This window comes from Pipistrellus hanaki (genome assembly GCF_964339955.1).
Source record: "Pipistrellus hanaki genome assembly, chromosome: 7".
In the NCBI taxonomy this organism is placed as follows: domain Eukaryota; kingdom Metazoa; phylum Chordata; class Mammalia; order Chiroptera; family Vespertilionidae; genus Pipistrellus; species Pipistrellus hanaki.
In genome coordinates this window covers 38,637,139-38,781,317 of record NC_140509.1, presented here as the reverse complement: position 1 = coordinate 38,781,317, position 144,179 = coordinate 38,637,139, and the positions used below count along the sequence as shown (strand labels likewise).

The 144,179-nt window shown below is 39.4% G+C and overlaps 2 protein-coding genes and 1 pseudogene across 7 annotated transcripts; 1 reads left to right on the top strand and 2 right to left on the bottom strand.

Annotated features, from left to right (window-relative positions):
- Positions 1 to 31,720: 31,720 nt before the first annotated feature.
- On the top strand, positions 31,721 to 95,358 carry CEP162 (centrosomal protein 162). Of its 3 annotated transcripts, none has more exons than XM_084889777.1 (27): positions 31,721 to 31,964; positions 33,013 to 33,127; positions 38,407 to 38,521; positions 41,199 to 41,345; positions 41,659 to 41,842; positions 43,780 to 43,847; positions 46,282 to 46,397; positions 50,612 to 50,642; positions 52,286 to 52,402; positions 54,988 to 55,179; positions 55,766 to 55,847; positions 57,987 to 58,266; positions 59,148 to 59,403; positions 66,522 to 66,652; positions 66,897 to 67,124; positions 67,664 to 67,804; positions 69,284 to 69,396; positions 71,462 to 71,567; positions 76,667 to 76,793; positions 77,938 to 78,101; positions 78,807 to 78,911; positions 81,852 to 82,064; positions 83,064 to 83,713; positions 86,386 to 86,527; positions 87,448 to 87,546; positions 89,264 to 89,398; positions 95,005 to 95,358. In XM_084889777.1, exons 2-27 carry the CDS (start codon positions 33,071 to 33,073, stop codon positions 95,209 to 95,211), a joined length of 4,206 nt encoding a protein of 1,401 aa, XP_084745903.1. In that variant the 5' UTR covers positions 31,721 to 31,964; positions 33,013 to 33,070; the 3' UTR covers positions 95,212 to 95,358. The 3 variants fall into 3 exon arrangements, with proteins under 3 accessions (XP_084745903.1, XP_084745905.1, XP_084745904.1); XM_084889778.1 differs by having other exon boundaries at positions 31,921 to 32,483; XM_084889779.1 differs by lacking the exon at positions 89,264 to 89,398.
- Positions 47,901 to 49,008, bottom strand: LOC311625705 (transcription factor BTF3 homolog 4-like; annotated as a pseudogene). Its single transcript has 2 exons — positions 49,004 to 49,008; positions 47,901 to 48,660 (listed from the first exon to the last, which is right to left on the bottom strand). The product of its transcript is annotated as a transcription factor BTF3 homolog 4-like (transcript).
- Positions 95,359 to 109,613: 14,255 nt separating the features above from the next.
- MRAP2 (melanocortin 2 receptor accessory protein 2) lies at positions 109,614 to 143,281 on the bottom strand. Of its 3 annotated transcripts, XM_084889775.1 has the most exons (5): positions 143,063 to 143,281; positions 136,545 to 136,708; positions 125,870 to 126,003; positions 122,143 to 122,242; positions 109,614 to 110,166 (listed from the first exon to the last, which is right to left on the bottom strand). In XM_084889775.1, the coding sequence occupies exons 3-5, from the start codon at positions 126,000 to 126,002 to the stop codon at positions 109,788 to 109,790; spliced, it is 612 nt and encodes a 203-aa protein (XP_084745901.1). In that variant the 5' UTR covers position 126,003; positions 136,545 to 136,708; positions 143,063 to 143,281; the 3' UTR covers positions 109,614 to 109,787. The 3 variants fall into 3 exon arrangements, with proteins under 3 accessions (XP_084745901.1, XP_084745900.1, XP_084745902.1); XM_084889774.1 differs by lacking the exon at positions 136,545 to 136,708 and having other exon boundaries at positions 143,063 to 143,280; XM_084889776.1 differs by lacking the exons at positions 125,870 to 126,003; positions 136,545 to 136,708 and having other exon boundaries at positions 143,063 to 143,279.
- Positions 143,282 to 144,179: the final 898 nt, after the last annotated feature.

The following is a 144,179-nucleotide window of genomic DNA, read 5'->3' as shown; positions in this document are numbered from 1 at the left end:
CCCATGAGGTAGGCATCATGATCTCCACTCCACATAAGGAGAGCACACACCAGGTTACCAGCTGATCCAGACAGAATCGAGGTGGGGACTAACTCTTTGAACTCCAAAACCAGGATGGTGCCCCTCACCACGGAACTCTCCTGCACTGACACCCACTTACCCCCCACTTCCCTGTCTTTGGGTCTCCCTCGGAGCCAGTGCCTCTGGGAAGGGTGGTGTGGGAGCCTCTGTGTGGAAGCCAAGTCATTTCGTAGAGGTCAGCATGGGTGGAGGATGTGTTACTGGCCTCCTCGTTTAAAACTTGGAACACATTTTTCCATGGAAAAAATATCATGCAGAGACAGTCCATTTTGTAAATGTATGCAATGCAAAAGCACTTTGCAAACCATCAAGAAGCATATAATATGCCTATAAAGAATTACTGCTCTACAGTACATTAGCACTATAATTCCGACCCTTTGTGGATTAAATAGGCTTTTGTGAAGTAGTTGGAGAATTTAACCTCGACTGTTACACTGTCTCAAAGGAAAAATACATTCCCATAGCCAAACAACTGACTGACAACAGACATTTGGAATCTAACCCATTCACAGACTGAGAGCTGCCTGGATTAACATGAAGAGGACACATCATCACCATCTTCATCAAGTATTATTTATTAAGAACAGTGCATGGGGTTAAGGCTTCAGGGTAAAGGAAAAAAAGAAGGGAAGTGTTAATCTAATTTTTAATGGCTACAGTTTCACATCCCTGGTAGTGAATGAACTCAAGCTGTTCCAAAACAACCTTATCTTTCTCTTGACTTCCTTCCCCTCGTTTTCATACTTATCTTCTACTTGTTTTTTTGTGTTTTTTTTTTTTTCCTCTTGCTATCCCATTTTCTGTCTATCTTCCACATGTAGTCGACGTTTATTCTTGGGCTGAACAAATTCTTTTCAAGGGCTGACTGTCTTCTCCGACTCTGTGATAGAGCCTAGAAATACCAAGATGAGTAATACACAAAATACAGTTCTCAGAAAACTCAGTAGGGGAGGCACGCCTGTAAACAACATTTTGTCCAGGGTGATAAATACAAAGACAATCAGGGGATGAAGAGAGTGTTATGTAGGCAGAAGTTAAAGGAGCCATCCGAGGTCCCTGTTGTTCATCTCACACCTGCATGCCTTTGCCCGGCCACCATCAATGAAACCATCATTCTTTCTCTTCTGAACTACTCTCCAATGGTCCTAACCCATTTCCTGGCCTCTGCCTCTCCCCACTGTAATCCAGTGGACATATGCTGCCAGAGAAATGTTCCTTTGGGACTCCAATTATACAGTGCCCCTTACCCATGTCACTGATACTTTTTGCTCTCAGAATTTTATAATTCCTCATGTTGCATTTGGAGGCCCCTTGTGGTTATATCTGTAGCCCAAATCTACGCAGAGCTCCCTTATTAGTCAAACTGATTGCATGTTATTCTCCAAAAATGTTGCCTTTTTTATGCAAGAATGTTGTCTTTCTGTACAGTGCTCTCTAAATCGCTAGCATGAAATGCTACAAATGCTTCAGTGCTCCGTTCAAAGGTAGAGCGTTTCCTAATCCCCTCAGCTGTGGGTCCTTTGTTGCTGATTTGGAGGAAGGAACCCGGGGTTTGCTGAGTATCTTTTCTATATCAAGCATAGCGCTGGGCAGTTGTCAGGGACTAGCCTATTTAGCATTCACAACATTCCCCTTAAGTAATGTCAGTTTCTCCACTTCTCAGATGAGGAAGCTAAGGTTATGGGAGGTAAAGGATTATGCTCTGGCTAAGGAAGTAGCTGAGCCAAAATGTAAACGTTAAAGCCCATTTTAATAATCATTTCTGATGCTTCAAAGCCCATTTTGTCTCTTTCCATCAAGTCTCATTACCTCCTTCATTATTTGTCTTAGAGCAACAGACTCACAAGATGGTATGTGTACTCATCAATGTCTCTATAGTATTTGGATGCTTTCGGTCAGAAACTTGGTCTTAAACATCTTTGCATAGCAGAGTGCCTCCTTCTGTGCATGGAACAGTAGGAACTTAAATAACGTGACAGTGACATGAAAGTTCCCACTGGCATGACACTGAGAGGGTAAGATCTACAAGTCCCTACCTTGTTTCCATACACAACCTCACTCATCAGTAAACAGCCATGGAATCACCTGACCACAGACACATTAACACAAAGAATCGGATATGGAAATCTCACCAGTGTACTTCCCTAAGAGATTCTGAACAGAACATAAACTAGAGAAACTGGCCCTTGGTGTTTGCATCTGGCAGAGTTTGAGAAGGAAAGGATAATGAGTGTCAGCAAATACTGAAAATGCTTTGTTTATTTGCTTAGATAGTCAGAGTGAGCCATTTGCCAAATTTGCAGTCCCAAGTACAAGACTGGGACACAAACAAGTGTTTCTTCTCAGCCAATAATAGCTTCTAATACCATCTGGAAACCTACACCAGTTAAGGAAAAAAAATAAATATGCCTTTTTATTTTCCTTCTAAGACCTCAAAGCTTATAAATCTGGGATATGTAGGCTAGAAAAGAGAGTTTCAAAAATGGGGCCCTTCATTAAACTCGAGCCCCCTGGCAGCCGAAACTTCAGATCATAGAGGCAGTCAGAGATCATGTTTGTTCTGATCGCAGTGGCTCAGGAACAAAATAGAGGTTCCTCTATCTCGGTTCACACTGAAAGAGCTTCATTGTAGCCCCGCTTAGAGTTCAGGCCAGCCCTGTAAATTACCACGATATTTTTATTGATACCATGAAAATGTACCCTCATTTCTCTATTGTCACAAAAGCATGTTGTTGAAACACTAAAAACATCTTGGCACACTTTGAAAGTGCTTTTTTACAGAAGAGACATGAAATTAATGGTGCATTTCAGTCAACACATCCCTCACAGTGCTTTCTCTCCCCTTCCTCAAAGCCCCAGAGTAAAACAACGTGGGTCCAAACAAGACCTCGGAGCATCTCTCTGAGGGTCGGAACATCTGGGTCGTCAGGAGTGGAAATCAGTGTCACAGTCTCCTCTCAGACCCTAATGTACACAGGAACAGCATTAAGCCAGTGTTATCATCAGATTTCACTTTCCAGTGAAGCTTTAATTACCCACCCTTATCATGTCATTTCTGCGAGGGAGTTCTGTAGTTCACCTCCCGTTTTCTTACTTCCCAGATCTTTCTCTTGGCGGGCTCCAGCCTACTCCTTTTCATGCCCCATTCAGAATGCTTCAGATCCCGTGGGGCTGCTCACCACTCCATCAGCATCTCTCTTTTTTTTTTCTTTTTTGAACCCTATATAATCCTAACCACACAACAGTTTCCAGCCATCAGGCACATAATCTTAGTTGCACATTCGCCTGGAAATGGGCTTCCTACCCACCCCCCTTTGGTTATCTTATCCACAACATGTGCAGCTATTACCTCATTCAGCCTTGTGCTGGTTCCAGAGATTAACCCCAAAACTGTCATGATAGATGTACAATTTAAAAAATAGTCAGTTTCCTCAAATTTTATTTTGTCGGTCTTGTTTTAAATTTCATCCCCTGTTATGACGTGGCTACTAGAACTTGTCATCTTTCATACTGTTTCATTTCCAACTGTTAGAGCCAAATATGATGTCATATGTTCTAGTAACCTAGCACTTATCTACAGGAAAAAGCATACCCAGCACTTTTTTCTATTTTTATTTGTTACAATAACACCCACAGTGCACGTTAGAAAACGTATTTTTAAGGGAAACCTATAAGACAGCTTTAATCACTAACCATGAAAGGAGTCCTTAAAAATTTCAAAGGAAAGGCACATTTTATTCTTTAGATAGATTAGATGTGGGCAGGTAGAGGTTTTATTAATTAACATTTAATACTATTAATAGCAAAATCACTCCATTTATTGGTCAAGCAGCAGTGTTTTCATAAGCACCAGACAGGTGTTATGGAAGATTGTGTTCAATCCCAAAGAAATTTAATATTTTATCTTTTTTTAAAAAGTAAAATAGACAACACTATGGCTCAACCATTTTCTGATTAGCACCAGGGGTATCATACTTAAAGGGCATAAATGGAAGATGGTGCCATGGGAAACAGAAAACCAGAGCATCGACTCAGTGACATGATTCTGACCAAGTCTCGTATTCTTTCTCATTTATTGGAGATGATCTGTTCGATCTCAAAGTGTTTGAGAAAGATCAAATAGTTCATATAACAGTGCTTTGAAACTATAAATACTCTATAAATACAGAGTATCATCTCTGCCCAGTTATATGATGGATATTTTGAGTGTAAATCCATTATATAACTGAATTTATTACAGGGCATGGACTCAGTAACATGATCCTGACCAAGTTTTGTACTTTTTCTCATTTATTGGAGATGATCTGTTCGATCTCAGAGTGTTTGAGGAAGATCAAACAAATAGTTCATACAACAGTGCTTTGAAACTATAAAGTACTCTCTATAAATATATAGTATCATCTCTGCCCATTTTTAGCCCTCCCCCCCCCCTTAATTTACAAAATTATCAGGTTGGCACTCTAAACTCCCCACGTTGTGCCTCCTTCTCTCCTGGCATTGACCATGGGGTAGAGCTGTAATTGTATCTGTGATGGTTCCTCCCACTGGCCTGCAAGCTCCTCCAGTTCACCTTTAGAGCTTCAGTATCTAGGGCAGTCTTGGCCCATGTCTGCTGAATGATTTACTTGCTAAATGAATATTTACATAGTACCTCCCATTTCTCATTAAATCAGTTCTCATTTTTCTTCTTTTGCATTAAAGTCTAAGACTCTTGTCCTTGCCTGATTACTCAGAATAATGTTAATTTTTATTCTACTTCCTAAACCTTTCTTTACTGTTACTTTTCTGTGGAATTTTCTCTTTGGCCAAGAAGAACCAGTACTATAACTGAAGCCACCACAAGCAAGACATTTCTATGAAGTCCTAGGAATTGTTCTTTCAGATTCATGAATGGGAATCCATGACATAACTGAATTTATTTCAGTAAAAATAAATGTTTCTTCTAACTATTTGAGTAAGTTTGATGCTCCCAAACAAAAGGGCCTGTGCATTCGATGACCCAATAGTTCTCATTCTTGACTGTACAAAGGCACAGGAATAATCTATATTAAACATATCAAGGAGAAGGTGTGACCTCACAAGGAAAGTTAATTCTGAGCAAACCATTCCACCAAATTAACTGAAACATCCAGAGAATGTAAGGAAACTGATTTTTTAAAATCACATAGGTAGGTGTTTAATAGAATATATTATATTACTCTTGCATTCTCATTTAATTGGTCATTAAGCCTCACAAAAGGATTTTTTTTTAAAATTTCCATAATGTCTCTACTGGACAGCCAGGCTGAAGAATTTCTGAAATATACTCAGAATCAAGAATCACAAGCAGCAGTCTAGCTTAGGAACCTGAGAATAAGGGACAAACATCTTTTAGGCGTTAAAGTCCAAAATAGGAATCTGAAGTTGAAAAGTGCAGATAAGTCCTCAGGTTTTTCACTAGTAAAATAAGGATAACAAGGAAGGGTTTGTGGTGGATTAAGTAAAGCCATAAATATGAAAATACTTTGTAAACTGCAAAGCAGTGTTAGGTGTTGTTTACTCACTGTATTTAAAATGTTTATTGGGTGTTTTGCATGTCAGGCACTGCTCTAGGCATTGAGCAGTAAATGAAGCAGATCCCTTGCCCTCACTCGGGTGGGAAGAGAAAAACAATAAAGATATAAGTAGCTCATTGCAGTGTAATGATAAAAGTGCTATGAAGAAAAATGAAGCGAGTTAAGGGGGATATAGAGTGATGGGTCCAGAAGGCCCACTCATGAGGTCATGTGATCAGACCTGGAAGGAGTGAGAGAGGAAGCCAAGCAAATAACAGACAGGTAAAGGGGCAAGGGAAAGACAAGTGCAAATGCCCTGGGGCAACAGAGGGGCATGGGGGTGTCAGCATTCTTGTTTACTAAGGATCTTTTTACATTAACACTTAAACAAGCTTCACCCATATTTCCAGAGGGAAAAAAATACCATTTGAGAGCAGGAAAAGGACTGAGATGCTGGTAAGGGGACTCAGGGATTGAGGCTTTCACTGACTACACCACACACTGCTTCTGGGAAGCAACCATAGTTGGGAGAGATATGTATCTGAGGCAAAGGAACAAGGTTTTCCTTTAATGCCTCTTCCCCTTTCTTACATTAGTGCCACCCTGTCTCAGAGACCAGTGGATGCTAGTCCTGAGAGGTAAAACGGAGTGTCAGGAGAGGGTGACAGTGGTCTCAAGCAAAAGAGGGGGCACTAAAGGAAGGAAATGCTAGCTGGCCGTCTCAGAGAAAAAAGGGATTCTTGGCCAATGAGCTGCAGGGTTGCTGCTCCTGAGAGGAGAGGGGAATGTCTACAAATAAATATTTTATTCTGTCCTGGTATGAGTGTGTGTGTGTGTATGTGTGTGTGTGTGTGTGTGTGTGTGTGTGTGTGTGTTTATCTCTGAAGATAACAAACAGCATGTTCTTTTCCAATATGGAAGATCACTCACAAAATTTTATTTCATTTTCTGACCTTCAGTGGCTATTTATGAATAATGTATTGGTCATTCAAAATATTTTTTCTGAAAATGTAATTGCATATGATTCTTTCCAGTTGAGAAATAGCTGAAGCCTTCTACATGTGACATACTAATGTTATGTTTACTCACAGAGTTTTATGTTAACCTTAGGACATCAAAAGGAAGCAAACATCTCCATGTTGATTCATAATACCGCTTTGCATGCAAAAAGAATAACAACATTACCCATGAAGAAATATTGTTTTAAAAAGGAAGTTGCGTATATGTATATTTCTTATTGTTTTCATCATGTTTGATTCTGGCTAAGAGAAGCAATTCCATTACTGCTAATGGAATTCCCATTATCTCTCAGCCTCCCTTTTGTGGGTCATAGGCCCTTTATAGAGTCCCATCAATGCTACAGCCTCTTTGTCCCACAATTAAGAGACACAAAATTCTGCATTCGGTGTCAGGGGGTTAGGGACCCCCTACAGTCTGTCTACAGACCCAAGGGCAATAACTTCTGCTCTAAAAGATTTCTCAATCTGGCCATGGTGGGCTCATGGTCTCTACCATAGAGGAGCCAGATTCGTATGACTTAACTTATTTGCATTTTCTGGATTCAATTTATAAATGAAATTACATTAATCTCTCCCTTTTAGAAGAATTTAGGCACTTAACACATGAGCTGAGAAAGACAGTTGGAAGCACAAACTTTCTGGTGTTCATGAATTTGGAAGCTATTGTAAGTGAGAAGGAACCATATTTGCATTTGTAGTCACAAAACAATATGAAGAGTAGTTCTAATGTGTATTTTATTATTGTAATCCTGAAAATTGATAGGAAGCAGCATAATATAAAAATAGTACAATATACAGGCAGTTGTTGAAGTGTTATTTCTGCTGGACTTGAAATGCAAAGCCTGGAATATACTGCCTTTCCCCTTTAACGCACTGCCATGGGGACCGTGGGATGCTTTCTGCATTGGTCTCTGTTTACAACTTCTTATCTTATAAGTAGCTGGGTATGAACAGATATAGTTAGAAGTAAAGAAAAGAATATTCCTGAGAGTATGGATTTTTACTTCCTGCCATGCATTCTATTCTCATACACCCCAGTGACCCTATGGAAATGGGAACCATGAAAATATTTCCTGGCTTGGAGGTTAATCTGTAGTTCACTTTCTGCAATGTGCTCCACCAAAGACCAGATGGGATACTAAAATGAACTAGGTTCTAACTACAAAGCACCCTTGTAGCCCAAGGCAGGGGAAGGCATTACAAATATGCGGGCTATGTGGCAGTCCCAGCGGGATTTCCTCAAAGAGCCCCTCTGAAGGCGCATGTCCACTCTGGGAAGCAAACCACCCTGAAATTCCCAACTCACTCTGAGCACTGACCCTGCAGCATGGGGAAGGAGGCCAATTGGAACCATGTGTATGGGCGGCGGCTCTGGGCAGACTGCAGTGCCCCTGCCACACTGCCCACTGTCCCAGAGCCCTCCCAGATACAACCCGGTAGGACAAGCTCTCTAAAAACATTGACTTGGTCTTCGTGAAAAAGCATACTTCTTGTGACAGTGAAACACATACTTGGGCCTCACTCAGTCTTGGGTTGAATTCTGTCTCTACTACTTTCTAGCTATATGATTTAGACAAGTGATTTCATCTTTGCACTTCCAGTATATATATATGATAATTATGCTTTTTTTTTTTCCAGGCTATTTCACATACTGGCTAAGAAAATAGAGTAGTATGGAGAAGCAAGCTAGAAAAGTGGCCAAGAGCTCTGTCAGTTTCAGTCTCCTCATCTACAGAGTGCAAATAACAAATATTCAACAGGATTCCTAGTAAGGATTCATGAGTTAATATACTTAGAGGGCTTCAGCTAGAAGAGTTTGACACATATTAAATGTTAAGTAAATGTTCATATCATTGAATAATGCACATAAAATATTTAGCAGGATGCTATGGTAAAGTAGGAGCTCAAAATGGCATAAGCATTATCCTCTTATTTTCTCCCTAAACATAGTCTGAAGGGAAACTGTAATGTGTATTTCTGTTGTCCTACAGACAAATTTAGTATGTTTAGTATCCTCAAAACCAGCTCTTTTAAAGTGCCCTAAAACTCTTTATGCCATATCGAGAATGTCTCTACTGATCTCAGTCTGTGTCAATTTCCAAAATTTTCTGAGAATATAAAGCATAAGCTGAATTAGATAGAGTCGATGAAAAACTAAAGGAAAATGCACAAAGGGGGAAAAACAAAACAAAACAAAACAAACAAAAAAAAACACGTTGGTTTGGGATCAAATATGTGTGACAGAAGAATTTGTTAATCTCTACCAAAAATACTCTGGTACTTTTTGAAAATCTCAACAAGAAAAAAAAAACTTAAAAAAAATATTTTTCTAGTGGCCAAATGAAAGAATTGTATTGCGTTTTACTCAAAACAGCAATTTTCATTCTGCAGCCAGGATACTTTAAAGAGGAGAAAGCCCAATTGTATGTGCACTGCCATGAAAATGATTCCAGGTGCAACGAGCCCCTAAGATTTATACAACTCGGCTCTTAATTTATTTCCTTTAATCCACACGATATTTCCCAGCTTCTCAATTGTCAGCCACATTTTTCTCAATAAAGACCAAGGTGGCACCAGACTTTTAGGTTAGATGCTGTGTGTTTTCCTGAGTGCCCAATATTAAAAGCAGTTAACGGTTTTTTAATAATCATTTCTGATGGCATTTTCAGAGGAAAAAGATTGTATTTAATGCTGAACCTTGGACTTCTGCATAGAATCAGTTCATGTGTGCATAGTTACTAGAAAGATGGATTTTCAAACTCTGATGGTAAGGCCACTCCCTGTGTTTCAGACCCCAGCAAGGAGCAGCACTGAGCTGATAAGCAGCCATTGTCTGGGTGTGATGCAGAGAGCACGGAGAGAAGGTAACTACGTGAAATCAAAATCCATTGCAATCTCAACATAGAAGCATTCTTTAAAAAATTACAGAAGTATTCCCCAATGAGCAATATGTTCTTATTATCTGTGTGACAAGGAAAAACAGAATAAATCTGTATAGATAACCTCAAAGAGGTTATAAAGATATAAAAAAGTTGTAATGAACAAAAGTTCAAACTCAGTTATTAAAAATCCATCTTTTAGCAGATGGAAAGAAACTTTTATCTATCAGAAGGTCTGTTTTTACACCTGCCTCCTTGTACTTCTTTGCATGCAAGAACAATTTCTTTTCTTTTTCTTTTTTTTAAATATATTTTATTGAATTTTTTTACAGAAAGGAAGGGAGAGAGATAGAGAGCTAGAAACGTCAATGAGAGAGAAACACGGACCAGCTGCCTCCTGCACACCCCCCACCGGGGATGTGCCCACAACCAACTTACATGCCCTTGACCGGAATCGAACCCGGGACCTTTCAGTCCGCAGACTGACGCTCTACCACTGAGTCAAACCGGTTTAGGCAAGAACAATTTCTTGCAGCCAATTAAGTAAGATGATTAAGATAATTATGCAAACAAATAAGAAAAAAGATCTATACATTTTTTTTAATTGTATCCATAAAAGCTAAACTATGAAAAATTAAAATTTCAATCAAATTGACACTATGAATGCTTTTCTTTAAGAGGTCTGAGTAAGAATTCTTTAGACTAGAAAGATAATTTGTGATGGTTTTAGATGAAAAATGGCATAAAGTCCTCCCCTTTTAAACTTAAACATTAATTTATAACATCCTCTCTTCAAATAGTGAAATCTGTTCTGCGCCATCAATTACCATTAAAAATTCCAGAGGAGGCCATGTTGTTACCTTTGTGATATTTTCAGTCTTTGGAAATATAAGCCACAATCACTTCTCATTGTGCAACTTATGATGATAATTTATTTTTGAGGATGAAGCATCGATCTGAGCAACTTTTCACACGCTGTGTATGCGGTGTCCATGTCAACATCAAGCAGAACAAACACAGCTTATGAGCAGAGGTTAAGTGATAGATAAATCATTTCATGAGCAGCACACGTAAAACTTTCTACTCTCCATGCATGTTAGTGCCTCCGTGCTGTCTTTATCTTTGCTGCAGCCTGCATTCTTTTCTTTTTTTCTTTTTAATATGATTCCCAGCATTTTGATGTCATATGTTTTGCCTTATTCCAGCATTTGGAGTACAGGTGTGCCACTGTGTTTTTGACGGAGTGTTGCTATTCCAGAAAGCTCCATCCAAAACACAGCCCCACACATGTAACCCAAACCCAAAGATGAGTCAGCCATTGTGCTTTCACTCTGGTGCTTAAGAGGACGCCTCGCACAGCTCAACAGAATACAGAATTAGTAACACACACCAACTGTTGAATGGTCCGATACTTCAAAAGACCTCTATCATCTTCTGTGAGTTTTTAAGGGGGGGAAAAAAATTTTGTTTTTAAATTCTGTGTGCATCCTATCAGAATTACAGTCTGTGTTTTGAGATTGCTAAAGTCTTTCCGTAGTGAATAAGCCCCCTATGCTTGCTTTATACCACCTCAAAAATGGGAGCAGTCCACCACACTGATGCAATCATTTTCCGAATTAGAACAAGAAGCTCGGGAGAATTTCTTGCCATGGCAATATTCCCTAAAGTGCTGGTGAAGGCTCCATTGATCCTGGCAAACATGTAACCAAATTCTTATTTCTTTGAAAATGTTTCACTTTCTTATCACATTAAGGAAATGACCACTTTCGAAAAGCTTGCAGCAACAAAGAGTCTTAATCCGGGTATTATTTTCAAGACACGCTTTGGAGGGAGACAGGGTGCCCTGCTGGAGGCTTGTCTCTGCCAGTGTTTATTTCTCGTTCTGAGACAGTTCGGAGGTGATTGGTGGGGGAAGTGCTGAAACGGGGGACAGGTGTCATTTTTTGTGCCCTCGTTCAGAGCCTGCGCAGCCGATTCCAGGGTGGCAAATTTGGCACTCTGTGGGTGGCTGCCCAACTTCAAATGCTCAGCTGCTGTGGCTCCCAGGGCACTGACAGACCGGCTCCCCCTCTTCAGAACCCCCAGATGATGAGTCTCAGGCCCTTTAAACAAAAAGCCTGAGCACCATATGGTGATGTTTTTAAAGTGCCCTCCAAAGATACTAGAACTTTATGAAGAGCATCCAGAACCCCTCCACTGCATGGGGTCTGTTCATCCTACCATTTTTGTTGTAGAAACCAGGCTGTATCCTTTCACAGACTAATAGAAATTTAGAGCCAGGGGAGACTTAGGCACCATCTAGCCCAGCCCCGTAGGGGTGTCGAACTCAATCAGAGAAGGGGCCAAAATCTAAAATCCAGCCTAAATCGTGGGCCGAATGGTTTACTGAACAGTCATAAACTGACAATGTCATAAACTGACAGCGGAGTGCAGTGATGACAGCGCGGTGCGGGCCACATTGCAAGGCCTGGCGGGCTGGATTTGGCCCGCGGGCCTTGTGTTTGACACATGTGCCTTAGAGGATCAAATAGGTAACATGAGCGAAAACACCTTGTAAACTGAAACATTCTCCCTAAGAGTAAGGTACTTTATTTTGAAGATTGGGAAACCAATGCTAGAAAAGTATGACTTATCGACTACCTATGCCTGAGACTGATCGGTAACTACAGAATCACTTTTAACATTTTCATACAAATTCTTCCTTATGAAGTTTAAGATTAAATCACGAGTCCCATGACTTCTCTGTGGGATGTATATTTTGAATGAAGAATTCGGGGTTTTTTAGTATACATCGTCTATCTGGCAAGCAATACATCAAACATCAAACAAAGAGGTCGCCAACTACAGCCAGGACACTCCCGTAGAGTGAGCTCAGGCTGGCCTACGGCATGTGCAAGTGAGCAGCCGACATTCTCTATTTCAGAGGATAGATCCATACGCTTTGTCGAGGTGTCATCTTTGGATAAAAACGCGAGTCTGATAGAAAATGTTGTGTGATGGCTTATACTCCCATGCTTTCCTCCAGGAGTACATTCAATCCAAAAGGCAGGAAGGTGTAGGCGGCCGCCCAGCGTGGGGCCATCAGATTTCCAAGCCTGGCTCCGAGGAGCCCTGAACGAACAGAGAAGCAAGTGCAACTGAGAAGCACGTTCCAGGCCCCCTTCCCAGTGGCGTTGTACAAGGAGGCACAGGAGAGGGACAGAACCGCCCGATGGGCTCAGCCCAATCAAGCCAGAGACCAAACGGGTGACCTCAGGCCAAGCGCACAGCGCCACAGTGGCAGGGAAGCCAGGAGCTCCGGGAGCCCTGCCCTTCGGGCCTGTCAGTGGTGCTGTCAGGTTCGAAGGGCGGGAGGTGGATAATTGTTCATTTACTTGTAGCACCTACAGCTGTCACAGAGCTGGCGCTGCTCAGGAAAATCGTGTGTGTGCCGGGACGAGCTCAGAGGCTAATCTGGAAATCTTGCTGACCCACCACCCTGTTCGCTCATTCTCCTAAAGGCCTGAATGCCCCCCAGCCTCTGTACAGACAGTGGGATTCCCTGGCCCAAGCATGCTCGGTTCCTCCACTATAACCTCTCCCACCTCTGCCAGGGTGCCTCTCCAGCCGCTCATGTGAGTTAAAGAACCACGGTATTGACACATAAGGACAGAAACTGAGAAACTTGGAGAGAGAAAAAGGGAAGGAAGTGTTGCAGGGTTGACTTTACTCATACCTAAGAAACAAATTAAATGCCTTATTATAATTGGGCTGCTTTTAGCTTCTCCCCTGGCTTTAACCATGGACATCAACAATGTATGAGGAAATAGGTATACATTTGCAGCGACTTTCAGGCTGTGAGTTGACTGTGACATGTAAGGCCGTCAGACCTTCTTAAGCAGTGAGGCTGAAACACGGGGCGCTTCAGGGCCGTCCCGAGCCCAGAACCTGCCAGATGTCCACTAGCTTGTGTCTCAGTACCCGGCCCCCTCGTGTTTGCTTTCTTTTACAGAGTGGGGATGCTGGGGACGGGCACACACAGCGTTGTTTATTCAGTAGGCCTGTCAAAGCTACTGATGACAACTGTCAGCACATCAGCCACCCCCTCCTCCCTGGTTGCACTCTGCCTCCTCCTCGCCAGGCTAAAACCTGGCAAAGCCAGGAACCCTATGTCAGAACAGGGGGGAGGGAGAACCTCCAGCTCCTCTTCTTCCCATGATTCTCTGCCATCTCAATAACGGAGGAAAAGAGCTTCATTACGTTACTTCGATATTATATCGGGGAGTTTAAAACAACGTTCCACTTTTATAGCATCAAGGGTGCCCTGGTGTAGCTCCTAAGCTAATGAGAGGGGTGAAAAAATAGTTCATATCGAGCATACACATTACTGCAGAGCGAACCTCTCTCTCAGTGGGGTGCTTAGGATAAACATACATTCACATACTGTTTATTATACTTCAAAAATAAAAAAAATAAAAAAAAAAAGTTTAGTGTGGGGAAAATTTTTCTAGCTGTATTTAGAGAGTGACCTGAGATGTGGGAAAGTTGTCTGTTGCTTATGTTATTTTTTTCACCCACTTTTGAATTCTTTGAGGCTACATTTCCCCTGAGTTAAGCAGAGATTGCCACCCACCTTGGCTCTTCCTGCCTCTGCCCCGACAGAACCTCTTTGTTGTTTTATCTAATCAGATTCAGAGGCCCTGCTATGGTTGGCTCGCTTGGATGTTTCAAGGAGGTTATATTTCTTATTTCCCAGGCTTCAGAAGAACTAAAAATAACTGGGTGCAAATCTGAAAGGCAAAGCTGCTCTATCTGCCAGCATTTTCTAAGGAGATAGGATCAGGCTTCCCCAAAAGACAGCGTATCTTTGTCCTTCTGTGACGATTAAAGCAAACTTGTATCTGATAGCAGTTCTGTGGCAAGAGCCGCTGGTTTGTTTTATGTCTGAACTTAATAGGCTTGCTTTTCCTTATTTGTCCATTCAAAATATCCATATGAACACCTATGCTTCCAAGATCATCTTAAAAATGAAACTGCCCTTAAGTCATGCGTGGCCTTCCCCTTTGTGCATCTGATATTTAAGACAAAACAAAAACAGGAAAGTAACTTTGAAATGGCACCAATAGAATGTATACTTATGGCCACTTTCTAGATTTTAGTCTCATGCTAATTCTTTTCCCATCCAGAAACCTGAAGAGCGTGTGGCCCTCAGACTCATTCTGAGGGATTTGGTAATCAAGACAAGCATGCTTCATTTCATGAGGCTTTGCAGGCAGAAACAGCCATCTCTGTGTTTTCTGAAGACGGATTATGCCCATGAAACATGGGTGAGGGAACATCTGTCATACATGAAAGATAAAATATATCTGGTCTTGCCTTTTCATGTTTTGTTTTTTAGAGCCATAAAAAATTAAGAGGCCTAAGTCAGGGGAAAAAGTTCAAAAAAAGGAATTTGTGCCATTAACTCTGCTAGGGCGTCAGAGGAGATATAGGATTTCAGTTCTGAACTTACAAATATGTGAAACTAGAGATTATGAAAATAAATATTTAGCCGTATTCCTCGTCTTTTTGTAAAGGTTAATAGTTTCATACTGAATTAAAAGCAAACAAACAGTGGTGAATTAAGAACTTTGTTCAAACTGCTTTCTTTGTTGTGTTCACAGTGATAATCTCTCCTTTCAAAACTAAGCAATAAAGATAAAGACTCTTCAAGATAACACTAAGAAATAGCACTGTTATCAGAAAGCATTTACATGCAACATGGAAATTTTAATAAGCAATTCATCGTAAATGTAACATATGATTGCATATAACAATAATGAATAGCTGAGTTCAATCATCAGGTTTGCAGAAAAATTATTTCACATTATCAGAGCTAAGTCCCAATTGATAAGTCAGAATAATAAAACTGACTTAAGTGGCAGACAAGCGAGTGATGAGTTAGAATGTCAGCTTATGAGAACAGGAAGTATATTGTTCCCACTGTCTTGAGTTTTCCATCCTGGATCACGAAAATGATTAGTAGAGATTCTGGGTTCTCTGTGATTGTTGCCAAAATCTTTCCTAACTGATTATTTTTAAAATATATATATATTATTGGTTTTTTACAGAGGGGAAGGGAGGGGGATAAAGTGTTAGAAATATGGATGAGAGAGAAACATCCATCAGCTGCCTCCTGCACACCCCCTACTGGGGATGTGCCCATAACCAAGGTACATGCCCTTGACCAGAATCAAACCTGGAACCTTTCAGTCAGTAGGCCGTTGCTCTATCCACTGAGCCAAACCAGTTTCGGCCCTAACTGACTATTTTTAAGCCCTGTTCAAAGCAAGGACCATGTCTATCTACAGCCTATCAGTCACTGGTGCTCACAAAATATTTGTTGAATAAATGAATGAAGGAATGAATGTATGAACAGCTTGAATATAAACAGTCTCAATTCCAGTAATAAGATTTTAAATGCAAAATATGAGAAACACATAAAACTTTTTGTTAGCAGAGATGATAATATTTTACTTTTCTTCTCACTCTAACATATTTTTTCAATATAAAACTGCAAACAATGCAATAGAAAATTTAAGCCATTATCTGTAAAACTGAGGCTTCGGTTACTGAATTTTTGTTTAAGAGGGGAAAAAAAGATGACTAGATTAACAAGGAGTAGGAAATCTCTAGAAGGAATATTCTGTGTCACATATAAATGGGGACAAAGGAAGAGTATATGGTACAAAAAAGACCATAAGCAACTGACAAAATACTGTTTTACTAAAATGAAAATGGTCAGCATCTGCTTTATTTTGCCTTGTCCAATATTCCTTGTGTTTATTTTCATTCCAAAAGCTAGTTTTGCTGAAAAATGCTTTTAAAGCATACAAGTTTGTTCCAACCATGCTAGGTGTTTGGAAGCAAAAGGCACAAATGCTTTTGCACAATATTTTCATAGATTACACTTGCTCACAGATTTTTTAGTTAGGAATATCTTTAAAATATTTATACAGTTCAAGTCATTTTGAAATGGGATCTTGCTCACACACAGTTTTTAAAAATACGATTCCATACATATTAAATGATTTCATATATTTAATATCTCTCATCTGTGTATAAATACATATCTCTTCTGTAATACATATGTGCACACATCCAGGAAAAGTCAATTTTGAATGAAAAACACACAAAACAAAGTGGAAGCCCCCTTCAAAGGACATGTGCTAAGAATATCCATTGTAAGTATCTAGGAAAATAGTTTAGACCCATTTTCTTAATTATTTGCCAGTGCCAAGTACATTACCAACACTATCTTGTATCTTAACAATATTGAGAGATAAATATGATTATTCCCATTTTACTTATACAGATATTAATGCCCAAAGAGGTGAAATAACTTAAAACCCAAGCCCCACAGCACTAAATAGCATAAATAAGATTTTGGCCGTGTTCTGGTGAAAAAGTCATTATTCTTTCCAAAACAGTCCAGTGGATTTTAAGCTGTGTTCCATGTGTAGCAGGGCATTTTTGACTGGATGTTGATGGTTTGAACATACCCCACACTCTTTCTGCACACATACACTCACATATGCATATATCCACAAGCACTCCCTTACCAACATTTCTATTTGACTTCATTTATTTGCTCTTGTTTTTTAAATCAAGATGAGGGACAGTAAAATAGATGTGGATGGAAGGAATGGGATGGTATTTGTTCCCATCTGGTCCAGTGGACTGGATTGGCTGGATTTGTTCAAAAGGCAATGGCTAATGGCAGATGAAAATGTTCATATGCGCTTTGGGCTGCCAAGAAAGGTACATTAGAGCATGGGAGAAAAGGCCCTTATCCCCATCTGTGTTGGATACCCAGCACTGTTCTGGCATCTGGTTAGGTAGCTTTGAGAGTAGCCTGAGACAGTACCCTCATGTGGGCACTGGTATTTCCATGGTAGCAGTGGCAGTGAGGAGCCCCGCCTCATGGCACTGCAAACACCTACCAGAGATACAAGGGCAACACAGGTAAGGAATTAAGGGACACTTCAGATGGAGAGGCTGATTGATCTACTGTTAGGGGCCCACACGTGTGTGTATACCAACATACAATATATTACCCCTGGAGCCTCAGGATTCTGAGGAGGTGCCTCAAAGGTCATCTTAGAAATTGAGGAGGAGGCCTAGCAGATGGGACTCCTGGCCTCTGTGCCTGTATCAGCCAGAGCTGCTCTATTTTCACATATCTCATACACTGGGGTTCCATGGCATAAATATATTTTTTTAATTCCACTGCTTTAAAAACAAAGTACAAAACTAAACCATAATACCGTTTTCCAATTAAAATTGAATTTAAATACCCTTTTACAAATTATGCAACACAATAACTGGTAATGGATGAAAGCTCTTTCAGGTAGCATTGAGAGTGATTGCTTTTGATATTCTTGAGGGAGTTTCTTTAGCCAGCTGTCTATAACTCTCAAAGGTGCTTCTGCTTCATGTACTCTGGACCGCCTACAAGGTCATTCATATTTTTCATCCCTCATTTCCTTGCTCAAATTCTGTTCTGCATACGTACCTGCCTACTGGATATTTCCAACTGCACCTTAAATTCAATAATTCAACATATTCAAAACTCCTTTAGCTTACTTAGTCAATGCAATGGCCCCATTACCCATGTTGAATTCAATAATTCAACATATTCAAAACTCTTTTAGCTTACTTAGTCAATGCAATGGCCCCATTACCAATGGCCCCATCATCAGTTAATCTAAGCTAAGAGCCTCAAAACTATCATCAGCACTTCTTGCTCTAATCCCCTCCATAAGTCACTCACACCATTTAGTTTCTGGAAAAAGATTTCAAATCCTCTTTCTCTCTTCTTCCCTGCCCATTTCTGTTAAAGACATCATTGCTCTTGCCTGACCATCACAATAGTCTTCAATCTGGACTCTGTCCTCATTCTCCTCATCAATCTCAAAATAGACTACAAAAAATATCTTTTTATATGAACATATTGTTTTCCTATTTTAAAGACTGCAGTGTGGGAAAAACAAACAAACAAAAAAAAAACTTAGCATGATATAAGAGACCCTTAACACTCCACCCTCGCCTTCCTAACTCAGATGTGAACACTTGTAACCTAAAAGGGTCATTAGTTGCAAGGATTAAGGCTGATAAAACAGGAAAGGAATTTATGCCAGCATATATTGAGTAGCTCACAGTCATCTTAGGAAGGTTAAAGAACCAGATGCAGAAAAGGCAGGAAGAAAGAGAAGCTAAGCAGAAAAACCACAGCCACAAGCAGTTGAGACCACCACTACTGCCACCACAACAATAATCCTGTGCTTTGTACCACCAATGCCACCCTCTCCGGACACTGTTTCTGGATGCCAAGTGTGGCACTGGCCCCTGGAAACTGCAACCCCACTAACGCCATTATGACCAGAAAGCCTCTTCACTCAGCGTGTTTTTCTGCTTCCCTTGCTCCAGCCAACTGGCGGAGCCTGTGAGCATCCATTCCTTGCCAAGAAAGAGGGAGGGGGTATGGGTCACAAAAATAGCAGGCAGACCTTTTAGCTTCATAGGGAGAGTCTGGCCATTAAAAAAAAAATGGAATCAGATGCTGGACAACAAAAAATCAACAGAGGTGGAATCTATGTTTCAGTTCCTCAGGCTACACAATATTCTCCAAAGGAGACCTGCTCCATTTGCCTGTTTAAAAATGCTTTTCTCAAGACTGACTTCTTTCTTTCTTCCTTCCTTCCTTTTTTTCGTTAATCCTTCCCATTGATTTTTAGAGAGAGTGGAAGGGAGGGGTAAAGAGAAAGAGAGAGAAACATTGATGTGAGAGACACACATATATTGGTTGCTTCTCACACGCATCCTGACCAGGGTTGGGAATTGAGCCTGTATCCGAGGTATGTACTCTTGACTGGAATTGAACCTGGGACCCTTCCAGCCCCAGGCCAATGCTCTATCCAATGAGCCAAGAGCAAGACTTCTTATTTTCTAATAAAGGAGCATCTATCTATCCCTGGTCTAAAGTCACCTCCTCTGAGAAGCATTGGCTGGTGCTTCTTTTGTTTGTAGTCACCACACTTGATTGTAGCACTTCTCATAGGGTGTTGTAATTATGATGTCATTTCACAGTTCATTTTCCATTTCAAGGTCTTTTATCTCTGTGCCATGAGAGCCAGGCATTGTGCCTGGGACAAAATATGTCCTCAGTAAGTTTTTTGAATAAATCTGTGGTTCCCCTAGGGCTGTGGTTGGCAAACTGTGGCTCAAGAGCCACATGCAGCTCTTTGGCCCCTTGAGTGTGGCTCTTCCACAAAATACCACAGCCTGGGCGAGTCTATTTTGAAGAAGTGCGTTAGAAGAAGTTTAAGTTTAAAAAATTTGGCTCTCAAAAGAAATTTCAATCATTGTACTGTTGATATTTGGCTCTGCTGACTGATGAGTTTGCCAACCACTGCCCTAGGGGGAATGTTTTGGAGTCTATGGGTGACCCCTAGAAGACACTGGCCCCTGCTGTCAACAGTAGAGGCACCATATTCCTCTTGCCCAGTGGCAGGAGCTGACTGTTCCCAGAACTAAACAAGACAATTGGAAGCTGCAAGGCACTTCTGGTCTGAACATAACCATCAGCCTCATAGTTGGCACCACTCAATGCCATTCTGAGTTTTAACATTTATTATGTTGTGGTCTTTGGCATACTGCTAAAGTGACACCTATAGCAAAGCTTACATGTGGTTGTTTTATTGCCAAAACTAGTGATAAGCTGGGTAGTGTAGCAATCTTTTGGAAAATTTTTCATTATTTTTTAGAAAAAGCTAAAGAAATTTCAAAATTATTCAAATCCTCATGGGTAATACTCATACACACTAAGATTTCTATGGACCTCCCTATGCTAGGAAGACAGTTGAGAGCCTAATTTGATTTTAAATTACAAATGAGATAAAATTCTTGGCACTTTTTAATATTACACAGAATATCGTATAACAATAACAAATTTGATCATTTTTAGCATTTATTATAGTTATTAAATTTATAAAGACAATAAATTCCATGCTAAATATTAAAATTTTGATAACACACTTGAAGATAACATATTCTTTATACTATTAATATTAACTGAAAAGTAACAGAAAGCATTGGTGAATAATGTTTATTAGTTTTAGGGGTGGACTTCTTTTACTTGGTAGTCACTTAAATTCTGGCAAAACACACACACACACACAATATGATTCTCCAACAAGCACCATTGTTAGTAGTTAGCTGGGTGTCTATTGAAGGCACTGAAAACTATCATTCTCCAGGCATTTGAGAGAAAGTGATAAAAAAAAAAAAATGGTAATCAGTCCACCAACATGCACCGGATCAAACTGAAATACCTAACTTTGAAAAGAGAAATGATACAATAGTTGAAATGGAAAATTGTGTGAAGGGAAATATGCGTTAATTCGGAGGGAGTATAATTATTGTTGTAAGAGGCAGTGGTAGGTTATTTTTACATGTATGGAAATTTACAATTTCTTTGCACAAGTTACAGCTTTTATCAGAGCTCCTAGGAGGCTTTGGCTCTCCAGCAGTCCTCAGAAATCTATGTTGATAAAATTTTTATTCTGGGTTTTGGGGAACCTTTCAGTTCCATATAGTCCTGCTTGGGTTTGTCATTACATGTTTGGCCAGTGTAGGTGTGTACTGTATTTTTATGAAACGATTAAAGTGTATTATCTGTTCTTCCCCTACTTCTGTTTCTTAATTGCATTATCATCTTCACCCCGGGCCCCTGCATTTGGTGCAGTATTGCTAAGAAGTAAAATAAGACCAGTTGCCAGCCTTAGGACACCATATTTTGACTCACAATGAGTCCTAGATAAACAAACAACAATGGAAAAAGAGGGTTTTGTTGCAGGGTTCAACTTGCATATCTACTAATCCTATTTTGACTTTTATTTATTTTATTATTAGAGAATTATTACTTTGGACCCCTTCCACAATATAAAACTTTTATTACAAATATATACCCTGTTTCCCCGAAAATAAGACAGTGTCTTATATTAATTTTTGCTCCCAAAGATGTGCTAGGTCTTATTTTCAGGGGATGTCTTATTTTTCCATGAAGACAAATATGGTACACATTTATTGTTAAATGAAAATAAAGGAAATTTATTACCTGTATACGGTACGGTAGTACGGTAGTTGTCAACACAAACCAGACAAACTGTGAATCCTACAGTATCAAGAATTTACTCATTTATTCAATGACAATCATGTCATCATCTTCTGGAACATCATCATAACAATCCAATTCCTGAATTTCCTGGTGAATTTCTTGTGACTCCATTTCTTTCAGAATCAGTGGACCAAATCTCTCATGTTTAGCCTAGGGGGGGCCTTATTTACAGGGGATGCCTTATATTTCACTCAGAAGGAAACCTGTAAGTAGGTCTTATTTTCGGAGGATGTCTTATTTTCAGGGAAACACGGTAGTAATTTCCTTTATTTCCATTTAAGATATAAATATCCTTAAATGTTTTCTGATAGTTCTGTATTCTGTGGATTTCTTTTTATTATTATTATTATTATTATTCATTAAATAGTTTGGGGTGACATTGGTCAGCATGAACACATAGGTTTCAGGTGTGGGTTTCTATGTTATAAGATCTGTATATTGCACCATGTGCCCACCACCCAGAGTCAGAACTTCTCCTGTCACCTCATATTAAGACCCCTTTCTCCTCCCACCCCCTTCCCTCTGTTTGTGTTCATGAGTTTCAGTTTTATCTCCTACATGTGAGTGAAATCATATGGTTCTTAGCTTTTTCTGACGGAGTTATTTCACTTAGCAGGCCATTGGGGCTCCTGGAGGCCTCCTCCGGTGTCTATGGCCATACCACCCCAAGTGAACGCACCCAATCTCCCATGGATTTTTTAAAATCCAAAGCTCTCACATTAGGAACTGCCCATGGAATAGACCTAAACATGGGAAATGCAATCCTTTTAACAGTAACTTCTCAGACAATGAAAAGCTTTATTGCTTTTTTCTGATTATAAATATATTTGTAAATTGAAATGAAACAGAACTTTAATTTTACTCCTAATTTATTTCAGAGTAGATGAACAGCCTAAAAGTATTTCTTGTTATGAGAGGAAGGAAAGGAAACTGCTGAACAAAGTTACTTTAAGTTGCATTAACTTTAGGAGAAAAATGTGGTAAAAATAGCTAGGCTTCTTCATGCTCCGCAAGGACATTAGGACAGATACCTTATACCAACGATCATCAGTAGTGGTCATCCTCATTCTGATTACTCTGAGGAACCCTATTCTGGAACAGTAAGCAATTAGTGAAGATTTTTTATTTGTTGTGAGCCCTTTGAAATGAAAACACTAAGTGAAAGAATTTTCTCAATGATGCAGTATTTATCCAGATTAAAGAAAGCAACTTACTCATCCATTGATGAGGCCCTAGAAGGGTAGAGGGTTGAATCTGAGCAATGGTTGAGCTGATAGAGGAGATTCTACAACTCCCACACCTTTTATTGTACTACCCCTAGTCATTGCTTGTCATTGCTATCATTATTAAGATTAGAGAAATAAATCATGGTTCACAACATTCCTATTGTAATTTTAATTAGCTCTGCCTAGAAATAATGTGCTTATCTGGGCTCAGAACAAAGGGTAATCTGTCAGTGCACAGAGGAGGGCCAGAAGGTTGGGGGGGGGGGGAGGTGTTAATGGGTGGTGACCTTTACTCCCATACATATGATAACCATTTAGGAAGTATTAACACTAAGAAAAGTGTTATAACTTAAACCATTAGATAATAAAATGGGACCAAGGGAAAATGAAGCCCATAATTTCAACCACTACCATATTTTCCGGCGTATAAGACGACTATTGAAACGAAAAAAAGCCTGCTCAGATAGAACTGGTGTTGCCTCGGAAGTGGGGGGTAGTCTTATATAGCGAATATAGGCCTAAACCTATGTTTTAACTGTAAAATTAGGGGGTTGTCTTATACACCAAAAAATATGGTATTTATTGAACACCTACTTTGTGCAAAACATTGATATAATATAAATATTAATAACAACAAATCCTCAAAGAGTTTATGATATGGTAGGAGAAAAGAGAGAAAGAGTAGGCATTCAATCAATTAATATTTTTAAATAAAAATAAGATAACTTTTCTATTAGAGATATAGGCAAAGAGCTGTCTTGTCCAATTGAAGAATTAGGAAGACACTGAAGGCTTGGGTATAAGCATGAAATAAATCTGAATTTGACATGCATTTTTCTCAAAGATAAATGGATTCCATTAATAAGGCAATGGTGCTAGAGAACTAATGCTACTCTCAATATCCTGGATTATTGAATGTGGAATAATGCAGATGGTGGATTACTCAGGATTTTTCTTCCTTTGTCTTTCACCATGAGAACCAGTTCATTGCTCATTAAAACCTCCTGCAGAGGTCAAACAAGTGAGGGGATGGAGATGAAATTCATTTTGGAACTTGTTAGAAGCATTGGTGAAAGGTTTGGTGGAATTGTAGAAAGAGCCTCTTTATATTTTCTTTTTCTTTCAAAGAAAGCTTGTTTTCCATCAATGAGATTTATATGGTGACTAGAAAATGCTTTGACTTTCTAAATAAAATTTAAAAAGCTCTTCAAAGATTGACTTCAAGAAAAATAAAATATTTTCCCATTTCATATCAAATATTAATTTATATTTTTCCTTTTAAAATTGATTATATAACCAAAAACAAACAAAAAATGAGTAAAATATTTAACAAAGAACACATCAGTATTTGCACAGGTCTGTTTTCATGTCTAAATGCCATGTTTTCCCATTAAAATTGATGAATCCTAAATTTACCAATTTACTAAGCAGGTGTGAGCAACTAAAAGTCTAAAATTAATTTCTGGAAAGCCCAAAGAATGACTTTAGAAGAGCTAATGGTAGCAAGAAAGGAGCATGATTACAATAATAAAGCCTGCAATGAAGCTCCAGAATCGGACCCATGCTTATCGGCCCCCTGCCAATACCACATATGGTCATTGCATGTAAAGAGAAAGATTTCAGAGAGGTGCAGGCTGCACACATGACCAGTATGAAGGCTTCCAGAACTTGAGAGTCACTGGAAGATTAGAGAGTAAACCCATTAAGATATAACTGACTCCAAAAAGAGGATAGAAGTGAGGGGCAAAACAATTGTATGGATATTAGTGAAGATTAAAGTTTAGCTGTTCAAATAGCCCACAAGAATGGATACTTCTACTCAGCCACAGGGTGTGCTTTTATTGTTTTTAAAGCTTTTTGGTAGCTGGGGCTCAAAAGAGACAAAAAAAAAATGTCTTTATATACAAGATTGGAAAAATGGAACAAATACTAATAATTGGTATCAAATTGTGTAACCACATACATATATGATGAGCTTCAGAAATAACAACACAATAGTTAACACCTATTGAGCACTATGATGTACAAGTCCCCATTCAAAATTTTACATGTTTTAACTCATTCATTTCTTGGAACACTATGGTGTGGATGCTATTGTTGTACCTACTGAATCAGTGAGGAATTTGGAATGCATGGTGTCACATTCTAATTTAAACTTACTGTGTAAATCAACTATGGTTTCCCTCAGGCAGCCCTCATCCTGCTGGGCTTCCTTTGCCCACTGGTGGCCCCTTGGCTAGCCAGACTCAGAGCTATAGAGAGACCTCACAGGTGACTGGACTCCAGCTTCAGTGGAAAGGATTTTGATTGTTCAACGTCAGCTGTGTACCACAGTATTTTCTAAATCCCCATCGTATTTTTAAACTGTGGTAAAATATATATAACATAAAATGTACTGTCTTAACCATTTAAGTATACAGTAGAATACTGTTAGGTTCATTCACATTGTTGTTCAACCAATCAGCAAACTCTTTTCAAGTCTTGTAACACTGAAACTCTATATCCATTTAGGAACCCACAGATTCACATTTTATTTTCTATCTCTATGAATTTGACTATTCTAGATACCTTATATGTTGGGAATCACATAGTATTTGTCTTTTTGTGACTCACTTATTTCATGTAGTACAGAATTTTTGAAAACATAAAAAACTATGCTAATGCAAAAATATCAACAATCAGTTTTATAAGGAGGTTTTTTATTATGATTACTAAAAAGGGCAATGACAACTAATAACTTGTGTGCTTTAAAACCCAAATGCAAATTATTTTAATTTATTCGTTTTTTGCATTTTTAATAATTTATCTAAAGCAAAAAAGTTTTAAATCAATATATGCTACCTATAACAATCACAATATGTGTCAATAGTAGATATTTCTATTGAAATATATTACCACCATAATGATATTTGACACATTTTTCATTGTCAGTTTTTCAGATGAAAAGTTTATGAGACGCACTTTATTATGCTTTATGAAGTATACACTATGTTCACTAAGAAATGTATTCCTAGACACTTTTAAATTAATTTTGTTTTCTTTATTTTTGCCAATTATAGACCTCACAAACCCAGCAGATAATAAACATTACATATTTCCAAGACAAGTAGTTATTGGTACTTTGCATTTTAAATTTTATTCTTAAACTAAAATTTGAGAGCACCAAAGTCAAATACTAGCCTGATGTTTTTGTAACCCACCAGGTAATTTTATTCTTAAAAATTATTTTTACTTCATTACAAATGACATTAAGTAGACTGATTTTTCTTTTTCAAAACATCTTCTCAGAAAGTGACAGTTCGAATTTCAAACTTCATTTTTTAACAAAGCTCAAATTTTCTGTTCTACATTGTCCTTTCATGACCTCTGATGGTGAAAGTGTAAACTGACATTACAAATACCAATAGAACTAAAGCCTCAAGTTACATTGACCTCTTATTGAAGAACCTTTCCCTTATTTTTATATTTATTTACCATGAGAAAGTAATAGTATCGATTTGTCAACAATATTGAAAAATTGTTGGACAATTTCATTCCACTTTACAGCACAAAAAAAGCCCTTTTATTCACAATCTCCAACTCTTTAAATATGTGTGTGCACTTTATATAGCAAAATGAACATTTTAGTTAGATAGCAACATATTACTGTGATTACTCAAATGTAAATTGAATAAAAATAAAGTTTGACAAAGTTGAAACAATTATTTTAATTTTAAAAATCATCACTCTTCCTAAATCTCTGTACATATGAATAATGGAGCATAATTGTATATTAAGACCTGATTATCCATGTTTATTATTTCAACTGAGCTAATGAGATTCTGTCTCAGCCTGGGTTCCTCCAGAAAAGACTTCCCCACAGGTAATTTATTCATGTTCTCTGGGAATATGACCCCAGAGAACAGGAATAATAAACAGAGGAGTAAAAACAGGGAAGAAAAAAAAAAGCTGAAAATAAGGATGCATTATCAAAATGACCATGGCTATGGCCAACTTATGGCCAACCATAGGTCTTCTGAGAAGCCTTAATGAAATCCGTGAAATAGGAAGAAAAAATTCCGTTGGCCTTCTATCCCCTGTGGTTGAAGGTGGCCCCTTAGACTTTGATTACTGCATAACCACCTGTAGGTTGCACATGTGTGACAATTCAATGGGCAGTTCACATTTCTATGTCAAAAAAGCTGCAGGGAAGGAATCAGGAAGCTCAACACCTTGGCCAGAGGTGAGGCACTCTCCAGCTGCACTTGCAGGAAGCTGGTCAAAGTCTATCAAAACTGGTTGTAGAAACAGTAACTTCAGTAAGATGTGGATGAGCAGATTTAAAGTGATGCACAAGTAGCATCTGATACTGCAGAACCTTTGCACTACTCAGATCCATCCTTTCTCTTCATTAACTCCAGTCTGTCACCAAGCCTCCTTCAAGATGCTAGCCAGCCACAACCTCTGCAGGTGGGTTTATGGAATAGCTGCAGCCTCTGCTCCTGCAGCTGGCCCCAAAGCCTGATAGAGTCACATCTTTCTCCCCCACTGTCCATTCTGGATTTCTCTCAGCCTCTGCCAGCATCTCAGCTGGCCTAAGATTGCTTGCCTAAGAGTTATCCAGACCTTCTTTCCTTGTGTTTCACCATTATCATCTGGCACAAAATACCAGGAGATGCGCCAATCAAGTTCCTGAACATTCTCCCTGCCTCTATTATATAGCAGCTGTCCAGGCCCTTTATGTTAATAAGGGTAGATTAATCTTGCAAATATATTATTCCCCTTTGCTCTATGTCCCAGGAATGAGGAGTCTGAAGTGATCGAGTGACAGTCATGCTCCGTGGAACTCTTTTACTTTATCTTCTGGTGGAGGTATTCTCCTTCCTGGGACCCAGGGCCTTTAACCCATCAGAGCTTAAGGTTTCAGGAACAGGGAGCATAAACTTTGGAAATGGGTTACTAGGAGTAATGGTGAAAGTGACTGGTTGCATTTACATCCCTTGGTTCCTGTAGGGACATAGCACCATATGTCAGCAATTGATACAGTTCATATTTTCTCTAATCCAGAACTTTAGCTGAGCCTTCAACAGGTCATCTGCTTCTGGGTGACCAGACACACTGTAATACCAATGGATCCTCTGGTCCTGCACCCATTCTGACACAACCTTTGTGGTAAATTAATCCCTTGAGCAAAAGCAATGGGGGGGGGGGGTGCCATGCCAATGGGTGGGGCATTCTGTAAGCCCTCAATTAGTGTGCTGGTGGAGACTCTGTTGACAGAGAATGCAAATTCGTTGCCATAGAAAGTTTTAATTTCAGTACGGATGGATTGTTACCATCTTCAGGCTGGAAGGGCCACAGACCCATTGTACCTTCTGTGAAACACTCTAGAGCTAGAACTTTAAATTTTACCTGGCCTCCATTTGTTTCTATTCTAACCGGAAAACCATGATATCATTTCAGGTCCCCTGAATTTCACACCCTTCATACAACAGTGCTTGAAAAGTCTAAGTGTCATTCATCCCAATTTTCACCTGGCCTCCATTTGCCCCCATTGTAACTAGAGGACCATGATGGCTCTTCTGGTCCTCTGGCAGTAAACTCATACCCCTTATCCAAAGTCCCCCAAAATGCTAATTATTTTTTTTAATGTAGTGTTACTCTGGTAAATGGCCATAGGGTCCTTTGTGGAAGGATAGGGAGAATGTTAATAATCATTCTTGTGATAGATAGGGTCTTTCCTCAAGGGTACTCAGCCTCCCTTTTAACCAATGAGATTGGGGTCTGTGAATTTATATAAATCTAAATTGGGTTAAGGACCCGGATTTTCCATTGGGGTAGCTGATGATAGGATTCTGCCCTCCAGTTCTCTTTGTCTGTAACACACACAAACAAGTAATCACCCAGTCAGCTGTTCACTTGTCTCATCTCTAAAAACACTATGATTAGTCCTTGCCACGGATTCCTGCAGATCAAGGCAACCTGATTGCTACTGCAGACTTCTGCCTGTGTCAGTAATTACACCATCTTGCCTCTGATCAAGTATTGTTACATGGGTTCTGCCCATTCAGAAATCCTCTAATCCCACCAATATCAGCGAGACTGGTTCCATAGCAGCATTTCCACTTAACTCTGACCTTTGGAGAACAGGCATCATCAAATTTGTTTTAAAATGTTGATGTCCCTCTCATCAGTGAATTCCTCCTTGCCTTCCTTAAGGGAATGTGCTAGGTTTCAGATATCACATATCAGTTTGACATGAGCCTTTGGACGTCATCCTTTAAGTTAAGCCAAAGCAATTTCAGCATCTCTACCTCACTGTCCTACTGGCCATCATCACATCCAGCCTTCAAGGAAACCTCTCAGCAACATATTAGGCCCAACTCCATGTGTTCTTTTTAATATATTTTATTGATTTTTTTACAGAGAGGGAGAGGCATAGAGAGTTAGAAACACCAATGAGAGAGAATCATCAATCAACTGCCTCTTGCACACCCCCTACTGGGGATGTGCCCGCAACTAAGGTACCTGCCCTTGACTGGAATCGAACCTGGGACCTTTCAGTCCGCAGGCCGATGCTCTATCCACTGAGCCAAACCAGTTTCGGCTCCATGTGTTCTTATTAGGATATTAAGCACCAGGTCATGAGTGAGTATTCCAATACATAAATTCTCTATGCAGCCAGCCTTGTTTTATTCCTCCTACTAGTTCAGCCCCTACGTAATTTTCCCTGTTTCCTTTTAGTATCTAATGTGGGACCTGCAATTACTGTAAATTATTTTCTCCTGAAGTAATGGTGTCAGAGATCTGATCCCAGGTACTGGCATACAGATGATGATTTGTGGCATCTTGTATCATTTTGAGAGTTATATTCTTCATATAGGGCTCCAAATCTTTGCAGACTCTGAAGGCAATAAGAGGGTGCTCTCATTTAGCAAGGAGAATTAGACTGCTTCTACCAAAGTGGGGAGTTCAGGGAAATCTGAGAGTGATTCCCGCTCATCTATCCAAATGCCCGTATTCCAGCATTCAAGATTACATAGTTTTCTACCAGAGCCTGAACTCAGAACACCCAAAGAGGCTGTGCCTGCAGTCTCCTTTGCAGCTATGTAGTTTTGATAATTTGATCCTGGGCCTGATTTTCAACACAGACTTTCCTGCAGGTGCAGGAAATGATGATCTCCTGTAATAGTGAGTGTGAGTCAACCCTTCACCTTCCACCTGCATCTCTGCCCAACCAACCTCATATAAGAATCTGAGTAGCTGCATGTCACTGGCTATCACCACCTCATATCCCATTACCAGTGGGGTCTTCATTGCCATTTGACTGGTGGGTTACTCAGTTCCCAAATCCCATTCTAATTATCTGTTTTTCAGGGCTAATCCAATACTGGCCATCTTTCCCACAGTACCCCTGAAAGCAGAAGGTGAGACACAGAGCTGCATGAGAGTAATTTATTGGAGAATGTGTCACAAGCAGCAGAAGTGATTAACAGGAGAATGGCATTGAGAAGGATGAAAAGGCAATAAAGAATGTACTATCAAACGGGCCATTGCTGTAAACTGTTTCTGATCACATAGGGCATTCTGGGAAATCTTATGAAATGTGTATCAATACTTCCATCATAAGGTTGAAGGGGAGAATCATTCATTCACCAGTTCCTTTGATCAAGGATGGGCCCACAAAGGTTAAGACCCCACACTTCCAAGTTTAAGTGTTGAATGCTGAATGGATTCCCTCAAGGATCAGAGAAGCCTCAGGGATCAGAAAGTAAGAGGTCTCCATTGCAGGTTCAGAGTCAGCCCACAGTTGAGTTACACCTGTGTGAAGCTAGTCGAAGTCTGAGTGCAAAGGGCCCTAAGCAGCTGCGGCTGAAATCAAAGATAAGGCCGAGAAGATCTGCATAATATAAGTCAATGTGAAAGAGGCCTGATTTGCAAGAGGCTTACTAGTAGGGATGGGTGGGAAAGCAACCTGGTGGGCCATAGAATGGGTACCTGTCATCATCTTGTATCTACACTGAACAAAATATAAAGGGAATTGAAAAGATTTGTAGATTGTGAGGATTGAGTGGAATAATACAGGTGAAGCTCCTATCAACTTAAGTGTGCAATAAATAGCAACTTTAAAAAAAATCTGTATTATTCAAATCTTGATAATAGGACACAGCTCTTGGCAGGTATATATTTGTATCACAATAAATACACGATGAATTAAAAATTCAGGCTGAAGATGCTGAGGTCTGTAACCTGTGTCTGCCAGCAGCCACCCTTTGTCGATTTTACTTTCACTACCATAAATGCTGTCCTCTGAAACTCCAAATTGTTGGTTGGGGGGTGGGAGGTGTTATTTTTAGAGAAATAGCACACACACACACACACACACACACACACACAAATCCAAAGACATAATTATAGATGCCGCTATAGAATGGGGAAATGGAGGTGTAGCAGGTTGGTGTGTTAGAGTGTATTTTAAATGTCTTGCCCACTAGATGGTGGAACAGAGTCCCTAACCTGACAACAGAATTCTTTCTCACAGGTTTGAGTCTCTCTTACAACGCCACACAGGACTTTGCACGTAAAACCCAATCAGTTAAATGTTTTCAAAACTTTTGCTTGTTAAGCAGTGAGCTGAAATGACAAAGGTGGGAAAGGTTAGAAAGAGATGAGAAGCAAGGAACTACAAGGACTCGGGGCGCTAAACTACGTTTCCCAGAAGCCCACGCGTTGGACTTACAACACCCATCATGCCCGTGTTCCCGCTCTCCTAACCGGTTGGTGCTTTCACGTTTGCGAGAGCGCGGAGGGAGACACGGGGTCCCTACCATGAGGCAGCGACAGCTTTTCCCGCTTTAATGTCCTAAGCTTAGGCTATTCCCACCCTCACTCTGAGGCAAAAAGACGCCAACGGCCGTCCCGCCGGAGCCACAGGCCACGTGACAAGCCCGGGTCATGTGACTCCGAGCGAGGCGGCTGACGTCCGTTACCGTGACAACTGCCTGGCCCCCAGCGGACTTCCCGGCAAAGCGCGGAATTCGGGGGCACAGGTGGGTGAGGCGCGGGCACTGCATCCCGGGGCCCGACTGTGTGCTCAGAGCTTTCGTTTTGGGTCCCTCCCCACCTCCGCCCGGACTCCATCTGCAGGTGCACCTTTGTCTTCCCGCCGCCCCCGGAGCCCGCGCTTCCTGGAGCCGGGACCCCTGCCGAGTGGGGACCCGGTGGGTGGGATCCGCCTCTGCCTCTGACCGGGAATTGGAGATTCTTGACCGTAACCTCACGCACCTTGAAGGGTTGAGAGACGCAGATGAGGGCGAGGAGGGGCTCTTCTCCCGCTGGCTGGGTGCGGGGTGTGGGGCTCTGCGCGCACCCCCCCTCTCCCCGCCTCTGAGCGGGGAAGCCGCCTAGCGCAGCGCCCCGGAAAGCTGGGTTCCAAAGGGGGTGCTGGGAGAGCTTTACGCTGCACGCCACCTTTGCATCGTTTTTTTTTGTTGTTGTTGGCTTTCCCTCGCGACAAAATCAACAACTTGATTTTGATTGGTGTGTATATTCCATTAATTTTATTTCAGGTAGGTTTTGAGTCTTTAATCAGTTCCATTTGATTCCACTTATTTGTATGTATTTGGAAACATCCCCGTGTCTGGAAAGCGTGTTTTGCAAAGCTGTTAATATGGATTGAGTGATAATTCAGCCCAAATTGCCCTGTGCTTTGCCAAAAAGAAACGTGGTGTGTGTTTGTTTGTTTTTTGCATTTGCTAATTTTTAAAGGATTCCTTGAGAGGACCTGTAAGGGATGTTAAATTTTAACTCACGCGCGCACATACGCACATGCGTAGAGTTATGAAATATGGTGGAGGCCTTGAACCATAGGATGTTAACAATAAAAATGTATTTCTGGACTCTTAAGTAAAACGCAGACTGTGATAGCTGCTTTTCCAAATCAGTTTTATGAATAAATTAGGGATCTCTTCCCCAAGTTTCTGGTCCATAAGTGTGCATATATACTAAAACCATAAAAAATGTCTGAGGTTTAAGTCGTTGTTTTCATGATGTGATATAAATTTCCTCAAAAGATGTTTATTATTTCTTGTTATTTAGTGTTCCAGGGTTGTAAATACTTTGGAATGTTTATGTTGGCAAGTGAAAATTATTGATTATGGCTCACTATTCCAAAGAAGAACTGGATGAAGAGTTTGAACAGTTCATGAAAGAGGTAAGTCTATATTTTTAAAAGGTGTATTGTAAATTTGGTAAAAAAAAAACAAACAACAAAAAAAAAACACTCATCCTTCAGTTTTCTCTTTCACCTCTTAACCTGTTAACCCAGCGGGACCTATAAATACGTCAAACGTAAACAATATTGGGAACGGGTAGGACGTATGAATACGTCCTTGAAATATATGTTGCGCCGCCAGAGGGATGGTATATAATTTTTGTAATCTTTTTTTTTTTTTTTAATATTTTATTGATTTTTTACAGAGAGGAAGGAAAGGGGAGGGATAGAGAGTTAGAAATATCGATGAGATGAGAGAGAAACATCGATCAGCTGCCTCTTGCACACCCCCCACTGGGGATGTGCCAGCAACCAAGGTACATGCCCTTGACCGGAATCGAACCCGGGACCTTTAGGTCCGAAGGCCAACTCTCTATCCACTGAGCCAAATCGGTTTCGGCTATTTTTTGTAATCTTTATCATTGTTTGTAAAATTTATAATTTTTTAATTCGACGTGTCCATTTTTTTTTTGTAGGTATTCTTTTCTATTTTTTTTGTAATTTTGTATTTTCCTTTGTGCTTTATATATATATATATAAATAAACGAAAAAATATATATATTTCATTAAGTATAAATTAAAAAAAATAATATGAAATTACGTCCTCCGGGCGTGAAGTACTGACACGTCCTAGTGAAAGAGTACCCGCCCGTTACAGGTTGTGCCATTAAAAAGGGAACTCCCCGGTTAACAGGTTAAGATCCAGTCCATCATCAAGCTTTCTGGACTCTGTCTCCAGATTATACCTGTCATCCTTCTATTCCCTTCCTTTTCACTGCCACTATCCTCGTTCAGGACACCAACAGCTCAGCTGGGCTGCTACAGCAGTTCCCAAGTGCTGTCCCAGCATTCCTTCACCAGTCTGCAGCCTGCGTGATGTGTTATATAAAGCAGAGTCTGTTGGTCTTCTATCATTTATATAAAAATATATAAACTGCAGGATTGAAGGACCAGTCACTATGACGTGCACTGATTTCCAAGGGGCAGACACTCAATGAAAAAGCTGCATCCCATGGTCACTGTGCTCCCACAGCCAACCTCCCACAGTACCTGCCCCTGGCCAGCAGGCTCCGATCGCCCTGATTGCCGGCCAGGCCAAAGAACCTCACCTGTGCATGAATTCGTGCACCAGGCCTCTAGTCTATTCTAATAAAAGGGTAATATGCTAATTAGACCAGACATCTCCCAGGCGTCCTTCTGGATGTCCTTCCGGACAAAGCCATGGTGGTGGGTGCCGAGGCAGAGGTGGTTAGGAGCCATCAAGCAGGTAGGCAGAGCGGCTAGGGGCGATCAGGCAGGCAGACAGGCAGGTGAGTGGTTAGGAGCCAGCGGTCCCAGATTGTGAGAAGGATGTGTGACTGCCAGACATTCCCCAAGGATTCCCAGATTGGAGAAGGTGCATGAATTTCATGCACTGGGCCTTTAGTAGATAATAAAAGTCCAAACTCATTTCCAGGGCTTACAAAGCCCTGGATGATTTTGCTCATGTCTATCTCACTGACTTTATATCACTTTTATTATCCATTTATGTTACAGTGGCCTTTTCTCCTCTAGACATGTCAAGCTCAATTCATAGTAGGAGTTTTGCACTAGCTGTTCTCTCTGCTAATAATGTTCCCCTGTTCTTCACCGGGCTGGCAAAAATCTCATCTTAAATATCAGGAAAAAAGTGTGGGGTTTTTTTTCAGTAAAAAAGAAACCACCAAGTTACTTAGTATACCATGTATTTATACTATACAAAAGTATAATACTATACAACTATTATTTTACTAGTATAGGTCTATTTTCTGTTTCCCATCATAAGAACGTTTAATCTGACAAGTAGCATATATCAATGTCTCATTCTTCTTTATAGCTTAATAATATTTTACTGTATGGATTTACCACGTGTTTACCCACTTATTAGTTTAAAGACACTTGAGTTCTTTCCACTTTTTGGCAATTATGAATAATTATGGTTTGAACAGTCATGCACATGTTTTTGAGTGGATGTACATTTTCATTTCTCTTGTGTATATACCTAGTAGTAGAAATGCTAGGTCATATGGTAACTCTGTTTAACTTTTGGGGAACTGCCAGGCTGTTTTCTAAAGTGGCTGTGCCATTTTCTATTCCCAGCAGCAGTGTATTAGTGTATTAGGATTCCAATTTCTTCATATCCTTGCAGCACTGTTAATTACTTGGGGACCAGTTTCTTTCTTTCTTTTTTTTGTTTGTTTTGTTGTTGTTATCGTTTTTGTTAGTCCTCACGTGAGAATATTTTTCGCATTGATTTTTGGAGAAAGTGGAAGGGAGGGGGAGAGAAAAAGAGAAACTCATGTGAGAGGGGGACACATCGATTGGTTGCCTTACACACCCCAATGGGGGCTGAGGATCGAGCCTACAACCAGGGTACATGCCCTTGACCAGAATCAAACCTGGGATTCTTCAGTCCATAGGCCGACACTTAACCACCTAGACACTTAATCAACTAGAGCTTTTGTTTTATTTTTGTTTTAAATACGTTTTTATTGATTTGAGACAGAGACACAGAGAGAGAGAGAGATCATTGGGGATCAAGCCTGCAACCCAGGCATGTGCCCTGACTTTTTGGTGCATGGGATAAGACTCCAACCAACTGAGCCATATCAGCCAGGGCTGTTTTGTTTTTAATTATTGTAATCTGGAAAGCAGTGCAATATTGTCAAAAGTGGGAATACCTATTACGTATTAGAATTAGACAATAGGGTGGGAATCCTGCATTTCTATCTTTTTTCTTTCTGATTTTTGCCACAACTATACAAGGTCAGTGCTATTATGGCTATTTTTAACAGGTGAATAAAGTAAAGAGAGATGTAATATTCCCTAAGCCTGTGATTGGCAATCTGCGGCTCGTGAGCCACCTGCAGCTCTTTGGTCCCTTGAGTGTGGCTCTTCCACAAAATACCACGGCCTAGGCAAGTTTATTTTGAAGAAGTGGTGTTAGGAGAAGTTTAAGTTAAAAAAAATTTGGCTCTCGAGAAATTTCAATCGTCGTACTGTTGTTATTTGGCTCTGTTGACTAATGAGTTTGCCGACCACTGCCCTAAACAATAGAGCTAGAATATTTTGAAGTTGAAGTTTCAACTCAGATCTGTCAGGCCCCAAAACCTTCCACACACTATGAGAAGATTAGGAGAAACAGACTGAGTCTGAGACAGATTCAGTCTTCCTACATATTACTGTTTATCAATTGACAATATGTTGATAATCAATTGATAATAGGAAGAAGCGAGAAATGAGATATTTTGAGGTGATAGTGAAGTTTAGAGATTGAGTGGAAGGTGGTGCAACTAAAATTCAGGTGGGATAAATAATATATGTTCTTCCCTCCTCTCTTCTTCCTGCTTGGTTGTCAGGGAAGACAGTTAGTTATTTTTGAGCATTTAAAAATTGACTGTCTTACAAATCATTGAGCTTGGTTGGCATGTGTCTTGGCAGGTGGAAATGTGTCTTGTCATCTTGGAAGTTTAAAAGGTCACTCTGGTAGCAATGTCCTAGTTGGGAGACTAAACAGTGTAGTAGAAAGTGGAACGGCCGAAACCAGTTTGGCTCAGTGGTAGAGCATCGGATGTCTGCGGGCTGAAAGGTCCCAGGTTCGATTCTGGTCAAGGACATGTACCTTGGTTGCTGGCATATCCCCAATAGGGGGTGTGCAAGAGGCAGCTGATCGATGATTCTCTCTCATCGATGTTTCTAACTCTCTATTCCTCTCTCTTCCTCTCTGTAAAAAATCAATAAAATATATTTTAAAAAGAAAGAAAGAAAGTGGAATGGTTTTAGTCACAGAGATCTCAGTTTGAAACCCAGCTCTGTAACACCAGCAGTAGCAGCTTGGGCAAGATGTTTAACCTCTTTAAGCTGTTTCCCTGCCTGTGAATCTCTCCTAGATTACTTCAGGATTGAGATAACTTGGGAATAGATCCTGACATAGAACAGATATAGGATCAATGTTGGTTCTATCCTTGGGAAGAGTGTGTAGAATGAGAATAAAAAAAACCAAGAGCAGAGTCCTGGGGAAGTTTAGAATTAAAGAAACGGACATTGCCAAGAGCTATTAAAATAGGTGGGTGAGGAAGGTTACTGAGCTTTTCCCACTAAACCACCAAGTTTTCCACAGAACTTGGAGGGTGTGAATGCTGTGAAGTTAAAGGTAGAGAGTTTTAAGACGTTTCAGAGTTGGTCACCCATAGACATCAAGTTCCATGTCGTGATCAGGGAAGGTGGCTGACAGTAGTCCTTTATTGGTGATATTTAGAGGTCTTTGGTACCTCGAGGAGAGCTGTTTTGGATGAGAACCAGGTTTAAAGGATTGTTTGGTTTGGTTTAGTTTAGATTTTTTTAAAATAGAGGACACCAGAGTGTTCATTCTTCCAGTCCAGTATTGTACCTGGGGATGTGAAGAGCAGGTTTATAATCTGAAGGTAGGGTGGAGAGGAGGGATTAAGAATCAGATAAAATGAGATAACCAAGGAAGAAAGAACTTGGAGAGGTTGGAAGTGACCCCTCTGCAGGTTCTCCATAAAGTGGAAGAAAGTTTCAGAGAGAAAAGCAATGCTTTAACAGGTGAGCTTAGTGATGGAGTGAGGGGGAAAGGAGGTTTTGATTGAAGGTCTTTTATTTTCTCAGTGAGGAGAGAGGCCAAGTTATTGGCTAAGAGTAAGGGGGCTAGGTTCGGGTTAGAGTAGGGAGTTTAGGATTGTATTATAGTAAAATTTGGATCTGAAGAGTTGAAAAGGACAAATAAATATTTATTAAATCCTATCAATTACTGTGACAAAATGCTAATTTCTCTGGTAAACACCTAAAACTCAGCTCTCCCTGTCTTAGAATTCTGTGTTCTAGGTAATTTTGCTCATTTTGCTCAATCATTATTTATTCTTAGACCCTCAAAAATGTCTAAAAGAGGATTGTATTTTTCTTTTTTTCCTTTCCTGATTTCCTTGATCAAATTTTCTTTATTTCTTGGTTGTTATTGTTCTCCCTAGGTAGTTTACTTGTTTAATTCTGTTTAAAAAATTGGTGTTCAGAGATTTATGCTTGATTTTTGGTCATATATGTTTAGAAATATGAATTCATACATTAATGCTGAGAATATTGCTTATGTATATAATAGTTTAACTATGAGAGAAGGAAGAAACATTTTAGTGATGAATCTGAAATTCTCAAATTTAAAATTTAGTAGCTTATATCTGATTCAGCTTTCAGATGACTCTTTTGAAAATTCAAACAAAACAGCTAGACAACCTAAAAGAGAAGTGAAAAAGAAAGATGCACTGCCATGGTGGATAACAGAAGATGATTTTGAAGATGGTGGTAAATATTACTGATTTTTCATCTCACATTATTTGACCACAAGGGGTCAGTCAAGACTTTTAATTCTAGATTTTGTTACTGTACTATAAATATATAAAGAAAATAATTTGAATTTATTTTCTTCACTTTATTATATACAGTATTAAATAATTGAGAGTCTATGTTTCTACATTATTAGATTATTTTACATTGAGATCATTTATATTTACTCAAATTAAGATGATGAATAATATTAGTATGTTTATATATAATTATATTTATTGGTAAATTGATTTAAGGTGATTTAATAAAATATCCTGACAACATATTAATGTCATTGCAGGGGCAGAATTTAACAAGTTTATAGGTTTTGGTATCACAGTTTCTTATAACAGTAGTAAAATAAATAATTTATCGCAGAACTATTCCTCATTGCATTGTTACAAATAGAAAATTACTCTCTGGAGCAGCAGTTGACAACCTCACCGACCACCAGTGGTCCACAGACAGCCCATGGTGACTCCTGCTCTGGAGTGTTTTCTTAGTGTACTACTATATATGGTGATCGCCGTATCTCTAAGGAACTGAGATGAAATACCCATTTTCACACTGCTGTGGGTCATTACGCACCATTTTATAAACTGATAAGATTTAGTATCTCTTCTCTAGGGGGCAAATTTACCCATGGCTTTTGTTTTCTCCCTCAAATAGCCTGAATGCCCTCATGCCAGTTAAGGCTCTGCGTAATCTGACTGGAACCCTCCTTTCTAGCCTCATGTGCTCCGGCCATACTCGGTTATTCCTTCTCCCCTGGAAGCACCACAGGCTCCATGCCTGTGTGCGTCAGCTCATGCTTTCTTGCTGCTAGAATGCCTTCCCTCTCATCCTTATCCAATAAAGTTAGGTATTACCTCTTTTGCAATCCTTCCCTAACTCTTCTAACTCCCTTATCAACACAATTATTTTCTCCTTTGTTTCAGTGTCAAAACACCGTAATGGCATTTATGCATTATGGTAATACTTGTAACCTACTGCTGAGGTTGGCAGCTTTGTGAGGCAGGAAACACTTCCTTGTATCTCCTGACCCTCAGTAGTAAATAATGACTGAGTTTAACAAATGAATGTAAGAGTGAATTTGGTAGTCATTTGTCTGTTCTTAATAATGTAAATAAGGAATTGATTAATTGAAAAATTCAGTGCATTTTTTTTTATAAGTCCCCAAACTATACAACAGTGTTAGTTTGCATGTGAAGAATTCATTTTTAGAATCTTCCCTCCGTTGTAAAGGATATAATATGATGAAGTGCTATTGGAATTGTTGACAAAGATTTAACAGTTAATTAGCATTAAAGTCTCTTTTCTAGAAAATGATCAGAGATGGAATGATGTGTAAATTCAAAGGGAAAGAATAGGTCCTAGACTAATATTTGTAATCGTAATCATAATGTAAATATCTGTGTTTTCCAATGGTTTTAGGTGACCCACAGGTTGAGAACCCCTGCTGTAGACCATCAGAAAACACAGATATTTACATTACGATTCATAACAGTAGCAAAATTACAGTTATGAAGTAGCAACGAAAAGAATTTTATGGTTGGGAATCACCCCAACATGAGGAACTGTATTAAAGGGTTGCTACATTAGGAAGGTTGAGAACCACCGGCCTGGAGGGTAAAACCATCTAATCCTACTGGGTGTCCTCTTCATTACAAATAAATCAGTTGAACCTTGGTTTTGGTTATAGTAGTCTCTCGTGAGCTCCATTAGCATGGGTCACATCCCTGCATCCAGCATTGGAACCAGGATGAAATCCAGACAGATAGCACCGCAGCACCCCAACCTTCGCATGCACTTTCTCTTTTAACGTGTCTCTTGTCTCTTGATATTCTGCAGCCATGGAAGTTATTTGAGCTATAAAACCATTATGCACACCTAAAGACATAAAATAGATTCTGAACCCTTTTCAAGAGGACACTAATTAGGAAATTACATTCAAAATTTGTGACTTCTTAAGGCTTCCTGCTAAGCAACAGTTATATTTTTCTAATCTTAATAGTATTTCTATCATGTAATGTAATCTTTTACTTTCTCTGTATATCAGTTGTTTACAATAAATGTGTACTATTAGGATAAAGAAAATTTGATATTACATAACTTTATCAGTTTTCTATTGCTTTTGGAATAAAGAGAAAATCTTACCCCCAGCCTGTGAAGATGAGAATGGTCTAGCCCCCAGCTCCTGCTCTGTGCTTATTTCTACCCTGACTTACCCTCTCTCTCTACACCCACCTTCACTGGCTTTTTGCATCCTCCGATATGGCTGTTTCCTCACATTGTTGTCCCTTTGTTCCTCTTCCCTCTGCCTGGAATTGTCTCCCTTTCCCATTTCAGCTGGTTATTTACTACTCTTCCTTCACATAGGGCAGGCACTGTTCTTTAAAATAGCATGGTAAGCTGTATAAAAGTGCTGTGCTCTTTTCGCCCTCATAATGCAAAATTTTAAAATATTCTTAAGACACACTGCAAACAAATATAATTTTTCTTTTGTGAATTTTAGGTTTGATGGATTTTTACTTAATACATCAGATTTATTTTATAGCTACTGTCCACAAAATTAGTGTAATAGTATGGTGTTGGCATAGTTGTCAAAACAATGTCCTGAATATAAATATCCAGTTATATTTATTCCCATCCCTAGGACAGCTGGGAACAAATGTAAGCTATCTGAAAACAAAGACGACTTCTCAGCTTATTATGGAAATAGAAGAGGAGTCTGCTGAGAGGATTCAGTTTCTCAAGAGCAGTGGAACCTCCATCCTAAGCATTGACAGCTTAGAAACAAATGGTAAGAAATGTGAGACATACGAGTTGACAGGTTAGTTACTATGCTTAAAATCAGAATTTTTACAAAAATTACAATCTTGAAGCACTAAGATTTAATATCTTCCTAAAAGGTTTTACAAGTATACTTCTAGAGAAGCCTTATAATCTTGCTTATTGATTATGAATATACATCTACCGTATATTGGGTGAAAGATTAAGTAAAATATGTTTTATATGTTTTAAAATTTTATTATATAATGTCAATAAATGCATCACTAAAGTTAATTTTATCAAAATTTTTTGTGTTAATAAAATGTATTTGTGCCTTCATTTAGAGAGAGTAGTTTCTGAGATCAATCAAAGTGTACTCGGATTGGGATTGGACACATTTGAAGAAAAAGAAGAAAAAGAGCAATTTTTTGCCAGACTTGAGAAAGGGTTAACATCTTCCATTGATTACTCAAGATTAAATAAGGAATTGGATTCTAATGATTCCACACATTTTAAAGCTTTACATAGGTAATGTAAATATATTATAAACTAATCGTTCAATGATTTTTGTGTGTGTTTTTCCTATATTTTTGAAAGACTGATATATACATGGATTAAAATGGGTAAATATTATAACAGGCAAAAGTAGAATCTTATTTTTAACTCTATTTTCTGTTTATTATGTTGGTCAGAGTTTTTCTTTTATGTGAACAGAATACATTGATTTGTATTTGAGAGCCCATTCTGCCTCCAGATATCTGAATGTCATGCCTGAGACACTACTGAGACTAATAGCACATTGCCAGAAAGACCTTACTAGGAAAGTAGTTTGTCAAGTGATTTTCCACAGATAAGGTAAATAACAGTGTAGGAGCTGTTGTATACTCAGAGGGGAAGTCAAAGTCAGATTATAATTCTAAGATTTTGAATAACACCAAACTGTAATTATCTTAAGAGTCAGGAGAATACTAATTTCTGGTTATTAGAGTACCTGCTTTCCTCACGAGGCTTAGGTTCTTACAGATGGTGGACAAAGCAGTGACTACCGTGGGCTGTGTAGGCTCTGAGATTGTTACCCTACTTGGATGTTAACAAGTTAGCCTGCCAGTCATGAATGCTTACAAACACAAGATTCCTGGGTCAGAAGCAAAGGGCTTTATTTCTCACAACAAAAGCAGTTCAGTACCTGAGTGCCAAATTCATTTGCCTCAGTTCCCTATACCCCCCAGGGCCCTCAGGGCAACACTAAGGGTCCGTGATGGCCGTCTGCATATGTGGTGGTTGCTTTATAGGAGAGGACCTGTCACTGAGCATAGAGAATCTACTGCTTGATGATAAAGTGGAAACAAGCCTTCTCTTTGGGCAGAAACATTGCTTCATCTCTCAAGGTTGCTCATGGCAAACATGACCCTGAGAAATGACCTAGGAAGTGGGGGATCCGTGCCTTGCATTCTTGGCATACCCATCAGGAAAATGCAGACCCATGGTGATTACTTTTTGCAAGTGACGACATAGATTAAGCCTGTTCAGGTTTATTAGTCACAAGATTTTTGCCCATTTGCAATATTTAACTTTTTTCTGACTTCCTAACAAAATTTTAAATACTGATATTTTTGCTCTAAAACAGATTAGTCAGGGTGCAGCATAGTATTGAAATGCAAAATTATTTTCTGCTATTACTAACATCTATAATAATAAAAGTGTAATACACTAATTAGACTGGACATCCTTCCTGACAAAGCCACAGCGGGCAGGGGCCACTGCGGCAGAGGCCCTTGCATAATTTTATGCATTGGGCCTCTAGTAGTTTTATAATTTTTTGGACCTTTTAATCTCACTGGAGGCAGGATTGATGGACTGAAAAAGGTGGAACTGATTCCTGGGTTTGAAAGAAAGCATATCTGAACTAATAGATCCAGTGCAATTCAGATTTGCTCCAGCTTCTCTGTTGCCTTGCTGCGTTTTTCTCGCAAGCATGTCAAACTCGCTACCGATGGGTTTTAAATGAGGCATGCAGCCCACTAGCCGTGATCTTTAGGCACGAGTTTGGTAAGATTCCTATTTAGCTCCTAATTCAGGATTAAGTTGCTTGTTAGCATGTAAATGACTATGGTATTTTTTTCCTAGCCTCCTTGTAGACTTCACTGGTTCTCATAACTTGTGGTCAAGTCCTAATCTTTAGTGTAAAAAGGATATCTGGATCCTGAGACATGTAAATGCACAAATTTATGTATAGAGTTAAAAAATACGACATATTTTCCTTTGTATTATTTTGTCAGCTACAATTAAGCTTTAAAGAAATGTTATTTTCAAAATGTTTTGCTTATAGCTCCCACATTTTTTGCATTTCATAGAACATGAGAAGAAATACATAATGTTAGATATTTTAAAAAATATATATGAAGGATTGCATGGCAATGTATTATTAACATGTGATACTAAATTAAATGCATATTTTTTTCTAGTAATCAAGCTAATATAGAATTAATTGAAGATAAACATGAGAATGAATCAAAGCATGAAGAACTGGCAGGTAATTTCATTGGTTTTAAAATTTACAGTATTTGAAAAGATAATATAACTTTTAATAAAGATATTGGTAAGAAAAAATAATTAAAGGGAAATCATATTGTCTTGGAAAGAGCTTTGAACAGGTAGTGCCAATTGCTTGTGTTGTAACCTGAGCCACCGGGAAGTTGTTAACAGTGCACGCTGCCTTACTTGTTGGGAGTGGGCTGTGGGCCAGCTGGGAAGACAGAAAGAAGGAGTTTTGTGCTAGGAGCAGGGAAATCTGTGGAGCCAAGACAAATACCTTTAAAGCTTAATTGTGGCAATACATCTTTTTTCCATCTTTTGACTTTTAATGTATCTGTGTTTTAAAGTGATTTTCTTAAGATGGCATATAGCCAGGTTTTGCTTTTCTATCTAATCTGACAATCTCCGACTTTTAATTCAGGTGTTTTTACACTTTATAAAAATATATTTACTGGATTGATTACTTACTGTATTGCTATTTCTTTTTGTATCTTTCCATCTTTTTGTTTATTTGTTTTATTTGTCTTGCATTTTGTTGAATTGATTATTTATAGTATTCCGTTATTCATTCTTTTGGCTGGTTATACCTTTTTGCTGTATTTTTTCTCTTCATTGTCTGAATATGAATTAGGACACATTGTTCACAATATGCATCTTTATCTTATTGGTGTCTACTTTCAAATAATATTTTACAACTGCTGACAGTTCTATAGCTGAAGGTAGAAGAATTAAGTAGTGATTCCAAGACTTCTGGCTCCTGGTTGCACTGTTAAGTGTTATATTGCTTGCACTGTTTCTTATGCTACCTGTTTGTGGTCCCAGAAACAATACATTCCCTTCCATTGATTGGAAGTAGTTCCCAAATCCCAAGTAGTTGTCTAAGTTCATTGTCATAATTTCCCATGTCTCCCCTTTCCATGTACATCTTTTTTTAAGCAAATTTAATCTTTTAGGTTACCTAAAACTTAGTGCTTCCTGCCTAAAATATTAGAATCTTCATCATTTTTATATTGGTCCTAGAACTTAGAACAATGTCTAATACAAAGTAATTTCTCAATAACTGTTTGTGAATTTAATTGTTTCTACTGATATTTAAAAATCTCAGTGTTCTTTCTCAAATGGAGGAGAAACAAAGGTGAGCTTCTCAACTTCCAAATGCAGATGTTAACCAAGTAACCTAGCTTATCTGCCTAGGTTACAGTACCCATGCTGTTCCAACCTCATCTTCCTTATGAACTAAAGTGGAAATGTTTCTGTAGGCAAGTCTCAATGGAAGCATCTCTGTTTAATTTCCAATCCCTCTCAAGTGTATTTCCACACTTCCATTTATAACTACATTTAAGTTGTCTCCTCCTTTCTAAAAGAAGACTGAAGGACATTCTTTCCAGAAGCAGACTCTAGTACCTCATCAGTCTTTCTCCCACCAGGCCATCCTGTTTCTGAATGTGATCTCTTTTGAACTACAAGTAAGATTGCATTTCCTTCTAGAAGTTGATTCCAACCTGTAAAGGTTATTACACTTTACAGCCAGTAGGTCTGAGCTATAAACAAGTTATAAATTGTTGAGTAAATCCTGGCCAAATTATCCCTGCCCTATCTTCTCAATAAATAGTCTGATGGCATCATGTTAACATGGACACACCCTTTCTATCTGCTGCAAAGTCATTGAGATATAATTTGGGCCGTTAGCTGAGAAGTGCCCAGTCTTGGGAAACAGTGAAGGTCATATAGGCCAATATTTCCTAAGGGAAGTATCAGAGATAGACCTCTCATGAGTAGCATTTAAGGCTTATAGTAGAGATACTTCAGATACCAAAAAAATCAACTTAAAAAATGAGTAGCCCTAGCCTGCGTGGCTCAGTTGATTGTACATAGTCCCATGCACCAAAAGGTCACCAATTCAATTCCTAAGCAGGGCACATGCCTGGGTTGTGGGTTCAATCCCTGGTAGGGGGCACATAGTTGCCAGCCGATTGATGTTTCTCACATCAATGTTTCTTTCTCTGCCTTTCCCTTCTCTCTCTCTAAAATCAATTTAAAAAACTTAAAATACACAAAATCTGTCCTTTTATGAATCAACATTTTACAATAGTGCTGGCTTTTATAAGTAAGCAATTTAAGATTTTTGTCTTTAAAAAACAAATTTTAAAATTTGTTTTAAAGATGTCATAAAATCTTTTGGGTAGCTCTAGACATTTTTAGTTCATTAATACTATAAAAGATTAAAAATAAAATTACTTGAAAGTACAAAAAATGGGATAAATTAAGATAGTCCTATGAATTGAATTATTAAATCTTTGCAAAAAATCTGTTAATTTATGCCAATATTTCAATAAATTACTCTTATGTGGAATTCTTCCTTTTGAAATCAGTCATTTCCTAGAAATTGATTTTTTTATGTGATCCTTATATTTTTAAAAAATTTTCTTCAGAAAATTACAGTGATGATTTTGAAGATGAGGAAATTGATGGGCCTTTGACTACTAAAGATGAAGAGACTAATTCCAGAGAAAATTCCAAATCAGAAAAAATAAATGCACCCGAACAGGTATACATTAATTATGTATTTGATAATTTTGAAACTTTTTTATCTGTTATTCAGGCAATAACTTTAGCTGTTATTATTTGGAGAGTTCGAAATATGGAGTTATTTATAGTCTTTTGTTTGTTGTTTGTTTTTTGTTACATGATTCTACCATTTAAATCCTATCTAATAAAATAGTAATATGTAAATTGATCATACCTCTGCTATACCCATAAGCCACATCCACCAACCAATCAGGAGCGAATATGCAAATTAACCCAACCAAGATGGCTGCAGCCACAGAGAGAGCAGGAGGCTTGGGTTTCCCCCAGCAATGAAGGAAGCCAAGCTTTTCACCTGCCCTGGTGGCCCCAGGCCTCCGCTCACAGCTACAAAGTTTCAATTATAGAAGATAAATAAATCCCAACAACAATGGCGGCAGCCATGGAGCTGGAGAGAGCAGGAGGCTTGAGTTCCCCTGGGCGATGGAGGAAGCCAAGTTTCCACCTGCCTTGGTGGGCCTAGGCCTCCGCTCAAGGCTACAAAGTTTCTATTATAGAAGATAGATAAATCCCAGATACCAGGGCCTCCACTTGGGTCACCAGGGGGCATGGCTGGCCTGCAAACCACCACAGGCCCCTCACCCAGGCTGCCCCATGCCCCAAGGGGACCCCCACCCTGACCTGGGACACCCTTCAGGGCAAACCAGCTGGCCCTCACCTGTGCATCAGGCTTCTATCATATCCTATCTAATAAAAAGATGATATGCAAATTGACCATCACTCCAACACACAAGATGGCTGCCCCCATGTGGTCAAAGATGACTGCCCCCATGTGGATAAAAGATGGCCAGCAGGGGAGGGCTGTTGGGAGGGACCAGGTATGCAAGGGAGGGCAGTTGTGGGTGATCAGGCCAGTAGGGGAGGGCAGTTGGGAGGGACCAGGCGTACAGGGGAGGGCAGTTGGGTGTGACCGGGCCTGCAGGGAAAGGCAGTTAGGGGTGACCAGGCCTGCAGGGGAGGGAAGTTTGGGGCAAACATTCTGGCAGGGGAGTGGTTAGGGGGTGATCAGGCTAGCAGGCAGAAGCAGTAAGGGGCAATCAGAAGGCAGGCAGGCGAGCATTTGGGAGCTAGCAGTCCTGGATTGTGATCCAGCAGTCCAGTAGGATAGGGCCTAAATGGGTAGTTGGACATTTCTCTAGGGGTCCCAGATTGGAGAGGGTGCAGGCTGGGCTGAGAGACATACACCCCTGTGCACGAATTTTGTGCACCTGGCCTCTAGTCTTTAATAAAATTCCATCAAAGATTATGTCATATTATATGCCATGATTAGGTTTCTACAAACAACTTTGCTTTCTGCGTACAAATCAGTGTCAATGAAATAAAAAATACAACTATACTAGGCAGAGAACTTTATTAACCTTTTTCAAACTTTATTCCCAAGCTTTTTCAGCTTAATTAGTTGCAAAGAATGATTTATGTATAAGCAAAAACTGAAAAGAGCTGCTATGTCCAGGGGCCTTGGGCTAAAAAATATTAGAGATCTAGTTTTATCTGATCCATAAACAAATTTGAAAAAGCAGTCATAATATAAAATAGCAGCTCCCAGAAATTTCTTCAAGCTTATCTTCTTCAGAAGTTGACTCAATTCAGTTTGCTTTATTCTTGGAAGCCTCATCAAAATTCTCCACGAGATCTGAAACTTCATCATCATCATCCCCTCCAGTAGTAATGGCGATTTTCCATCCACAGATTATTTGGGCAGAGCTTCAGCCAGTCTCCTTAAACTAGTCGGACTGTCTGCATCAAGCTGGTGTAAGATGCCGGGTAGCGTTTCTGTCAACTGCTCTGTCTTAGCATGGCCTGTAATGGTGAAAGTGTTCACTGCCAGAGATGCCTGAACTTTAGGGTTGTTAAAGTGGATCACTGTTCCTTAGTTTGAAAACGTATTTATCTCTTCAATACCAAAGATATTCTTTACTGCTAACTTCTTTAAGAAGAACTGAAGTTTTTTATCATCTGCTGTAGCTGTTCTGTGAACCACCACCTTCTTTTTACGAGCAGTTCGTTTCTCATCAATGTGCACTTGTGCCTGCAGTTTGGCAAGTTGCTCTTGATTCTTGATAGTTTCTTTTATCTTGTTGGAGAGGAAAGAAACGGGGCTGAGTGGGGGACAAGGGCTGATGCTCAGGGGATCTAGGGCAGACCAGCTGAGGATAAGTGTACACACACGGGGACGCAAGATCAATTCTTTAATGTCTTGCTTATTGTTGTAAAGTTCTACATCTCTTCACATACAGACATTTCTTTAATGCAGGATGTCAGTGTGGTATAAATCTCAATGAAATATCATGGCAGTTGGTGATAGTCTTAAGGATATCTTTTGGCAAGTAATTTCCTTAAGCTTTAGAAGTTGAAAAATTAATTAAAATCTCAAGTCTAATTTTAAGCAGACATAATAAATTATACTTTTCTTTGGTAGGTCTTGTCCTTGTGAATACAATAAATACCCCTTCTTAGTATTTATAGTGACATTAGTGTCTGCGATCATAAATTAAATTACTCTTCACATTCAACATTGCTATACTCTCTCATTTTTCAATTCTTACCAAGACTAGTTAAGGGTATTACAGCATATCGCCTACCTGATATAACTTACCCTTGAACTATCTAATAGTAACTGGTAGGACAATTATTATTATGTTGGTCTTGATCTGGACACAGTCTCTTTTGGGACTACATGTAAGGGCTAGATGTTTTTTACAATAACATGTGTGAAACCATAAACTATCTAAAAAGTAAGGAACCCTTTTGGGTATTTATAAATATTCTTAAGAAAATTATCTTATTCTAACCTAGTAATTTGCCTTTGGGTATCTGTATCATATAGCTTGGGTGGAAAAATCCAGTTGACCTTAGAAATACCCCAGAATTAAAGAGATCTGATGAGTATCCTTAGTTTGATGGGATTTATACTTGGAATATGACAATTATAATATTTTATGAAAAATAAATAGGTCAGTAGAAGGCACAGTGGTGTGCTATATTAAGGAAGGGTAGCCTGCCTTAAAAATGTGTTAACCTAAATGTGGAAACCTAGGAGAGAGTTGTTTGGGTAATGATCAAAATAGGAAGGTAATAAAGCTCTGTTATAACAAGACTAGAGGCCTGGTGCACAAATTTATGCACGAGTGGGGTCTGGCTGACCTGCCCCGATGGGGGGCCAATAGGGCGGGCCAGCTGGAAGAGGAGGGCGTGGGCAGTTAGCTGGCTGGCCCCACCCCCATTGGGGTGGGGGGACTGATCGGGAGCGGGGCCAACGGGGGTAGGGGCTGTGAGAGGTTAGGGGGGGCAGTCAGGGCCCCAGTGATGCTAGTTGGCCACCTCAGTGCCCATCATAGTGACTGGTTGTTCTGGTTGCTTGGCTCTTATCTATAACAATAAAAGTGTAATATTCTATTGTAGTTAGACCAGACATCCTTAGGACAACCTTTCAGATGAAGCAGGGGCTGCAAGGGAAGCCCGGGTCCCAGGTGCCTGCCAGCAGCCAGAGGGAAGACCAGGTCCCGGGTGCCAGCGGGAAGCCAGTGCTGGCAGCCCAGGTGACGGGAGGCCTACTCTTGCACAAATTCCGTGCATTGGGCCTCTAGTATATATAGGTAATCCTACATACTGCCTATCCAAGGGGAGAATATAGGTGACACTAATTAGAAAAGTTATTCTGAATCTAAGGGAATCCATAATGTTGATGAATTGCAATTATGTTATCATTTGGTGGCCTACCTTTTTGAAAACTTTCTCTCAAAATGTAGATGAAACCATGAGTATAAGTTATATTTAATCATTCTTAACAATAAGGGGAAAATGCTGATGTTACAATACTAGAAGGAATCTTATATGAGGTATTCATGTTATTCTGCAGTTAAAAAATTTTTTTTTTCTGAGCAAAGTAGATGAGCAGAGGGCATCTGGATACTTTAAACAAGGCTTTTATAAAGGCCCTAATTAATTACTGGTAATTGCTAAGATTCTGAAGAAACTTCTGTAAGTTTTTTCATAGCTACACTCTCTACTACTGTCGAATTATCATTTGATTGAGGGTGATACATCTAGAAAGAACATTTCCTGATCTTTTCATAATGGAGTAGAGCACTGACTTTCAAATTTTGTTACTATTTTCATTATCATTTACATAACATTGTTATTAAATGATATGATTCTTTTATACCTTTAATTTAGGAAGAAGAGAAAACTGGCATGCTGGCCAATGGTAAATATTGTGTATGCTTATGTTTTAGTTTGCAAAAAAAATTGTTCAGCATTTTATCTAAATCTGAATAAACCACTATTTGTGCTTGTTTTTTAATAACTCTAATGAATCAACATTCACAGATTGTCTCAGTAATATGTCTCTTCTGCCTATCTTGAATCCTTCTGTTATATTTAAGAAAATTTCTTTTTTGAAATCCCAGGACTGAATAGCTTTATTGCTATACTCTACCAAATGTCCAAAGAATCAATACCAATTTTTTAAAAGTCTTACAAAGAACAAGAAGGAATACTTCCAAACTCATTTTATGACACAGATCACCTTGATATCAAAATCAGAGAAACGTTATGAAAAGAAAATATTCCCATTTAAAATAATATTCAAAAGAATAAAAACTTAAGAATAAATTTAACCAAGGAAGTAATATATATGTACACTGAAAACTACAAAATATCAAAGAAATTGAAGCGGACACAGTAAATGGAAATGTCACATGTACATGATTAGAATTAATATTGTTTTAATGTCCGCACTACCCAAAGTGAACTACAGATAGAGTGCAGTCCCTATCAAAATTCCAATGACATTTTTCAAAAACAATCTTAAAATTCATATGGAACCACAAAAGATCCAAATAGCCAATTCAGTCTTGCAAAAAAACAAAAATGGAGGAATCACATGTACTGTTATTTAACATTTCAAACTGTTACAAAGCTGTAGTAATCAACAGTATGCTATTAGTATTAAAAATGAACATAAGTCAATGTAATAGGATAGAATTTCCAGAAATAGACCTACTTATAAATGGTCAATTTTTGACAAAGACTTTAAGAATACACAGGAAAGAATAGTCACTCCAGTAAATGGCATTTGGAAAATAGCCATATACAGAAGATAAAACTGGATCCCTATCTACAACATGTACAAAAATCAATTTGAAATGGATTAAATACTTAAATAATAATATATATTTAGCCTTAAAAAAAAAAAAGGTAAATTCTGCCATTTGAACAACATGGATGAACATGGAGGGCATTTAGTTAAGTGTAGTCACAGAAAGACACAGAAAGACAAATACTATATCTCATATGTGGAATCTAAAAATGACAAAATCATAGCGAGGATAGAATAATGCTTGCCAGGCACAAGATATAGGAAGATGTTGGATAAGGGATGCGAAGTTTTAGTTAATGCAAGATAAAAAAAATTCTGGAGATTAGTGTGCAACTGTAGTTAACAGTAGTGTTGCTAAGAGGGGAGATCTCAAGTGTTCTCACCACATGTAAAAACTAAATAAATTTGCTTCATTGTGATAAATATTTCATAAAGTATAAATATATCACATGTCAAGTGTCGGGTATAGCTTAAGAAAGTTGGTGTATTTTATTTTTCTCAGGCCCTTTACATTCCACATATAAATGTACATTAGGCCTATATGTGAACATAGATATGTATGTTAATGTAAACCTACATTTTGTACATAAGGAGAAAATCATGCTCTCTTATTATAGTACATGATTATATATTCTTTATGTGTAAATATCTTTGTTTTTATATGGATTGCCTATGATTAAAATACTTTCTTAAAGGGACCATACAAATTTCTTTATTTTCCTAATAATTTTTCTTGTATGTTGTTCTAGTGGTGCTACTTGATTCATTAGATTCTGTTGCAGAGGTCAACCTTGATGAACAAGGTAAAGCAACTACTGTGCCAAAGGTTCTGCCCGAAATAACTGACAATGAAATGACAGGAACAGGTAAAAATGTTTGAAAATTCAATATTTTCTAAATGTGTAATATTTTATGACTAATTTACTTCATTTATACATAATACAATAGATAATAACTATCTATATCTATCTATCTATCTATCTATCTATCTATCTATCTATCTATCTATCTCTATCAAGCCTAAGCAACTATTACGACCAGAATGACCAGTTGACCAGTCGCTATGATGCGCACTGACCACCAGGGGGCAGACACTCACTGCAGGACTTGCCCCCTGGTGGTGAATGTGGTCCCATAGCCAATCTTCCAAAGACCCTAACCCCCTGCCCAGCCAATCTCCCACGGCCCCTCCTCACCAGCCAGCCATCCTCCCGTGGTCCCACCCCCTCACCCTAATGGCCCCCCTGACCAGCCCCAATGCGGGGGCTGGCTGACCAACCTTCCATAGCCCCTTCCCCTCTTGGCTGGCCAACCTCCTGGGGTCCCACCCCCCAGCCCAAACTAGAAGTCTACTCAGACCTCTTTTCTAGTCACTGCCATTCTAAGAGTCACCACTATCTTCACTTGTTTCACCCTTTCTGTTTTAAAATATTGGCCGAAACTAAAAATTCTTTTGAGATGATCCAAGCAGTTATATAAAGCTATAGTTTTTTGGTATTATTTCTTAAATGTTCTTGCCTCTGAAATATTTTGATGAGTCACTTTATGGAATATAGTAGAGTATGAACTTATTGTCATGTACACTTCGATTCTTATTCTCATCCTTGCCAATTATCACTTGGTTGACACTGGACAGTTAATGCTTCCAAACCTGTTTTTCTTTAAAATTAGACCTTGTGATGGTCAGCTGTGATAACATATGTTGTGTAGTACATTGTTAAGATTCAACAAAAAATAACTCTGTGGTTGTTAACATTATTATAATTTAATAGTACTAAGTTATAATAAAGAACCTGAAAGTATCTATAATAATAAGAGGGTAATATGCTAATTGGACTGGGCATCCTTCCAGACATCATTCTGGATGTCCTCCTGGACAAAGCAGGGGCTGGAGGGAAGCCCAGCCTTGGGTCTCAGGTGTCTGTCAGAAGACAGAGGAGGGAGCCCAGGTCCCGAGTGCCTGCTGGCGGCTGGGTCCCTGATGCTGGGGCGAAGCCAGTGCCAGCAGCCGGGGGAAGGAAGGCCAAATCTTGCACGAATTTCATACATCAGGCCTCTAGTTATAGTATAAATCTGGTTAGCTGTGGGATATTGAATTTACCTGCTACTTCATAAGTACACTTGAAATTTTCAAATGAGTATCTGAACTTGGGTTAAGAACTGAAAAGATAAGTGAAGTTTCAGTTTTTGTTTGTTTTTACCATGCTTCTAGAATTAAGCAGGCTCATATTAGGTGCGGCATTGTCAAAGATCATCTTTTAAAAATAATATGGATGAAATTCTTGTGTTTTATTGAAAAAAAGGTTAGTATTTATAAAAAAGAGTTTTCCCTAACACCAGTCTTCCATTTGTTTTCATTTGTCCCTCGGGCAGTACCGTATTGTGCTATGGCTGCATGACCGGAGCAGTCACAAGGTGACAGTATTGCTCCACAACCTGATGCATGCCTCTGCAACTCAGCGTTTGACCTGTCTCAACTTTCTTAAGTGGACAAATATAAGCTTTTTATATAAAAATATATAATAATAATAATAATATATGAAATAAGCTACATAGAATACTCTCCTTTTAATGTAAAAGGCAGACTGGTCAGGCCTTTTCTCATAAAGGGCATGAAAAAAATTAACTTGTATGACTCTTGAGATATTTTAATATCACTTTGGTAAATTTAGGAGAAAAGTATCCCTCCCTGCTGTTTCCTGAGCAGCACCTAATACCTCTCTATCCTCTACTTTTAATTTGTAACTTTTAGGTCATTTGTTTTTCTGCACATTTGTTCTCCTGTTTCTTTAAAGCCTTGAACCTCTTCTTTCTGAAACCTCATACCTGATAAATTAGGTATGATCATTCAGTACCGCTGTGCTATTTACCATTGGGATAATTTCTTTTATATACTGGTATATCTGCAGATACTTAAGTATTTAGGGTATTTCTGTAGAGGAGAAAAGAAACACCTGTGCCTTTTTTTCTTTCTTCATAAAGATCAATTCTCTTATTCAGTCATGCTACTCAGTGTGACAGATGGTTAGGGGAAGAGTTAGGCTTACTTAATAGGCAATATCTTTTTCAAGTCCTATTTAAAAATCCCTGCCACTTGTCACTTAACTGTTCACAATTCTGCTCTAAGTATCCCTCCTTTTTGTTTTAATTTTTTTAAATTATATTTTTATTTATTTCAGAGAGGAAGGGTGAGGGAGAAAGAGAAACAGCAATGATGAGAGAGAATCATTGATCTACTGTCTCATGCATGTCTCCTACTGGGGATTAAGCCTGCTGTTATGTATATTGGTAGGCCCGTAACTATACATTACCTAGTTTTGTACTTAATTCTGTAATGTCGTCATTGTCCTATGCCTTGTTCACCATCCTTCTCAGATTAAGAGATGACATTAGTGTTATGTATTTCTCATGTAATTGTGGATTATACTGGAGATTACATTAATTTTAACAGGTGTTTCTTTTGGACAAAGCAATAGTGATATTGAAGCTCTTCATCAGGCTTATTGTCATATAGCCCATTCCTTGGGAGATCCTGATGAACAAAGAATTGAGACTGTTGCCATGGAAAATGTCAAGAGCTCAGAGAAAGATCATCCTCAAGAAAATGAGGAGTCCTCCAAAAACATCTCTACTACGGAATCTGGTAAAAGCTTATTTAAGATCCTCTCTGAACAGTTTCCAATTTAGTGTAATTTGGACACAATTTTCTGTAGTGATTATTTCTCAATCTCTGAGTTTATTTTAAACAGTTTGTTCAAGTGAAATCTGGAAGTCAGTGGTTTAACTATTAAGTTAGAGGTGAACATGGGATAAAATTTCAGTTTCTTTACTAATCTGCTTTGACTAAATTAAGAAATTACTGAATTGTTTTCACATTTTTTAATCTTTTCCATGAACATAGACTAAAGTTATTTTTTAAATAGAGAACAGTATTTGGGAATCAACTAAATACATATTTAGCAAAAAAAAAAAGTGTACGTGGCTCTACCAAGATACATATATTTGAGATTTGTATATCTATGCATTAAATATATAATTACATATATTTCAAATATAACTATCAAAGGAAGTTGTCTTGGTACGGGAAGTTTACAGTGGGTTTCTTGTATGAGTCATTTTGTTAACTAGTATGTCAATCGGAGAAAAAGTAATTTTGTTGTTATGAGACATAAAATTAAGCAAGTGACCTAACATTTATGGTTGCTATTTTAACTTTTTCCCCCTCTTAGATCTGCCCACAGTAGAGGAACTGATGAAAACTATTAGAATAGATTCCTTTGGGATCAGTGGTTTGGAATTACAATCTGTAAGGTATGTGTTTTTATGTTTGTTTGTTTTTGTTTGTTTTTAAATATATTTTATTGATTTTGTACAGAGAGGAAGGGAGAGAGATAGAGAGTTAGAAACATCAATGAGAGAGAGTCATTGATCAGCTGCCTCTTGCACACCCCCTACTGGGGATATGCCCGCAACCAAGGTACTGTACATGCCCTTGACCGGAATTGAACCCGGGACCTTTCAGTCCCCAAGCCGACGCTCTATCCATTGAGCCAAACCGATTTCGGCAGGTATGTGTTTTTTTAATTGGATTGTGCAAGTTATTTGATTGTTCATTGTTTTGTCTGGAAATTTGTAGAATCATTTTTCTACATTATCATTCCTAGTGAATGATTAATGTGTAACTTGTATGTGTCTATGTATGAGCCACTGATCTCTTTTTAAATTACTTTTTACTCAATTAATTCATCAAAATTCTCCTAGTGCTAAAATAAGAAAATAATAGATAAATGCCATTAAGTAGTCTTAAAGCTTTTTATTGAAAAAATATAATTTCTTCAGCTTTAAGTAGCTCAGGGACAGTTGATTTTGAATGAAGGGATGGAAAATGAATTTTATTCTGTATATGAGTCATAGATCTTTTTGTTTATAAGCCAGTTAGTTTTGTAATTAGTTGTAGACTGGCCATCATCTCACAGGATGGGTTTGGACACAGAGAAGTTGACTTGGAGAAAATGCTCCCGCTCTTGTACAGAATAGCACATCACAATAACCTCGTCAAGAAACAACTTTGCATTTGTGTGTCACTTCGATTGTCAGGTCCATTATCTCATGTGCTTTTAGAATAAGTAGGACAGGCATCCTTAGTCCCCATCATTCAAGTGATGAAACTGCAATAAAGTCACTTCAGTCGTGAGCTCTCACAGCAACTGGATGATGATGATAATGATGATGATGATGATGGTGATGACAACCAGCATTTTTATCATGTATTCACTGTGGGCCAAGTGCTATGCAAAGTTCTTTACATACATTATTATATTTAATTTTACAGCAACTCCATGAAGTTTATTCCATTATTATCTTCATTTCATAAGTAAGAACACTAAGCCTTAAAGGATACAAAGGAAGTCCATGTGTTTAACCATTTACATTATCACATCTGTGATGTCCATGAAATATGTCTGTGAAAAGTCTATTCATTTATGTTTTAATAAACACCTTTTGAGCCCCTTGTATTACATCTTCGTCATGGAAATCCACTTGCAGTGATTTCTTGGCCTTGTTTCTACATTTACATTAGTTGAGCAAAAATGATACAGTAAAACTTACACTAAAACCCATCTACTTGCACGCTAAGTCTAGTATTCTTCCACTGATCTTCATAGTGACTGGTTGGTCTGCTGCTCCGTCTATTTGCATATTAGCCTTTTATTATATAGAATTACAGAATTAAATTACCTAATTGACCATGATTAAATAACTTGAAAATAACAATATCCATATTCTTGGAGTCCCCATAATATGCTGATCTTTAACAACAGTTAGAACATTTCAAGGAACATTTTCCATATTTTTTAAATCTAATGGTCTGAAATGTTACATTGCATTTAACTGTTTTAAACCACAGGAATGATTTTATTTCAAAATCCTCATGACTTTTACTTGAAAAATTTTACTTTACTGTGTTGAAATGTATGCCTTTTAACATTTATATTCTGTACCTCATTGGCATATGTAAATTATGATTGCTTCTTTAGTTTCTTCTAGACATGTATAAAATGCTTTTTCTGCTACAAATGCATGTTGACCTTATAAGTATGGTTAAACAATATATTATTAAAAATTCACATAGAAATTTATATTTTATTTTTTTTTATACAAAAGCAATCTTAGTCTTGTTTAGCTTGGCTTTCTTTTGAAGTAGGCCTCAGAATCATACATGTTTTCCCTTATACTGCATTAACATTATTATTTAAAAATCAAAACTATTATACGATACTATGTGAGTATGCTCTATTGACCAGAATTGTAAATAAGGTATCGCATATTAATTACCTAATTTGAATTATATATATTAAATATGTTTGTATATAAATAGTGTGTGTTAATAAAACTGATATTTGAGGAGTCATGGAGTATATATGCTCTGTGTCCTATTTTGTTTTACAGCTACAAAAAACAGGCTGATAGTAAAGAAACTGAAGTCTTAAGCTCCTTACCCCTTAAGATGAAGCCAAATGTGTCTCAAGAGCTACAACATGTGAACCAATCATTTGACAAAAATGAAGAGAATGTGGTTTTACAAAAGACAACAAATGAAAGTATAGAAAATTGCTGCCCCATAGTAAATACTACAGAAGAATGTATAGATAAAATGTACCTTGACATTTTGCGGAAAAAATTATCTGTTGCTCCTTCAGTGTTACCTCAGGAGGACAAAATAAAGAAAGTAAGTGTTTATAATTAAATTAATTTGACATATTGATAAATGAAGTTATATAAAATTATATAAGTGCTCTTGATACATAAGTACTTCTTAAGTTTATGGGATTGATTACTTACCAATCTCCACATAGATCCTGGATATTAGTGAGCAATATTTGTTACAATAGCCTGGAGTCCCCAAATTTAAAGTACCTCTAAGGGCATTAGCTTTCTATTAAAGGCCATCATTTATTTGATTAATTTTTTTAATAAGTATCATCTAGCGTTTGAGTAGCATAATAAAATAAAGTTTATTCATCATTCTAGTGCTTTTCATTTAATCTTTCCAGTAGTCTGTTCTGCAAGAGTAGGTTAAGTTGGCATTTCATATCAATGCTATCAGAAATCTTTGAGAAATTTGTATTTCATTGTTCCTTTTTCCTGTGCCCTTGATCTGTTCTAATTTATAGATTCATGATCCCAATATTTTTACTTTATAATTTGGAATTATGTGTTTATCATAAACTATCTCCCGTTTTTTGTGTGGAATAAGGCAGTGTATTAAATTTTTTTTTTAATCTTGAGAAATCTGGAGGAAAAAGTAAATAAAATTTGTCTTTTCAAAATATGTTCTCATCTCCGTGTTAATTCTCATAATTGCACATACTGCTTTCTGGCAGGCTTATTTTATATTATTTTGCTTTGTTTCACTCCCAACTTTAAAGATGTGCTGCAAAATATGAGAATTCTGATGACTTGGACTTAGGGAATTTTAATGTAGTGGTTTGCCTTTAGCAAACTATGCTATTTAGTAATCACTATGATTTTGCCATCTGTTAATTCTTCACTTTCAACTACAGTTGAAATTTATTGAAGTACTAAAGAGTTTGTACTTGTTATATGCAGACTTTTAGATCTCAACTCAGTTCTGGAGAAGGGGCTGTAATTGATAAAGAGGTACCATACAAGAAAGCCAGAAGTGCACCTCCTTTACTTAAAAGAAAGCCCCAGAGTGGTGTATATGCATCAGTTAGGAGCTCGGGCTATGGAAAACCCAGTTCACCATGTAAGACTTCTACTCTTGAAAAGAAAACTTCAAAGGACATGATGAAAAGCAAAAACTTGAGATCCATTCTCACCTCAAATCAAGGAAGAAAAAAAGGTAATCATTATATACTCTTTTCATAATAGAGTTCTGTTTTTTATACAGTTGACCCTTGACCGTGAGTTTGAACTTCACAGATTCACTTATATGTGAATTTTTTTCACTGTAAATGTACTTTCCTTATGATTTTCTTAATAACATTTTCTTCTCTATAGTTTATTATAAGAATACAATATGTATTATATATAACATACAAATATGTGTTGACTGTTTAAGTTATCAGTAAGGCTTCTAGTCAGTAGTAGTCTACTTGTATGTAAGCTTTTGGGGAGTAAAGTCATGTGAATTTTCGACTGCATAAAAGGTTGGCACCTCTAACCCCTGAATTGTTCAAGGGTCACCGATAGTGTATTATTTAACCTTCCTTGTTCCTTACTTTTCCTGTTTCCTTCTCCCCTTCTATGAACTTTCCTTATTCACAGAAAAGAATTAACTTTAAGTACACATTCCATTTCTGAAAGATTCAATTTAAAGAAGGTTTTTCATCATTACTTCTGGGTTTTCCTGAATGATACCCAGAAAATATGGGATGTGAATATTATAAGATAGGAAAGTCAAACCTCCTGATCTGGTTGGCTCTGAAATAGCCAGTGTTTACTAGAGCTATAAATTCAAAATGCATATGGTTACCTACAAATAAAGGTTTAAACATTGTCACGACATTAGTTCAGAATAGACTTGGAGAGGCAGGCTATTTTATTTATAATATATTGCATATTTTGTACATCACAGTGCTTTTATTTCCTGATGTAGTCATTTATATTGACAGTTGGAAAGGGTAATTTTTAACTTGGAGCCAATGCAACTATTAAAGAGAAATGTTCAGGTCACAGCAATATTTCTGCTGCCTTTAGACTCCAGTGGAAAAGGTAGAGTAATAATAGAGCCAGAAACATTTTGGCACTTCTTTGTTGTTAAATTAAGTAGGTGAGTGATTTCATCATTGCAATATTGTGATTGTTGTCCAAGAACTGACCTCATTGGAAAAATTATTTCTAGCTTAAAGTACCTTCCCCTGCCTTTCCTTACAGCTGTCCATTTCAGGACCACTTTGTGCAGGCATATCTCATTTTATTTTGCTTCGCTTTATTGAGCCTCACAGAAGTTATGTTTTTTACAGGTGGAGGGCAAGACCCTCCACCAACACAAAGATTACAACTCACTTTATTGTAATACTCACTTTATTACACTGGTCTGGAGCCAAACCCACAGTATCTCCAAGGAATGCCCATCCTATATAATAAAAGGCTAATACGCAAATCGACCAAACTATGGAATGATCGGTCGCTATGACATGCACTGACCACCAGAGGGCAGACACTCAATGCAGGAGCTGCCTCCTGGTGGTGGTCAGTGCGCTTCCACAGGAGAGCGCCACTCGGCCAGAAGCCAGGCTCATGGGTGGTGAGCACAGTGGTGGTGGTGGGAGCCTCTCCTGCCGTGGTGACATGTCTGACTGCTAGCTTAGGCCCGTTCCTCAGGGTGAGTGGGCCTAGCCATCAGTCGGACATCCCCCGAGCGCGCCCAGACTGCAAGAGAGGGCAGGCTGGGCTGAGGGGACCTTCTCCCCTCACTCCCCCTCCCCCCCTGCAAATACACGAATTTCATGCACTGGGTCTCTAATATTTAAATGTTTTTATGCATCAAAGACTCTTTTGTCTTCATGGATATGTTTTCACTCTAGTAACCTGTGCATATTAGATGGAAAGGCTAAAGCTGGTCTATGTCAGAATGAAGGAGAATAGCAGTAGAGGTTGATTATTCTTGAGAGAAAGGAATATGATTCTGTTGGACTAACATAAGCACATTCCTGTTCCTAACCTAGGAACCTCTATTCCCTTCACCTCAGAATCTTTCTCTTTCATCTTGCTTTTGTGTAGAACATTTGCTTGTGATGTTATCATCTACTCAGTTATTAATAATTAACCATTCACCGGATCTAGTACTTAATATTAAGAAAAGATTCTTGGGATGTTTATCAAATTTTAGAATCATCAAGAAGAGTATAAAAATTTTCATTGATGTTTCAGTATTCATTTTGTACTTCAGGGAGGAAGAAAGTGAAATTTTGTTTTTAATATTATTATATTTATTTTAGATTAGCCCTAAACATTTTTGAAGTTTACTTTATCCAAATTTATTCATTTAACATATTTTTTCAGCATCTTACCTTGGTCCAGGCACTGATAGATACATCAGTAAACAAAATGGGCAGAAAACCTCCCCTCCTCAATTTTCTGAAACTTCTCATTGGGTGAGGAGAAATAGACATTTAACAATAAGCATAATAATTAGTAAATGATATTATGAGCTAAGGAAAAGAAAAAGTAGAGCAACAGTGTCAGCGGTGGAGTGTGGCGGGTCACAGTTTTAGACAAGCTAGAGTAGGCCTCCTTGAGAAAGAGGTATTTGAATAAGGATTTGTGGGAGGAAAGGGAATTGCCACGTGGATATTTGGGAGTAGCATAATCCAGAAAAGAAACAGCCAGTGAACGGTCTGAAAGTAGGGAGGAATGCCTGGCATGTTCCAGGAACCTCATAGAAGCCTCATATGGCTAAAGCAGAGTGAACAAAGAAGGTGGGTAGTAGGAGATGAGATCAGAGAGGTAGAGGCAGGCATACATAGGTATTCCAAAGGATTTTAAAGACTTCTAATTTTACTGTGAGTGAAAAGGTGAGCCACTAAAAAGTTTTGACCATGGGAGTGACCTATCTGACTTATCCTTTAGAGTCTAAAGTTTAGACAGATTTCTCTGGCTGCTGTGTTACAGACCATATATATACATACACATACTATAGGGGACTGGACGAATGTTGCAGGGATCCAGGACAGAAGTAATGGGGTCTGAACCAGGTGTTGTCAGTGCAGGTAATGAGAAGTGGTTAGATAGGAATACATTTAGAAGACAGAAACAAAAATCTAAAATACTTGTTTGAGGTTTAGAAAGAGGAGTCATGGATGATGCCAATGTTTCTGGCTTAAAAAAAACCATAAGACAAGATACTATATCTAGTTGGGTGAGGAAGGCAAGAGTAGAGGAGATGTTGGAGTGTAGAGAAGATCAGGCATCTAGCTGTTGATTGTTTGGGGATGTCTGTTCTGTATGCAAGTGGAGATGACTAGGAGGCAGTTAGAAAAGTCTGGAGTTCAACAGGGAGGTTTGGACTGAAGATATAATTTGGGAGATGTTAAAAATATTTCTTTAAGCCATGAGACTGATAAAGATTTTCAAGAGAGGGAGCATAGTTAGAGGGAAAAAAGCCAACCAAGGCCTGAACAAACATTAAGATGTTAGGGAGAGGATGAGTAACTACAAAGCAGAGAGTAAGGTTGGAGGAAACCTGAGTATGTGGGATCCAGTGAAGAACATGCATGAAGGAGAACTGACCTGCTCTATCACCCTCTGCTGGGAGAAAAAGATGAGGACTGGCAGCCAGCCCTTGGGATTAGCAAGAAGGAGGCCATCAGTAAGTTCGGCAAGTATTTTCCATGGATATGTGGCTGTAAAAGGCAAATAGGCGTGGAATTGGATATTTCCAGTTATAGACCACCCTGGAGAAAGGATTAACAGGCAGGGGAAATGGTCAGAAGCTGTCATGAAAGTAGAGTCAAGAGAAGCCTTTATTTTTGTTTTGCTTTGTGTGGGGTATTTTTTGTTTTTTCATTTTTTTTTTTTTATTAAGGTATGATATGTATATATATCTTAACCATTGCCCCCCCACCCCACTCCCAAACATGCCCTCACCCCCAAGCATTTTGCATCTATTGGTTGTGCTTGTATGCATACAAGTCCTTCAGTTGATCTCTTATCTCCCCCACCTCTCCCTAACCTTCCTGCTGTAATTTGACCATCTGTTTGATGCTTTACTGTCTCTGTTCCATCTTTTTGTTCAACGGTTTATCATGTTATTATCCATAAATGAGTGAGATCATGTGTTTTTATTTCATTGACTGGCTTATTTCACTTAGAATAATGTTCTCCAATTCCGTCCAGATTGCTGCAAATGGTGAGAATTCCTTCTTTTTTATGGCAGCATAGTATTCCATTGTGTAGTTGTACCATAGTTTTCTGATCCAGTCATCTGCTGATGGGCACCTAGGCTGTTTCCAAATCCTAGCTATTGTAAATTGTGCTGCTATGGACATAGGGGTGCATATATCCTTTCTAATTGGTGTTTCTAGTTTCTTAGGATATATTCCTAGGAGTGGGATTACTGGGTCAAATAGGAATTCCATTTTCAGTTTTTTGAGGAAACTCCATACTGTTCACAGTGGTTGCACCAGTCTGCGTTCCCACCAGCAGTGCACGAGTTTTCCTTTTTCTCCGGATACTCGCCAATACTTGTTTGATTTGTGGATGATAGCCATTCTGACAGGTGTGAGATGGTACCACATTGTCGTTTTGATTTGCATCTCTCGGATAATTAGTGACTTTGAGCATGTTTTCATGTGCCTCTTGGCCTTCCTTCTGTCTTCTTTTGAAAAGATTCTATTTAGGTCCATTGCCCATTTTTTTTATTGGATCATTTATCTTCCTATTATGAAGTTGTATAAGCTGCCTGTAGATGTTTTTAATCAGAGAAATAGTATAAATTGTATGTTTCTGCTTTTTGGAAAGATTCAGTAAATAAGAAAACATTTATGATGGAGAAAGGGAGAGAATTGCCAGAGCAGTGTCCTTGAGCAGAGGAGCAGTAATGGGATCTGGTGAACATTCAGAGGGTTGGCTTTAGATAGGACATGGGCTATTCATCTGTGGAAGCAGACAGGAAGGGGAGGCTGTGGGTACAGATGCTGGTAGGTGGGGAGAAATGGTGAGAGAATGTGGATTATTTCTTCTGATGGCTTTCATTTTCTCTGATAAATAAAATTCAGTGTCATTAGCTGCAGTGAGGATAGGTCAGGGGAATTGGAGGAGAGAGGAGAGATGTGAAAGAGTTAACTTAAATCATTAGACCGCCAGTAGCAGAAAGTGTCTACTTCAAGTACCATGTTTCCCCGAAAATTAGATATCCCCTGAAAATAAGACATAGCGCAACTTTGGGAGAAAAAATTAACCCTTTGCACTCCGCTGTCCCCTCTCAGGGGACATCGGAATTCTAGCATATCACTCGATGTCCCCTCTCAGGGGACATTGCAGTTTATTAGTGATTACGGGGAATTGAGTTAATTCAACGCACGTTTCCGCCGTTAGCGTCGAGTAGCTGGTAGCCAATGTCCAGAATGGTTCGGAGTGCAAAGGGTTAATATAAGACACTGTCTTATTTTCGGGGAAACAGGGTAGGTGATCATGAATTTAAATTGCAACAGGGTAGAGGGTGTGTTTGTGTATTTGTGTGTGCACAGCCCACGTTTTGCTTTATTATGGCAGGTGTAGTTGTATAGCTGAATTTACCAAGAGGAGTGTTTTTTGCCAAATGAACTAAGAGGGCATTAAGAAGGTAATGAAGGGAAAAAGGACATTAAGGGCTGTGAACAGTTTGAAATAGGTAGGCTCAACAAACTGTGAGTCCTAGTGGAATGGAAGATAGCTTCTCCATTTTGGAATTATTTTCATTGGTTTCTTATTTGACTGAATTTTCGTAATTGTTTTTTTCAAGAAGGGCTCATGGGTTCCAAATTCTGTTTTCATGCTTGAATTTTTATCTAGATACATTTCTTTTATGTATAAAAAGAGAAAATACTGTCTGCATATCATTGGAAAATAATTACTTAGCGAAATAAAAATTAAGGACTTAGGGAGAGTTCTGTGTAAAAGCATTGACTGACTACACCTGCCACTCTTGGCTGCCCTGTCCCAGGGAGAATCACCATCCCAGCAAATCACAACCCAGTCACTTGCCACATTCATGGACCTTCAGTGATTTGGAAGGATTAGTGTCTGCTTTTCTAATGACAAACAATTTCTTACAAAGTGCTTTAAGAAATTTCTCCAGAAAAACCTAAATCAAACAGTCCAGTTAAACATGATTACTACTGTAAGGAAAATGTCTAAAAAGATTGCAATCTTTAAGTGAGGTACTATTGGTAAACTGTTTCTTCTTTAGACTTTTCTTTTTCACATCCTTAATAACCATGCATTTCACTTTTAATAGAAAAATTTTAGACTTAAAAATTTAATATCTTGAAGATACATTAAAAATATAAATTTCAAATTCTTCATTCTTAGAGAAGGCAGCAATTTTTAACAATATGCCATAAGGATTTTAAAATTTGTAATACCTGACTATTTATCAGGGGCCACTGACTTCTTTTCCCTTGGATTGTCAAATTTAAAAAATGACAATAGCCAACACAATAACAGCTATCCAGTGTCAGTGAATCAAAATATTTGTGTCAGATAGGCAAAAAATACATTTGTTTGTGTGCACAGAAATTTAGTTTATGTGTGCCATAAGATGATAAAGGCTGAAAATCACTGCTTTGAATATGGACCTCAAGATCTTTTATATATATGTATTTCCCTTAATTTTTTTATTATTAACTGAATTTATTGGCCTTATAATCATTTCTACTGTTTAGGATTTACATGATACCTTAAAAGCTGAAAATTTGACCTGATTATACAGTAATCACTTTTTTTTCTAATTGAATATATGGGTATTAGAGCAGTATTATATCTTTTAAAATCAGTTTTGACTAGCTATTATCAAGTTCTCATGCTATTTTTATTATTTCATTAATACTATGATATCTTGATACACACTACTTATAAAAAGTATATTTTAAAAGTACACTTAATTTCAACCAGTATTTCATAAAGTTATTAGCCGCTCTTTAATTGTTTAGATATTCTTACTTAGTGCTGTGAACTTAAAAAAAAATTTTTTTTAAGGTAGCAAAATCTGACATTATTACATTTATTTAGCTTCATTTGTTATTTGACATGAATCTTAGGTCTATTAACCTTCTGTGTCAAATTGAGTAGAATGTTGATTATGGGCAACAGTTCTGAGTTTAGTGTTTTATACATCAGTCTTTTTAAGATCCTCATTTATCTTATTGTTATGTAATTGCTCAGTTTGACTGAATTTTCATAATCCATTGTTTTTGGATTGCATATTCAACATTGTTTGCATTTGTGGTGTTTTTATCTACTGTCTTCAATATTTAGAAATCTTATCTGAAACAAAACTCAAGCCTGCTGCATTTGGTAAACCAGCTCCCAAAACTTCAAGTTGCCTGGCTACTCCTAAGAAGTCTGAAGATGCTACAGAAATTGGTTCCTGTGTTCATTTTCAAAATGTAGGTATTAAATTTTAAAACAATTCATTATGTTTTTATGTTCTAAAATCATATTAAAACCAAATTATAAGTAATTAAATATATGAAACTTTTTTGCTTCAAGTGTTCACTCTTATTGAACAGGTATTGCTTTTTTTATTAAGTAGAACATTATTAACCTTGTCATTTTATTCTTTGAGGAGTTTTTGTGTGTCTTTGAATCTTATATGTAAAACTATAACAAAATAATGCTTTTATTTAAAAGGATTCTTCAGGATATCGTGATGGGAACATGGGCACAGAATCAATTATGTTTAAAAGAATTCAGGAAGCAGAGGAAAAATGGAGGGGTGCACAAGCCTTAATTGAGCAAATTAAAGTCACATTCTCCGAAAAAGAGAGAGAGTTAGAAAATAAGGTGGAAGAACTAAAAAGACAACAGGAAAAGGAACTCTTCAAATTGAGTCAGGACAATTATATTCTTCAAACCAAGGTACTAGATACATCGTTCTATTCTTTTTTACTGGTTAAAAAAAGAACTTGTACTCTCTGCTAAATACATTGTCACCTTTTTTTCCTTTAGGCTATTTGGCTTGCTGTATAAAACATAAACATAGTTCCTGAGAATGCCGACTTACACAGGAGTCTAATTCCAACTCCATTGAGTGGGGATCAAAATACATATATTAGCTCATTTTGATACTTTTCTTCTTTTAGCAATCCTTTTTAAACTAAACCCCTTAGTTCAGCAGTCACCAACCTTTCAGACCTCAGGGACCACCATTGGCAACCGCCTCCTTAGTTCTCTGTGACTTTCAAAGGTCAATTCAGAAAGAACTGCTATAGAAGGTCAAAATGAAGAGAATGGCACTCTGTAGCATTTGAATTACTTCCATTTCAGAACCATCAGCATAAAACGACACTAATGATTTAAATGTAGTTGGTGTTATGTTAATTCCACCATGGTTATAAAACTGTTATTCTTTCTCACTTCATTTCTTTCCCCAAATAAAACAATTTCATTTTCTCAAGTTAAATAGCTTTGGAGAAACAAACAAAAAACAAAGGTGGTTACATGTTGGAGAAACAACCAATCCTGTCACGGAAGAAAAATTGAAGCAAATTCAAAAAGAAATACAAGAACAAGAGACACTTCTTCAAGGATACCAACAGGTATGGTGGTTCTTCAGCACATACTGAGGTTGTTCTTGTGATCCTCTGATTATAGAAACACAGTATATTAAAATATTTCATTTAACAGGTAATGGGAATTCTGGCAAATACGAGGAAGTGATAATTTGACTAGTCTGCCTGTTTCTCATGGACAGAATTAGAGTGGTTAAGAGCACAGGTTATATATTCAAAGAATCTGGTTTAGACTTAGCTCTACCATCTGCTGTGCAGTCTTGGACAAATGACTTCACTTCTCTAAGCCAATTTTCTCATTCATGAAATGGGGATGATGATAATACCTGTCTTATAAAATTAAAACGGCACAAACTAATCTCTTAGTGCCTGGCACAGACTAACCAATCAATGACTGTTGTGCCTGTCATTTTTAATAGTCAGGTACCTTAAAAACTGCTATTTTCTATAAAGCTTTTCAATAGATAATATTGAATAGTTGTATTCAATTGAAAAATGTGAATCAGTTGAGTGAAAAAATTTTGAATTAAAGGGGAGAAAATTTGTCCTACAGAAGGCAAATATCCATGATATGTGATGGAATCTTGGTGATGTTGACCCGACAGTCAACCAGGATAGGTTCAGTAATCTCCAGCATGAGATTTCATCTTAGTTTCTTCCCTCCTTTTCTCCTTCTATCTTACTACCTTTTCCTCTTCTGACAACCATAGCTTAAACATTGAGCCTACCAATGGCAAGCATTATCATCCAGGGACATCCCAAAAAAAGCATTACCACATCAAAGATTACAATAGTTACTTTAAAAGAAATAGATCTGATTTTTTTATGTGTTTTTGAATATATTTTTATTAATTTGGGAGAGAGGGATAGAAACATCACTGATGAGAGAATCATTGATCTGCTGCCTCCTGCATGCCCCCTACTGGGGATTGAGCCTTCAACCTGAGCATGTGCCCTGACAGGAATCGGACCATAACCTCCTGGTTCATAGGTTAATGTTCAATCACTGAGCCACACCGACTGGGCAAAATAGGACTGATTTTGTAGGACATATTGCCCTTGAATAAGAAGTTTCTGAACCTTGGCCTGCCATTCTGATCTTGCTGTACAGAGCATGGGTTTTTAGGAGGATTTCACAGACCTAAAAGTTTGCCAACCATTCCCTCCCACAATATTAACACACAATTTATGTACCTATATAATATTTATGTACCTTTCCCTGGAGCAGAGAGTTGGAATGTGATTATTCCTACAGTCACTCACCAATTTACTCTTGTGAAATGCAGTATCTCATTCTGACATTAGGCACTTTGGCTTTGGGAATCACTGAACTTTTTTTTTTTTTAATAAGCATTTTGAAAAGAATTGTTTTCAGATAAGTTATCTTCTATGATAATAAAGAATTTTTAAAATATTTTGCTTATTCAAAAACTGAGTTTTTAAAAACCTTAAAAATGTATAAAGTGTATCTCTTATGAGCATATGTAATTTTCTACTTATAAAAAGGAAAACGAAAGACTGTATAATCAAGTGAAAGATCTCCAAGAACAAAACAAGAAAAATGAGGAACGAATGTTCAAGGAAAACCAGAGTTTATTCAATGAGTTAGCAACCTTAAAGTAAGTCCCTTTTAAGTTCTTAAAATAATACTTAGATTATTTCTAAGCACTTTATTGTTATATTAAAAATATATTTAGTTATACTTAGAAAAGAAAAACTTTTATATAACTTTTATATTTTGAAGATTTGATTTTTATTTTGGTATTAGATGAGTAATACATACTATAGTATTTCATCATATTTATATTTGAGTTTGGGATCACCTTCAGAAAACTAAACATATAATATTTTCTTGATCGATCATGAAGCCTGAGATGCTGTAATGATAGTAGTGATAATACCTTTCATAATAATGCAAAATAAAAATCATACAAGTCACTTACCATCCTAGATCAGGTACATACAAGTAGAGTCTCAGATGGAGATCTTGTGGAGGTGATTCCTAGAGGATAACTCAGGAGAAAAGGAGCAAGAGAAGCAAGATGAGAGGTGGGAAGGGGGAGGGAAGGTGAGTAAGTGTGTTCTCAGCTGAGAGAGTCTCCATTCTGCTCTCACCAGGAGGCTTGGGAGAACAGGTTGCACCACATAGTTGGTCCTTATCTGGGGCAAGAGAGGGAAGCCTTTTGTACCCCCAAGCCAGTCTGTCACTGATAAAGAGGTGCCCCAGGAAGTGGTTGAGGTATATCCTCTGGACCAGCAGTCCTCAACCTTTCTAACCTCATGGACCACTGGTTGGTGACCACTGCTCTGGACCAGGGGGAGGAGTTGCTATTTATCTGAGGCATTTCTCCAGAGAAAGAGAACCTTGAGTTAATCATCCAGTACTAACCATGGTGAGCTGATGGAGCACGAGCACCTACTTAGGAATTATATTGCAGGTCTGTGGGATGTTACTGCATCCAGCTTTCACATACTGTCTGCTTTTAGGAAATGACTACCAGTTGTGCATCATTTCACATAAACACCTCTCAGGACTGCTCTAAGAAGCAGCTTTGGCTGTGAATGGTGAATGCGGTATTCGTACTTCCTGCTCTTTTTTGTTGCTGTGAGATAACCTAGGGCAGTGGTCTGCAAACTCATTAGTCAACAGAGCCAAATATCAACAGTACAACAATTGAAGTTTCTTTTGAAAGCCAATTTTTTTAAACTTCTTCTAACACCACTTCTTCAAAATAGACTCACCCAGGCCGTGATATTTTTGGAAGAGCCACACTCAAGGGGCCAAAGAGTTGCTTGTGCCTCACAAGCCACAGTTTGCCGACCATGGACCTAGGGCAAGCATGTCAAACTCAAGGGCTAACATGGGCCTAATGAGGCATGAGGCTCGCAAGGTTGACATGCTTGACCTCGGGTTTAAGAGGCAGGGCTGCTGTTATGTATCGATACCTGTGTGGTATTTATGTACTATCTGATCTTTCATGGGAAATAGAAAAAGTGCACCTTCTAACAGACAGACAAAGCTAGAAGGTATACAGGTTGGCAAGCAAGGTCACTTTTTTGTAAATTAGAAAAACAACTCTCCTTTTCACAGGTAAGTGTGACCCCAGCCCAAAGGCAATAATCTGCCAGTTCTGATACATGAAAGCATTTACATCTGCCTTCTTCACAGATGTTTCAATTAAGTATTTTAAAATATTAGATTATATACTTACCTTTTAAAATATTAGATTATATACTTACCTGGCTATTAAAAAAAAGAGCTACTTCAGGATCCAAATCTGAAACTCTAAATGAATTTTCATAATGAAATCAACAGTTTATTTGGTACATTAGGGTTAGATCATCATATATGGATTCTTAAACTTCTTATATAATGTCTCTGGAAAAAAAAAAATTGAGCCTAAGGTAAAAATAGGCTGTTTGGGTTTGTTAGTTGGCAATTTGTATTTCTCAGAAAGGGGTCTAGAATGATGTGACAGGGAGTACACAGCACCACAGGAAACATGCAGCACATCCTCTGTGACATGGATTTCTTGTCTGGAATTGAGAGGATTTTATAGTTCTCTTCAGTGACTCACTTAGTTTCAGCATTCTTTAGAGTTTTTTAATTTTTAAAAATTGAAAATTTTGCACTGAAAAGAGTACCTTGTATAAAAAAATATTTTTATTTTCAAAATAAATCAGAGAACAGATGCAAAGAAATAGTTTCCTGTCTCAAGTAGTTGAAGATTCAGAGCCCACGAGAAATCAGAATTTTACAGATCTGTTAACAGAACTACGCATGGCACAAGTAAGTGGAATAAGGATTTTAACTGACTATTAACAAAAGTAAAGATTACTATTTTAAAAATTAGCATATGTGTAAAAAGTTTATTTTACCATTTATGAATGAATAAGATCATTTTATAAATTTCATACCACTTAAAAATTTAAAAAACATCAAAGATTAGCATTTAGCACATACATGTAACCTTAATATAGAGGAAATAGTAATTCTGGTTTTATAGATGGCATCCTCTTTAATACATAGCCTCTCTTCAGGCATTTATTATATGGAACCACGTTAGAGGCATAACCTTATTTAGTGCATGCATACATTATTTCAAACAGATTCCTCATGAAAAATGTACAGCTTAAATAGAAAAATAATTTGAAGATGATTGTTTACCTTAAAAAACATAGTTGGCTTTTTACCTGTCTTCCTAAGTGGACTACATGCTTGTAGGGGGCAGAGTTTATATCTATAAAGATTGTATTTGACATACCTACCACAAAGGTAAAATGGAATAATTATTCCCTATTTTTTCTTTATTTTTATTAATTGCATTGTATTGTTATAAAGAATATAGCCTATAATTTTATGGAGCAGTTTTTATCAATGGGAGACATTTGGGGCAGGTTAATTTTATTTTAAGCAGAACCATGTCATGTATTGCATAATTTTTATAAGCTCTGTCTGCAGTGCACCCACCAATCATTTTAACAGTCAAAACCACTGCCACAAAAACCATAGCACTAAACTAAAAAGCCCTTCCACTCTATTTGAAGGATTAAACTAGAAAAATTATAATTACATGTCACTTTTTAATCAAATTTATTATATGAAGGGAGGTTATGGTTACATAGAAATTTAAACATGCCATCTATAATAATAATAGCACCATATGCTAATTAGACCAGACAGACGACCTTCCAGATGAAGCCAGGGCTGTGAAGGAAGCCGGTGCCAGCAGCTGGGGGAAGGAAGGCCTCCTCTTGCATGAATTTCATGCATCGGGCCTTTAGTCTATATAAAAACATACAATGCAAATCTACTGAACAGCTCTGGACGACCTTCTGGTCAAAGCAGGGGCTGCAGCCTCGGGATTGAGGCAGCCACTATGGCTGAAAGGGAGAGATCAAGGCAGCTATCGAGGCTGTGAAGGCCTACTCTTCCACAAATTTCATGCATCGGGCCTCTAGTAGTTTAATAATTGATGTTTCACGGGTTTTTGTATATAAAATGCAACCTCAAATATGAATTCATTAAAGAACTTTCTTCAGATGTGTATATGTACAGAATAACTATTAGAGACGAGATACCAGAACATTAGGTGGCTACATCCTTCAGGAAAATAGTGCACTAGGAGAAAATCTACCCACCTTTGTAAGGGGCTCAGATGTCAAGTAAGCTTTTCTGTCTTCACTTGATCTCTAGATAGAGATGGCAGAAAAGTCTCATCTGCTTGATGACCATGCTTTCCTGGTTCAGTGTAAATATCATTTCTCCTGCCTTCATTTGTGTTTTAGTGTTTGAATTGACCTTACCTTCAGGGGATGGTCATGCTCAAACAGCAGAAAAATAAACTTTGGTCCGGAGTCAGTGACAACCCCTAATGTGTTAGAAGAAACAAACAAAATGACTCTTAGAGGTATACATCCTTACCGAGCTCACACAGTATTCCTACAGACATTGTGCTCACAGTGCAAAATTACAAATCCCAGAGAAGCAATCCACTATGAGCAGGCAAGGGACGATTTAATGAACAGCAGGATTAGCACCCCAATAGGATTACTCAATAGACTATAAAATAAAAAGCCTTAAAATTATTAAATATATTAAATAACGAGTAAAAGAAGGAAACAGACTAGGAAAATTCAGAGTAAAACAACTCTTGAAATAAAACATATTCCTGAAAACTAAAATATAAGAGAAGTTAAATAATTATATACAACTGTGGAAAAAATAGTAAACTAGATGATATAGCTAAAGAACTTAGAGACAGAAAAGTAGAGAAATGGATATATCAGAAATATGAGATGTTAGAGTATTTAAATATTTTTAAAAGGTAATGGCTGAACACTTTTCTAGAAATTATAAAAGAGAGGAATTCTCAAATACGGGAAGCACAGTGAATCCTGCTTAGGATAAATAACTAAAAATCTATATCTAGGCCCATTATGGTGAAACTACCAAAGGCAGAGAAAACCTTAAAAGAAATTTTAAGAGAGGAAAGAAAAAGTGTTAGTTTAAGGTAAAAATTCTTTGGGGATTTATTTGTGCAAATACCAAAAGGTGGGATATAAATTCACCTTTAATTTTATTTCTTTGGTATCTGTGTTTAAATTAATTTTAGAGAAAAATTACTCATATTGGGATAAATCTGTAATATAATGATATATCAAGTATACTTGTGTACAGTCTAATTTGTATTTTAATTGGCTTAATCTTAACATGTGAGTTGGTTCTTTATAAACTACTAGAGGCCCAGTGCATGAAATTCGTACATGGGGGTTCCTCAGCCCAGACTGCACCCTCTCGCAGTCCGGGACCCTTGGCTCCTTACCACCCACCTGCTCGTTGCTCCTTAGCCCTGCTGCGGAGGCGGGAGAAGCTCCTGCCACTGCTGCTGTGCTTGCCAGCCATGAGCCCAGCTTCTGGCTAAGTGGTGCTCTCCCTGTGGGAGTGCACTGACCACCAGGGAGCAGCTCCTGAATTGAATGCCTGCCCCTGGTGGTCAGTGTGCATCATAGCGACCGGTCATTCTGACCATTCCACTGTAATGGTTGCTTAGCCTTTTATTATATAGAGTGGTGGATACATACTAAATACAAAGGTCCTGAACCTTTTCCTTTCAGTATCCAGAGTGAGAAGGAGAATGAGGCTGACCACAGTCATTCATTCGGTCAGTCTTTATCAAGCACCTGCCAGGTGCCAGGCACTCACACTGGCCTTAGAAAAACAGTAGGTAAAACTGGATAGTTATAGACCTTGCTCATTAGAACATACTGTATATTCTAGTGGGAAAGACAGATAGCAAGTAAACCAATGAAATGATTGCAAATAGTGGTCAATTCTTTGAAGAAAGTAAATGTAGAGAATAACGGTGGGTGGGATGGAGAAGGCAGTATTATTCAGTTGTGTGGTTGAGGAGGCACTCTCTGAGAAAGTGATGCCTGAGTTGAGAGCTAAAGAGAAGCAGCAGCTAACTGTAAAAATCAATCCTTCTAGCCAAGGGAAAGCACAAATCCTAAATAAAAAATGGCTGACCTCCCAGAAGCAGAGGCCTCTGAGGCAGAAGTGTGTGAGTCAGGATGAGAGTGGTGGAAGGTAAGGTCAGAGAGGCAGGCAGAGGCCCTAAATCTGGATCTCTCCAGTAACATACAAGGGAGGGGAAGTACTTGCTAGCCAAAGCCCTGCTCTCACAGGATTGACACGGGCATACTGGCCTTCGTACTGGTGGGAAGTCTCAGTGCCTGGACAGATGCAAGCATAAAATGGACTTCCATTCAAGCAGTGATTGCATATTGGAACTCAAGATGTTTAAAGTTTCTTTGAATTCTAAAATTCTATAATGCTGTGAAGTATACACTGTAAGAAAACATTTATAAATTGGTTGAATTAATTAAATAAAACAAAGTGTACTTGGAGAAACTCAGTGCTCTCCTGAAAAGACATCTACAGAGATGAAACAGTGAAATGATGCAGTAAGTCTGTGATGCAGCTAGAAACCAAGATCATATAATACTTTATGAATGGATTGGTTTTTTTAGTAAGACTAGATTTTAAATTATAAGGAAGTATAATTTGTAAGACTTTTTATTTTGAAACTTAACTATACCAAGTGTACTACCATGAGCCCAATTCAGTGTACATTTATTATCTGCCATGTGCTTAGTCCCATAAAGTAAACAGGTAGTAATAAATCAGTCTTGGTCCCCAGAGAGCTTTCAGCCTAATAAAGAGAAAGGGCGTGTACATAAACAGAAAGTAACAAATGCTATACTAGAGGTAGAGTGAAAGTGTGTGGGGGCTCAGAGGAGGGAATAATCAGGAATAGCCCCATCTGAACTAAGCTTTGAAAGATAAGTATGATTTTGTCTTGTCAAGCAGCAGGATGGGGGCCATTGAGAATGTGGAATATAGGGCATATTGAGAATTCATTCAACATTTTTTTGATGTGCCAAGCGTATGTCAGGTGTTGAGTAGTGTTGTGAGAAGAAAATAAAGCATTATACCTGGGGGCCAGGATGGGGGTTGCTATTTTAGAGAGAGTGATCAGGGAAGGATTTCTGGGGCTTCATTTGAACAGAATTTTTGAAAAGTGAAGGAGCAAGCCACCTGCTATCTGGGGGCAAAGGAAATAGTAAGTACAAACACACTGGTGTAGGAGTGTGCTGGGCATGTCCAAAGAACTAGGAGGTCTCTGAAGTAGAGTGGGAGGAGGGAGATTTGTAGTAGCTGCAGTCAGAAATGTGAACAAGGCTGGGGTATGTGACATTGAAGGTCATGGTAAGAACTTTGGGTCCTTAGAGGATGGCAGCCAGAGAGTTTCAAACAAAGGAGTGTTATTAACTGACTCTCTAAAGTAGGGGTGTCGAACTCAATCAGAGAAGGGGCCAAAATCTAAAATCCAGCCTAAATCGCGGGCCGAATGGTTTACTGAACAGTCATAAACTGACAATGTCATAAACTGACAGCGGAGTGCAGTGATGACAGCGTGGTGCGGGCCACATTGCAAGGCCTGGCGGGCTGGATTTGGCCCGCGGGCTTTGTGTTTGACACATGTGCTCTAAAGCAATCCTCTGGCGCTGTAAGGAGAACACAGGAGACTGTGAGTGCTGAGAGTGGAAGAGGCAGGTTATTGCAGTATCCAGAAGTTAGAACAGTAGATTTAGAAGGTCTTTCAGGCTGTACTGAGTTAATTAATTAGAACTGATTTTAGTAGGCTGTGGGGAGCTATTAATAATTTGGGGTGGGGGGGGAGTGTGATAAAAATAAAATCAGAGTTAAAATTTAGGAAAAATAATTATCAGTATTTGTAATAGATTGTGTGAAAACACAGAGACAAGGCTACAATTTATGTTGGTTTAAAAATAATTTGCTTCGGTATTTCTATGAATATCAAGAAAGAAAAAAACAGTTTATTGGAAGACATCAAGAGACTGAAACAAGACAAACAAGCTCTTGAAGTAGACTTGGAAAAAATGAAGAAAGAAAGAGACCACGCCAGAGATCAGGTTGCTTATGTCACAGGTAACACACTGAGTTAAAACAGTTCACCTTTACACTCATAACTGTTGAATCGGGAATTTAAGCAATAGCATTTGGACAGTATAATCAAAATGCTATTCCTTGAAATACATGTAATGTTAGAAACTTTTTAAAATTAGTAATAGGTATGTGTATTTGATTGGTTTTATCAGGGATAATGATAAGATCAAAGAAAATCAAGGTCTTTTTTAAATTTGCGGCATTTTATGTTTAGTTGTTTACCTCCATCATCCCAGCTAGATTGTGACATTTCTGAGGGTCTGGTCTGCCTTTTTATCCCCAGGTCTAAAATGTCGGCTCTCAAGTATTTGCCAAAGAACAAAAAATACTGCACTATGTTTGTAGAAAACACAAGGATAAATATGGCATTCTCTACTAGGGAAAACAAAAGAAAGTAAGAGAAGAATGCACACACAAAAAAAACCACATTAAATATTAAAAAATTTAAATAAGAGTTTCAGGGAGGAGTGCATTTGAGCTGGGTGGGTCCTGGCAGAGGGTAAGATTCAGAAGTGAAGATGGAGGTTGCTGTTCTAGTGTCTCATGAGCATGATACTGAGTGCACCTGTGGACTGGACGGCAGAACATAGGGCCAAAAGGTCGATCAGAAGTTCTTGTTTGCCAAAGTAAAGATATTTCCTCTGCAATATTATCTCAGTATAAGATAAATACAATAAAAGTCACTTACCTGTTTGTAAGGAAATTAATATTATTTTCCTCATCTGTAAGAATAGAATAATAAGAATGAAAGCCATCATGTAAGTTATGTTAAAATCATGTATGGTAAGCACCTACTAATATTTGCTATTGTTCCTTTTATTATATCTTCAATATTTATTTCTCCATGGAAACAAGTTTACTTTTATAATGAAAGTCAGTGGGAAGATAATTAATGTATCAAAAATGTCTACATAGCTAACTTTGCTAAGTTTGAGGATTTAAGATTTAAGAATACAGTTTTCATCTCCCTTTATTAATAAGTTAAACTAGACACTACCTTGCATACATCAGTTGTTTTTGCCTCTTATTTTTTTCATAATGCTTTATTAGGTAGACATTGTTTTTCATTTAAAATCTTTAATTTTTCAAAATTACAATGAAGTTATTGAGTTATTTTATTCTATAGGTGAGAAATTATATGAAATAAAAATTTTAGAAGAAACGCATAAACAAGAAACCAGTCGTTTGCAAAAGAGAATACAGTGGTATGCGGAAAATCAGGAACTTCTGGATAAAGATGCAGTTCGACTTAAAGAAGCAAATGAAGAAATTGAGAGGCTCAAGCTTGAGGTAATAGATCATTTTAGAGTGTATTTCTGTAGGTCCACCCTATTGCATTTAACAGTTTTCCTTAGCCTTATGTCCTAAATACTCTAAATTCTTGAATTAAATAGCTGGTTGGGTTTGCTTTTAGATGTGTAGGCTAGTTTAGATTATTCTGCAAATAAACCAGCTCCTTATCACAATCTGTCAACTTCCCACATGGTCTGAACTCTGCCTGCTCTCCAGCCTTTACCGAACCACACTTCCACAAACCATACCCACACCACAGCACTCACTGATTCTTGAACATGCCAAGCTCACACTACTTGTTGCCTTGACCTAGATTATTCTGTCCTTGGTTTTCCTTAGTGTCTCTCTCCTTGTTCAGGTCACAGCTCAAATTTCTACTCCAAAAAGACCTTTCCTGACCACCTTATCGAATGTAGCTGCCAACCTTGCCCTTTCTGACCCTTTTTTTTTTATTCACAGTAATTAATTAGATGTTTCTGCGGTTTTGTTATTAATTTATTAGCTTATCAGCTCTCTCCTTTCACTAGAGCATAAGCACCAAGAAACTAGGGACCTGGTTTGGCTTGTGCGCCCCCACATCTCCAGCACAGTGCCATGTCTGGGAATTAATAAAGGAATGAATGAACTACCATTGTACTTTCCTCCTCCTGTTTCCCCGTGGGTTTTAAAAATGCTTCTTTACATGTTCTTACTAATTGATAGGCTGAGAAACTGAAAGCTGAATATGGAAATCCATCTCTTCAGAGGAAGACACATTTAAAAGATAAAGCAGCTGATGCCAAAAGAATTCAGGACCTAGAGCGACAAGTATGTGTTCAGGGTAAATTTTCATTAAGGTATATGTAGAGTCTATTGTGTTTTTTCTTGTTTCAGTTTTCATAAGATGTAGTAATATAAAACTGCCCCTACTTGATATAGTATTTAAAATATTACTAATAAAAGTAGTAAACATTTTACATAATCTATAGTTTATGCATAAAAACTTAGACTTATGTGCCTCATTGGATGGTAGACCTATTGATAACAAGTTATTTTACATCAGGAAGAGGAAGCAGAATTTAGAAATGCTGGGTATAGAGTTAGGAACATGTTAGTAATGCTGAGAAGTATTACCAGACACCTTGGAAACAGAACATTCAGCACCCCAGAGGGCTGGCAATAATTTTGAGCTCTTACTTAAAAATACTCATTTTATAGTTAGTGTAACTGGGAGACATTTACAAAAATCATATAGTGACTTTTATTATGATAAAGGTTTTTTTCATTAAAGTAGTAGTTTTGTGGAGTGGAATAGTTATTAGTTAACATTTCCCAAATTTCTATAATATAAATAGTTTTTTCTATTCATAACTAAATATTAAAATAAGGTATTCCAGCCCTGCTGATGGAGAGCATGAGTGTTGCATCAAGTAATGACACTTAAATGTATGCCACTATTCCATCACAAACCCCAAACTGTGAGGTCATCACTAAGCTGAATATTATCTCAGTTTTATGAGAAGAAGGAAAACTAAAAAAAAAGTTACCTTTGTTACTTTTATAGGCCCTGTTCTTATTTTAAAAGGTATGACTTGGCAGTGTGATTCAGTTCCAGGAAAGGAACCACAAAGGTGATCTAAAGAGCTAGAAATATTTTGAAGTAATTGGTTGGCTCTTTTGCAGTGCTTAGATTTAGATTAGCCATCCAGAATTGTGAGAGAAACAAAACTAAAGAAAATACCTAATAGATAAATTTATTTTAAAAGAAATAATATAGAACTGAATGTGTGAGAAAAATATTAAATATGCCTACTAGCAAAATTAAGATGTGAAATGGTGATAATTATTGACCAGAAATAGTTTTATAAGAGTAACCTCTTTTTTTAAAAATCTTTATTGTTGAAAGTATTACGTATGTCCCTTCCCCCCCCCCCCGCCATAACCTCCCTTTTTTTATTAACACTTTCATTAAAAATGTATTGGTATCATCAATTATACCTTTTTAAATTATTATCATTAGTAGTAGTTTGTATAGTTGGCTGCATGTACATTTTAGATTTTATTAATTCTATTCCCATGAACATTTCTGTCCTAATGTTAAACCTTAATACATATTTTATAATCAAGATATATAATATATTCAGGCTCATTTTGGAGCCACATATTCTGAAATAGGTTAATTACAGAATAATATATCTCCTTTTTTAAATAGCACATAGGTAAAAATGGAGCTAATTAAATGCATATTATAGTGAAATCAAATTATATGCATTTGTTTATGCTTTAATAGATATTCCAAAATAAGTGAGAATTTAAAAAAAAATTTTACTTTGTATCAGTAGTATTATGATTAAAGAATAATATTAAAAAGCAAAACTAGAGGAAGTACAAATAAAATCTGACTTCCCCCCAAAAAATATAATATACATTTCAAGACATCAAAATCAGATTGAAAATATTTCTTAAAATTGTAAAGGAATGCATTGTAAATATGTTAGAACAAACGTTAGATCTTTTTAATACATTTGGTGTATGTGTAATATCAAAGAGGAAGGAAAGCTTTGACAATTTTGTAAACAAATAAGTTATCAATATTTGTATCTGGATATAACCCAATTTATGGTACACCTGTGAACATGCAAGCAGTTTTTATGAATGGAAATATCTGCTGTTAACTTTGCAATTATGTGACCTTTCAATATCTAATCTGAAGAATGTTCAATTTATAAACAGGATGTTGAACACCAGCAACCCTCCTTATCTTAAGGGAGGTAGTTTTTGAGACCAGCTCAAAATAAAAGAAAGTAATATCAAGCCCTCCCTAGATGGTGGGCACTCAGCTAAATGACCAAAATAAAGGTCATTTGTTCCTTACTTAATTGTATCAATGACATGAAATTGGTTTTATCATCCCCATTTTGCCAATGAAGCAGAGATTTTGAGGAGTTGACACAGGTCATAAAGCTAGAGGCACAGTCTTAACGGCAAATGTGCTCTAGCTGCACAGACTGCCTCTTACTAGTAGATGCTATTTATTTATTTGATTGCATACTCAGAGACTAGAAACTGTTAAAAGAACTTACTGTTTTAGTATATGTTTTCCAGAGATATCTTAACCATAATATCGTTAACAAAAGAAGGCATACACACATATGAATATATAAAATCAAACTCTAATTTCTGTGGACCTTGGTGTCATTCTCTTCTACAGAAAGACCAAATAATATGTTGTTGTTTTTATAGACCAAATGAACATTCATTTTTGTCATCTAATTCTCCTTCCTAATTAAAGTTATTTTAAAATAGGTTATATTTCCTTTGGAGGAAGTTAGGGTAGGATGGAGATTCTTGCAGGAAATGGTTTGCTTGTTGCAATAAGTTTTCACACTCATGTGCATGTAAGTAATATTTCAGTCAATAGACAGCATAACTATCATTAGAGGAAATCTGTAGAAAAAAAGAGGGAAAAGAGCTTTGTCCTCAAACAGACTGATTATTAGTAGCCCCAAGATCTGTTTCAAATGAATGTAAGAGGATTTTTTTAAATTCATCAGTAATTAATTAGATATTATTCTGTAGGAATTTTTTATAAAACATCTAAGGGTGTAAAATTTGAAATTAATGTATGCTTCTGAGCATTCAGTTCAGTCCTGAGATATGATACAAGTATCTCTTTGAAATCTAGACATAATTGATATAGCATAATCTATATTAAACTGCTTAATTATATATTTGCAAACTTACATATATACAAAAATATTTTACTAGGTTAAGGAAATGGAAGGAATTCTAAAGAGAAGATATCCTAATTCTTTACCTGCTTTAATATTGGCTGCATCAGCAGCTGGTGATACAGTAGATAGAAACACAGTGGAATTTATGGAAAAAAGAATTAAAAAACTAGAAGCTGACCTGGAGGGCAAAGATGAAGAAGCAAAGAGAAGCCTTCGTACCATGGAACAAGAGTTTCAGAAAATGAAGGTAAGTGCCATAAAGATGGGGCTCAGAGATGGACCATGGGCACTTATGTCTCATCTTAACAAATAGATCTAAACATCCTTTCTCATAAAACCTTTACCTTGAGTGTCAGCTGCAAAAGCAACCTAGATTCATCCTATTTTTTTGTCCCCCTTCAGTAACTGACTTCAAATGTGAAATAATCAAGCGCAGAATAATCTTTATATGAGCCCCATTCAATGATATTAGAATTAGTGTAAATTAAGTCATGAAAAGGCAGAATAAAGCATCTCTGATATATATTCAGTATAAAATATTTTAATTGCTATCCTTGAAAATATTTCCACTGAAATTTGCATGTTCAAAGGCCCATTACTATAGGGGTCATAGGGCATCAGAACTGTTGCCATATCAATCTCCTCACCAGACTGTGAATTTTTTGAAGTCATAAACTGAGTTTCTTTATCTCTAGAATCTGGCCCAGTGCCTGGCGAGCAGTCATAGCAAAATAAATATTCATTGAATGAATGAGCAAACACTATCAGTGCCTCTTTCCACAGAGTAATCTATTGAGGTTATTTCATCATTTATAATAAAAATCTCCAGGATACAAATTTTAACTTAACTTACTCCATAGGAGATTTCTAAATTGCTATTAGAAAGCAATTTACCTGTTTATCCTCAAAGAATATATAGTTTGTCAATTTGCATAGAGAAGAGAACACAATAATAGCTTTGATTGTATGGTTTAAAATAAGCATTGGGGATACAAAAGCATATATGTTAATGTTTATGAAGCAACATTAATTGTGAAGTTCTATCACATACATTGAGACCATATAATGTTGTGCCCTTCAAAGATTAGGACTCCGATGCGTTTGACTCAATGAACACAGAATTGGAGGCATCACAGTGTGTAATGAGCGCCTGTATAAAGGAATTGGCAGGTCCTGGAAGGATACAGGGCTTCAGTAACTAATGAAATATTTAGCAGTGGTTTGACATTACGTGGATTCTTTTCAGATTCAGTATGAACAGAGACTAGAGGAGCAGGAGCAGCTACTTGCCCACAAATTGAAGGCAGCATCTCAGAACCAACATGACAACTCTTCCAGGGTTAAAGAACTAGAGAAGGAGCTTGACGACATTAAGGAAGCCCATCAAATCACTATAAAAAACCTTGAAGCTGAAATAGACATGTTTAAACAACAGAATGCTGAATTAGAACTCAAGAAAAATAGAGATGATAAAGATTTCCAGTCCATCGAGTTCCAAGTGGAACAGGCTCATGCTAAAGCTAAACTGGCAAGACTCAACGAGGAGCTGGCAGCAAAGGGGAGAGAAATACAGGACCTTTCGAAAACTGTGGAGAAGCTTCAGAAGGAGAGAAGGATGATGTTATCCAGTCAGAACTCGAAGGGGAGGGAGGAAACGACTGCAAAAAGGGTAAAGAAGGATGTTTCGCACCCAGGTAAAGGAAACGCCAGCTCCTTCCCTGGGACCCTGGATGGCAAGCTTTACCAACCACATACTTTTACCGATTCCCACATTTCCGAGGTTTTACAAGAAAACTGCAGATTGAAAAATGAACTGGAGAAAGTAATTGTGGAGAGGAATGAGTTGAAGATGAAATCTGACATAGCTATGAACCAGTTTGAGAATTCCATGAAAAGGTAAAATGTGCATTTGTTAATATGTGGAGACAAAAAGGTACATTTTCAAATTATGTGTTTCCTCTAGATAATTAGTTATACGCTGAACTGAATTTTAAGAAATTGTATTGCATTGCTAAGCATAGATCTGTTTCATTTTGGAACCAGATTCTGATGAACCTGAATCTGAATCTCTATGTGAACCCACACCATGTCCTGGCTGACCAGTCTTGTCTTCTTTCTGCATGTATTCAAATGGTGTTAGTGGGCCTTCTTGCAAATGAATATCATTATTTGTGATTGCCTTAGGAAGATTACTGTCAAAAACAGCTGTTAGGAAAAAGGGGTGACATTCTAAGAGGTCAGGCTCCTTTTTTCCAAAATAACTCTTCCAAATTAATCTTATGGTCACATCCATTCATCTTTCTTCCTCAGAATTTCCAAGTACTATCTTTCCTCTAAAGTTTCCAACATGCTCAGATTTTTTTGCCTGATCACACCAAGTTCTGGTCCCCTTTCTCTGTCTTTCTGTACCAGTTTTCCGCAAGTCGCCTCTTGTTTTTCCCCTGGGCTCTCAGTAATGACTTTTCCCAGACCAGTGGGTTTTTCCCCATCCTCGTTGACCTTGACATCGTCCACTGTACTACCTTCTTGAGTGGTTCCCTCCCTTAACCTCCATGATTTGACTTTTTTTCTGTTCATTTTAATTGATTCATGACTTCCCTTTAATCTACCTCCTCAAAAATCAGACTTTCTAAGCCTGACTTGCTGAATTTCTTCTCTGCCTTTTGCTTGTTCATGTTTCAAGTCCTACCTCTTCCACAAAATATTTCCTAGAGCTTCCCAGGAAATTGCCTGCCTCTGCCTTTAAGCTCTTATGTAATTTATATACCATGAAAGCACTAATCATAACTCTATCTTGTAGCTCCTTGAGAACTGATATAGGAGTATACTTATTTTACAACCAATAAACACAATAATAGGTTTGAATGTGAGAGTTAAAATAAGTCTTCATGTAATAAAAATGTCATTTAATGTTGATGAAGCAATATATAAATTATATATTGAATATACAATTATGCCCTTCAAAGATTAGGATGTCAATACATTTGACTACTCAAGGAACACAGAGTTGGAGGCATCACAGTGTGTAATGAGTACTTGAATTAAGGAAAAGGTAGGTCCTGGTAGACTATAGGAAGAATGAGCAGAGGAAACAGAATGCGCACAGATAGTACCTAATATGTTGAGGTTTATTGATTGATTGGTAGTGACCTCTCATTGAGTCCTCGTGGTAAGGATATTGCTTCCAAGTTGAAACTTTTTTCCTATAGTTCCGAGTGTGATAGTATCAATGAAGCTATTTGTAAATAATCACATTCTTTCCTAGAAATAATTTAAAATTTAGGGGTTTTTTTCCTATAAATTTTTTATACACATTTATAATTTTTGAATATTGTTCATCTGTTTCTCAGACAGCTCTGGGTCTGAGAAGCAAGAAATATTTTCCCTGGCCCTAGATTCAGTACCAGTTTGTCCCTAGATCATTCTTGTTCATCAAATTATGTTTTTTATTATGAGCACTATAATATATGAGTGCTTCAGATTTTTATCCTTTTCTTAGGACCTAATCACAGTTTCCATTTAAGAGATTTTCATATAATCAAATGAGCAACTGATATATATTTGTTTGTTTTGGAATTATTTAGTAAATCATTGTTGATGCTTAATAACATATCTGCTTTGATTTAAAATCATTTTCAAATATTTCCAATAAGAGAGGAAATACTTAGCTATAAGTAATGTATTAGCTATTTAGTTGTAACTTTACCATTTACTAAACTTCCTCTGAATACATAAATTTTGTCAGAGACAAATGAATAGTCTTTCATACTTAACAATGCAAACTAATTAGGTTCAATTATCCTGTGTCCTGAAAATTACTGTAAAAATAATTTATTCTTACCACATGCAACTAGCCCAAGTCATATGCATGGGCCAGAAACTGGAGAATGTTGCGTAGACAAAGCATTGGAGTTTTTAAAGGAAACAGTTGTGATTATCCAAATAACAATCTGGTCAAGAAATCTTAGTCATTCTTAAAAGACAGATCCTCTGCTTTAAATCCAAACAGAACATTTAGAACCTTCAATTCCCTCAGAAAGTGCAGCCCCATGCTGGGTGTAGAGTGGAAGACCTGCCCTGGATTCTAAGGTTCAATGGCCTGGCTTGAACCACAGGTCTGCAGCTTACTGATCTGAATCCTAGATACCTAGGTACATTCCTCTCTCCTAAACTCAGTAATTGTGAGCTCGTGGAGTGGTTCTAGGCAATAAGTATTGTGAGTTACCTAGCACTCTGGTCGGCAAACTGCGGCTTGCGAACTAATTGCGGCTCTTTGGCCCTTTGAGTGTGGCTCTTCCCCAAAATACCACTGCCTGGGCGAGTCTGTTTTGAAGAAGTGGCGTTAGAAGTGTAAGTTTTAAAAATCTGGCTCTCAAAAGAAATTTCAATCCTTGTAGTGTTGATATTTGGCTCTTGTTGACTAATGAGTTTGCTGACCACTGACCTAGCACAATGCAGTGGATATGGTGCCCTCTCCCCCTTTGCTTCTCACACTGCTGTTGTGCTGGCTCTTAATTAAAGGTTGAAGAGCTGCTTTAACGTGTGGTTTTCTTTCATTTGCTCTAAAGGGTCAAGGAAGACACTGCAGCACACATCACCTCTCTCAAAGCATCTCATCAAAGGGAAATAGAGAAACTCCTTTGCCAAAACGCAGTAGAAAATTCCTCTTCCAAAGTTGCTGAACTAAATCGTAAAATAGCCACTCAAGAGGTAGGTGACTTTAATAAACTTTCTTAGACTTTAATGTGATTTTTTTTCAGTGCTGTTATCAGAATATTAATTTTGAAATATTTTAACTTCACTTTGTTATGTTGATAGAAATGCTATTGTTGGCTTGATTTTGTGTTTATGAGGATGTCATTGCCATATGTTTAACTATTCTAACGTTTTACTACATTTTTTCAGTTTCTTGATGGAAGTATTTGTGTTATTTCCATTTCTTTGTCTAAAAGTATGAGACTAACCTTTATTTCACAGATATTAGGCTTGTGTTATCTTTATTTAGTCAATAGCTCTTTAATAAAAACTATTATTCTACTTAATCACAATGTATCTACTTAATCACAATGTATAGAGAGAATATTGGCCACTTTCTTCAAAATGCCTAGACTTTTTAAAAGTCATTATTGATTTTTCCACTGAGAGGAACACTGATAGGTTGCTTCCCACATGTGCACTTGCCCTGATTAATCAGGGATCTAACCTGCAACCTAGGTATGTGTCCTGACCGGAATCAAACCCAATACTTTGTGGTGTATGGGATGACGCTCCAACAGACTGAGCCACATCGGCCAGAGAAGAATGCTCACACTTTATAGAGGTTTATCTTAAAGGCTTCAGGAGAAAAATACTTGAGATATAAAAGCCATGTAGGTACATAGTCATTAATTTGTAATATGTGATGTTTTATATTAAATGTTGAAAGAAACAAAATGATAAATTTATTCAATGAGTTTAATTCAGTGAATTTAATTCCTATGTCAGCCTATTTCTAGGTTAGAACTTTGTAATTTTAAAATATTAGGTTTTTATTTTTTAGCACAAATGTCGTTAGTTTGTTTTCTTATATTTTTCAAATAACGTTCAAGGAAGAACTTTATTAACTCAGAACTTCTATCATAATTTTCTAGGTACTTATAAAACATTTCCAAAATCAAGTTAATGAGCTGCAAGATAAACAAGAATCTCTTATGGTTTCTCAAGTTCGAGAAGAAATCCTACAGAAAGAGGTAAGAAATCACAAAAATATTGGCCAAATGTAAGTTTATGTTGGCCAAACATAAGTTTATCTTAGCCATTTCAATCATATTCACATTTCTGCATTAATTTTTTAACTTAAATGTACAAATAGACATAACCTAAAAATACCACAGTCAAGATAATATTAATATCTTATTTATGGAAAAATCTGCTTTTCCCAGCTATTGATATTTTTTGGGTAGGTTTTTAGTAAGTAAAATTAGTACTTAATGCAGAAATGGCTTTAACCATCTATGACTAATTTGGTTAGCAAATAGGTAATCATCACAGTGATGCTAGATCACCAATAATATAACTACAGGAAATAGATTTTTTTCAAAAACTCATCATAACAATAAGAGTTATCAATTTTTAAGTATTTACTTTAAGTATATACTAGGCACTGTGCTCTTTGTGAGTCTTCACCATAACCCTAAGCTTAGGTACTGTTATTCCCATTTTATAAATTAAATAACTTCCCCGAGGTAACCAAGCCTGGTCATTGGACATTGAGGTCATTACCAGTTTTTTCTATAGTACTTAACAGGAAGCATTTTTTTTTTTTAATCAATCTTTACTTATGTATCCAGTTACCAACATAGAATAAATTCACCAAAATGCAAGAATAAAAGTATTCAACTTTTATTATACCCCTAAAGGTGCATTTAAGTAGATGCAAAAGAAATTTTCTGTATTTTTTTATTTTGAACTAAATTTCTGCTGATCTTTCTGCAAATCATCAATTAAAGTCTGCATATCTATTTTTGGTGAGGAATGTTTCACATTTAAAAATATTTTGATTCACCTCTGACTCAATTTGCTTGTATTTTCACCTTTTTAAAACTAATTTAGGAAGTGTGTACGTTTAGTATTATCAATGTTATTAGGTAGTGGGTGTTTCCATGTAAACTGACTGAATTTGTTAATTTTATCTATTTTGATATGTTAATTTTTTGTTTTTTTTATATTGGCAAGTTATAATTATGTGATATAAAGAAAATAGAAGTAATTTGTTCCATCAAACCCAATATAAAGATCCTCCATTTAACTCTCAGGTGACAAAATGTTACCGTTTTCTCTGTGTGCTATAATCAGAAAAAAGAGGTACTGCACTAACTGCAATTCCCATGTGTCTTTCATCTTTGCAACCTAAGACAGCAGCAAGCACAGAAAGTTTATTACTTCGTTATCTGTATTTCTTATGCATACATTTATTTGTGGAATGAATTATAAAATTATGAGATCCAGAAGAGAATTACAAATAGGATTACAGGGCGTTGATAAAGAAAGGATCTATATTTACTGAACTTTTTCTGTATTACTTAATCTTAAAGTAATCACTCTATTAAATACTTTATAACAAAGCTATCAATAAATACACCAAAGATAAGCGTCCAGCTTAATTTTGAATGACATAAACCGGCCTGGTATACGTGGGAGGGAAAGCTGGGCCAAGTATCTGAAGCCTTTTGGATTGTGAGGTCAGTTCAGATCTAGGATGACCCTTTCACTTCCTGGATTGGGGAAGGAAAGCTATTAATTATCCTAACAACTTAAAATATCTTTGTTGACAAGAAGCCTCTTATCTAGTGAAATTTTACACACAAAAAAATATGTGGTTAATAGTCTTCCTTCTTAAGACTACCTGTTAAAAATGAATTACTTCCTTATCATACTTTTTCATTTAACTTCATACCTCAATTTTAGATTACAAAACTCTTAGAAGAATTGAGAGAGGCCAAAGAGAACCATACCCCAGAGATGAAACATTTCATGGGCTTAGAAAAGAAAATTAAACAGATGGAAATGAGACATAAACAAAGAGAGCAAGAACTTCAACAGGTAAAGTAGTAAATCACATGTACATATTTGTAGAATTCTTCACTTTGAAGTACCTCCAGTTTGCTATAGTTTGTCATCCCTAGCAAAATTTACTTTGTAGTGTTTCCATTATATATTGATCTTATTAATAATAAATATATAGCTTTTCAGAGAAAAATTACTTTAAATCTCAAATACCTGAAGATTAGTTTACCTTATTTGTGAAGAAAGAGAGACACAACTTGTATCATGTTCTTATATGCCTAGCACTAGTAATATCATTACTGCACTTAATCACAAACAGATGAATTAATGGAAATTTAAAAATGGCCGAAGGACATGATGATGTAGTTTGGGCACTAGCCTGGGTGCAGATATTTAACTTTGCTTGAACAATGTATTATTCGGTTTGGTCTGACAGCAAAATATCAAACTGGGAGGCTTAAAAAAACAACAACTAATTTTCTCATACTTTGGAGGCTAGGATTCCAAGATGGAAGTTACAGCTGATTCATTTTCTAGTGAGGTGAGAGTTCTCATCCTGGCTTGTAGAGGGCCTTTCCTCAGTGTGCGCCCTGCAGGATAGAGAGAAAGCTCTCTGGTGCCTCTTATAAGGACACTAATCCAGTCATAATCTAATTATGTTTGGGGCCTCACCCTTGGGACCTCATGTAGACTTAACTACGGTAGTTCCTTACCCCAAATACAGCCACACTGTGAGTTAGGGCTTCAACATAGGAAGGGATATGAGGGTGGCACATATTCAGTCTAAAATCAGTGTAAGTTAAATACTCTTTGCAAATAAAAATCACCACATCCATGCAAGCTTTATGACTGACCTGAGTTCCACAGAAAAACCGTAAGTCTATTTAATCCTATCAAGATGAATGAAATTTCTCATTCTTACTCTTATTTGTGGATTTCTCTTAAAAACACATTGCATACCGAGAAATGATCATCCACAGTAGAGTTAAGGTATCAGTGTATCACCATTTATCCAGAACCCACCTTTGTGTGTCACTTTTTAATGCCTATTTTAGAAAATGGTTGTATAAGTTGTTGATAAATATGTTAAACATTTGCTTTGTTATAGTTACATACTTTATTATATATAGCCTAAAGTCAATCATTTTATAAATGTGATAATGTTACATATGTATTCATTGAAAAATTAATATATGGTGTCACAAAATTGTATACAGTATGAATAATTATAAAGGTAGTGTTCATTAAAATACATTTCATTTCCAAAATGGAGCTATTAGCTGTTAAGATGAATAGATTTTTTTGGTACAACCTTTATTATTGCAATTCGTTTTCTAATTTTGACTGTTTTGTTTGCTAAAGCAAAAATGCAGTAGGCTTTTAAAAATATCTTTGATTCTTAGAGAAGGTAATAGATTGCAGTTTCATAGTAAAATGCTAAATTAAGATGTTATCTAAGTGGTTGTTCTGACTTGAGTTTCCCTCACAAAAACACCAATTAGCAACCAACAATTCATAAACAAGGCAATTGTGAAAACTCAAAACATAGGTGAGTCCGAAGTACTCTTTTGTCCCACAGAGACCAAGAAGCACTGCCTTAAAAGGGTAAGAGGAGCAGCCACACTCTGACAGGCCAGCATAGCGTTGCACCAGAGGGTACCCTGCGGCCTACATTTCCTCCAGTGGGAAAAAGAGCCCAAGATGAACATCCAACTTGCCCACCACTGTGGGTTGCTTCCCAGGAGGCCCACTTGGTCTCACCTCATAAAGATTTCAGGGCAGAATCTATGGGGCTCAGCCACTGGAGATCAGATTGTGACTGCAAAGTTCACCTCCTGCCATGGACACACTAAATCTTTAGCTACTGTGCAGAACAATTTCCTCAAGGGGAGGGAGGGGGGAAACAAAACAAAAAGCAGCTAGCTGAACAACTCCTACACAAAGTAAGGTAAGGCAAAATCTCACCAAAAGCCTCCACCTCCAGCTAGTGACCACAATCAAAAGGAAGCTCAAACCCGGATCTTTTCCCTGAGGAGTAAAGAGTTTGAAATCTGCATTGGGCACTTTAACTTTTAAGATCTGCACCTGAGAGATGAACCTCCACAACTTAGCTTTGTAAGGCCATGGGGCTTGTGTCCCTGAGACCCAGGAGGCTCTAGCAAACTAGCAGCCCCAAAGGCCAAGTGCATACACCCACTCCAGGGCTCAATGCAGAGGCAGCACCGGGTTCTCTGTGAAAGAGCTCTGCTTATCTAAGCACTGGCCTGGGGGCAGGCATCTAATGCAACACACACCTAGGAGCTACTGAAATACTCTCCAGGGACCAGGGTGGTGAGAGCTATCTTTACACTCTTCCTCTTGCCTTGCTACAACTTGCCAACATCTTCCAGAAAGGAGCTTGCACCCTCATTTGGCACCTCAATTTTTGTGGCTGCCACCCAAATATATATTGCCTTGTTGGTCCCCTGGACAGTATATATTTGCATACTTTAATAGATGCTGCCTGAGGGTCTGGCTTCCAGTCTACCTGAATCTAGGTGCTGAGATCCTCCCCTTTGAGACACTGACATAGGTACTCCTAACTAATGGAAACCACTAAAAATAAAATAGGTTGTTTGGACAATTACAAAAATTTAAGAGAAAACCAAGAACTAGGACAAGGAAGGCAGAGTTGATGGCAGCTTCATCTACATGACACCCTCCTTCTAGACTGTGGCAGGTGGCTCTTTTACCAATGTATAGAAACTAACAAGAGTCAGGAAAACATGAAAAAATAATAGTGAAATATAGTCCAAAAAAAGAGAACAAGACAAAGCCTGTAGAAAAGATCTTCAGGAAACAGAGATAAGTGAGTTATCTGTTCAAGAGTTCAAAATAATAGTCACAAAGAAGCGAATGAACTAAGTGAAATAGAGTACCAAATAAAAGTCACAGAACTGAATACTACAATTACTACACTGAAAAATGCAATCGAGGTGAGACAATGCCCTACCGAACTCATGCACCCACCTGATCATACCTCAGCCTAATAACCGCCTTGTATGACAAGCCCACAGCTAACATTCTCAATGGTGAAAAGCAAAAATATGTTTTTTGAAGATCAGAAGCAAAACAGGGTTGCCCACTTGCACCACTTTTATTCAACACTAGAGGCCCGGTGCACGGGTGGGGTCCCTCAGCTGGCCTGTGATTGGGGGAAGGGGGGAGGGGCCATGGGAGGTTGGCTGGCTGCGGGAGTTTGGCTGTGGGAGCCCACTGACCACCAAGGGGCAGCTCCTGTCATTTGGTCACCTGGTTGTAGTGGTATTGGAAGTCCTAGCCACAGGACTTCTTTTTTTATTATTGATTTTATACAGAGAGGGAGAGGGATAGTTAGAAACATCGATGAGAGAGAGACTTATCTGTCAGCTACCTCCTGCACACCCCCTACTGGGGATGTGTTCGCAACCAAGGTACATGCCCTTAGCTGAATCGAACCTGGGACCCTTCAGTCCATAGGCAGACACTCCATCCACTGACTGAACCTGGTTAGGGCACCACAGGACTTCCTAATTTCTCTTGCTGAAAGTTGTTGGCATCTAAAAATTAACTTCTTTATATTCTGTCCTGCTACTTTAACAAATTCACTTATTAGTCCTAATAGCTTGCTTGTTGGTGAAATCTTTAGAGTTCTATATAGTTTCATGTTATCTGCAAATAATGACATTTTTACTTCCTTCTTTCCAACTCGAATGCTTTTTATTTTTGGTCACCGTGAGTATTTGTGCTGAAGCGACTACACCTCTACCACCTGGCTCACCTGCATCAGCCACAACCCCTGTGTGCTCAGGGAAAATGAATCCTGTTCTCTCACTTGTGCTTGAGGAAATTATGATTAATCCAAGCTCTTGGTTATACCACCTACGTTTGTATAAATGTACTCGGTTATGTGTGCACAATGACAAAATTGCCTCACATCACATTTCCCAGAACGTATCTCCACTCACTAAGTAGCACATGACTATAATTAGAAAAAAAAAGAATTATAAAATTCATATGGAATCACAAAGGACCCCAAATAGCCCAACCAATCCTAACAAAGAACAAAGCTGTAGTGATCACACTTGTTAATTTCAAACTATATTACACAGCTACAGTACTCAAAAAGTATGGTACTTGCATTAAAAGAGGCACATAGACCAGTGGAATAGAATCAGGGGCCCAGAAATAAATCCATGCATGTACAGTTAACATATTTGATAAAGGAGTAAAGAATACTCAATGGAGAAATGATAGTCCCTTTGATAGGTGATTCTAGGTAAATTGAATGTCCACATGCAAAAGAATGATATTAGATCTCTGTCTTACATCACTCATAATGGATTAAAGACTTCAAGTAAGTCTTGAAACTATAAAACTCCTAGAAGAAAACATAGGGAAATAGCTCCTTGACAGTGAGTTTTTGGATATGAGACTTAAGAGTACACTATTGGGACTACACCAAGCTAAAAAGTACACAGCTAAAGAAATAATCAACAAAATGAAAAGGCAACAGAAAAATAAGTTAAAAAAATAAAAGGCAACATGAAGTGGGAGGAAGTATTTGGAAACTACACAAGGAACTCATATAACTCAATACCAAAAGAAATAATAAATATGCTATTAAAAATGGGTAAAGGGTCTGAATAGACATTTTCCAAAAAATATATTTAAATGGTCAACAGGGTACATGAAAAAGTGCTTTGTGTCAGCTTGCAGGTGAAGGTGGTAAGAAGAGGGAAATTTAGTATCTAAGTCTGCTAGGGAGTTTTACAGTATTTTTTTTTTTTTTGAGCTGTGAATAAGTATTCCATTTAAAGCATCAGAAATTATATCCAAAAAGCTGTTCCTCTTCATAACAAGCCTTGAGATGCAATCAAGATAGTTTTCATATACTGTACAACTCATGTCATTGCAATCATTCTAGAACTAGAAATAGTGATAAAAGCATACATGTAGCATTTACCATGTGCCAGGCTTCTTGGTTATAAGCACTTGTTCCATGTTAACTCATTTAATTCTGCCAACACAAACAGGAGGTAGATATTTTATAAACACACACACACACACACACACACACACACACACACACAATATATACACCCCCATTTAATGGATAGGGAAATTAAATACTTCCTCCCACTTCATGTTGCCTTTTCTTTTACAGATAAGTAAAAAAAGAAAACCAATTTGGTCAAGGTTCACACACAGCTTGTGAGAGGCAGCCTGGCCTCAGAGCCCCTGCTACTATCACTAGACTGCCTTGCTTTTGGGGGCCAATGATGAAGTAAGGGTACCCTGTCAAGTACCTTAAGAAAATCATTAGGCACAAGCATTACAAACCATAGAAAGCTAGACATACAAAAACTAGTTAGGGCAACAAAACCAATAATGTTTCTAAACGTTAAACATGCTAAACATCTTCAGTATAATTTTTTATCTATAATCCTGCCTTGCGGACACAGTGAACCCCGATAAGTGGGGCTCCCCACTTTTCCCCCCAGGCCGCAGCTTTACTGTTGTCCGTATTGTCCCACGTCAGCTCTTCGAAATTGTTAAATGCCCCCCCCCCCCCCCACCGTGAACTCCAACACTGATATGGGATTTTTTTTTTAAATTTACAGATAATACAGCAGACACACCAAGTAGTAGAAACTGAGCAAAACAAAGAGATTGAGAAATGGAAAAGACTCGCACAGTTGAAGAATCGTGAGCTGGACAAGTTCCGCACAGAATTGGACTCGATCTTGGATGTCCTGCGAGAGCTGCAGCGGCAGGGGGTGGTGGTGCCGGTCGCCCTAGCGGAGGAAGTGAGCGCACCACAGTATTAACCGGGACTGCAGGCGTCACAGGGCCTCCCGGAGGGCCTGCTGAGTGGTGGCTGGGATCCTGCCTCCTCAGAGAAGGCCGATGAAAACCAGTGTTCCAGAATGTTCCCAGAAAACCGCACAAAAGCAACATTCAAAATAAACTGCTCTTAACCAATAAGAAAAAAGAGAAAAAAGCATTGTAGCATATTTTACTGAAAATCTTTAACCAGTCACGTTTTAAATAATTTACGGACAAATCTCTATGACAAGATTAGAATTAGTGGATTTCATAGTAAAAGTTCTCACTTTTACTAGATGTGAAAAGAAAAGGAAATTGCACCTACTCCGCCGTTGTAAGTGCCAGAAAAGCGGCTCCTCTTCCTCATGGACACGCAGGGAGGTGTGAGCACAGTGGCTGCACAACCACATCCCAGTCACCGAGCAGGAGAGTCTCCACAATGACTTGAACAAGAATTATAATTTCTGTACAGTGGACCATGAACTACCTGTGACACCCAGATTTCCACTCCCACCTCTATGTGCCTCATTTTTTTCACCTTCTATAAGTGCAAAATATACAAGTAATAAGGGGGTTTGGTTTATTGTTTTATGCTACTTGTCTTAAATGCCACTTCATTTTTTGTAACTCCTTTGAGTTATAGACTGAACATAACATTTTTACTTTCTCTATTTAAAAGGTAATATAGGTTTATTAGGAAAAACTAAAAGCATGCACAAAAGCAGCCATATTCTTATTTTACTTTGCAATTCCCATTTCCAAAAGCAGATATTGAGTGTATAAGATTCCAGTCAATTAAAGCCATAGCCACTTTGTTTTAAGATGTTCCAGCCCAGTACTGTCCAACGGAAATAGAATTAATGTGAGCCACATATTTTATTTTATTATATTTTAAATGTAATTAATTTTGGAAATTTATATATTCAAAATGTGAATATAAAAGTTGAGATTTTATGTTATTTTTTCATACTAAGTCTCCAAATTCTGGTATATAAGTTTACATTTAAACTCTCCAAATTCTGGTATAAATGTTTACATTTATAAACACATCTCACCTTGGACTACCCACATTCCAAGTGCTCAACCACAGGCTAATAAATGCAGTTCTAGAATAATAATTACAATAATAATATAACAATGTGAAGCACTGTTATAAAGGACAGGTGAAATAGGTCTTGGTGGAATTATTGATAGCAAATGTGAAATGTGGAAATTAATAATAAGAAATGCAATTAATGTCAATGTTCAGCATTTTTTAATGTCCTTTTCCTAAGAGGGTACAAAAAGCATTATAACTTGTTATTTTTTTATGTGAAAGAATCTTAAGTTATAAACTATTTTGGTTATTATTTGCTCTGTGTGTGTTTTATCTGCAAACTTATTAATTTATTGCTACACCCATTTCTCACTTTGTCTTTTTGACTATTCATGGGATGTTCATTCCAGGCACAAACATGACTGATTCTGAAACACAAGAAGTGCAGCATCGAATAGATTACAGCAAAAGTGCATCCTATTTTGATGAGGATTTTATATTCTGTTTTGGAATAAGCTGTGCACATGTCAGATCTTCAGTTCTATTTACAGATTAAGGATCCATAAATACTTTCAGAACTTTTAGTTACAACTAAAACCAGCAAGAACCATATTCCATTCCTTAGTCAATACACTAATGGTCCAGGATGAGAACATGGAAGATAGACAACTTTAGACACTTTTATGAAGATTTAAGCTCCAGGAAATATCAGTCCTCTCCAACCAGTTCCACCTCCTCACAATGTCAAAAGGCATCCACAGGCCTCCCTTGGGGAACCTCATCAGAACACATGGCTTGCCACTGAACACACTTGTGTAGAGGATTTCTGAGTGAGCCCATAGCATTCTACAACTGCTGGCTACCCTGGGAAATCTGGGCTTTTGTATTAAGGTCTCATTCCATATTTCAAAAATCCTGAATTTATGACAAAATGTCTAGGTGAAAGCAGTCCCTTTCCCACCCATACTTGTGAGTACGCCAGGTAGTCCCAGATCTGCATGCACATGAAATAAGAGGTATTCTCAGAATAAGATTCTTTCCTATTTGTAGTTACGACAGTCTTCCTGTTTCAAAGAGCTCCTTAAAGGTGAAAAGAGTGAAGTTTGAATGTTTTCAATATTTCCAAGTTATGGGTAATCCTATTGTAGTATTTGAACCATTTATGGCCTTTCTTCAGTTTCTATAGGAGTCTAATAAGAAGCACATGTAGAAGATGGTTGTTTTAAAAATCACATGTATTTTTTAAAATATATTTTTATTGATTTCAGAGAAGAGAAGCATCAATGATGAAAGAATCATTGATTAGCTGCCTCCTGCATGCCCCCTACAGGGGATCAAGCCTGCCACAACCTGTGCATGTGCCCTTGACTAGAATGGAACCTGGGACCCTTCAGTAGCAGGCCGACACTCTTATTCACTGAGCCAAACCAGCCAGGGCCACGTGTTTTTTCTCAATCTCTGTCCAGCTTGGTAAGAGTAGACCTAGTGCTAATGAACCATTTCCTCCCTCTAGTTTAAACCATAGATCCATTTTTCTCTCTCCAGGTTCGCTGAAAATTTCAATCACAATCATCTAGAGTACAATCGGGAAGATATTCTTTCCCACCTACTACTTTATAAGACTGTGTAAGTAACAGGGCAGCATCAATAAAGGAAATTTCCAGAGGAGGAAGAGAAACACCAAGTTTCATTAGACTAAAATTAGTTGTTAGTAAATTATAGAACAAGAAATGGACTAGACTTTATGGAGAAGACAAAAACAATAGGACAGTTGTACCAAGAATGCATCATTGGAACACAAAAGTGAAGAGGCCAGAGCCACCGGGAATTTGGCCTGCTCTCCAGGTCGCCTGCCGATGGGTCTTCCTACCTCAGGGTATTTATATCACAGTGAAGAAGTTCTGAATCAGACAACATGGTCTGTGTAACTCAGAGAAAAGTCTGGAAGGGACTTGGGGAAGGATTTGTGAGGAAGGTAAAAGTAAAATGAGGGAAAGAATATTTATAAAAGGGTGAAATTGAACCTGCTCAGTAGAGAAGACAGTGAAATGAAGCAACCTTTATTTTTCCTCCCACCAGCTCCAGGCAGGCAGTGTAAATAACCACACAGGTGCATGCCCTTGTCTTCTTACCGGTTTTGCTCATTATGGCCACAGGCAAGGAGCCTAATGAGAACAGCCAGGTGCTCACTCCTCTGCCCCGGGACCAGAGCCCTCACAGCAGCCCGGTCCCTCACACATAGGAGGGTAGTAAACAAATTGCCATCTTTTGTCCCTTCACCTCCATCTACAGATACCCCAGAGACCATAGCTACTCCCATATTCATGGCACAACTCTGCTTCTGGCAGGACGGCAGGTTAACGTTGGGTCTGCCTCTCGGCCTGTCCTCTCCTCAGGGCCAGCCTCTAGTCCCCATTCCTGCCCGGATCACTCACTGTTCTCATAAAAGTCAGCATGTTTGCCGAAACCGGTTTGGCTCAATGGATAGAGCGTCGGCTTGGAGACTGAAGGGACCCGGGTTCGATTCTGGTCAAGGGCATGTACCTTGGTTGCGGGCACATCCCCAGTAGGGGGTGTGCAAGAGGCAGCTGATCGATGACTCTTTCTCATCGATGTTTCTATCTATCTCTCTTCCTTCCTCTCTCTACAAAATCAATAAATTAAAAAAAAAAAAAGTCAGCATGTTTGAAACCAGCTGATGTATCTCCCTGAAACGAGCTGCCCACTCCCCTGGGTTTCAACACTGTTTAGTCAGTCCCTAACGTTGAGGCGTCCTTGACCTCCTTAGTGAATTCAGTGTGCTCTGACAAATTGCCACAGATGAAAACAGCAAACATTTCGCACGGTTCTGGAGGCTGGGAAGTCCAAGGTGAAGAGTCTGGGTGAGGGTTGGCTTCCTGGTTTGAAGATGGCGCTCTCTCCTGAATCCTCACGTGGAGGAAAACAGCAAGCCCTTCTGAGAATCTCACAAAGGCACTAATCCCATTCGTATGAGCTCCACCCTCCCGACCTCATAATCCTGACCAGTTTCCCAAAACCCCACTCCAAGTACGGGTTTCACTGCGAATTTTGAGGAGGCGCAAACCTTCAGGCCACACATTAGCTAACTCTCCCCAGCATGGAATCATCATCAAACCTGTAGCCAATTCCTTCAAAATAACGCTTGCATCTCTCTGTCCACTGAAACCCAGTCGCCATTTTACTGCTTGCTTTTTTGGTAGAGGTTTACTTGCTTCCTCTACCCAATGCTCTTCTCATTCCAAACAGTCAGCAAAACAGCACTGCCAGGTAGTTCTTCTTAAAACTAAACCACGACCCATTTCACCTGCTGCTTTTCTAGGTGTAAATAACGGAATTTTAACCTTAGCCTTCAAGGTACTTATCCGTCTGATCCCAGCCTTCCTCTCCACACCCCAAGATCTCTCATCTAAACAAACCCTCCGGCAGTTTTCTATTACTGCTATAACAAAGCACCACAAACTTCATAGCTTAACACAGCATGGGTATGTTAACTTACGGTTCTGTAGGTCGGAGATCTGATACAGCTCTCGTTGGGCTGAAATCAGGGAGTCCACAGGGAGGCTCTGGGACAGAATGTTTCCTGTCCTTTTCCAGCTTCCAGAGGGCACCCACATTCCTCGACGGTTCCTCCACCTTCACAGCCAGCACCTTTCACTGCTCTGAGCACTCCCGCAGGCCCCATCTCCCTCTGACTCTCAATTCAGCTGGGAAAGGTTCTCTGCTTTTAAAGACTCACGGGATTAGTTAGATTGGGCCCACCTGGGTAATGCAGGCCTCTTCCCATCTCAGGCGCCTTAACTTAACCACATCGGCAAAGTCCCTTTCGCCATGAACAGTAATATTTTCACAGGTGGCTACCTTGGGTGGGTGGGGGAGGGGGAATTCTGCCTTTCACATTCCCCTCATTCAAACCAAACTACTAATCTCTAACCATGCCATCTATACTGTCACCTCTGCTGTGTCCTCAAGCTCACATTGAACCAAATCACTCCCACCACTTCCTCTGTCCACCACACCAGGTTTTCATGATCATATTCTTCTCTGAATGGAACATATTTTCTGCATCTTATGTCTAATTATTGTTCTTTGTTTACACATGCACACACACACACACACACACATGCGCGCGCGCACACACACACACACACACACACACACACATTCCCTGTCCATCTGTTTTCCTAACGCCTAGAGGCATCCATTCCATAATGACATTGACATTGACAATGATGGCACAGGCCTCTCACACTCTTATAAAGAAGGAATCATTGCTACACGGCCACAGAAATGGGCTTATAATTGCTACAGTGTTTATCTTTTTATTTTATATCGCTGTAATTAAGACTTTTTAGGCTATGGATTTTTTAAATAATGTCTTTAGTTTTTCAATTAGAGTTGACATACAATATTATATTAGTATCAGGTGTGATTAGTATCATAGTGATTGACAAGTACCTAACTTATAAAGTGATCACCTTGATAAGTCTAGTACCTTTCTGACATTATACATAGTTTTTTAAGATTTTAATGTGAATTTTCTTTAACCACTAATGAAGATTCTTGTTTAGGACAAAATCTAAGAAGATTTCTACCTTCTAACCAATTGTCTACTAGCCCTTAAACACAGGATGCTTTAATAAAGATTAGAGCTGTGTTACACAAATACACAGGATCTGTACAATCTTAGATCTGTACGTAATTGCTGAGGAAGAAAAACAAAATCCATTCATAAGTGCCTTAAGCCTCAAACTGCTCACAGGAGAGATCATTACTCACAGTGAGTGCCACACTGACACAGCGCCTGAGTGTGATGAGAAAGCTGATTTTCCTACTCAGAGTTATGCTGCTAATTTGTTGGATGATAAAACAGTTTTCCCATTGTATTTTTTCTTAATGAGTAAACATACTCCTTGCTGCCAGATCAATGGGCTGAATTTCTCCCATAAGAAGGACATGATTAGCCTGGCCCGTGTGGCTCAGTGATTGAGCACCAATCTATGAACCAGAAGGTCATGACTCCATTCCAATCAGAGCACATGCTCTGGTTGCAGACTCAATCCCCAATGAGAGGTGAGCAGGAGGCAGCGGATCAATTATTTTCTCTGAAATCAAACACACACACACACACACACACACACACACACACACACATACACACATATATATATATATGAGAGAGAGAGAGGACATGATGATACTCCATGCAAAAATTTTTCCTGAGAATAATAGGCTTTTTAAAGGCAAGACTACAACTGCCATTGAGCATTGAGGGCTAGTATAGGGCGGAAGGAACCAATGGAAATACAGCAGTCTGACTTGAGGTACTCCTACTGCCCTGCTAACCAAAGAGATCATGATAGCTTTAAAGATAGGACATTCTCCCAAGAGCTCAATGTTGAGGGAGTATCTGAATAATGAATAGACTGACACAGCTGCATATAATTATCACAAGTCAATGAGAGTGTTTTGACGTGTGGAAAATAATTATCCCATTATTCTTTGAAGGTACAGTAAGAGCAATAGAAATAAAGGTTGAGAGATCTTGGAGATAACAAAAAATAAAATAAATCATTCTAAATCTGCCGGGCTCCTTAACAATATGCAGGAACTGAACTAGATGTCTTCTGTAGCCCTCTCTAAATGCAAGGCTCATTCCTGCAAAACATAAAGCAAGGTTTTTCAGCACACAGAGGGAACAAGTCAAGTTTTCTGATCTTGGGTGGTTTACGGTATGGCAGGAAAGATGAGACAAGTACATAGAGCCAACTGTGAATAAATGCAATAGGAGTGTTATGAAGTGTGAATGGAGCACAGGAGAAAGAAAAACATGTTTTGGAAAATGTGGCTTTGGCGATTAATCTTAAGAAATGGGTGGAATTTAGGCAGAATGGTATCTAAGGAAGAGAATTTAAAAACGGATTCTAAAATTCTTACATAAAGCAAAGGACCCCCAAATAGCCCAAAACAACTTCAAGAAAGAAAAAAAAAAAAAGAACAAAATTGAAGAACGTATGCTATCTTATTTCAAGTCTTGCTATAAAGCTACAGTAATCAAAAAGTCTGATATTAACATAAAATAGACAAATAGACCAATGGAACAGAATAGAATATTCAGAAATAAATCAATACATATATTCACAACTGATTTTCAATAAAGGCACAAAAGCAATTGAATGGAGAAAGGATCATTTCAAGAAACGGTGCTGGAATGATTACATGTCCATTTGCAAAGAAGTGAACAACATACTCAAAATTAACTCCAAATGGATAATAAAGCTGCATAGAAAACCTAAACTATATAACTTCTAGCAGGAAAACATAAGATTGAACCTTTATGACCTTCAGTTTGGCACACATTTCTTTGATATAACACTAAAAGTGTAAGCCATTTTAGTAGTACAATGTAGCTTAATTTATTTTGTCAAAGTGAATGTTTTTAAAAAATTGATAAATTGGACTTTACCACTCTTCAAAGACACCATTAAGCATTTTAAAAACAAGCCATAGACTAAAATAAACTATTTGCAGATTATACATCTGATAAAGTATTCATATCCAGAATAAAGAACTCTCAAAACTCAATAATAATACAAAACAAAAATAAAAACACAATGAGCAAGAGACTTGAAAAGATACTTCACCAAATATATTGAGAGGAAAAATAAGCATAAAAGATGATACTGGATACCATTAGTCATTAATGAAATGCAACTAAAAACCACTATGAGATACTATTATATACACATACTAGTATTAGAATGCGTACCAATAAAAAGATTTATCTTATAAGATGTTAGCAATGAGCCAGAGCAACCAGAATGCTTATACACTGTGAGAATTTAAAATGATACAACCATTTTGGAAAACACTTAGTTATTTAAAAAGATATACACATATCTAAACAATAAAGAATTTAAATTTAAAAATAAATAAAATGCAATAGAATAGTGAAAAAAAGATAAACATTTATCTACCATATAACTCAGACATTCCTCTTTTGGCACATGAGAATTTAAAGTATATATTCATGCAAATACTTGTAAACAAATATTCATATCAGTGTTATTTTTAATAGCCAAATTGTGAATAAGCCAAATGTCCATCAACAAATAAATAGGTAATTATGATTATCCATAAAATGAAACACAACAATAAAATGGAATGAACTATTGATTCAATACCTGGATGAATTTCAAAATAATTATGCTGAATGAAAGAAGCCAGACATAACAGAGTACATACTGCATGACTTCTTTCATACAAATACCTTGTAAATGCAAACCAATATAGAGTGACAGAGAGCAGATCAATAAAAAGCAGATCAAAGTTCATTTCTGTGCATATGTACATGTAATCATTCCAGAACTATTTGATGAAAAGATATTTTTCCCATTAAATTTCCCTGGTGCCCATATTGAAAATAAATGGTCCATATATGTGTTGGTCTCAGGAGAAGGGATGGGGGAGGAAGGATTACAAAAGGGCACGAGAAAACTTTTGTGGTTAATGCATATGTTCATATCTTGATTGTGATGATGATTTCTTGAGTATTTACATATGTCAAAATATATTAAATTGTATACTTTAAGTATATGAAAGTTATTTTGTCAAGTATACTGCAAAGTTGTTTTAAAAATTGCAACTTAGGCCTGGCCAGTATGGCTCAGTAGTTGAATGTTGACCAGGAGGTCAAGGTTCAATTCCTGGTCAGGGCACATGCCTGGGTTGAAGGCTCAATCCCCAGTGGGGGATGTGCAAGAGGCAGCTGATCAATGATTTTCTCTCATCATTGTTGTTTCTATCTCTCACTCCCTCTCTCTTCCTCTCTGAAATCAATAAAAAAAAATATTTATTTTAAAAATTGCAATTTAGTCCTGACCCATCTCCATGCATGACTAGAGTGAGACATCAGCCCTTCACCTTACCTGCCTAACAGGAAGGGGAGAAATTGCTCTCATGGAAGGTGAGAGCATAGTAGTGTCCCTGGAATTTTTGCTCAGTGTCTGCTGAATAATAAAAAATTGCTGGGCATGTGAAGTGTCAAGACTATCTGATTGATAATGTGAGAATAAGAAACATTAGACAACAAATGCAATCCTGGGCATCAGGGTCAGCAAACAAAGGCTATAAAATAATTAATATATCCAATCAAGTGGAGGAAATAATGGACAAAATAGATGAAAGGATTGATATTTTCACCAGAGAAATATACTGAGTGGTATGTTTGAGAAGAATCTGACAGATACTCTAGAACTGGAGTTTTCAGTTCTGGAAATGTGGTGAACTGGGCTAATGTGAGTCCCTTTTAAAAGTAAAACTCTTAGTAATATTGGATAAAATACAGCAGCAAAAGTAACCGTGTGGTAACCATGAAGGAAAAAGAAATTCCCAGGTGACAGAAACAAACAGGAAACTTAAAGCCAGAACGGGAAGCTGTGGGCTGGTGCCCGGTGCCCCTGAGGGAAGGGGTCCACACAGTGATCAGGGTTATAATGTTCCTTAGGAAAAAGCATCCCTGCCTGATACACTCTCTTGCTTCACTGAGACCCCCTGCATGAAAGTCAAAGAAAGGGAGACTCAGAGGACGCTACCCACTGACACAGGAGCGGGACAAGGAAGCTGGTGCTGTTGGAGTCTCTAGGAAAAACAGTCTCCCTTCAAAAAGCTAATCCCTAAGCTCATCCTTCATGTGGATGTGGGATCTTTAGTTTTACTCCACTTAGGGAACAGGGATCTGCAAGCAAAATATAACAGAATTCCAGATTGATCGAATTACTTGGAGCCTAAGGATAAGCAACTCAGATTTGTTCTCTAGGGAAACTTTTATAAACCAGAGTTCATGGGACAATCACAGGAAATAAAATAACCCTTGCTAAAGAGAAACGCACACAATTACACACACACACACACACACACACACACACACGCGCGCGCGCGCGCGCGCACACACACACGACTAAGAACAGTAAAAAATAATTAGCTGTGAATAGAAGAAGCAAACCCTAAAACCCCAGAATGCTTAGTATTCCAGAGCCTAAAATATTGTATGAAGCAATTTAAAAGAGAGCCCGAAATAAGTATGGATAAATCATTTTTTAAAAAATCATAGAAAATTTAATAAAATCAGGACATCGTGTAAAAAGAACAGATCATATTTCTTAAAAAGAACAAATAGGCTCCAGCTGGTGTAGCTCAGTTGGTTGGAGTGCTGTCCGTGCACCCAGAGTCACAGGTTTGATTCCCATTCCCGTCACTACCCATGTTGCAGGTTCAATATCCAAGTGGGGTGCATAAGGGAGGAAACCAATCAATGTTTCTCTCTCACATCGCTGGGTTTTTGTTTGTTTTTTCCTCTTTCTCCCTTCTTCTCTCTAAAATCAATTTAAAAACAAACAAACAAACAAAACAAAAAAAACACAGACCTTATGAGAATAAAAGATATGTAACAATTGATGTACTGTACAATTCAATGGGTGGATTAAACCACAGACTTTAACTTTTAACATCTAGTATGTTCATTAAAATTCAGGAGTAATCTCTAAAATACTTGCTTAAAAAGAGAATAAACACAATGGCACTAAAATGGAATGTGTAAAATAGGCCAGTCACTATTCTAAGTGGTTTTTAAATATATATATTTTATTGATTTAAAATATATATATATTTTAGAGGAAGGGAGAAGGATAGAGAGTTAGAAATGTCGCTGAGAGAGAAACATCGATCAGCTGCCTCCTGTACCCCTCCTACTGGGGATGTGCCGCAACCAAGGTACATGCCCTTGACCGGAATTGAACCTGGGATCTTTCAGTCTGCAAGTCTGATGCTCTATCCACTAAGCCAAACTGGTTAGGGCTGTAAGTGTTTTATATATTGTATTACTTAATGCTCGCAAACTTTGAGTGGGATAATACCCATTTTTGTATAGAGGAAACTGAATTTCAAAGAGATTAGGTATCCTGGTTGAGACTGCAGTTATCAAGGGATGGATTGGAGCCCAGATAGATTATCCATAGACCCCATGCTTTTAACCATGACTACGTGATACAAAGCAGGAACAATAGAGTACATTAAATAAAAATCACAAAACAGATGTGAGAAATAAAACATCATTAGTAATCACAATACGTTTAGATGGAATAAACTTGCGAGTAAAAGATAGGTTTACATATTTCATTTACTTACCTGAAACAAAGTGAAAATTAAAACATAGATTAAAAGTTAAAAAGAATGACAAAGGTTCAAAGTTAGAGACAGAAAAAAAATATACACCAAATAAATACTAACCAACAGAAAGAATCCTTCAAGCCTTCCACAGGTTCATCATTTACTTGAAGCCCAGCGTGGCTGCTCGGTGCCTTTGTCCCAGTCCTCCTGCACCACACATAAGCAGGTCTTCAAGTAATGTTTTGTTCAACGGCGTTTTGTTCTAAGGTTGATCAGAGAAAATACGGGTCCCTGGCTGGGGCCACTGTTTGTGTGAGATTTGCATGTTTTCCCCATGTCTGTGTGGGGTTTTCTCCAGGTAGTCCAGATATTTGGGAACCAATCCTGTGCTCCTTAGGGGTGTCGAACTCAATCAGAGAAGGGGCCAAAATCTAAAATCCAGCCTAAACCACGGGCCGAATGGTTTACTGAACAGTCATAAACTGACAATGTCATAAACTGACAGCGGAGTGCAGTGATGACAGCGTGGTGCGGGCCACATTGCAAGGCCTGGCGGGCTGGATTTGGCCCGCGGGCCTTGTGTTTGACACATGTGGTTTACAGGGCCACAGATGGAGTTTTCTCCATGATGGCGCATACCCAGGGTCTCACCTGAATCTGACTTAGATGATTAAAATGATGAGATTTGGGACTTTTGAGTTGATAAGATTTGGTGTATATATAAAGGACATTGAGTTAATGCTCTAATAATTGAGACTTTGGAAAATGTTGGATGAGGTCAGTGAACTCTGCATGTGGGGTGGATATGAGTCTTTGGGGTCAAATGGAAGACTGTTGGTAGGCTTCTATCCCCCAACCACGACCATGTCCTACTCCCAGAATCTGAACCCATCACCTTATACTGACTAAGCATCCGAGATGGGAGATTTCCCAGGTAGTCCAATGTAACCAATCCGAGGGCCGTTAGAAGGGGGAGGCCTGCTGGTCAGAGACAGAGACATAAAGGAGAAGCAGAGGTCACAGTGAGAGGGACCAGGAGCCGGGAAATTGAGCGGCCTCCAGGAGCTGGAAACGGCAAGGAGATGGATTCTTCACTGGATCCTCAGGGGGAACACAGCCCTGGCCACACTCTGACTTGAGCCCACAAAGACTGCTTTTGGAGTCCACATCTCAGAACTCTAAGAGAATAAATCTTTGTTTCTTTAAGCCCCACAGTGATATCTTCTGTTCAAACAGCAATGGGAAATGAATTCAGGAACCAACAGGAGCATGAGGCACTGCTGCCTGCTGGGCTCTAAGGAAATCCATTGTTTCCGACTCAGGAGTCCGTGTCTTGTGTCTTTCATGCACCGAGCCAGGCTGGTGTCAGCCAAGGTGGGGTAAGACCTTAGAGTCTAAGGCTTAGACCCTTCCCAGTCCTTGGCATTTAGTTCACAAAAAGGATGGTAGTCATGGGTATTTTTCCAACTTTTAAATATCCTTCAGTCTTTTAATAAATCTACTTCTAAATCAAATACCATTTGAAGAGCTTTTACTCTTAATAAAAAAATAGTTTAATTTGGCTAACTAAATTATGAGAAATATTCATATTAGAAATTAATAAAATCAGCATTCTTTGCTACTTTTGCTCTCTTTCCTGAAAATATTCATCAAAAACAGCAGGTCTCTATTTGCAAGAATGTGTTATAGCAGTTTTAATTACAAAAAAATATTTCACTCCTTGTTCTGCTTAGCATTAGAGTCGCAAAGAATAATATTTTCCTCAAAAGACATTATGGGAAAGGGATTTCTTTTGATGGAACAATTCCTAAATGAAAGCTGATGTGACTTGAACTAGTAGGCTCCTAGAGATAATAGAAGTTAGGAATCATTTTAAACAAGGAATAGTTTTACAAAGGAAATAAAAAACACTGGATGTGTGAAAACAAAGAACCAGAGAAAATTCCTGTGCAATCAAACATATTTATTTTTTAACTTAAGCAAGACAAGTGGTGAACAAATCCATAATGAATATGTCCCCCAGAGATTAGCAGTTGGCCATGCATGGAACCTGGAAATATAAAACCAAATTATTTCTGATACCAGGGGCATGTTTAAATGTGTTGTACCAGCCCAGTGGTCGGCAAACTCATTAGTCCACAGAGCCAAATAGCAACAATACAAAACGATGGAAATTGCTTTTGAGAGCCACATTATTTAAACTTAAACTTCTTCTAACACCACGTCTTCAAAATATGCTCACCCACGCCATGGTATTTTGGGGAAGAGCCACACTCAAGGGGCCAAAGAGCCACATGTGGCTCGCGAGCCTCAGTTTGCCGACCACGGTACCAGGCCAACCTGAATATCTATTAGTGAGGTATTTACAACCCATTCACCATCTTAACTCGAAGCCACACACTAGCCAGAGGACCATCACCGACACCTTTGCCAAGTAGACTGCATGGCACGTGGCACTTCGCCTGTTCAGTGGCCAAGGGGGCCACAGTGTGACCAGACAGGACAGACCAACACAGAGACATACACACGTCGCCTCCCTCACTCAGGTGATGACCTCACCTACAGTTCTTGGGGACTGGAGTTCTGTTGATACTCATTCTAGGATAGGAGGGGCAGGGCTGTCCCATGGGTGGCCATGGGTGGCCAGAGGTCCTCAGAAAAGCTGTGTTGGCACAGCCGGCAGAAACGTTGTCTGCAGTGATGTGTGAGACCAGTGTCCTGACATCCTGGTAGGCGTTTGGGCCCCGATGAAAGCAAAGCTGAGCTCAGTGAAGGGCCGAGTGCAGGTGCAGACATTTGCAGGGGTGGGGGTCCTACACTCAGAAATAGGACCCAGTGCCCTAGTGTAAGCGGCTTTATGGATAGCCCTGCATCGTCTGCATGCACGGTCAGAAAGTCACAAAATATTGGAGCCGGTGGGGATCATCTATTCCAGACTCCCCACATGACAGGAAAATGATCGGCAGCCCAGAGGGAGAGCAATTGCTAAAGGTAGAGAATGGCCGGGGCAGGGCCAGCGTGGAACACAAGGATAACCCTCACTCAAGAGTGCTGATGCCCAGTATAAGGACAAATTTCTCGGCAATAAGGATGGTGAGAAGGTTACTTTATTCCCCGCAGAGCCTCAGATGTCTTTAAAGGCATAAAAACCCAGCTTAATCAGCTCCCTGATGAGGGGCTCTCTTCTCTTTTTCTTTTTGTCTCTGTTTCTCTCTCTCTCTCTCTCTCTCTCACACACACACACACACACACACACACACACACACACACACACACACGCCATTTTGGTAAATGAAGATTTCTTGCTATACAAACACGCCCCACATCTTCAGGAAGACATATTACAGAGCATGTTTCTCAATCCAGGTCTCTGTGTGAGGTCTGGGAAACTGGCTTATTTTCCAGAACAACAGGTGGTTCTGAAATCAGAAGATCGTCGTCCCCAAAGGAGGAGTTCTGGTCTGTGTTCACAAAGTTGGGGATGTCAAATTTCATGAGCCTGTTCAGCTCCTCCTCTGGCCGCCCGCTGCTCCTGGTGACTTCCCGCAGCTGCACGTCGCTGTCCAGGGCCGTGGTCTGCTGGCCAGCTCTGGCCTTCTCCAGGTGCTCCACCTCGTTGATGTAGCAGTGAAACAGAGACCGGGACTCCTCATTGCCCTTATCGGGCTCCAGCGGCCTCCCAAAGTCTGACACAAAGCTGTTCATTCTGAATCTCTTCTCCGAAGGCTCTGCATTGCTACAGAGAAAAGGAAAGAAAGCATTGCTTACACGCTGCCTCATTCTCCTGCTGACTCGTGGTTTGGGGCATGTAGGGCAGGCCGGTGTATTTCCACTAAGAACAAGTCCCTGTACGGAGCATGCAGACAAACATCAGAACTGAGAGACGTCACTTCTGAACATGCATAAGCAAACTCAAGGCAAAGGCTCCAACATGAGGGTCCTGGACCTTCCTGCAAAGAGACATCCTGTGGAGGAATCATCGAATTTGCAGTGGGACTCTCGGATCACCTGCATCAAGATTACTTCAAGCGCTTCTTAAAATGCAGAGTCCTGAGTCGTACCCATCCGAATCTCCAGAAGCAGGGCCCGCTAATCTGTATTTTCATAGAATCCTCCAGGGTTACTGCTCTTGGTCAGCTCTAGAACCACTGCCTGTATCATGCTGCCTGAACAAAGACAATATTATCTCACAGAGGTGAATTTCTTATTTGTCAACGCTGTTTGTATCCATTTATTTCATTTGACTCTCAAAACTGATCAGCACAGCCTGGCCGGCATGGCTCAGTTGTTGACATCGATCGATAATCTATGAACCAGGAGGTCACAGTTCAATTGCCCATCAGGGCACATGCCTGGGTTACAGGCTCAATCCCCAGTAGCAAGTGTGCAGAAGACACTGATGGGTGATTCTTTCTTATCACTGATGTTCTTACCTCTCTCCCTCTCCCTTCTCTCTGAAACCAATATATATAAGTGACCAGCACAGTCACTTAGAGCAAGACTTACTATACCAATTTTTCAAACACAAAAGCTAAGGCAGGGAACAGACTACCCACTGGAGTCTCACAGCCAGTCAGTGATAGGAACAGGAATAAAACCCAGGTTTCCACTTCCTTATTCCATTTAGTGTGAAACAAAAGATGAGCAACTTAATGGCAATAAGTCAATGAATAAAATAGCTCTCAATTAGTCCTAAAAGGACATTAAATATCCAATAGGTTGTCCTTTTATTCCTCCTTTCTTTCCTTAACTGATAACCTAAAGGACTTTTATGGGTAAATTGAATACCCTGATATTCCATGGACTTTCACTCCTTCTTCCCAGATGTATATAAAAGTTGCTTACACACAAGCGACTCCTGAAGGGCAAGAATCATGTCTGAACATGTTTTCAAATCCAAACAGAACCCTATCAAAAACTAGGCTGTGTTCAATGAGTGTGTAACTTTCTCCATTTCAGTTAACTCTCTTCCTACCCATTCCATCACTCATGATAAAGTGCTGAGGACCAAATCCCATGGGGTGGGAGGAACAGAGATTCCATGTACAGATCTGGAAAATATAATCATAGACACAAACCTCCAAATTACCAAGAACCACCTGGATTTCAGAGATTGGTAATCCTAGAAGCTTTGTAAGCCAGCCAATTGAGGGACTTTTCTATCAGATTGTATGGGTTGCATCAAACAAGGAATTTCTCTCAGAAACCCAAGCTTTTCCTTGTAGCAAAAAGCCTGGTTAACAAATCTCATTGTCTGCCCAGCAAATGTGACATGAAGATCATTGATTTACACAAGAGTAAATCATTAAACATTCAGTAGGTCCTGTATTCAAAAAAAAATTTTTTTTAAGATGTCTTTAGAGAGAGGCTGAATGACCTCTGCTCTAATGCAAATGTAAGTGGTCTTGTCTTTCAGAGGTGATCTTCCTCCTCTGTCTTCACTCAGTTTTAAAAGATGTTTGAGAACAATGATGAATATGCCAGCAACATGTGACCTAATAAGCTAAAACACTACCTGGCAAAAAGAAGGGCTTAACTCGTTTGAAAAGGTGTGATTAAGATTGCTGGGGCCCACACTCTTCTCTAATTGCAGGACTAAGACGCTATGAAGAACAGCTTCCACCCACCCTGGGCATCAGTGTGGGAAAGCAGAGCCAGGAACCCAGCGGTGTGCAGCATAATGCAGGCCACATCGGGGCCATAAGCACCCCTATTGAAGAACAAAGGCACAGGAGTGCAAGAGTTTCATCCCTCCCCAGAGCAGAGCCCAGGCCTCCGAGATGCCTTCCCTGCCCCTCCTCCCTCCCCCTAAGCTTTCCCCTGAAGTTCTCTTGGTGTGAGAACAGTGCGACTTATCTGCTTCTCCTTCTCTGAGAACAAGGGAAAAGTTCATCTTTGTACTCTCAGACTCTGGTAAACATTAAATATTCAGTAGGTTGTCTTTCTAGTCTTCTTTTCTTTCACTGACTGATAAACTAAAGGACTTATATGTGGAAACCTATGATCATGAACACATCTTGCTTCAAGGTAGTTTCTATTCATCCTACCATTGGGTAAAATTTACACACAGAAATCCATAGATCTTAAGTATAAAATTCAACGTATTTTTATTAATTTATACATCCATGTAACCACCATCCTCAATCAAGATACAGAATATTTCCTTTTTCCTAGGAAGTGTCCTTTCATTCATTTTCCACCCCCTTTGGGTAACACTGCTCTGATCTCCATTTCCATTGGTTAGCTTTGCCTGTTCTTGAACTTTCAGGTCATTTCACTTCCCATAGGCAATCTGTCTTGAAATTTTCTTATCACAGATTAGTGAAACCTGTTCTTGAAATGGAATCACACAATATTCAGCCTTTTTGTCTGCATTCCTTTGCTCAGCATGTTGAGATTCTCTGAGATTCATCCACATTGTTACATTGACCCATGTAACAATAATTTGTCTTTTTTCTTGCTCAGTATAATCCCACTGTATAAATACTACAATTCATTTATTCATTATCTTTTTTAAGGTTATTTTTAAGGTTTCTGGTTTGTGAGTAAAACTGCAATGAACATTCTTGAAAAGTCTCTTTGTACACCTGTGTTTTTAGTGCTCTTGAGTATATGCCTACGAGTAGAATTACTAGGTCATATGGTAGATCTATGTTTCACTTCATAAGAAACCATGAAGTTTTCCAAAGTGGTCATGCCATTTTCCACCCTCACCATAGTGTATGAGAATTAGAGTTATAGAGGGCCACCTGAGAAGGCACATGGACATTCTTTAAATTGTCAGCTGAGCCTGAGGCACTGGCAGAGTAACCTTTGTCCAGGTGTCAGCAGGGGCGGGTCTAGATATGTAAATCCAGTAATGCTAGGGCCTAGTTAAGAATGCAAATAAGCTCCTTTGACCCTATAAAATAAACCTGCTGCGTGGCTCAGTCGCTTGCTGCCTACCCAGATGGCGCCCACCTAGCACCCAGCTTCATGAATCTATTTCTGCCTCCTGGTCTCTTTCTTTCTTAATCCCAGCTCCTCCACTCAGGAACCTGTTTCCTTTTCTGTGATGGAGATGGTTGCGGAAAACAGAGAAACAGCCCCCCCGCAAGAGTTGTTCCACATTCTTGTCAGCATTCAGTGTTGTCAGTCTTTTTAATGTTAGTAATTCTCATGGGAGTGAAATGGCATTTCACTATTTAATTTCTTTTGTGAAGTGTCTGTGTGAGTCCTTTGCCCATTTTAAAAGTTGTGTTGTTTTTTGTTTTTGTTTTTACTTGTAGAAGGCTGGTAATATATTCTGAATACAGGGCCTTTGCCAGATATGTATCATAAACACTCTTTCTTGAGTTTTGTAATATATTCTGAATAAGGTTTTTTGGTAGATACACATGTTAAAACATTTTCTCTTGATCTGTGACTTGTATTTCATTTCCTGAAAGATGTCTTTTAATGAGCAGACGCTTTAAATTTCAGTTAAGTTCAATTTATTAACTTTTTTCTTTATGTGTATTGCCTTTTATATCATCTCTATAAAATAACTGCCAAATCTCAAATCACAAAGATATTCTCTTATGCCTTCTTTTAGAACCATGCTAGTTCTAGAAGCCACTAGCCACAGGTGGCTATTTAAATTTGAATTAAGAAAAATATAAAACTTGATTTCTCAGTCAACTTACTTACATATCAGCTGCTCAATTGTCACATGTGAAAAGTGGCTAACAATTGAGCAGCACAGAGAACATTTCTAACCTCACAGAAAGCTCTCCTGAACAGAGCTGTTCTCAGAAAGGGGTCAAGGTTCATTCTTTTCCTTATGTTTATTTCATTGTTCCAACACTGTCGTCAAAAATTTTCCTTTCAGTTAATCTCATAGAAAATTCATTATGGTATGTCTATATACTAGTAACAAGCAATAAGAAAATGAAAAAAATAATTCCACTCGTAATAGCATCCAAAATACAATATTTAGGAATAAATTTAACAAAGAAAGTGTAAGTCCTGTAAAACTGAACATTTCAAAGCACTGCAGAGGGAATGAAAGGAGATTGGGAGACTTCAGGTGGAAAGTCTTCTAACCATATAATGACAGACATAAAGTAATAGAGCTTCTTCCTCCCAAGGGCCAGAAACCCTTCTATTCTTGTCTACTAATGTTCGTTCTTTGGTGCCTTCCAACAGTCATTCTTTCTATTTTGTCCACATTTTATCATTGTTGTGTGCAAGGTTATTCTGAAACGAGCACATCTGCCTCACTGGAACCTGCCTTACTCCTCTGGGCCAATGTCAGTCATGTATGGCGCCCCCTCCTGCAAGAAACCTCCCCCGACTCCTCCCATCGGAGTTAGTTTGTTTGCCTGGAGGTCTGGTGCTTCTCTCCATTTGCCTTCTCATTCTGTATTACAGCCCCCGCCCTTTTTTTCACTTGCCTGGCATCCTCATTAAGATGATGAATTCTGCTTCTTGCCTATGTTCCCAGTACCTGGCACAGTACTAAAGATATAGTAGATGCTCAATAAAATTTTTTAAATGAATACGTGAATGCATCCATCATGAAAAGATCTTAAAACTAAAGCAACTCCTCTACAGTTCCTACAGGGTCTGAATTCCACGAAGGCCTAAAATCAAGAATATGTGATCTTTAAAAGAAGATACCCTGAGTGTGGGCTTCAGAGCCATAGTTACAGGAGATCCTCAATGCACTCAACTGTCCCTCTGTGCCTTTGCTTGTGCTGTTCCTTCTATCCTGCTTTGTCTGTCAAATAAAATCCCTTCTTCACTGTGCAACTCAAAAGTCACTGCCTCACGGAGAACCTCTAATCTCCCTCCTCTGTGCTCTTGCTGAATTTCACTGACCACCTCTTCCAGGATGCACCTTTTCCCACTTCCTGTCACAGCTACTTGTGTAGTCCACTCTCTCCTATATACTGCTGTGCTATATTTTGTGCATCTTTGCATCTCTCAAAGGGCCTGCAGCCTCTAGACCCTCAATCAGTGGACTGAATGGCTGTATCTGCAGGGTGTTCCAAAGCCCTGACATCTGAGAGCCACAGCCACCTCCAGCGTTCAGAGACATGCTCCTTCCTCTGTCACCCAAAGACAAGGCAGGCCAGGAAGAAAGACTCCTCCATTTGCTGAAGAAAAATGCCCATAATGCTCTGGATTATTCCCCTCGGGATTTTCCAGATTTATGACAAGATTTTAAATGAAGTGGCTGCTGCTGTGCTAAGAGTATTAGCATGCCCACTAGTGTCCTCAGGTTTGTCTCACTCGTGAAAAGTGGCAGGCAGATCAGCTGCAGGCAGATCAGCTGCAGGCATCTGGTGTTTCCAGCAGTCACTTCCAGTGGACTTTGAAAGATGAGTAAGTTAAAAAGACCTATGAAAAGTTAAAGTTTCTGCCCTAGCCACTTTGGCTCTGTGCATAGACCATAGGCCTGCGGACTGAAGTGTCTCGGGTTTAATTCCCGTCAAGGGCACACACCTAGCTGTAGCCTCGATCCCGGCACTGGGCACATGTGGGAGGCAACCAAATGATGTGTCTCTCTCACATCAATGTTTCTCTCTGTCTCTCCCTCTCCCTTCCACTCTAGAAATCAATGGAATCTCCAGTGAGGATTTAAACAAACAAAAAAAGAGTGAAAGCTTCTGTACTTAACAACCTGATAAAATCATAATAACCACTAACGTTTCTGAAACCATAGCCTGTACTGAGAGCTTTATCTCACGTAACAAACCCAGAGGTGCCAACCAAACTCTCTCTGTGTGTGAGGAAGTGCCTCTGGCTGCTTTTGTGGGTAGAAGTGACTTTCAGGAGGATGCCAGTTTTTCTGGAAAATGCCACTACCTCAGTGCAACCCTCAGTACATTCCTGGACAGTGAAGTCCTTCACTGTGCAATTGCCTCTTAGTTGATGGGGAATTAAAAGTAACTCCTGAACGAAGGCATAAAAATTTATAAATTGAATCAAATAGATAAAATAGATTTTCTCCTTTTTTTAAAAAATAGATTTCTCCCTGTTCCTAGGAGTAGACCTCTTGGAGTGGCAGGACTTCCGTGGGCCCCACTCACTGCACCCGCACTTTGCCAGCTAGCTCCTGTGGCCTTGGTCCTTCTCAGAGACCTTGAGCTAAGACATTTTCCTGCTGTTAGCTTTCAGTTGCATTATATACATCATCTAGTCAGTGCCACATTCAGGTCATTGCAACTCAAGGTAAAATGTAATTTCCATTTTTACAAGGTCCTGAGCAATCCTGCTCTCACCCCTAAATAAAGAACATCTTCATTTGGACAAAACTTAGCAAAGGCTCCAAAAGGGTGGTATTTGAGGTATGTGATGTCTGTGGTTTGATAATTTTTTTAAGAAGTCTACAATATCCTACAGAAAGCTGTGATCCAAGCCTTTTCTGCTACTCTCTCTCCGACGGATTTATGATAATAGAGCCATAATGCTTTAACAAGATGCCATAGAGAGCAAATGGCTGCTTAGTTGAGAAAGCAGGGGGAAATGGTTCTTTTACCTTCCTTCTCCATAAAGGATTCAGGTAAGAGGGTTTTTCTCCCCACAGACAACAGTGAATATTCCATGGGGGAAATGATCCCCATTATAGCTGCTTCTTGGCCCTAAAAGCTTTTAAGAACAGTGATGCCAGCCTTATAACAGTCTATCTCCCTCTTCAGTGTACTCCACTTCCGTGGAGTACACTGAAGAGGGATCATTGATGGATAGAAAAGACGGATATGTCTCTCCCTCTCCCTTCCACTCTAGTGTGTACCCATACCTGGTCTCTCCCTCTCCCTTCCACCACTAGGGTGTACCCATACCTGGTTCTCTTCTCCTGGGCAGATCACCCTTCCCAGGCTGGGCAGCCAGGGGGGTTGGCTAGCTCTGCCCACTGAGCTGTGAGAGGAGGGGATGTGTATGTGTGTGTGTGTGTGTGTGTGTGTGTGTATGTGTGTGTGTGTGTGTGTGTTGTGTATCACCTGTTTTTCTTTCTCTCCCTTTTCTTCCTTTCTCTCCCTTTCCTTCCTTCCTTCCTTCCTTCCTTCCTTCCTTCCTTCCTTCCTTCCTTCCTTCCTTCCTCCCTCCCTCCCTCCCTCCCTCCCTCCCTCCTTCCCTCCCTCCCTCCCGTCTTCCCTTCCTCTCTTCCTCCCTTCCTCCCGTCCTCCCTCCCTTCCTTTCTCCCTCCCAAGGTAAAGAACGGAAGGGCACAGGTGAGATCTCCAGCTTTCTCTTCCCTGTCACTGTGACTAGAGAGCTGAGTGTGGAGAACGGTGATTGATTCCTGATGGCTATCTGGAGTGGTGTTTTGTGACTGTGATTGGTTCCTGATGGCTATCTGGAGTGGTGTTTTGAAAATGATTCTGAGGCCAAGTCTTGGCCATGCATGGAAAATAACACAATCGATTAGTAATGTCTGTTGTGGGCATGGGCACAGGGAGTGGGGGCAGCGGAGGTGGTCTCTGCCATCCTTGTGTCTCCCCGCTGTTGAAGAGATACACATACCTTCCCCATGTATCAGCACTGATAAGACCCTAGTGAGCCATTCAAACCCACCCACCCACCCCTGAGATGCCTCCATGTGGGAAAAGGATAGAATTAAGTAGTAGGTTCATCATTGATCTATTTGGAGCTTGCAAACTTGGCCAGGTATCTTAACCAGAGCATTGGAATCATATTTGTGATATCCTACTTGAGGAAGTAACTGTCCTTAGGACAAACCAACCAGGGAGTTCTGGTGTTTAAAGCAACCAGAACTCAGACATATCCGTCTTTTCTATCCATCACCAACACACTCTATGTAGATTCTCTCTATTCATCTTACTGTTTCACTGAGAGCCACACCTAAGCTGATGTTGGGGGAGAATGAGGCACCATTTTGACAAGTGTAGATGCTACGAGAATGTTTCTGGTTTGATTGTCCCATGAGAGGTGGGTTTCTTCTCACCTGGCCTTGAGCTGCCACTAGGACTTCCACCAGCACCAAGGAACCCACACTTGATTAGCTATGTGATAAAATAAAACAAATCTGATTGCTTACTAATATCTTTGATTCAACTTCAGAGTCTAAGAGCCTTTGCTTGGTTCACAGCATTTTTCTGTTTATTTTATCTGTGATATCTCAGACTAATGATTCTGCCTCATTTTTCTTATCTGTAAAGTGGGAACACTTGGGGGATTTATTTTATCTTCCTGTGAGGATTTAGTGAGATTATACATAGAAAAGGATTAGTAGACCCTGGCATATAATAAACATGTTTTTAAAAGGTTTCTACTAGTATTCTCAATGATTTCATCATTTTTTCCTCCATGCCTAATTATCATAGGAAAAATTAAAATGGTTTATTTTATATTAAAGTTGGCTGAATGGAAAAAATAATGGCTATTTTGGAGAAAATTCCTACCAAATAAATGTCAAGTTTATTAAGATCAAAAAGCCTTTTAAACTGATCCATTTAGGAATTTTTTTGCATGTTTGTTTCTTTCAATTTTCTATTGATATACTGCAACAAAATGCCATGTCTTACATTGCCCTAGACTCAAAAAAATACTTAAAGTGTATCTCAGAGGGCCAGTCAATTATTTTATTAAAAGTAATACTGGTTTGGCTCAGTGGATAGAGTGTTGGCTTGAGGGCTGAAAGGTCCCGGGTTCGATTGTGGTCAAGGACATGTACCTTGGTTGCGGGCACATCCCCAGTAGGGGGTGTGCAGGAGGCAGCTGATCGATGATTCTCTTTCATTGATGTTTCTAACTTTCTATCCCTCTCTCTTCCTCTCTGTAAAAAATCAATAAAATATATTAAAAATAAAAAAGTAAAACCAAAAGGTCAGACTTTCTCTTTAACCTCATTGAAAGCATGAGGAGTTACAGTGACCCCTGTTCTTTGATTGAGATTATTCAGAACCGCCATCAAGTGAGAAACCATTTGCAATTGAACCGAACTACCAATTAGAAGACTAGAAATGCAAGTCTCAGCTATCCAGGGTCAACATGGCACGTTAAGTAAATGTACTAGTCAGATTCTCCAGAGAAACAGTCAACAAGACCCGTGTGTGTGCGCGTGTGCGCGTGTGCGCGTGCTCACGCGTGTTTGTATGTGTTGTGTATCACCTGTTTTTCTTTCTCTCCCTTTGCTTTCATCCTTTTTTCTTCCCTCCCTCCCTCCCTTCCTTTCTGTCTTTCTTTCATTTTTTCCTTCCTTCTTTCCTATTATCTATCTCTCTATCTATCTATCATCTATCTATTTTTCTATCCTATATATAAAGAGGGATACAGATTTATTTTAAGGAATTGGTCCATGTGATTGTGGAGGCTGGCAAATCCAAAATCTGCAGGTAGACTGGCAGGCTGTAGACCCAGAGCAGAGTTGCAGTTCGAGTGTGAAGCAGTTTGCAGCATTCCTTTTAGATTGAGGTGGTTGAGTCTGTGTCTATGAAGGCCTTTTACTGATTAGATGAAAACCACCCATATAATAGGGATGAACTGCTTTATTCAAAAGAATACTGATTTAAATGTTAATCTCATCTAAACACACAAATACATACACACCAGATCTTCACAGAAATATAAGGGATAATGTTTGATCAAATATCTGAGTACCATGGCCTGGCCACGTTGACCCATAAAATTAACCATCACAGGAAGTCATGTTATGCTTTGAGTTAGGGTTCCCATCTGTACAATTACCTGCATCCTACATCAGACAAATCCATCTCAGTAATAACATCGTAAAAATCTATCTGTCCCTCTGAGGAAAAGGAAGATAATGAGATGTATTTATTCCCTGACCACTATATGAGATGTGCCCTAATCTGAGTTTGTACTTGACTTCTCTTACTACTGTTGCAATCCACATCATATTTCCAAATCCATGAACCAATATAATAGAAGAAAAGACATATGCAGATGTCCATAAGAACATGGACAAAGAAAGCGGGAAGTCTATGTCTTTTTAAGTGTCTATTAGTAAGATTCTCAATCACATATCTCCATGTGCTTCAATTAAATGGTATCCTTTCATATAAAATACATTTAATTTTTTTTTCCAGATCCTGATGTCTGGACATAGCTGAGTTATGGACAGAGCTGTTCCCTTTACCCAGACATTTTTTTATAGTTCAAGTTCAGGCTGAAGACTGAACAACAGATACTGTTGTGAAATATAGTGAAATATGGTAATAAGAATATGGTAATTATACACCAATAATGAACTCTAAGAAAGAGGAACTAAAAAAGAAACACAATCCCATTTACTATTGCAACAAAAAAAATAAGATACTTAGGAATAAACTTCACCAAGGAGGTAAAAGACCTATACTTGGAAAACTACAATATATTGGAAAAAAGAGATAGAGGAAGATACAAGCAGGTGGAAGAATACACCATGTTCATGGGTTGGAAGAATTAATATCATTAAACTGTCCATACTACCCAAAGCAACCTATAGATTCAATGCAATCCCTATTAAAATACCAATGGCATATTTCACAGATCTAGAACAAATATTCCAAAAATTTATATAGAATCAAAAAATACCACGAATAGCCTCAGCAATCTTGAGAAAGAAGAATAAAGCTGGAGGGATCATAATACTGGATATAAAACCATACTACAAAGTCATTATATATATATATATATATATATATATATATATATATATATATATATATATATATAAAAGCCTGGTATTGGCACAAGAATAGATAGACAGACAGACTGAATAGAACAGAGACACCAGAAATCAAACCACATCATTTTGGTCAATTACTATTTGACAAAAGAGGCAAGAGCATACAATAGGATAAAAATAGTCTCTTTAAAAATTGGTGTTGGGAAAATTGAACAGATACTTGCTGAAAAATGAAACTAGACCACCAACTTACAATGCCGTACTATCTTGTGGGGTTGTCCTCCTCCCTGGCCACAACTTATAAATAGCCCCTTCGTTAAATGCTCTAATTACCTAATTTTAGTGTGCTACTGTGTCTGCTGGAGCTGACTAAAATGGTATTCAACTTATGTTTTATTTCCCCTTTTTAAAAAGTTGGAACAAAAAATTCTCCAAAACATTTCTGAGTTTTTGAAAAGCATAATTTAACAAATACCTTCTAATGTTGTTCAATATCCTCTAAGCACCCACGTAATAATTTCCTCCTTAAATCCAAAGCCCAACACAAATATTCTTTGTCCTGCTATGAATATCACATAATCTGAAGTGTTTCTTTTTTTAACCCTAGATTCAAGGAAACTCAGCATTGAACTCAGTGTTTATTTGGCAATGATTAATTCAATCGAATATTCTATTGAAATAAACTATTTCTCTATTCCTTGGCATGTTTTTAAAAACTAGTTTTCATCCTACTTAGTGGTTATTGTCCTTTTTCACTGTTGTTAATCTGGCCAGTCATCTAAATTCTCTTGGGACTAAGCAGAGAACACATCCTAATTAATAAGTATTTCAACATAAACATCAGGCCTGCATCAGCATTAAACTATAAGAAGGAACCAAGAAGCCCAGGTTCACAAGGTTCCACTCTAAAACAAGCCCCAGAGGCAAGAGGCCAGGAAGAAGGCTGATCCCACACACAGGCACCTAGATGCAGGCAGTTATTCATAACCAAGCCCTCTCTCCATCCCTGGAAGTAACCCCCAGCCCTGGGTATTATCTCTGTTTCTTCAGTTCCCTGTGGAACTTTATTGATATTTAGGAACAGTCCAAACTTACTCTTGGTGTGGGGCTCCTGTCTTGGTCAGCAAAGTCAGCACAAAAAACATGAAAATCACAAAGACTGCGAGACCAACCCAAAATCCAATCACAATAGAATCTGCAAAACAGAGAATACTGGGATTAGCATTTCACAGGAGCTGAAAACTTGGTCAAGAAATCTGAACTTTTTGGTACATTAAATGATTGTTGGTACATCAACAATCTAGGGGACAACCTTGACCCATCTATCGACTGGGGGCAGGTAAGATGTGGGGATGAGGGAGAGAGAAGAACCTGGGTCACCTCCATGTTCCCATCTCAGATAACACTGAGAGACTTCTGCCTGACTGACCACTGGTTTCCATTTCCCAGTAAAGGAACTGAGGACAGAACATAGGCCACCCAGGACCTCAAGATTCCGTTGAAGTATCTTGAGTTAGAAAATGCCACTTTTAACAAAAACTGCAATATACACTTTTAAATGAATTCTGATTCAAACCAACCCATTTTTCCCCCACTGCTGTTCATGCTGGAATAGTTGAGGTCCTCATTGCCTCTTGCTGAGAACATGCAAATGGCCTCCTGCGTTCTCTTCTAGCTTTCCTTGTGCAGCTGGGTGTGAACCTGCTTTATTCCAGCTCTGATAGTATTGCTCTCTTATGAAAAACTCTTCAACAAAGATAGACCCAAACTTCTCCAGGTTAAAAAAGATTCCATACATAAAGCACTTTACCCAATGCCTGGCATCTGAAAAAAGGTAACCTACATTTGCCAGCTATTATTATTAAATTATTTTCTCCCAGTTTACTCCTAACCTTAAAGCCCATGTCTCACATCAGACTTGTGTGAAATTGTGTCCCTATATGTACCTTAATCCTAGCCACAGCTTCCTAATCCCCATGCCTTTTCGGGGGCTCTGACCTTTACCTGGCTAGAACAACTGTCCCCAACCTAGAGCTGATGAAAGTCCATCCACCCTTAAACCCACACCTTACACCATCTCCTGGGTAGATTTCCCCAGCTGATGAGCTCTCTCCTGGCCTTGAACCCCATGGCATTCTTGTCTGTGCTTCACTACAGGGGCCCTTCCTTGACCCTCTCTTGGGAGACAGTCACAAGTGTATGTCTCTAGGACAGGGATGAGACTGGACTGTCTACAGACCCTGGCACAAATACAATAGGGTCTCAAATCTGGAGGAGACAACTGAGCTGAATTATTTTACATTTTCTGATTTATGCTAAGAAGTCAACCTATGTGGGCAGGCAGTGAGAATGCTTAGCAATTTTTAAAAATGGATGGCTTAGACACTAAATGTATAAATGCAAAAGCATTCTAATTAAATTCTAATTCCATTTTGTTTAAAGCAAAGAAATCAGATTAGCGGTTTACTTTGTATAATTTATACTCTCATTCTGCAAATACTATTGCCTAAAGATTAACAGCTATTATTCAACCATGTGCTGAATAGTCAGCATTCTGGATGCAAAACCCATGTATCTTTCCTGGGGTTCAGCAGGCCAAGGAAATAGAAATTGTACACTTTGCCTTATAAAGGAAATGAGGCCTAAAAAAGACACAAGGACAAGTCCCCAAAAAACACATGTAAGCAAGTGCAATGACATGTAACAATTCAATTATGGGGGCACAGACTGTGCAACACCATTGTACAAATAAATGACAGCACCCTGCTCTTCACCAGCTGCCTGCAGAACCAAAGCAAATTCTACAACGACACACACCAGCATCACATTCAACTGAGAAGTGAATCTAGTCGCATTGCCTCACTTTTAAAATCTGTGTATGAGGAAGGGGTTCTTGGGAGGACGGTCTTCACACTGTAATGGGAGCTGCATTCCAAACCCACGGTGGGCAGAGGTGGGAGAGGGTGTCATTCACCCAGCCCAGATCCTTCCCTCTGTCCTTCTAGGGCCCCAGGGCCCTGATAAAAAATGCAGCAATAATGTGGGCATTAGAGGGTCCCAGCATAGGAGGGGTCTTAGGCGGGCAGAGCAGGGAGGTTTTGTGGTTAGCATTTTAGTATTTCCAAACTGTTGATAATGCGGCATCTAGGTTTCTCATCACAATATGTTTCCTTTTTCCTTTCTCATGTATACAGTTTTGCTTATTTACACTCCCCTTCAAATAGAATTCTACTCCCTTACATTATTTTCTTTAGTTCTTCTGTACTGCATCCTCTGCGTGTGGCCCAACCCCAAGGTATATTCTTACCCTAAACCCCTTTCAGGGATGAATGGAGAGCCCCATTTCACCCTGGGAATATACAAACTCTCTTGAAATTGTATTTCTTTGCCAAGTTTCATGGGCATGGGCACTGTGGTACACGGAGAACCACAACTCCTGGTCTCCACTGAAACGCTCTTTCTTGGGAGGAAGTCAGCGTAGAGATTCAGAGTGAGGTTCTGACGAGCGCCATGGTTCAGGAAGCCAAGAGAAGCCTTCCAGAGTGGCTATGAGCAGCAGCTTCCGTCCTGCCTAGAGACGGAGCTTCTTAGAGAGCATTACAGTAAAGGGTGAAGCACATGGCCAAGGGACTTCTAAATGGTATGCATCATAATGAAATAATTTCTCCTCAAGGTGACCTCCTTGCAAGGAACAGCAAATCAGCGTGAGGGATCATGAATGCCACTCAGCATGGGAGTGGCCAGGAAATACTAAACAAGCAAATGCTTTTCCTTTGCCACATCTATATCCCCCATTCTAATCTGTCTTATATTTCCTAATGTGCCCCATTAATCTGAACCAGTTACAAACCTAATAAAATATTGGTAGTGCTGCAGATATTCATTCTGAAACAAGCACACATCTCTGGACTATTTATGGGGCCATCAGGACAGGACCTGGGTGTGGGCAGCAGTTCCTGCTTGTTATGTCAGCTCTACTTAAGATAACACAGAGGCCAAAACCGGTTTGGCTCAGTGGTAGAGCATCGGTCTGCGGACTGAAAGGTCCCAGGTTCGATTCTGGTCAAGGGCATGTACGTTGGTTGGGGGCACATCCCCGGTAGGGGGTGTGCAAGAGGCAGCTGGTCGATGTTTCTCTCTCTTCGACGTTTCTAGCTTTCTATCTCTCTCCCTTCCTCTCTGTAAAAAATCAATAAAATATATTTTTTTTAAAAAGATAACACAGAGGCTTCCCACAGGACAGTCAGCTTTGGGTTATGACTGGAATCGGAAGTAACCTCTCACAGAACTGTATTTCCTTGCTTTGTGCTGGATCACTAATCAGTCCAATAAACGGACACATGAGTCATATAACACAGAGTTAGGAATGATCACAGGCTATTCTTGCCCATCATCACGAACATACACAGAGACTGCTCTCCCAGGTCCAGTTCCAGAAAAACCAACAGACTGAAAAATGTCGATGACCATGTGTTGCATAATGAATAGTTCCAGATTCTACTTCTGTCACATTTTTGAAGGTCCAAATGTTTACACAGTTGCGAGAGCTGGAACTGTTAGTGCTTTAATACAATATCTCAGTTTAAGACTGACATTGATTCATGTTCCCCCATATTTCAATTCCTTGTTACTCGGAATCATCAAGGCCCTCATGTAATACCACACATGAGCAGTCATTGTGTTTAGAGGGGGTGTTTTCTGGGACTTTGTGGGGTAGAGGAGAGAGTTCTGCAAAAAAATAAAAATAAATAAATAAATAAATAAGCCAGGAAATCACTGGAGATTTCATAAGTTAAGACAAATACATAAGTAAAAGACTTACATTTATGAGCCTTCAGTCCTTCAAAGGAAACTGGTCCAATCTCATAATACTCATACTCCCAGGTGTAGTCAGAGTTAGATGCAGACTGCTGAGATGTTCTGTTAGAAACTGACCTCTGGGCAGACATCTCCATCCTGTGCACATGGAGAAAGGCAAGTGCAGAACCTGTTAATTCACCCACAGCTGCGCAGGGACTCTGCTCTTGACCACCTTTGAGACTTAGCAGGAAGACCATTCAGGGAGGTCCTACCCACTAGGTCAGGGAGAGGCCCTAATGGCTGCCCACACATCCTACAAAGTGACCATTATTTCCTGTTCTCTCTCCACTAGGGTAGAATGTATTTGATATCAGACACCATGTCTTCTTTTGCTGTTGCCCCCAACACCACATAATTTACCCCAATACCTGGAACATACAATAGTAGTAATCAACTTTCAATAACTGATGAAAGAATGAAGGGAAGGAGAGAGAGAGAGAGAGAGAGAGAGAGTATATCAATACATCTGAGCCTGAAACTTCAGGCTCATCACCTATACCTGAGTGAATATGTAAAGAGCCTACAGAGCCCTAGCCAGTTTGGCTCAGTTGGATAGAGTGTAGGCCTGTGGACTAAAGGGTCTCGAGTTTGATTCCAGTCAGGGCACATACCTTGATTGCCTGGGCCCTGGTCAGGGCCTGTGTAGGATGCCTACAACCAATCAATATGTTTCTCTAACATCGATATTTCTCTCTGTCTTTGCCTCTCTTTTCCACTCTCTCTAAAAGATCAATGGGGAAATATGCTTGGGTGAGGATTAACAACAACAAAAAAAAGAGCTTACAGAGAATAAATAAAATTAGTATCAGGAGTGAACTAACTCAGCATATCTCTATTGAGCATCTACTATACAACAATAAAGACATGCAACCTAAGTCTAGTCAAAAGGGATGAAGAAAAGAGAAGTGGACAACATAAGTTGCATAAAGGAAGAAGATCCTAAATGGATGATCCTCCTAAAATTTGTCCTGTTTTCAGGATATCCCAAGTGTCTTCTTTCTGAACACTTCAGGTTAGAAAATTCTAGCTTTTTTGAGAGAAGAGGTTGTACTATGCAGTATAGATGCCGAAGGTGACAGGTCTACAGAACCAGTATTAAATACTGAACACCTGCTGTGTGCAAGACATTGTCAATTGTGGATGATAAAGATTAAATGGCACTTTAAGCAAACATAAATGTTTAGGATCTATGCAAGGAGCTAGGTCTTATGGAAGCATCCGTGAGAGAACTCTGTGTTTGTAGTAAAGCTCTATGGTTCTAATTTCCATTCCCTTTACTCCTTTTCCCTTCTATAAATATCTTTCATATTGGCACAGGCCAGAACTTGCACATGACTTGCCCTGTCTGCATGCTCTGGTTTATAAGCCTTTCTTTTTCCCAAATAAATCCTTTCTGCTGATGAAACACCTAGTTGACATAGGATAGGAGGAAATACTTGAGACACAGATCAGGACACCCCAGACCTTCCCTCATAATGTGGAAGGAATACAAAGTGACAAATAACAGTGATTTGAATGAAATACCAGTCAAAACCACGATTCACTGAGCAGTTACCACCACTGGGCCCACCCACCAAAAGCTTTCTGAAGCTCCCATTCTCCTGCCCACACCGTAGGTCAGTGTCACCCACTGCCACCTATTGGGCACAACCCCCGAGAAGCTGAAGCAAATCTCCACCACCCTTTTGCTTCAAGGCATGCATCTCACCTTTTTCCTCTTCCTTTCTTCCCCACCTGACTCCAACTGTTTGGCATTATATTGTTCAAAAGATGGAGTGCTCTGAGCCAGAGTTATGTATATGCCTGTGTCAGAACTGGTGTGACTCCGAGGCCCAGCCAGATGAATTATTCCTCCAAAGGTGGAAGAGAGTGTGCCAATTCTCACTTGGGAAAGAAAGCTATGCAGATTTTAAGAAAAGCTGACCTTTAAAGAAGTATTGAGCTCCCTGTCTAATGTCAGCACAAAAATAATATAAAACCATCCCCACAGTATCATCTTCAGCCTTTTTCTTATTTGAACAAGGGGTCATTTCCCTCAACAACAAAATTAATTTCCTCAGAAAATGAGAACTAATGACTCAAACCTAAGAGGTGCTATCCTCATTCATGAGAATTTTATGAGAGACAGACAGGAGTAGCCACCTCTACAGTTGTAAAGTCAGAGACAAATGACAGATTGAGATAAACGTAATTTCAATTTTAGAATGTTAGAAGAATTTCACACCATACAGAGAGAAAGTCACCAAAAGACCAGGGTCTTCATCTTTGCTCTATTTCCATTTGCAATGTGACCAGGCAAGACACTCGTCTCTCCCAGCCACATTTTCCTCCTCTACAAACCTGCTCATCCTCGCTGTCTGAAGATGCTGTTGTCAGAAAATGGTATGGCTACATTCACTAATAGCTACCATGATCACCCAGCTTGTTTTTTTTTGTTTTTTTTTTTGCTTCTACTGTTACTAACTGCCAGAAGCCAGTTTCAGCATGTCATAATTGCAAGAGTTTCATCGAAAGGTTGATGGAACTTGGGGACTCAACAAGGGTGAGGCACATATGTTATTGCCTGCTGGAATGGCTAAAGGCATTTCCCCAAAACTGAAAATGATGACTTGCTGCCAGGCAGCTCAGGGGATCTCAATCTAGAAGTTATTGCCTCCTGTTGGCCAAACACCTGAAGGCAATTCCTCAATCTGACAATGGATTCTGTACAAAACCCTACACTTTGATGTGTATATCTCCACCTTGCCTTAGGATAAATTGTGTTAATAAAAAGCAAGGGGTCTGGAGACAAGGAGAACTTGATTTTTTCAGTCAAGCTCCTCATTACCCCCTCCCCCCCCTCATATGCCTTTCAAAATTATGTTTCATCTCTGAACTCTTATTTAATTTATGCACAGCCCTTTCTCCAGGTTTCCTGAACCATCCTAGATGCTGGGTCAAGATCCACAGGCGTTAAATGGCGTCCAACGTCCAGCATTAACTAATTCACTGCAATCCTTTCTCCACATGTCAGCCAATGACCTTTAAAAAAAAAATTGCCCTTGTCATTCCTTTGCCTAATTATTTTAATGCCTTCTCATTGATCTAAGGATAAAGTCTAAAATCATTAAAATGTCCTATAAGGTCATAACTTGGGCCTTGATGTCTCCTCTGATCATGCCACATTCCCTATCAAACTGTACTTGCATTGTTTGCATTTCCTCAAACACTTCATGCTCTCTGCTACCTGCACACATGCTGTTCCCTCTGGCAGGAATGTCCTTCCTACCACCACATCCCAACCCAGTCTTCCTTCTCTGCTCATCATCTACATCAGGGATCCCCAAATCTTGCCAATTACCGGCTCCTATACTGACTGCAAGTAAAAAATGATTTTTACATTTTTAATGGTTAAAAAAATCAAAAGAATGGTAATATTATGTGACATGAGAAAATTACATAAAATTCAAATATCAGTGTTAAGAATAAAGTTTTATTGGAACACAGACATTTTTTAAGGCTTCTGTAGTATTACAATAACAGAGCTGAGGAGTTGTCACAGAGATAGTGTGGCCCAAAGTCTAAAATATTTATTTTCTGGTCTTCTATAGAAAGAGTTTGCCAACCCCTCCTCTAGAGTAATGAAAAATAAAATAAATAAATAAATAAATAAATAAATAAATAAATAAATAAGAAAGAAAGAAATAATGAAAGATCTGAGCTTCAGTTTTTCCATCAGGAAAATGAAGGTGGTATCAGTACCTCTTCATGGGATTGCTATTAAAGTTTAAATGTGATATTGTATAAAATATGGCTCTCCAGGACCCAGGTCAAGATCAATAAATAGTAAGCCGGCACTATTATTACTATTAGCTAAGCTATGCTCATGTGGGCCAGAAAAGCCTAGGTTTGTTCTTCAGACATCAGCCACTCCCCTGTCAGCCAATTCTACCGAATTCACCATGTAGTCAATTGATCTATGTGTTCTAGACAAATGAATAAAATTATAATAAAAATAACTCAGAAGACATCTGTTCAGGTTTCTTGAGAAAGTTATCATGAGAAACATGTACATCCTAGAATTCTGCTCCATCCATCAAAAAGATGGTGATAATCTATTTACTGAAGGGAAATAAGATGAAGTCTGGCTTGAACATATCATTTTTATTGGAAATCAGTATTACAGACAATGTAATAAGCTGAGCAGAGGGAAGCACCAGGCTTCATCTAGTGTCAAGACTGTTAATAGAAAAACAGCAAAAGTACATCAAACAATGAAAATAAAGTGGGGATATTGTTTTCCATGTTCTGTCTCAGCTGCTGGCCCCCTGGCTATACTGTTCTCCACATCTGCACACATTGCTGGCCCCAGCTGTGGTCTTCCTGTCACTCTCTCAGATCAGAAAGAAACACTGACACCCCCCTCACAGGGCTGACCAAGGACGAGCATAAAATATAGCTGTGAAAGAGTCAGACCCAAGAAACATCAACCACTTACCTACCCTAGAGAAAATGCTATTTAATTCCTCCTTTTTCTCCTCCTTACACCACCCCTGTTCATCTAATGAGCCATTTAGGGATGGAGAGAGACCAAATGTAATGGAAGTCACATCTGCAAAGACCCTGAAAATGGAAAGGCTGATCTTTGCACTGACAGACGCACCTGGAGACAAGAGAGAGTGAGTAACAGAGTCAAAGGTTCTGAGCGAATAACAGTATCAGAGGTTCTTCCGGGAATGAAAGGCTAGACAGCCCCTCCCCAGCAGCCACCATTTCAGCAGCCTTCGCATAAAAGCAGAGGGTTTTGTTTTCACTGTTTTCCCCTCTCAGAGACAGGTTTGGAGGACAGAACCTCTGGCCTCTCCTTTAAAGCAGTCACCTCGCACCCTTGCAAAAGGCATTATGTTTTTCACCCAAGCCTCAGAGTAACCAGCTAGGTGGCCAACTGCACAGTGACACCCAGCAAGCAGGAGTCTTAGCAAGGCCATGCTTTGTATAACATCCGTTATCAAAAACAAGGCTGCCTTTCTGAGCTTTGCAGAAATGTAAACTGTCACTGTGTCACCATTCAGAAGTTGCCAGCATGTCTGGGTAGCAGCCCCAGAGGCTGATATTCTCACCAGGAACATCTGGCTGACAACAGGCAGTGAGGGAAAGGTCGTCTGGCACCAGTATACTTGTGCCTGCGGGTGCTGAGAGGCAGACAGCTGCTCTCTCCTGAACACAGCAAACAGGAAATGCAGCACTTGAAGGAGCCCTCTGCGCCTCTGCTTCTCCCATATTTTCAGGATGTTGGATCCATGATATCAGCATCATTAAAAATAAATTCTTCAAGAGGAAACATCCTAACCAAGCTTCCTGGAGCAGCAAAAGGAGATTAATTGTTCTTCTGAGAAGCTGACAGCAGCCTTGCCAATAATAATGAAAAGTTACCACCTCATCTCAAGGCCACAGCTGAAAAGGAAGTCTACCTGTATATGAGGTTCTTTAGGCCAACTTCTGGGGCGGAGAGGGATACAAATATATCTCAGATCCAGGAGGAAAGAACATGATTAGCAGGCCCCAGACAACTGTCATGGCTACGTAAACATCACCCCTTCTCCCATGCATGGCCCCAGGACTTTCTTCCCTCTTCGGACTATCCAGTCTTTCCTTCTCCAACCCAGGTTCCTACAGCACTCCTGAGCACTATACTTCTTAAAGACACAGGTCAAGCAATGCTCTCCATCTCCCCAATTTAGTGAGATGTCCTGGGAAATGCAACCTTCTATGGGGTGAATAAAGGCTCTTCATCAATATCCTTGGTGGATTATGATGGGTACACACACCAATCAGGCAGGCTGTTGCCTTGGATTTAGACAACCTTTATTTCCATTTTAAGGGGTAAACATCAGCAGCTGTTTTCCCAGTGATTGCCACCTCATGAACAGGACATTAAGGGCAAATCCAGAAGAGCCCATAACCCCTGAAAAATGAGTGTGTGTGCACGCACGTACACACACCCCAGCACAGACAGAAAGAGCACCCAGAAAGGCAGCCCAGAAGCTCCCAGCCAATGCCACAGACCCAAAGACCCACGGTGACCAGCCTGCACAGAGGAAGAAGACCTAAAGACCTATTTAGATTTCAGAACAAAATTCTCTATTGCAGTGCTATTCTATCTTTTTTGTCTTCCATTCAAAAACTCCAGAAGTATGCGTGCCACCCAGGACACCAACCTCTGCCCTGGGCTGAGCCATAAAAGTCTCATTAGTTACCTGTTCTTGTCTCTTTCTTCCTCAGAGTCTTGAAAACAACAGTGAGATGTCACCTAGCACAACACAGAGATGTCACCCTCATGATCCATCACCCAATCTCTCTCCCACAAAGGCATCTGAGAAACCAAAGGTAACGTCCCACCAGGCCACACTCTAGTGGCTGAGAAGGCCAAGGTTGGAACTTCAGAGTCACAGCTTTAGGGGCTTAATCCCCTCATCCCATGGCGATGTCACCAGGCACCCAAATCAGAGCTCACAGTGCACCCAGCTTACCTCTGTCTAAGAGAGAAGGGCCACACAAGCATCAAATGAGAAGCTTCAAGATTCTGAGTTGGGCAAATGGTTAGCTCAGAGCCAGCTGGATAATCCTAAAGCGTTTCTACAAGGCAACACACCCCAGCAAAGAACCATGCCTGAGCCTCTAACGTCAGAGCCTTTGCAATCTCCTCTCAGGGCAGTGCTTTAAAAACGCAGACCCCGTCTTCTTCCCCAGCTTACTTCTTTTTACAGATTCCCTGTGAACCACCACCTTCTACTTGCTCTTTTCACTTCAATTCTCAATTTTGCAGATGCCTTTTCTGTGAATCTATTTGAAGTCAGAAACTCCTGTCACGGGTGTGCACTTTGACTTCCTCTGATTAAAGAGGTCTGACACTCGGGCTACTAACACACTGGATTCCTTCTCCCCTTGCAAATAGACATACTTCCCAAATTTCTCTACACTCTCGGCTTGCGAGTTTATTCAAATGAGGCCTATGGCCCGCAAGCCAAGCGTTTGACATGCTTGCTCTATACACTATCAACTTTTTCATGCCACTCCCTGATATTTCCGAGAAGGCGCTCAGTTACCCAGAAGGCCTCAAAAACATGGCGGTTGACAGCTGGCCAAGAAATTGTAGGTGCGTGTTCCTGTCTATTCCCACGTCACTGCACAGCAGCTACTTGTTCTAGGAGCTAAATGTGGAACAAGAAGTGCTCCCAAGCCTGAACAATTCCTCTGTCTTAAAATCAGAATCAATGCCAATAGAAGGACAACTTCCAAAACCAGAAAAAGGACTCGATATTTCATGGAGCTAAATATTCACCCAAAGCCTGAAATGGAGAGACAATGAGTGGGACTCCTTCCACTAGCTGTGCAACTTAGAGATTAAGGGTTCGAGACTCCTTAACTCACCTTCTCCAATAATGCCCTGGGTACCTATACAGTAGTCAATAGGCCAGAAAGTAATTTTTAAAGTTACTGTTTCCTGGCTCTGTCCCACGTCCTGGCTCAGTTCAGCCAATGGTGATTGCATGAACAACCAGCGGCTGGAACACAATGACTGCCCCTTGAGCCTCTGGAGATGTTTGGAGACAGTAACAGATCTTTGCAATATGCCGCATGGCACAGGCTATGCTAGGACTGCACAGACCAATCCTCTAGCGGCCTCCTCTGTCCTCCTGACTCTCTGCCATAAGCTCCATCAGGGCAGGGCCTCCCTGCTTGTTCACTGCAGTACTCCCAGCAATCCACACAAGGCCCGGCTCACAGTGCATGAGCAATGAATACTTACTGAATCAATTTCTTATCACGCGGAGTAGCCACAACGTTATCTTCTTTCACTCTTTTTCCCAACCCTGAACCCGAGACAGACTTCTCCAATTCTATCAGAAGCTTCAGTTGCCCACACAGGGAAAACACACTGTAAAACCTCCATCAGGAAAGGATTTCCTGGGACTTGTTGAGATGAGGCATGACTGAGATATGTGTGGGGGTAGCAGGCGCACTGCCCCCAGTGGCCACACCTAGCCCTGCCCTGCGGATTTGGGAAGCTGGGCTTTCACAGCCCCCTATGTGAGGAAGCCCTCATGAACTGAGTCACACTGACCAAGCATAGCAGAACGATTTACGACCGGAGCGTCAATTTGTTGAATTACAATAAGGAGTAAAATGCCCAAGTGGACCAGAGCATACTTTACACAGTCTAGAAAATAAAATTTAAGATCAGAAGAGTAGCTGGTGAAAGTGGAATTTGGGCAAAGGAGCTATGTAATAAAACAGGGCTCTACTCAGCTACCCCATTACATGCTGTGCTGTCCGTCTCATATCCCCGCACAGATGTCCTGTTGCAGCCACAAAGTGAGGCCATTCCCACGGTGGGGCTAAGGTCCCCACCACAGAAATGTCACACGGTTGATTAACGCCTGCCTTTCTATGGATCTTGCTTTTCTTGGTCTGGACTTCAAAAAATTCTAGGCATGTTGAGGACACCACTGGAATCTCAAGTCAGCCACTCTAACATAGCTAGGTTTTCTGGACTCCCAAAATTGTCCATTTACGTTTGCTCTATTCCTGAATCTTCAGTGAATGGGTGTTTGTTTAAAAGCACTAGAGTTGAGTCAATGACCAACTATCAAAAACCAGTGCTTCACAGTGAAATAACTCACACCCATTAGGATGGCTGTTATTTAAAATAAAATTCTAAAACACAGAAAACAATAAGTGTCAGCAAGGATGTAAGAAATGGAAACCTTTATGTGTTGCTGGTGGGAATGTAAAATGGATGCAGCTGCTATGAGAGACCGTAGAGCAGTTACTAAAAAATGTAAACATGGAATATCTTATGGTCCATCAATTCCAACTCTGGATATACACCTAAAGAGAAAAAAAATTAAAGGAGGGACTTCAATAGTTATTGTACAATCCCCACAACAATAGCCAAAAGGTGGAAGCAATCCAAAGGTACACTGGCAAATGAATGAATAAACAAAGCATAGTATATACGTGCAACAGGATAGTGTTCAGCCTTAGAAAGAGGAAATTCTGGCATATGCTACAACATGGGTGAACCTTCAAAACATTAGGCTAAGTCAATAAGCCAGACCCACAAGGGCAAATGTTACATGATTCTACGGAAATGATGCACCTAGGCTACTCAAATTACATAAAGACAGAGAGTAGAGTGGTGGTTGTCAAGGGCGAGGGGGGAGGGCACTGGGGCATTCGTGTTCGGTGGTTCAGAGTTTCAGGCTGGGGTGAGGAACAAGTTCTGGAGATGGACAGTGGTGATGGTTGGACAACAAAGTGAATATACTTAACGCCACCGAATGGTACACTTAAAAAATGGTACATTTTATAGTATCCATATTTTAAAAGTTCTAAAAATTGTTTTAAAAAAGAACATAATTTAAAAACCAGTACTTTTTGACTAATGTACTTGGAAGGGGTGTAACTGAGAGCTCCTCCAAACAAAGGACCACCCCCGGTGAGAAAAAAAACGGTGCTGGGACAGCCAGACAGCCCTCCCCGTGCGGCCTCCCTCCACGGCCGCCTTCAAGGATCCAGCTTTGCTCTTTCCAAGAGCCCCTGAGGGGCTTCCTCTCCCGGAAAAGCAGTTCTCTGCCATGGCTGCAGAGACGCACCCTTCTCCACGTCAGGGAGAGTATTGGTGCTGAAGGCCGCCACGGTCCTCTGAGAAAATAAATTTCTGTTGTTTGAGCCACTCCGTCTTTGGTATTTTATTATGGCAGCCCTGGGAAAGTAATATAGCTGCTAGAATTGATTTTTAAAATAACAATGTCCTCTTTGATAAGCTGATTCTATAAACTGTCCATTAAAAATGACTTCCTTTATACCAATCACTCTTACTATAACTAAACAACAAATATATTTTTTGGTAAGAACACCATTTTCAGAATGCCATTAATCTACCCCAGGATATGCCAGCTTCAACAAATACGTTTATTACATTCTCATCAACATGTACTTCAAGGATAAAGAGCACTGGTTTTAAGCATGCTAAGATTAGTATAAGTTAATTCAGCCCAACAAAAATATTCTAAACACTGTGAGCTCAACTAGAAAACATTTCATGGAAGTTGAAAAGTAAAGGCCAGTAACCCCAAAGAATTCAGACTTCACACACACACACACACACAGGTTAAGGTGCAGCACAAAAGCCTGATGACACAAACAGACAACAGGTACAAAGGGCTCGTTAAGAAAGAGAGGGCTCATTATGGCAAAGGATCCTGGGAGGGGACCTCAAAGATGGTCCTCTGAGCCCTTGTCCACTCTATTCCGCCTGCCAGCCCGGACTGGCTTCCCCCTCCTCTCCAGATTCCTATGTTCCTTTGAGGGTAGGGCTCAGTCACCACTTGTCCCATGGGGTCCTGTTCAGGTGTCTCAGCCCAGGAGGACCCTCTCCCTTCTCTGAAAGCCCATCACACGGGTTACTGGAATCGTTTTAATAAAGGAGAGAATATAAATCAGACTGCCTATGGATCTGACTTTGCCTCTCCCTGAACCTTCAGAGGGATGTGCATAGCTGCTATAATACATAGCCAGGTGCATTACCGTTTTACTGATACTGGGGAAACAAACACCCTTTCCATTTTCATTAGTGTCGTTTTATGAAATACCTGGAACAATAAGACTCGGGCGAGTGAGACCACAGTCTCTTGAATGCTTAGAGGACGAGCTGGTAAACAAGCCTGCTTCGCAGTGATTGCTCACGGTGTCTGTCTCCAGGCAGCACACACTGTTCTTCACAGCCCAGAGCGGAGTCATTCTTTTGACAACCAGGCTAAAAGGAGAGAAATTGGGCATTTCTATCTCTCTTGCACAGAAAAGAAAATTTAAATCAAAGTGGTGATTTATTTAAGAGCTGGAGACAGAGCAGCAGGAAAGCTACACTTTCTGATGATTATCTTATCCTCTAGGGTCCGGGATTCACAGTTTCTCCACCTACTCCACCCACTGCGAAGCACAAGCCCTGAATACAAGAAAACCAGAGCTTGGCGGAGTGAAAGCAGGCAGGCACCCTGGGCTCCTCAGCGTGCGTGAAGGGGTCCGGCCAGGAGGGAGCAGAGGGGGCCTTACAAAGTGAGGGGCAGAAAGGGGTTCCCCCCATCTGCTTGCCTAGGACTCAGGATGCCAAAGAAACCCCAAAGCCTCTAGCATATCTGGCATGTTCTCCTGGAGCACCAACTTTAAGAGAAGACTTGGAGGATTATTTTTTTTATTAAGCTGTGTTACAGAGCAAGCTGCAAAAATCAAATGACTATTCCAGATGAACATAGTACTCGGACACTTGCTTCTGGGAGGCTTGGCCTCTGCTTCGGACTCCCAGAAGCACAGGTGCACCCTCCTCTCGTGCTGGGGTCGTTTAGTGGAACATTGAGAGGCTCTGACAGGAATAGAGGTAGGTTTACATGATACCATTTCCAGATCTTCGTCTTATAATTACTTCTCTCCCCTTAACCCCCCGACAGAATTACATTTGCTGGGAAAATCTACACAAAGGTTAGGAGAAAGAGGTTATGTTGACAACCACTCATCCACGCTCATCATCTCTTATTTTTTCTTCTTTATCAATCAGGCAACTTCAGAGCCAGCCCGCAGGAAGCTGCCCCCTCAGCCTGCCCTGCCTTTGCCTTCAGCCGGTGTTTTTTTGCTGTTCACAAGGCCATACATGAGGAAAACAAAGGCGCCTTGGAGGAGAATCATTATTTGAAGCTTATATTTTCCCTTGAAGGGTCATTAAATTTACTTGTGTTCTCTAGTCAGGCGAAAATTGCATACATCTTGGGGAAACAAATGAAAGCAGCAATTAAAGCCAGATTTTAACATCCCTGACATTAGCATCTCATACATTCTCAATTTCTGCTTTTTTTTTACTTCACCATAATGGATGGAAGAATCACATTTGCAAGGAAGAAGAAGCAAAAGTGCACATTTTCCTCTCTGTCCAACAAGACTAAGCGCTTCTCATGCTTCAGTCAAGGGGAAAAAAATCACTTTGCACCCTAAAATAAGCCAAAAATAACATGACCAATGTCTAAAAGCTGGCCTCCAAAGTAAGCAAACCTTGAACATGTCCTGTAAGCCTGGACTCACCATGAAAAAACAACAACTTCTATTCCGATCGCTTGCTATGGGAATGTCTGAAGATAAGCTATGACTTTGGGGAATATGATAATCGTGTGAGAAAGTGTTCAACCACGAACAACAGACCGATGTCCACTGGAGAATCCTGGTAATTGTATGGGGTGTTTTCTTTCAAACATTTACGGTGCCTTTATCTTCTGAAGCGTGACCCCTTGCACTCTACATGCCCCTACCCCTCCATCTACCACTGTCTGAAGTACATGTAACATCCAACAAACACACTGCTACTCTTTACTATTTCTTTTTTTAAATATATTTTTTTATTGATCTCAGAGAGGAAGGGAGAGGGAGAGAAAGATAAAAACATCAATGATGAGAGACTCATCTGATCAGCTGCCTCCTGCATGCCCATCCCTCTGGGACCGAGCCCTCAACCCAGGCATGTGTCCTGACTGGGAATTGAACCTTGACCTCCTGGTTCATAAGTTGAGGCTCCACCACTGAGAAACACCAGCCGGGCTACTCTTCACTCTTTCAAATGAAGCATGCATAATCCATCCTCTGAGCTGGCACATGTGTGGGACTGAATCAATAATTTCATTTTTCTCTTCCACTGTCCCTTTCAATGCATCCTCCCTGCCCTCATACGAACACGCTTGCACAAAAGGTCCCATGACTTTTCTGCTCAAGCAACCACTTCAAAGTCCCCAAAGAACTAAAATGTGCAGTCTGGAAATAAAAGAAACTTCAACCCGCTTATAACACTAAAACCTGCCCAATGCCAGCTCGGTCCTGCAGCAGCTGGTCCGCTGCAGGACTTGGGGGACAGTTAACCTCGGTTCTCTATCTCCACCTTATGCAGCTTCTCACCCCTCTGAGATCAAAGCAAGCAGACAAGACTGTGCTGTCTTCACACTATTTATGGGCCCTTGAGTGATATTCATTGTCCTTCAACTGACTGCTCACTCACTACCTTAACGTCTAGATTTCTGGAAACTCTAGCTGCTGGGGTGCCCTTGCCCTTAGGCTAAATTTAGAGTGGCCCTGGGCTAGCCCCCTCTCCCACATGGTCCCCCACCTGGTCTCCAGGACATCCTCAGCATCCCTTATCCCAACAAACTCTGGGGAAGGAGGTGATCCTGCAGCCCAGGCCACCAGGTGAGCCCCAATGCAGGAAACACATGTACAGCTCAACTAGTGGTCCCACAATAGCCACACCCCCCGCCACACACACACACACACACAATAGGTTTGGGATAAAGGAAGGAACAAAAGATCCCTTTGAAGAAATCCTCTCTTCATCTTCATATTCTTGAAATGACCAATGGTTTGGGAGTTATAAAAAAGTTCTCAAATATTTACACTGAAATTTCTACTTGGTTGTCTGGTCCTTTCCTTTCCCATTTCACTTAAGTGCTTTAGTCAAAACTTTGATTAAGTATCCTGTTTTTAATAAACACAAATATTTAGAATAGCCTGTTAATTTCCAGTTATTTTTAAAGTTCACTTTTGTCATATATCTCTTAAACGAAGGAACTTGAGTATTGAAAGGGACATTCAGAAACATCAAATTCAACATAAAATCCTCATGCAGTTTGGAATCCTCTCCCAGGAGAGACAGAAGATGGCCCAGCGTGGGCTTTGGTCTCCTTCTACTTCCTCTTCCTGGAGTGTCTGAGGACTGGCCTCGTAACTGGCCAAGGCTCCTTTCTGCAAAGTTAACTGCTCCCTGTTCCACATGTGGCCTGGTAGTCAGACCCTCATCCTCCAGGACACCTTCCTCTGGATGCCCTGAGGTGGGTCCCTGTCCTCTGCAAAGGGGCCACCCAGACTGGTCACTGAGTAAAGTGGGCCTGGGCTCCTTTGATCCAAATGCCACACACAGGTTGGGGGTCGATGACAGTGGTGAAGGGCTCAGGTTCCAATGTTCTGATCCTAGCTCTACTGCTTACTAGTTACATAATCTTATGCAAATTATTCAACCTCTCTGTGCCTCACCTTCTCATCTGATAAATGGGAATGGTGCCAATCATATTCCATTCTCATGGGATTGTTACAGGGATGGAGATAAAATGGTGAAACACTCATAGCTGTGCCTGGCACATAATAAGCTCCATACAAATGTCTATTAAAAGACCTGCCCTTATCACTGCAACCCCTGTCTGCTATGGAGCAGCTACTTCGCATTTTGTGTACTTCAGTCAGAAGTTGGTGGGCCATTGAAACACCCAGGGTTTCTCTCTCACACAAAGTGCTACTCACCAGGATCACTCCTTCCTTTACTTAAAAAATATTTTTTTAAATTAAATCTATTGGGGTGACACTGGTCCATAAAACCATATAGGTGTTGCCTGATTAGTGTGGCTCAGTGGTTGAGCACCAACCTATGAACCAGGAGGTCATGGTTTGATTCCAGGTCAAGGCACATGCCTGTCTGCAGGAGGGGGTGTGCAGGAGGAAGCCAATCAATGATTCTCTCTCATCATTAATGTTTCTATCTCTCTCTCCCTCTCCCTTACTCTCTGAAAGCAGTAATAACCTTTTGAAAAACCAAACAGATTTCATGTATACAACTCTATCACACATCACCTGCACTCACCACCCAAAACCAAGTCTCTTTCCACCACCAGTTAGCCCCCCTTTGCCCTCTTCTACCTCCCCCTACTCTCCTTTCACTCTGGCAATCACTCTACTGTTGTTCATGTCTATGGGTTGTTTTCTCCCTTCTTAATCCATCACCCTTTACACCCAGCCCCTCAACCCCCACTGATCCTTTGAATCTAAATGTGGAACTAGACTTTCAACCCTAATGTGAGCTCAACATTGTAGTGTTAGATCTCTTATCTGGATGTAAAATGAGTCTCCTCAGAGTACCCTCCTAGGTTTGTAGATGCTAAGAGGTGCAAGGAGAAGCACAGACCTCCTGTATTCCAGTCTTCCCTCTCCTCATCCTTAGGGGCAGTATAAAACTTTGTCACATGCCTTTGCAAAAGCAGGACACACTTGAGATCGTCCATGATGGGGAGGGGGGTCCGTGGCTTTATAGGTTCCTTACTTTGGGAACCTCTGTGAAATGTAAATAATAACAGCCACCCAGCTGTGAGGACCAAAGGGGACCAGGGGACCGACCTACCTGCCGTGTATTAGAAAGAACCTCGCTAAGTTGCTATCACACCCTTACAGTAACAGGTTAAACATAAAGGAGTTAGAGATTAATTCTGATGGCAAAATACCTCCACACCTGGGGGTCTAGAGAAACGGGGAGGAAGAAGGTTACATTTTCCAAAATGTGCTGATGATGTCATTTGCAAGATAAAAGATGGTGACCCCCGCCCCTGTGGGCAGAGTGGGGTGAGCCTGGAAGATGAATGGGGGCAGCCAGGGATAAGTATGCATGCCCAAGCAGAGGCAGCAGGATCAACACACACAGGGAGGGGTTGTGGGGCTGAGGCCTCACTTCCTCCCTTCCCCCTCCCTCGGTCCCCTATCCCTGGGGCCTTTGGTTAAAAATAATAATAACAAAAGAATGAACACACAAGGTGATTCATAAAACAGTACTTAGCGTTGCACACATACAATGCACTCTGATTTTCTCTTCCTTTCTAATGATTTCATGTTTTAAAAAATGCTGGTGTGACTCACTACACGAATGTCATTACCCCCAATGAGTCAGGACCCACATGTGAGAAGCAATGGCTCTATGACTGTCCCCTAGCTACCGACCGACCAGCTAGCTGGTTGCTGGAAAAGAGAAAGACGTTAGTTTGGCATAAATTGTCTTCATAAATTCTTTCTGAGGTGGTCTCCACCTGTCTTCTTTAAGGATTTACTTTGGAATGCTGCCACGAAGTCATGTTTCCCTCTTTTGAAAAGTTCCCCCGGCTCTGCTCTCCTCTCACAAGCCTGCTCTAAGGTTACTGCGAAGGCTCTCACGGGCTAGATTGCCTGTTACTGGGGGGCCTTGCACAATCCAGCCCACCTGCAGGATTTGGGCTGGCCCGCCCGAGTTGAAAAGAAATCAACAGAAGCTACTCTTTCTCCTGTTGCATGTTCCTATCACCTCATCTTCCATAGACATCGAAGGATCTTGCTGATCAGAACAAAACCCTATGTGGTGCGCGGGGACCCCAGCTCAGGGTGGCCTCTTGCTTTCAGGACCTCCTCCTGGGTGATGCGCCCCAGGTGAGGCACCTGAGGAGCCCTGGGCTCACAGCCCTCCTCTCCAGACCCTCTGTTCCCTGGGGGTTTCCGCTGGGAACCGCATTTCACCTCTAAGAGTTCATGTAGGTACAGGAGTCCCCTTCCCTTCCTCGGAGCAGCGTAGACACGCGCCCACAGCTCCCTTTGCCTTCAGAGCACGGTGGGGTGTTCCGTTGCCTTCGGATTAAATCCCAGGGGATGCTGGGTTTTTCGTGTTACCTTCGCTGGGGAAACCTCAAAGCCTCCACACAAGTTTCTCACTGGGCGCCTCTGTCTTCCGTGATGAATTACGCAGAGAGGATGGCACCGGGAGGGAAGGGAACCCGATGTTTCTCTCTCATCAGCACCACGGCCTGCGGGCCAGCTCTCCGGTGCAAGCAAAATGAATTCACTGTCCAGCGGGGTTCATTCGGGGAACCCTGCCCGCTGCAGGGCGCGCACCCGCCCGCAGACAGCGCGTTCCGCCTGAGCCTGCAAGGAACCTGCAAGGAGCCTGCGCCCCGAAGGCGGCGGGACAGGATGGAGCCGGGCGGGCGGGGAGCAGAAAGTTTTCTCACCCCCCGGGGAAGAGGTGACCGTCTCTTCTCAGCCAAGAGGAGAAAACCCACCGGAACCCCAGTGCCCCTGCTGCTTGCAGCCTGTGCTCAACCCTCCCGCGGGAGAGTCAGCAGCGGGCGGCGAGGAAGGGTTTAAACTCAGGCCCCACTTCCCCTCTGGGCACCCTCCAACCCCACTACCATCCTCCCCGCAAAATTCCAAACTAAACACCACCCCCAGCCCACATCTAGCCGGCTGCCTCCGCCAGGACCTCAAGCGCTCCACTCTGAGTCCCCCACCCTTCCCCGGTTACCGGATGGAGCGCCCCGGCCACGGGCGCAGCTGCTCGGAGGTGCGTGAGCTGCCTCGCCGCTTCCTCTTCCTTTTCCTCCTCCTCCCGCAGCGCCCTGGCCGCGGCCGCCTGGGGCTGGGAGTCCCTCCGGCTCCGGTGCACTGCGCCCCGCGGGGACGCGCGCTCCTGCCCCGCCCGAGGCTGAGGCTGCGCGGGGCCGAGCCGCCTCCCCAGCCCGGGGTGCGAGGCCACGGAGAGGGGAGCGCCGCAGAGCCCTCTCCTGCTGGAGCCGCCCTCACACTCAGCCTAGCCAGAGCCTGCTGGATAGAAAGGAACAGAAATCTGAGAATATTCCTGACCACCGGCTCTTCGTGGGTCTCTTGGGCCAACTCTGAATAACGGAGGGGAGTGAAAGGGAGGGCACCCGCATGAATAAGATTTATTTAAAAAAAATCCTTATCATTTGGGTGCAAGTTCAGTGAAGGTCAGGGTCCTCCAAAATGTGGTACTTGAGTTACTACCTCGGTTTTAGTTCTCCCCCTGCTTCCTGGTACATAACATGCAGGTGTCCAATATCCCCCAAACAGGGCCCCCGGATAGGAGGGGGCGGGAAGTGCATTCAAGTTGGCAGACATGGCTCACTCTTCACTTGCAGTCAATATTTACTGAGTCTATCTTCCGTGCCAGACACGGATCTAGGCCCTCGGGATACAGCCTCCTGGACCGTTATTCTAGGGGGGGATCCAGGAATAAACATAACGAATAAGTGATATATGTAATGTGTGAAACAGCCCCAAGTGCTGTAGGGAAAATAACGCTGGTGACAGGTAGAGAATGTGGATGCTGTGGGAGCAGCTTAAAATCAGGTCAATGGGGGGGGGGGGGGAGAAGAGATATATGTATTAAGAGGGGGGGATATGTACTACTACTATATGTAATACTTTAAACAATAAAAAAAGATTGCAAAAAATAAAAAATAATAAAAATTAAAAAATAAATAAATCAGGTTGCCAAGGTGGCCTCTCAGGGAAGAGGGCTTTTGAGTCAACAACTGAAGATGAGCGTGCAGGTCCCTCTGGTACTGGGAGAAAGTGTTCTGCCCCAGAGGACATCTCTTTCACTGCGCATGGGCACTGTG

What these genes read in the sequence shown, in the direction of transcription:
- CEP162 (XM_084889777.1), top strand. Translation starts at nt 33,071, where the DNA reads ATGGCTCACTATTCCAAAGAAGAACTGGATGAAGAGTTTGAACAGTTC. An exon ending in AACTGGCATGCTGGCCAATG is followed by an intron (nt 50,643 to 52,285) that starts GTAAATATTGTG and finishes ATGTTGTTCTAG; the next exon opens with TGGTGCTACTTGATTCATTA. An exon ending in AGGAGGACAAAATAAAGAAA is followed by an intron (nt 58,267 to 59,147) that starts GTAAGTGTTTAT and finishes TGTTATATGCAG; the next exon opens with ACTTTTAGATCTCAACTCAG.
- MRAP2 (XM_084889775.1), bottom strand. Translation starts at nt 126,002, where the DNA reads ATGGAGATGTCTGCCCAGAGGTCAGTTTCTAACAGAACATCTCAGCAG. An exon ending in AGGACTGAAGGCTCATAAAT is followed by an intron (nt 122,243 to 125,869) that starts GTAAGTCTTTTA and finishes TCTGTTTTGCAG; the next exon opens with ATTCTATTGTGATTGGATTT. An exon ending in ACAGGAGCCCCACACCAAGA is followed by an intron (nt 110,167 to 122,142) that starts GTAAGTTTGGAC and finishes TTTTCTCTGTAG; the next exon opens with CAATGCAGAGCCTTCGGAGA.